The following is a 144179-nucleotide window of genomic DNA, read 5'->3' as shown; positions in this document are numbered from 1 at the left end:
ATAGTATGATACGGGTTTGACTACAGGAACAGGTACATTTTTGCCCCGCAATGCCACCATCTCTTTCAGTGCATATTGGGATAAAATTGGGGCTGTATGCTAAAGGAGTCATAAGACACTTGCCTCATTTATTACAAAAATTGGAAGACATGGAGCAAAAGTGGAAATTCTTGTCATTGTGGTAACCGAATAACATTTTAAGAATTAAATTCTCTGGTTTTCTTCAGCAGGTTGCCTCTGTTCTGATTTACAAATCCCTTTAAATCAGGTCTCTCACCAGTAGGCACAGGTTATGAGAGTCACATTTTCCTAGTGCTCAGTTTGCGATGCAGTCAGATCTGTGTAAATGCCGAGCACTTACAGGTGTTCATGAAAGGAGCTTCACTTTCAGCACAGAAAATGCCCTATTATACTCAATGTTCTGAAAAAATCAGCTGCAAGGCATCTCAGAGGGGCACTGAGACCTCATAGACATTTGTAGCTTTTTAAATCTTTGTGCCTTTGTTGCCAACATACAAGTTTATCAGCATTTATGCCACATGCTATTACCAAAAAAAAAAAAAAAGTGAAGTATTTACATGTTACAGTGGCATGTATTGTTGAGAGATTGCTTTGCACAACGTGTGCAAATGGGTTTTGGCCACACTTTTGAAATATAAGGGCAAAACAAAATCCTGGATTGGCTTCTCATTGAATGCTTTCATGTGTCCCACTATATAAGCCTGGGGTGCCAGCAAAAGAATAGTATGAATTCCTGTGACTGAAGATTGCTTCTGATTGCATACCTATACGGAACAGGGAGGGAGAGATGGATTACTTTTAGGTGACTATATTAAAAATTGGCATGATGTAATTTCTTAGTATTTGTCATTGTACTTTCACGCTACGTAGACAACTTTGGATGCGTTTCGAAGGCAGAAAAAAAATACTCCCGTTGGCTTTTTTTCCCCGTTTTTCAGTTTAGCCACTGGAGGGCAACGTGTTCCCAGTCACCGAGGCAGAGGCAGCCCTACAGCCTGCAGGATTAGGTAGTGTGCGCCCAGCAGGCACCACCAAACTGCAGAGGAATTTCTGCATACAGGTATGGCAGAAATCAGACAATAACAAAAAATACTTTAAAAAAAATTTTTTTTACATTGTTGTTTTTTTGGAAGGTAGATTGATACATTTCTTCCTACATCTAAAATCTATTAAGCTGTGTTTCTGCTTAGGATGTTTTCATGAGTTCTAAATCCATGGATTAGCCAAAGGAATTCTGAAGGAGACAATGTGAGGCCTGTTCGGTCTGGTATCACAAGAGGTGAAATATTTCCCCCGCTAAGTAACTGAAAACCTGGCACATGTTTCTACTCTTGAAATAACTCTGGATTAGTTGTTAAACCCGTTACAACAGATTATTTCTTTATTACATTTTAGAGGACTATCAGCAGTGTAGGGTCTGATTTTTCTTTAAATTTAATAGAAATTAGCTTGGCTCGATTGAACTCCAGAGCACCTAGGTTCCTGGAGAGGACCAGAGTTCATGTCAGATATGCTCACTTTGAGGAAAGCAACAGCCCAGCAAGAGAGTAGCAAATAGTGTTTGAAAACTGTTAAAGCCAGCGTTTTAGGAAGAGGTAATAAGTACAAAGTAGATACCAATAAAATGAAACGGCACCTTAGAAACTGGAGGAAAATGCAGACTGCATTACAGGACACAGCAAAACAACATTTTGCCCAGCAGTCATGTATTGGCTACTGCTGTTTCAGATTGAATTATTGCAGAAGCAGAATCTCAGTCATCTTGTTCTCCACATGGTCTTCGTTTCACAGTCTTTATCTCACCTCTCTCTGTGCAGTAAGTCTTTGTCTGCAGCCATTAGCAATCCAGCTGTGTTTCTGGCATCTCTGGAAAGTGCTCTCATGCAGCAGGATTGTTCTGGACAGGCTAGCTAGGCTAACTCACTGTGTAAAGGATTTGCTTTGTGGATGCACAAGGATAAGCCGTTAGTATCCTCCCCTCATCAGCATCATGCACATATGCACACACATGGTCCAATTTAATTCTCATAGCACAGGGATTTGTTCCTTATCCATCCAACCAGCCTGCAGGAGGGGACGGGGAGTCTTCAGCTGCCAAACAAGGCTCTTTCCGAGCTGGGAGAGAGGATCCAATTTTAAATCCCTGTTTGTTTGCCTGCACCTGGAAGCAAATTGAAATGAGACTGAAAGGATAAAAGTTTGGATCTTTAGAGAAATATCAGCCTTAATGCACTTTAAAAATAGAGCATTGCAAACGGTGAGGATGGGACATCATGTTTTAAAGCTCTTAATTCTTGTGAGTTCCCAGTTTGTACAACTTTGGGGAACAAAGCAGCAGTGTGAAGGAGGGAGCTGCTATTTGAGAGGAAGGATGAAGGGATTAAGTTTGGTTATTATTTACATAGCTTGATGATAACCCATGACATTAACAGATATGTGACAGTGTCAGATGTAGAGGCAGGGGAAGAATAATTTCACGTTTTCCCTGTCAGTTATTTTTTGAAGGAGTTCCTTGGAGGGAAGGGAGTCATCAAGATGACAACTGCTGAATTCTGTGGGGTTTTTGTACTAGGCAAGGCAGATGTTCAAATTTTTCTATCTTTCTGTTGAAATAAATGGCAAATTTACCCATCAAAAGAGACTTGATTTTAGGGTGGAATTGGGGCCTCAGAGCAATCCTGCTGTAATCGTGGGGCTGGCTGAAGTCACCACTACTACATGAAACTCCTGCCTTAGAGCCCGTTTCAATATTAGAGTTCATCACTTCAGCAATGTATAATCGTGTCGTAGAGAAGGCAATACTATTATCTGCTTTTAGTCACTAAACGTAGCTTTACCAACACATTTGGTGAGAACTGTGATGTCATTTAGCAACGACACTACATGTGCCCTGGGGTTATACTGCTTACTATATTAAATATTTCACTTTTTTTTTTACTACATGCATATACTAGGAGTTATTTCTGCTCATTTCTTATGTCACATCTGAATAAATTAATGAAGGTTAAAATTGCTTGTGTTTATTAATTCTGCGTGCAGCTTTTACATGGCTAAAATGTTAAGGAAAATCTCCCACTGTGATGGAAAGAGATTCTAGTAATTGCCTGTACTAAGGGTGGCTCACTACAAATACATTTAAATACATCATAGCAAAAGACATTCAAAGCTGACACTTCCATTGTTTAGGACAAGTAATGTATTTTAGAAAGAATAAATGCTCTCCTTAGGCCAACTACCCCAGGAGCTATTTGATTCATGCCCAGCATTGACACTGTGAAAGACATTCAGCTTGCTTATGATATTTGGGTTTGTTAGGATTGCAACTGCAGGTGATTCAGATAACCAGGCTAGAATAAATTAAGCTACATTTGTGTTATATCACAATGAGCCAGTTTGCTGCTATTTTGCAGTAGAAATAATTGATGCACTTAGCTTATCACTGTAGGAGCAGAAAGAATTTGACGTTACATATGAAGATAGTCAAAGGCACCTTGAAATATTTTTGTCTTAATATACGTTACCGGTGGAGGAACTTGCAATAAACCAGGCCCGGAGGGAACATGTTGCCTGGGAGGTGGAATTTTATTCTATTTGCCAGGCAGAACATATTATCAAATTCACTAGTTACCTTTTTTTCCATTGCAAAGTTAAATTTTCAGCTTAAGGAAATGGTTGGAAAAAGGAGTCCTATGACAGAGATCACATCTTTGTATCTTAGAGGGCTCAAGGTCACATTTATCCATGGCATACCTCATTTCAACAGATGCAAAGCACAACAGATTGTAGCTGCTCTTTTTTGGCTGGGGGAGGTTTTATGTTTTAGCTCACTAAAAGCAAAGGCATTTCTTTTAACACAGGGGCAAAGGCATTGTTGGCCTGACTCAAGTGTTCTCTTTAACACTTTCTAACAGACTTCAGCTGCCATGTAATGACAAGAAATTAGGGAGACTAAAAGTTAAAGGAATTGGGTGACCAGAGAGGATCCACAAGAGCCCCATAATCCTGAATTCCCTGGGCTGCCTGTTCAAATGCATCCACACTTCACTCATTTACACGAAAGGATGCTTAGGGGGCTTTTTGAACCCCATGGCAATTTACCTTGTTAGCAAACACAACCACAAACTCTCTCTCATCATTAAGTGGCTGCCTGTTAGAGAAGAAATCATGCTTTAGTAGCTAAGACAAGCAAACATGATGTCCCTTCTAATTTGCCAAACTAATTGAAAAGTTGTGTTTCCAGCTGGATTATCCCCCTTTTATGGGTAGTGGTATTTGGAAAAGGTCTGAATTTGCTTCAAACTCTCTTGCTTTTTTGTGAGTTCGCATTTCCATCCAGGGAATAAATTTGGAGGGACTAATCTACTCAGAAATGAATCCATGTAAATTTTAACTGCCTCCACATCACCAAGTCCTTGGAAAGAAGCAGGAAGGGCACTGGTCCCACAGACAATTCACTGCCTGGGACAAAAAGGGCTTGTGTAATTTTTGAGCACAATTGTATCCATCACAGGGCAGGAATGTGGGCTGGGCCATCCTTATTTTCTCTGTTTAACAGTAGTGTAATTGCATGCCTCAGTGTGCAAGAGCAGACTGGAGTGGCTTTTCTTAACTTAGTAGTTGCAGCTTCAAAAAGGTACCCATGCGGGTTGACACATGGATCCATGGAGCAGCCCCTGCTGATAGTCTTAAGAGTGAGGAATTGCAGGATCCTGGCCTCAGGATTCAAAGCACTGGCCTGAGGGATTAGAAGGGTAAATTCAAGAGGCCAGTTGTGGTTAAAAGCACCGTTCATGCTGTGACTGTTTCAGTTCTCAAAGAAACTGAATAGAATGGGTAAGTCAGTCAGCAGGCAGAATTAGGACCTTCTCTCCCCCTGGTGAAATACATGGCACAGTAATACAGGTGTGTTTTGCATGGGGCGAAGGTCTTCAATAGGAGTCTCTCCTGCTGTTAACCATTATCTTATAAAATTATTGCCTTGTACCTCAAAGGTGAGAACTGCAAAGGCTAATGAGCTTGTTCTCTGGACCCACCACTTCCATCCCCTGCTGCCACACCAGAAAGCTGAGTGTCCTTCACCAGGTTCTTCACTGGAGGTGGGAAGACCCCCAGCATACATCCGCCATGCAGGGAATCTTGTTCCCTTGGCAATGTTTGCAGCAGGCATCACACCAAGAGCACCTTCCTGGTTATTTCCAGCTGTTGTGTCGGACATGACACTGCCAGTCTGAAGAGATCACGCACAGGGTAGCCTTTCAGCTCAAAGTGCTGTTACACTGAATTCCTAGCCCTCAGCTAGGAATTTAATTTGGGTTTCCCAAAGATACGTGTCTTCTTCTTAGAAGATAGAAAATGCCAAATAAGCATCTGCCCTGTGCTAGCAGGAGGGTAAGACTGCGTGGGAGAGCACTGAGGGCATCATTTAATATTTAGACAACTCAAAGAACTGTATTGGTGGGTTGTCCTTTGACTCATCATAACAGAAACACATCTGGAGTACTCAGGGGTTGGAAGAAATCTTCCCAGCACAGTTGTAAATAGCAGCTCCAAAGTCACAGACACACAGACCATATTTGTAGAGTTGGAGAAGCATGTCCCCTCCTGCAGACCCTTGGGGCTAAAGGCAAACAGATACCCAATGAGTGAAATTAAATCAAGAAGTTTTAATTTGTGCCCTATGAAGTAAAACCAAAGAAGAACCCAGAGCCCAGAGGTATGACAGTTCTGGATAGACACAGGTTAACCAAAGGTAAAACTGAGACCCATTTCAGACACACTTTAACGTGGTCTTCAAAGATAATGCCCTGTAATCAATTATCAGCATAGAATGACTGTGTCCACCTCCCAGCACTGTTCTTAGCAGAAAATCAAGCAGAAGCATGAGAGCAACTCTCTTCTAAAGCCATGTACATCTTTATTCTCCACCCAGGCCAGCAAGGATGGGAAAAGGGAATGCAATTAAAAATAACAATTAGCAAACACACATTATCTTTATTTAAAAAAAACATCCAGGCTAGAGCAGACAAACACACTCACCAATCAGAATAACTGGAATTCCCTGCAGTTTGACAGTGGCACATAAGCAGAAATTACTTGTGAGTTTCTGAAAGCAAGGGTAGAACAAGACAAAAACTTGTGCTTTTTTCTATTACAACAAGTGACTATGATTATATATTTTGCAGCAGGCAAACCGCTCCAGGGGATAACGGAGAAAAGCTATCCAGAGAAAAGTTTGAATAAAACTTATACAAATAGCACCAGAGCTAACCCCAAGCTTAAACTAGCCCCCACCAAAATCAATGGCAGAACACCCTGACTTCAGCAGAAGCAGAGGCAAGCTTGGTTAAGCGTAAAGAAGTAGAAAACACATGATGGATTGTTCCAGTATATCCCCAAAAAGGTGGCCCCCAAACCCAGAAGCGTAGCTGCCATGGCAGAGGGAGGGTTATACGACTTCTCCAATGCTTTGTTTACATAGCAGTAAGAGGCACAGATTTGGTTTTCTCTCCACTCTGGCAGGCTCTTTGCAATTCTGAAAGCAAATCCTGCAGCTCAGCAGACATTTCACATGGCCATATTCTGTAACAACCTAGTATTTATCATTCAAGCCCTCTGCAAGTGAAGGCTCTTTGTGCTACTGACCCCAGCCTTTCGTCTAGCCTTGAACAGCTGCTGTTTGGCAGTGACAGCTGAATTGGGTTTTCCCTCTCTGCAGCAATGCACACTTGCCAGCCATCCTTCCCCCAAACCCACTTGTTTGTTGCATGTTGGGGCCAAGACACACAATCCACTCCTTTCATGCCAGCAGTCTCCCTCTAGGCAAAGCGTGAGAACACTTGCCAGCAGGCCTTCCTTCCCATTAATGCTTGTTAAGCAGCACTTCTTCCCACCCTCCAGCCACGTGGGAGCCTGCAATTTCCATGTGGAGGAGTACTAAGCAGAATGGCTGCGCTGGGTCACCACAGACTGCCAGCACTGGCATGACTTTCCTCAGCTTCTCTATTAATTCAGAGGCATATCAAGCTCTCTGTCTGAAACAGCCCTGTGAAAGGCATTTTACTGCTTGAAGTGGTCCCAGGCATATGTGAGCCTCTTTGAACCCCACTGAATTACCTGCCATGGCCTCACAGGTTGGGGTCTATTTTTTGATTTTTTTTTTTCTGGAAGTTCTGATCATTGCCTTTAAAGACTTACCCAGTAAAAACTGAAAGGTGTGCATCAGACCTGCGCTTGATATTTGGCTTGTACACTATTCACAATGTTAATCCTCAAGCCAGCACTAAGAGGCTGCTTTGGCTGTACCTCCCTGAAGGGGATGGACCAAGGATGCCGCAGGGACTTTACGTATTTCTCAGTGTCAGGCCTGGACTTGTTCATACATCACAGGTTCCCCGATGTCCTAACCAGGACAGCCAGTCAGTGTAGTCTTGACTCTATCCTTGAAATGCAACACGAAGCATTAGTTCCTGTGAAATCCAGCTTCTGAATGCTTCTCCTTACTGTCCTAAAACTAGAGCAGCTCCCTCTCTGGTAGGGAGCCTGGGGAAGTAAAACACCTATACAGACATGAGTGGCTGTGCAGCCTGACTGCACACTACAAATTATCTACCTACACACATGCAAAAGGTAGGCTCCTCCGGGTTGGGGCTGAGCCAGGCTTTCTAGCAGCACCTGCTAAACTAGAGCTCTCAGAAAATTAATCATGGTTCAGATGTGTAACTTGGTCCCCATCAGAGTCCGTTACATGTCTCTCTTATTTTCCTCATGTCCTCCTTAGGCCAAAACCCCAATAGGACTTTTCTGTTAGTCATTTTTTTAAAAAAAGACAATTAAAATTTCTCCAGCCTACGGTGGCCACCTCAGCCTGGTCTGGGAGCCCACTAAGATGCCATGCAAAGTCAGAAAAGGAGGGAAACCAATTATGAAAGAGACATAAGGGGAGGAGGGTGTATAATCCATTGCTTTTCCATATAATTACCCAGGAAGTGTTTGTGGGATGCAGATTTCCAGAGCTGAGGCACTAATGCAGTTTGCACTGGCACTAACAGACACGCACTCAGGAATGCCCCCATTCTGAAAGGGAAGGTCCAGCAGGTATTCCATACGAACTTGAAATACAGAATGACCGTTTCAGTGAGACCTTCCTGTCACAAGCACCTTCCACTCTGCTTCCCTAAATACAAGTGCCACCAGTCCACACTTGCATTGCAGTGACATGCAAACTGATCACCTTTCCTCAGAGCAGATGTTTCTTCCCTACAATGCAACTGTTTGCACTGCACGCTGTGTACGACTCCCATTGCCCATTCCTTCCTAGCAGTGCACCTATCAAGAGATCAAATGCAGATGTGTCCAAAGCACCTATCTGTGCACCTACAGTCTCCTGAGGGTGCTTGGTGACAGGCCTTTCAGGTCCTTACACACCACATTAAAGAGCAAGCCCTGCTCTTCCATCATGTGATGGGTGTTTTTCAGGTAGAGCTCATGTACCTTTCTTGGAGGCTATGCTGTCCTCTCCCAGTGAAAGGCTGGGCACAACTATTGTAGTGGTCTGTTTTTCAAACTCTGACAGTGTCTAAGCAGTTAGCCTATGTGGAAAGTTTGCTGCATTTGTTAGAACAACTGGAAAAAGACCGTTTCTAGAAAAACCGCAGGAATATTGCGTTCTGCAATTTAACCTTCACCTCTGAATAATTTCCTAGTTCCTGAAGGTCATCCCTGAAGTAGAGACACCTTTTCACTGAGTCGACAGGTCACTGTTTTGTCCCATTCCTTAGAAGTAAAGTCTAACTTTACAGAAGCGGACTTTTCAGCGTGTATCTCTGCCACCCCACAAACAGCCCAAGCCCCACAGACCTGGATTTTCTCACCATTCCCCAAAGTTGTAATCAGCTAAACCAAATCCTTGGAGAGCCATGCACCTCCTCACCCAGACCACAGGAAGCTAGCACGTTTGCATTCTGTGACATTTAAAGAGCACTCCCAGCCCAATATTTTATTCATTAAGTTTGTGTTTAAATATATATATGTATGTATATAAAAAAAAAATCAGTGTGTTATTTTCCAGATGAAAACCACTCGCATATGACCAAAATAGTCAGCCAGGACAAAGGCTCAGACTGCCGAGGTCTCAACCCCCTGCGCAGAGCTCTTGCCAGAGAGACTACCTGAGATATTGTCAGAATCTAGCAGCTCGACAATGCTGTATGGAGAACAATCTTCCAAACCCAGCTTGCTGCACAGCCAGCCACAGAAGCCCTTCTCCATATCCCTGACAGCGTGCCACCAGTACCCAAAGGACCATGCTACCTGGGCCACAGCCGAGTACAGGCCTAAGGAAAAAGACACAACCATAATTATAATTGGGTAGAAGATGATCAAAAAGGGACAAAAGGTGATTTTGTGCCAGAAGGTCCTCTCTTCGTTGTACACCAAGAAGATGTTATACCATGTAATGGTTCCATAGTAGAATGAAACCACGAAGGACACTACAAAGATGATGGGGAGGCAGATGATGGTCCAGAGGACGATGTGGGGTCCTCTGTCCAGTCCAACATCACAATTTTTCTTCTTCTCAGGTACATCTTCTTTAGGAGGTTCCTTTGACTTAGCGAGTTCCTGCAGCTCTTTGTCTGTTAGTGTGACATGGATGTCTACCATCTGACCCTTCTTCTTTCCCCTGGTGATTGTTCCAGTCAAGGTGACATATCGGCTGTCTAAAGGCATGTTCCAGACACCTACAAACACAGATAAACTCATCTACATTAGTTTTATTTTCTGTACAGAGTATTTTGTGTAAATCCCCACAGACCTCAAAGATAACTAGATAGTGCATATGGAGTTAAATTTAAAGAAAATGGCATGCAAGAAGCAATGCAGTATAACGACTATCACAAAGAAGAGATAATGAGGGAGAAGACAGGAATTCCAGGTGACAGAAATCACAAGGGAGATTCTGATCCAGCATCTGTACTGGGTACAATATGTGAAGGGAACATGCTGCAGGAGTATATGAAAAAGCGATGAGACAGAGTAAGTGAATAACAAATGGTATGCCTATTTTCTCTGGTACCCTCATGGATTTATTCCTGAACAGCGTGGACACTTGGGGTGAATTACATAAACATGACTAAGACTCTTGTTCTGGAATAAGCACATCCACACATGGATATATACTTGAATAGCTATTCTTTCACTTTACATTTGCACTGTACCCCAATGCAAATTAATTTTAAGTTTAGAAAATCCTTACAAAGTCTTATATAATTATATTTGCATTTTAAGGGATCGACAAAGGCACCAAACAGGAAAGTGTTGGGATGTGTGTTAAAGTCATGAACAGACTGGCTTAGCTTCCAACTGCCATTGGTTTAGGGTGGTCCCTGCAGTGGTACTGGCCATAAACTCTTCTATGGGGCTAAATTATGCTTCCTCCTGGTCTTAATTCTGACTAGCTTGGAAGGAGGTCTTCAGAGGCTCTTAAAAGGAAGCTGAGCAGTTTGAAGTGGCCCACAAAAATAAGAAGGCAGCAGATAAGCCAGGAGGATGTGGGTTGGGGTCATGGGGGAATCTGGTGCAGCTGACAGGCCAGGAGCATGCATTCGCATTTAAGCCCCTCAGCCTGCGCTGTTGACTCACAAGTGGATTAGCCATAGGGCCTGCCTCCCACATTTTTTCCCTGCAAGGGTATCCAGGACAGACATTCAGAAGTGAAAGTGGTTCCAAGATGCCCCACGATGACCTTGTCAAATAATCACTCTTAAGGAGGAAGCTGTGCTGAGAATATGCAAACAGAAAGCAACAGCAAATCCTAGATAATGAGTAAAACTCCCTATCACCGGTAGAGCCACTAAATCCATCTGCTTCCATCCTTTCACTTAACAAGCAGTTGTTTTAGGCATGGACAGTGCCTTGATCATCACTGGCTTAAAGCATACTCAGCATTTTTCTGGATCAACCCTAACCAGCACATACCCTTAAAACCAAGAGTGTGGCAACAACAAACCTCTGCAAAGAACTGCAGGAGGCATCCCAAATCAGCCTGTAATGCTTTTTATTTCAGAGTGTTTTCATGTATGAACTCAAGCCCTCCTTGCCTGCAGGCTTGGAAAGGGTTGGTCCCACAAGTCACTTCTGTTTGACTTCAGTGCATGCTGACATGAAAAAAAGTTTACGGAAAGTGGGTGTTCCCAGGAATACATACCATCTGCCATGGATTGACCCAGGAACTTGGAGCCTTCCTCAGAGCTCCTCTCCCCTCCGTCTTCATCCACCTGTTCTTCTTCCACCTTATTCTCATTCTCTGACCGATACACTATGATTGACTCGGGACGGGACTCTTTCTTCTTCTTTTTCCTCCGGTCCATAGTGGCTTCCCCATCAAACGTGACAGTGGTTGCCACAGCCCTTCTCATGGAGCCACAGCGAGGGCTGTGGCTTCCAGACTTGCTCTCTTTCTGCACAGTCTCCTCCATCCCACTGCCACTCTCAAGCACCTCAGTTGGCATCCTGTAGCACTTGTCTCCAATCTAACAGCTCCTGCACTTAGAAGTCATTGATTAGACAACAGTCCCATGGAAGCTTTGTTTTGGTAAGATGTCCCACTGCTGACATCCAAACTCTGCACTCCATTCCCAGCCTAAAACAAGAGAGAATGCTGAAAAGGTATCTTTTTCTTACCAAGCAGAAAAAATAGCCTGAATTTTCCTATAAAGGGTTACTTCCAACTGCTTTAAATATCGTCTGAAGATCCTTATTACTGTCTTGAACATCAATTTTATTACATCCATACATGTTTTGTAATACCACCTAGTCCTGATTCTCAGGTTCCAATTTTAAATATAACAAACCAAAGCCACTGGAAAAGGGAAGCATATTAGCATTTATAAGAAGAGATTAAATAAACACAGCTTACTGGGTGATTTTAACATTCCTCTGCAATGGTGGAAGCAAACAGAAGACAATAGTTTTGGCCCACATGCATGAGAATGAAGAAAGGAAACCGTAGAAGAAAAAGATGTTGACTAATTTAATGGACTGGCATAGAGACAACTGCAGCAGAAACACTGCACTCGTCCTGCATTACAACAGCTATACTGGTGCCAGCCTTTCTCATTTTGAGTGTCTTCTGATTTACCACCACAAGAATATTACAAAAAGTAATCAAATTATGTCAAAATGAATGATGTTTCAAACTTTACCAATTTAGCATTATGCAGTGTTGTCAAATGTTAAAAATACAGTAGATACAGTGGACAAAGCAAAATTACTATTAAGAAGACTTCACTGGGGAGGGAATTGGAAACCACAGCAAAGTCTTCTGATTGTTCAGGGAAAACAACCCGAATCTTCACAAATCTTTGTAACAAATATAAGGGCTCAGTTTTTTACTCCTCATTCAAGCAAAATTAACAGCAATATCATGTGACACTGTTACCTATGGTAAAGCTGCCTAAGTAAAAAACATATAATTAAACAAGCATCGAGGCAGACAAATCCTGCTCTGTGAACGTGGAAGACACAGGATTAATCATTCTCAGATTTCATAACATTTAAGAAACTGACTGTGCCAAGTATTCATGAAGTATTTAGGTACAAATCTGAACACACGGACTAATGTTTTAACAACTCTGAAGAGCTCTGTTGAACATTGACATGAACATTTATATTTAAAAGAATGCATGTGACCAATAATTAAGCTTCTACCTAGTATCTGAGTCATCTCTTTAACAGGAAACTAAGAAACACAGTTATCATAACTTAGAGACCACACAATGCTGGGGAAATTGTTTTACTTGAACAGATGCTAGAAAAAAGTTGAGCATTTTTAGATTTGGCAGTATGGTTCTGGTCTTCCCACAAATATAAGATTTTCCTGGTTTGTTTTGAAATTTGTTGCAAAACTTTAGATCAACTATTTATGTCTCATATACTCACACACACAACTTTTAATTAATTGTGTCACTTTGATACCTAAGACTGTGGCAAGTTGGCTCTATGGGGCTTTAAAGAACTCAACAATTCAGCTTATTTTTTGCATTATAGAAAATAAGTCTTCCCTAGTGATCAGAAGACAAAAATGGAATTCAAAAAATCAAGATTCAGCATACCCCAGAAGTTGGACTACTTCTAAATCACTGGGCAGGGAATTTCTCAGCTAGCTCTGCAGCATGGCTGGGAACAGACTGTTTAGATTGCCATCTGAGTTTACACCTGCCACGCAAAAATGTACAGCTAAATTTGCAGAAATATCGGAAAACAGCTTTATAAAATACTAAATTTACTGCAAATACTCTCCCCTCACTGCAGCGTCAAGTGTTGCACTTTAGAACTACCTAGAAGCAATGAGGTTTAAATATTCCACTGTTGATCAAGGGAAGCAAGAACAAAGAAGGGCAGTGATGATGAATGCCCCAGTCTGGTGTACCAAATAAGCGTGGTTCGGGGGGGGGGGTTGTTCGCGATCACTGCCTGTACATTCTCCTTCCACCCCAAAGACCAACCTCAACAAAGAATGGAGCAAAAACAAGAAGGAAGAGTATCTCATCACCTCCACCCTCAAAAAAAACCCTCATAAATGAGCTAATGAGAAGCAATTCCTATATACAGTCCTTGAACCTCATCTGTACGAGGAATGTGGCCTTTACATCTGTTTGGAAGGTAGTTTTCCACATACCATAACATAAAAAGAGGAATGGAATATGCAAGAAACTCGACAGGGAAATCTAATGCTTTGCTTTCCAGTTCTCTCTTTTAACTCCAAAGCAAACCATCCACTGACTTCAAAGATAGCAAGCTTTGGCTCTTAACGTGTTAACATTGGCAGGACTCCAAGACCTCTTCACATCCATTGGAATTTGTGTAAGCTTTTGTTCAGTGTTTTTTAAAAATGCCTTTATGGGGAAATGGAATACATTTATTCTATCGAATAAACTCACTCTTTTTAGTAAATTCATCCAGGAGGTACAATAGGCTCTAACATTTTTATCTGAGGATCAACAGGTCTATGAAATCCTAAAATCACCCGATTGAGCCTAATGAGCCCCTGAGACAACAGCGAGATTCCCCTCCCAGAGGTGGTGAAAAGAAAGCAGGCCTTGAGCCACAGAGAAGCCAAAAGCATCACTGCTGGGATGATCTACTAAAAGTCTGGATACACAGAAGTTGATTTGGGATTAGATGCCCAAAGTTCCTGGCTGTAGTTCCATGCTCAGTCCCTACCGCCTTGAAAAGGGGATGACTTACCAGTAACATTTAAAAATAACACAAAGCTACAGGCAAAGATTTGTGGTTGGGCTTTTTTTTCTTAAAGTTTATCCAGCTGTGACCTTGATTAAACTCACAGTAGATGATAAGCTAGCGTCAGTTCTTGGTGTGTTGCCAAAGCCTAAAGGACTATGTCAACCTTGACTATATGAGGAGAAGCAAGGAGATGCCACTTTTGAATCTCGCACAGATAGGCACTGGAAATCTGTGTCCAGCTCTTGTCCAGCTCACCGGTCAGATGGGATGCTGATTAATGACCAAAAGATGCCTATGATCCCCGAGTTATTTTGCTATGTCTGGCATTCCCACCTCCACTACAGCAGCTATTGCCACTGTGAGTTACCACCAGGACTAGAAAGAAACACCTCAACAACAGGATTATCAAGGGGTGGCAGTTCAGTTTCTTCTTCTTTTGCTCCTGAGCTGAGAAGAGGGGAGGCAATGGGCAATGAGGGGCAAGCCCCTAAGAAGCGCCATTGCTGTGTCTGGGTGAGAGCCCTTGGGATAAGGAAGTGAAGGAGCCCAGATTATTCTGTTTAAGGCACAAGGAGGTAAAATCTGATGTCAGTCTGTCTACATCAGAAACAAAAACATGGTGAAGAAGATCTCTCTGATCTAGCAGAGGAGGATGTGGTAAGATAAAAAGCTGAAAGATAGAAATACAGGGCAGACGTTAGGTAGGTGTTTTAACAAAGTGGGTAGGTGCCACTTATACATGAGGGAGGGTTGTGGAGAGGTGTCCCACCACTGGAAACTTCCAAATCTGGACTGGGTATCTCAGCAGCAGTTTGGTCACCAGTACTTGACCAGAAGAGGTGTTAATGTGGGCTTGTATTAGGGAGCAGTCAGATTGAAAAAAATCACAAAGATCCCTCCTCATCTTAAGCCTGTTTTCACAGTAGATGTTTATTCTTTTCTCATGTTTCTGCCAGTGGAGTAGCTGGAATGCCCTCTGCCACCTGGTCCAGACCTTCTGAACACAGTACTTCAAAACACCACCATCAGCCCCACATCCCACAAGGATGCTGGTGAATCAAACAGGTCCACACCCCACTCCTATTCTTCCTGGGAGTATTTTCTTCATAGTTGTGAACAAAAAAATGGGCTCTCGCAGAAATCACAGTTGTGTACACAAAGCTTATTTTTTCTCTCTTCCTTTTCTTTACATCCTGTAAGAACAAGGTCAGCCCTCAGCACTACACAGCTGTCCCCAGCACCAACTCTTTCAGCCATATACCGAGATCTTCACTCCTTAAAAGCCCTGCTGTGAAGCTGAAGCATGACAATTGCTGTGCATCTAATATTCGTGATGTCTCCCACGTGGGAGCACAGGAGCAGACAGGAATCTAATAACTGTCCATGGGAGGGAAGGAAAAGAAATGGTCACATTTCAGAGATAGCAGGGAGCAGTTTATTAGCCAAACAATTTGTTATTAATCACCACGTGAAAACAGATGGAGAACTCTGGGGAGGCGGCTCTGCAAAAACACTCTGTAGAGGAGTTTTTAGAAGCACAGTCTTCTGTTACTATGCAGGAAAGCTACTGCTGCTTACACTTCCCATGACAGTATTAGTCTTTGACACACAAAATGGGAGCCTAAAAGCTTGGCCTGGTACCATTTAGGTCAAAGGAAGTTTTTTCCATTGGTTTTCAGGGCTTGATCCTGCTGCTACCAGAAGTGAAATTATCCAGTTTGAATGCAGACAGGAAAGAAGAGCCTACCCACAGGCTAATAAAATCCTTGATCTTAAATTCCTGCTACAGCACAAGTAACGTTTTTATGACTGCTCAGAGGAGACATGAGAGGAAAAAATGTAGACAGTAAGCAGCACAGGGCATCAATTTTTATTTTTATAGTCACATAAAATGTACAACACATAAGAAGAACTGGTATTGTGTCTTCATTCACACCATGCAGGGGGTATCTGCAGAAACAAAAAACAAGCTGTGCCTTAGAAGCACTGTGAGTTACCCACAATGGAGAAGAGATAAGGCGAAATATACCCCACAGACACACCTTGAGAGTGAGCTCCGCAGTAACGGATCCTTGCCTGCTCCTTTCACTCCATAGCCTCCCCATCCCCAACCCCTTCTCCACCCAGCCCTGCCTCTGACTTTGTGCATGTGCATGTGTGTGTTTCTGAGGATGCATGTTACCAAAAGGATTATTTCCAATCGCTAGCATTTTTAAAGAGGTTATCTGCTGGCAGATTGTACACATGAAAAATAGATGGTATCAGATGCATCCAGCTGTTCCAGACAGATCTGTCTGTCACCAGTCAATCGTGTTACGACAAAACACACTGGTCTAATGCAGGACATGCAGCCCCAGACCCTACAAAAACATGTGGCAAGACCGAGGTAAGAAAGCACATTTAATTCAGACCTTATGCTAGGAGAAGGCCAAATTGTAGGGCTCCCTCAACAGCTTTGGATCTGTTTTAAATACCGAAATGACTCCACATGATCTTTCATGTATGCATCCTCACCATAGCCTGCTGAAACAGAGGACAACGTCTGTCTCCATTTCATGGTAAAATAGCTCAAACTAGATTACACAATTACTTGAATCTAACAAGTCAATCACTCAAGGCTGTGATGAATGACATGTTAGAAGGCGAGGCAAGAACAGCCCCTCCCTATAAGTACTGGCGTCTGTGCAGCTTGCGGTGAGCTTGACAGGGGCATTTATCTCACTGAAAATAAAACTTTTGCATTTTAAAAGAAAATAAAATGTTATTTTCAGCCAGGTGCATTCCCTCATCAGGTTCACCATGCAGCTACCCCTAGAGAAAAGAATGTCTAAGGAAGGGGAGAAAAACTACCCCTCATGGCAGTGGCCCATTGCAAGGCTGCATTAAGTGTCTGTATAACAATAGCAAGAGGCACAAAGAGAAACCTCAGCCTATGCCATCCCAGCAAGGTAGGAGAAAGCGAACAGCAAAGCTCATAGATCACACCTGTCTTTCCCTCCCTGCTTAATCCACCAGCTTCAAAACACTTTCATTTCTTGGAGAGAGAGACAAGAAAAATGACCGTGCTCTGGGTGTGCACCCAAGCAGGAGCAGACCTCAAGCTGGACTGCCAAAAGCAGAAGACGGCACTGAGCACCAGTGCAGAGGGGATAACGCAGTAAGATGACTCGTGCCACTAAAAACTTTATGGCTGTTTGCTAATGGAGGCTCCCCGCCTTCCCCTCAGGAGCAGAGGGTGCTAGAAACTCAAGCTGAAAGTAAAGGGAAGAGTGGGCAAGCAACATAATCTCTGCAGGCAAGTGCCAACAGACCCAAGTTTGCCCAGTCCTTCCTATTTATCACTGGCTCACGGCTCCTGTGCGTCGGCAGGTGCCATTAGTGCCAGCACTGCTCCATGCTAATGCTGCTTAGCAGCTTCTGGACCAATCCTGCTGGCACCATGAGCCAAACCTGTGCTGGCCAGCAAGGGTTGACCACCACTGAAGCTGCAGCTACAGGAAGACTAGACTTGCTTGGGTGTGGATTAAGGGCTCACTGGCTCCCAGTGCCACGCTTAGCAGCTCAGGCCCCTTGTTCTCCCTGCTGTCCTTCCATGAAACACCCAAATGCTTGCTGACAGTATTCTACGGATGCAGCCAAAACAACAACAACAAAAAGTAGTGAAGAGAGGCATTCCAAAGTATCACTAAATTGTTTCTGGATGATATTTTCAAAGGATTTTTTTAAAAGTCAAGGACATTTTACAGAGGATCTTTTTTTGAATCAGTTCTTTTTATTTTCCTCTGCTGTTCCATAACTTTTCCAAATGTCACAGAATAACTACTGTGTAGATCAGTATTACTGAAGGCTGGAAAACAGCATACAAGAACAGCTGTGCATTTTTATTTTATATTAAATGAAATGCCTAATCAATTTTCTTGCATACCAACTTTTTCAAAATCCCCAAACTGTACTGTTCTACCTTTTTTTAGAGTGAAAGCCTGAAGTGCTGTCTCTCCATTGTGTCCCCACTTCTTTGTCCAGACTGCTAGAAGAAAAAGAAATCAAGACAAAGGACTCAAAGCTTCCCATTGCCTCCATAGGGATGAGATCTGTTTATTGTACTATGCTAAAAATGTCAATGAATGGCACATGCACATTAGGCTTTAAAGAGAACCGAGGCTTTTAAAGGAGAATGACTTGGAAATGGAGGTTGGTTTGAAATCCTCAAAGCAATCGAAGTGGTTTAAATAAGAATCTTGAATAAACTTAAAAGATGTCCCTAAATCTCAATGATAAAGTGGAGACATGCGTTCTCTGTTCCCCTGCTCTTCCCCTTATTTCTGTATTTGCTAAAGTAGGCCATCCTGCAGGTGGGTGCCCATTGTAATTCCTACCCCATCCACCAGTTAACTGCTGGATTACAAGGTACCATAGGAACAGCTGAACCAAGTGGGTCCCACTGACTCAAACCCCAGCATCCTGCTTCCACAGCTGTAGCATGTTTTTATTGGTATAATATCTGATCCACTCTCAGTTTGAAGCCTTTATATTAAATGGGATTGGAAGATGCACTACGAGCTTGCTCCACACAATCAAACTGGTGTTGTACTTCCTCTAAGCATCCAAGCAGATGCCTAGGAAAAAAGTAAAAATGGAGAAAGCATGTAGTACATGAAACCAGAATTTTGAGCCTCTCACCTCCCTTTCCAGAGTGCAGAGAAAACACCTTCTACACAGTGTGTACCCACACACATATGCAAGTAAGAAACACTGGGAGTTGCTATGTCTGAAGACCACAGAGCCATGAAGCACCAGTGGTGGGCGTGAAGCACTTATGATAATGCAAGACAGCATAGTCCTAGCTAGCTAAAGACCTGGCTGGCAGGTGGTTATTTCAGTAAAGGATTGCAAGACCTCCTTCACCTTCCCTTAGGAAATCATGCAGTGCTCTCACCAGGATGTTTTAATGCATGCTGGACTCTTGCCTGATCTTTACAATAACTAAAAACTAGGACCTCAGGCTTTTTTTCCTTTCCTTCCTACTCAGAAGATCCCTGACCATCTCGGTCTTGACTCTCCTTTCCTGCTCTGCTCTGTGCTGGGAAGATCAAGCACCAAAGTGCTTTACTCAGGAAAAAATGAGGAGACCATGCAGAGAAACCTGCAATTAGAGAGCAAGAAGTTGCAGCCATGCAGCCCAATGGAAAACAGAGTTAACTGTAAATCCAGTCTGGAAAGGATTATCTGAAAAATACCGACACCAAACTACATCATGTGGTTTTTATTTAGGCAAAATATTTGGGGGCTTCAGATCAGAACTTTCTCCAAGTTACACCCAGCTATGGTCCAGGAGTTGCTGAAGAGCCAGGCTGTACAGACAGACAACTGGAAGATTCCCCTGGGAGTGATTCAGGATTGCTTAATATATTGCACAGTAAATATAATCTAAGATATTTAGACAGTATCTCCAGCAGCAGGAATTAGTTGGCTCGGGGGACTCGTGATTGGATACAAGTGCAGACACAGACCCATGATGCCAGGGTATTAGAAATGCAGCACTTTCCATTGCAGACAAGTGAATGCTTCAGTATCATTAGTATGGTATTACCGGGATGTGAAGTAATCACTAAGAAAATCTGGCTACGTACCAGTTTCAAACTGTTTGATGCTGATATTCTACGTCTTGCGCCACTATGAATTCTGCCCACTCGGGGCATCTGTCTTCAGGATCTCCTGTATTTTTTTTAATCACTGGAATGAAATTCCTAGGTATAATGATGAAAGGTTGTAAAATCCTGATTATCTCCTAATTAGACTGAAATCTCCTGAGATACCACTGAGAGTAAAGTACTTTTCCAGAGGGGAAGTCCCTAAAGAGATGAATCGACCAGAAAGCCTGACCATCAGCTGGGGCTGACCAGGAGGCATTCTGACATGGAAACCAGAAGCCACGAAACAGAAAAGCTCTCACTTGCTGGTAAGAGATAATGAAAGGAGAAACTGCCACAGGAGAGAATGCACAAACAAGAGGTGAAGGTAGTAGGGATTTCCAATAAGGCCTTTTGCGTAATCCCACAGAAAGGTAAGGAAACAGAAACAGAAATTATTGTTGTTACGCTTCATGCAATTTGGTACCCCAGAGAAGAAAGGTAAGAACCTGGAGCATCCATGAGAGTGGGGATCTGGGAAACCAGAGGCTGCTGGAGTGCAAGCCTGATTTTTTCTGAAGGCTAAGTAGCAGAAACCCTCTGTTGCAAATCATCTTTGACCTTAACGTTTTATATCTGGCACTGAGATGCTTTTCATTACATCTTTTCTGCTCTCACCTCCTTGTGAGACTGCTGGCCCCAGGGATACCTCTCCCAGGGTTTGGATCCCACAGAGGTTTCTCTCCTGTTTAGAGCCATCTGTTTTCTCACATCAGGTTGGTATTTAACAACTCTGAGACCTTCGCCCTTGCCAACATGGATTACAAACTATGGGAGGGCACAGACCCCCAAAGGACAGCAGTCCTCTGCCCCTTAATGATAAAGAATTATTAAGGCAGTACATATCACTGCCAGGATTTTTAAAGCATGGCAGAGTATCGGACTGGCAGATGTCATCAGCTGAGCCATAGGCTGGCAAAGCACAAAATCAGCTTTTAACAAAAATAGCCTTTTCTGAAAATGCAGTTTCCTATTCATCTCAACAAATTGAACTAGTTCATTCGAAGCCAAGACAAAATCTGCACACTGTAAAGACAGGAAATCTAGTTTTTCCTCTTCAATCTATAAATAAAAAAGTAGATGTTGAAGAATGACATGTGGTAATCCCACAACTCTGAAGGAGCTGGTAACTGGGAAAAAAAACTACTGATGAATTCTTTTTCCTAAATGTGTCATTTTGATTTTTGAATGGTTAATGTTTTAAGTGATAGATACACCACGGAAAAAAGATTCAGATGGTTTTTAACAACAAAAAATGAAAAATGAAGACTCTGAGGCTTTAAATGCAGATTTATTTTCTTCCAGATGCAAGCTGACACATACTGAAAAAAAAAAAAATCATCTGTCTAGTCAGACAGTATTTCCTAACATAAAAATTAATAATCTGAACATTAAGTTTATAGAATAACATAAATACGTAAGAATAGCCTTCTGCTTACTGAATTTACCACTCTGGCTGCACGTAGTGACAGACCAACATGTTTCAATGCTACCAATAAAAGAAAATGAACATTCCTTTGCAAATAAGCAAGTGCAAGTGTAGGAGAAGTTAGTAAGATTTTCTTCTTTTCAGCTTTAATAATTTTGAATTTCAACCACTGGAGTAATATTGATTCACAAAAAGGTACACTTTGAATCCTTGGTTCAAAGGCAACCCACTCAACAGTGAATAGAAGCCGTTGCCTTGCTGAAAACATCTGTGAGCACTGGTTATCTCAGCTCTGTTCTTTGTGGATAGATTTTGTACCAGAAGGGGCTACCCTCCACTGAATGCCAAGGAATGGATGTCTCCTTTTCTTGCCTCCTTACTCTCCAGTATTTATGTCTTTTCCTTTTCTCCTCCCACCCATCACTCACAGAACCTTAACTCATGTGTTCAGCCCCTTATTTATGGCATTTCTATGGCTATTGAGAAATTCCAAAAACCAAGCAATTTATCCTGATAGGGAAGAAAAATAATTTGATAGTGGTCTCCAGAAAGAGCACTGAAATCAAGCAAGTCATATGAGCAGAGAGGCCCACTTGATTTTCCTTGGTGGCCTGCGTCTCAGTCAGGATGGCAGGCAGGTTGGAATATGATGATATAGTTCACTAGCACAGATGAGTGCTTCTTCCTGGGATTAATTAATGATTGTGCTGGTACGGCCTGCCTAAGATACGTAGGGCAGCCAGAGACTGTTAATGGGGACCTGTGGAGTCTCCAGATTGTGGAAGATAATTAAAAGGGGGGAAAAAAAATTCTTGCAGTGTCACCCACAGGGCTTCACATTTTGCCTGCAGAAAGTAATACTGTGCTTTAAAATATTAAAGTATTCTGCAAACGTTAACACACCTGGAAGGCAACTTTGTCTAACGGCTGCCTCACCAGCCTAAGTCACCATCCAGACATCCATTCCTATATTGTCACCTTTTGCTGAATGAGTATGGACAAACGATTATCTTCCCCATGCCTCCCCTTCCCTATGCCTAAAAGGAGGGTCATACAGCTTCCTTTGAGGCACACTGAACTTCAGGGTAAAGATGTAATAATTGTCTCTGATTTAAAGTATTAAACCTTAGAACACGTTTTGGTAAAAGTAAAAAAATATGTTTGACAAATGAGAAAACCAAAACAGACTCAAAGATTCTCCCACTTTACTTATATGTGTCTTTTTATAAATTTTTTTCTCACTCTGTTCTCACATTAGCCATCTCCCCTAAGGCAAAAATAACAGGACAAAATTGAGTTATACTTTCAAACATCTCTTCTGTTGAAAAGGACAGAGGAGATGCCTGGAAAGATACTGGACATGCAGACACACACTCCTGGGCACATCAGCGCTGGTTAAAATCACCTGCAATGGGCAAAGATGCTCTGTCACTTCACTGTGGGATAGAAAGGAAAATAATGTTGGCTGTCCTCTGTGTCAATTGAATAAATAATACTGAGCTTATTGAGGGCGATTTTCAGTGAGGAAAAAAAAAAAAAACCTACAACCCACCATGAAGGCATTTTAGTACAAAATGGCTATGTTAGGGACATGGTAAATGGTATCACCTCAGCCTTCACGGCCTCTTCCCGACACAACTCGTCCGCGGGCGCCTGGCAGGAGCACGCCAGCAGCCTTCTCTGTTGTTCATGGCCCCTTTAGGGCACGACGCGGGCTTCTCCCGCTGCGGCTCCGCTCCCCGCGCTCCTCAGGGCGCCTTCCCGCGTCGCTGGGGAAGGTGACCCGAACCCGTACAGACAAACACGAACCCTCCCTCCCTTTAGAGCAGACGAGACCACGGATGGGGGCGAGGTGTGCTGTGAGGCACCAGGACGCTGCCTGAGGAACCGAACCCTCCCCGGCGCTGAACGTGCGGCCAACGGTCTCTCCACCGCGGGAACAAACCCGGGCGTTACCGATCAGTGGATAATCGCCCCCCCCTCCCCCCGCCCCTTACCTGCCACCAGCGGGGCACCGGTGCCGCGCTGTGCCGTGCCGCAGGACGCGGGATCGACCCGGCTCGCCGGTGCCGCAGACACCGCCGGTGCCGATACCGGTACCGCTGCCGCCGTCCCCAGCCCTCAGCAGCGGCGCGGGAGGGCGGGGCCTCTTGTCACGTGGCGGGGGAGGTGACGGCCGCTGGTGGGGGGGGAAGATGGCGGCGGCGCGCGGGCTGCTGGCGGCGGGGCTGTTCCGCGGGCGGGTGGCCATCGTCACCGGCGGCGGCAGCGGCATCGGCAAGGCCATCGCCGCCGACTTGCTGGCGCTAGGTGGGCGCGGGGCTCCACAGGGAGCCCCGGTGGGGCAACGGAGCAGGGTGGGCGTTGGGGGAGCAGGGCCGGGCGTGAGGTGAAGGCGAGGGATGGAGTTAGAGGGGGCGGGTCGGGGAGTGCTCGGGGGGTTGTGGTGCGTTTTGGGGGTAGGCAGTGCTCGGGGAGCGGGTCTGTGAGGACCTTGTGGGTGGGACGTTGCCACAGGAGCCGGAGAATAGCGAGGAGAACGACGTGAGGGTTATGTGGGGCTATGGCTCTTGCCCCACTGGCACTTAAAAGATGTGCGATTTTAAATAGAGCGGTTAAAGTGAGGTTATATTAAGCCCGGACCCTTTCTGTCATACTCCCTCTTACGTGAGTTTTCATCTTGCTTAACTGAAGGATTTATCTGGTTGTTGAACTGAGTCTTATGGAGTAGTGTGGTTTTGAACTGTTGCCTGCACAGTAAGCTTGGAGAAATAGTGCTTCTCTCTCGGTGCTTGTGGCAGAAATGTCCTGAAGATAAAGTATATCTTCAGTGTGTGCTTTGTGGGTTTTCTTTCCATGCTGATTACAGAGAAGTGGTGAAATCTGGAGTGAAAGGCAGTCTTCTGAGTCATCCACCTTGCAACACCTTTTCTGCAGGTTTCAACATAAGTGCCAGGGATCATCAACATCAGGCTGGTGTTGGATAACGTTTGTTACCATGTCTTCAAAATACCAGCACTAGCATTATGCCTTGTGGTCACACAGTCCCTGTGGTTTGCGCTGGTGAAATGTGCATCACGCCGCTTCACTGCGTAGTAAAGAGCTTGCTTTGTTAGGACTGTGTGCTGGGAGACATCTCTGCCTCTCCTGGCCTATGTCGCCCCAGCTTTCCACTTGCTCTGTGGAAGCTGAAGTGAGGGGTAGTTCTGCTACCTTTGTATTACTGGAGAACTGAGCATTTTTTTAAGTTGTCCTTACATGCTGCCTTAAAGAGGCTCATTTAAAGTGTCATCACACTGTTCGTTGATGACGTTGCCCAGTTACCTGAAAATTGTACTTACTTTACTAATTGTACTTGCATTATTTTTCTCAAGCAAAATACAAATAACAAAAATGTGTATCTGTAAGATCCTAAATCAAAATTAAAGCTGGAAATCTCTACAAAGCACATGTAAGAAAATGAAGAAAGAGCTATGACTGAAGTCTCTGAGTAACCTTCCTCACCTGCAGACTTGCTGGCTACCCCTGACAAGAACGTGACCAGGAACTATTTACATGTATACCTTGCACTTTAGGCTGTATTTTCTTGGATGGGGGCTGGCTAGACAGAGAATGCCAGTCAAGATGTATGTTGTTTTTATAACCAGTCTCCTTTGAAGCCTTCTGGACAGATTTAAACCTTTCATCTGGAAACTTGTGCCTTTTTCGCCCTGACCCTATCAGGAAATGGTCTGGTCACTCTTTGTGAAGAAAAATAAATGAAGTCGTTTCAGCCTGTGCAGTAGGTACCAAGTGTTCCCCAGTGAGTTAGAATCTCCCCTTCCCCCAGTTAGTGTATTCAGCAAAAATACGGTCTTTCACTGGACCTTATTCTGTATCAGTGTGTATTAATAAGCACTTAAGTTGATAAATACAACTGTGCTACTGTGCAGAAGTACTTAATCCATGTTCTTCAGAAGTCTGCATTCACATCCTAATTTTTTAATCTGTAATTAAATATTTAAAAGTCCCTCATCAGGTTGGACTTTTAACTTTATTGTGTGTGCCATTTTATGAACTCTACTCTGTGTGAGTCAGGTGGTTGTGCAAGTGACCGGAGTCTTAATTTAAAAAATCAGGAGACTTCAGAGACTAATATCTTTACAAGTGTTATTTTAAGATGGCCACTGAAGGTGAAGCTCCCATTACTAGGTGTATGTAGTTGCAGCACTTCCTTCTGGAAGAATTCAACTCTATTTTTTTAATCTTTTAGAAGTTATTTTTATGTATAGTTTCACAAGACAGCTGAGCCAAGTGAACAGCTTGCTGCTCTTTACTCACACTAGTTATTTTGAGCTGATTCTGGTGTTTGTTTGATCACATGAGAGGCCAAATTCCACTCAGTAAAATAGCAACAAAGAAAAAAAAATACCTGGCAAGATGTTAGCATTTTTTTTGGCTGGTTTATGGTATTAAATTGGTTTATGTTAGAGCAGAAGCACACCAGAGCTGGTATGAGGAAGAGATGACTTCTGCTGGGATGCTGAGGTTGTGGTAGGAGGGAACTGGGAGCAAGACCTCCTTGCCTGCTTGGATATGATATGAAATTGCATGCCTACAGAATTTGCACTAGGAATTAATTTGGTGTGGTCTGTTTTAGTCTATGTAGTAGCAACTGCTGAAGCCTTAAAGCTGTCCTGAGCCCACTGGTCTGACAGAAGAAACTAGACTGGTTGTAGTGTGAGTGCTTGCCATTAATTTTGCACCTGCATTATTTTTCTGTAGAATAAGTCCTTTTGCCTCCAAATGCTGAAAAAAGCAGAAGGGTTGAGCTCCTGCCTATTTTTTTCCTCCCCTTTCTGAGCTAGGATTCTACAGCATGTGGCGGTGCCAGGGGAAGCCTCTGTTCCTGCTGTCTGTAGTCTGCAGTTAGGAATTAATCTCGTGAGGCTATCATCCTTTCCTTCAGACTCTGTAGGGTTAAAAAGAAGAGCATTACATTTGCTCACCACTAGTCAAAATTACAGCCAGGCGTACAGTAAGATTATTTTTGTGGTTTTAGGAGCAAGCATTTTTTTGTAATCAAGACCTGAAACACCTTTACATTGCATAATTGATAAATGAGGCAGCTGTGAGAAGGGGCAGCAAAAGTGACGTCTGAAAGCTACTTTGCTGACTCTGCAACTCACAGGCTATCTGCCCTTCTGCATGAAAGAGAGGGAATCTTATGGACATTTTTCTAATTGCTCTTTTCCTGGCACAGTGGGATCTTGTTGCTAAGAAGCATCTGACATCAGTCATTTCTCTCTCCTGCAAGAACGACCACACTGTATTTCCTAGTCAGTGACTAATGAATGCACATCCTACACGGTATCTCCATGATGTTAATTAAAAACTAGCATAACTGTATTTTTAACTATGTCACCTGAAGGATGTTTCATTTTGTCTCTACAGGTTGCAATGTTGTTATTGCCTCTCGTAAATTTGACCGACTAAAAGCTGCTGCAGAAGAACTGAATAATACATTTTCTTCCATGAGTCCTGCCAAAGTGACTCCCATACAGTGCAATATCCGCAAAGAAGATGAGGTAAAAACTAGTGATCTTGTGCTGGGGCTTAAAAGCATTTTGTGTATATAAATTCAAAAGCATTTTGTGTATATAAATTCTCAGATCTCCAAAGGTCTTCTCTGTCCCTCTCAAAAGTGGCTTAGATCAGGGGAAAGGTGCACTAAAGCATTAAATTGATCTAGATAAAGGTGTGTTTTCCAAGGGAAGACCATTTGTTAGCCACCTAAGCAAGAAAGCATTTGTAATTGCAAATATTTTTCTGACTGTGCATTCGTATTTCAGATATTTCTGGGAGAAGCAGGCCTTGGAACTGGCGTGTTCTAGACCTGAGCCGGACCACAGCATGGTTCTGTGTCACATTTCTATGACAGCAGTGAGGGGGTGTTAACTTGTGAAGATGGAGACCTTGGAATACTTCCTTCAAACAGGAAGTCACAGCATGGAATCTCAATGTTTGTGACTTGACACAAGTGCCCTGCATTGTCAGCTTTGCTTGTATTAAAGCAAAAAAACTCCACAGATACTATTATTTTTAGCCATGTTTCAAATTTTTGTTACAATTTGAGGTGTGCCTCATTACGAACTCTATTACTATCCCAGTTGAGGTTTTTCTTCCTATTCTTCCTACAAAAAAATGGAAGATCAAGAGCAAAAGTACTTAATCCAGGTTCTTCAGAAGTCTGCATTCACCTCCTAATTTTTTAATCTGTGTAATTAAACATTTAAGAGTCCAGCATCAGGTTGGACTTGTAACTTAACTTGAAGACAGCTAGAAAATATTCCAGTAACCACTGATTGCTGCATTTTTCCTAATCTTTCAAAGTCTCTGTTAAATACTAGCATAACTTAAAGAAATATTAATGCCCTTCAGTAGCTATGTAGATTCTGGAAATGTCCTAATATACAACCATAAGGCAAATAAAAAATAAAATTCTTCCTTCCTGGAACAGCTCGTGCCATAAAATACTTATAGTGATATATTTAGACTTTCTCTCCTGAAGGAGATGAACCCTGGGGCTGTGCAGTATGTCACTTCACCTACCAGTGAATTTTAGGTTTGTATTTACTAGCATCAGCAGTGCGATATAATAGGTTATGACATGTCAGAGGGCAACTTACATCATCAAAGCTACAGGAAAGAAAAGAAGTAAAGAGAGAGAAAAGGCCTTATTTCATGTTGTTGTTCTTGCAGAAAGTACTCCGGCATGCTTAATAACCTTCTGCAGGTGAATCTTATTTCTGCATCAGTTTAAAAATTATTTAGTGGGAACTGCAGTGTTCTGTGAGATGGCAGAGGGCTTGGATGGTGAAATGAGGCAATCTCCACTAAACAAACTACCATTTGTTCTTTGTTTCCTGTTTATTTAAAGTGCGGCTAAATACGTATTTGACAAAACAGACTTAGATGACTTGGGAAACTTTTTTGAAAGTGCTTTTAAACCCATTTTTATAGTGCTGTGTAAAGTGTTTAGGCATTCTGTGTTACAGATAGCTATGCTGATACTTGGAGAAACGTCTGTCTCTGCTATTACCCTGCAGTTTCATCATAGAATTGTCTTGTTTCCAGTTTAGTTTTAAGCTCTACTCATTTACAGGCACATCAGAACTTTCTTAGAACTTTTGATACGGTATTGGAGAAGGCTCTACCAAGTGTCTTCTGCCAGTGGAAGTTCTTATAAACCATTGTTATTCCATATCCAGATGTACTGAAGAGAGGGTTCAGAGGAATAAGGTAGGTTAAACTCCAGTCTTGAATTTTTCAGTCATTGACTCAGTCTTAGAGTTTGTCTCACTTCAGTTTTCCAGCTGCTCTTACTTCTTTCTGTTGAAGTCCTATTTAGAAAAAAATCACTATGAAAATTTCGTGGAAGTTTTGAATAAGGAATGCAATTTCTGTTGCATGTTAACATAAGACCTTAAGTGTAACCATTAAACAAATCTTTATCTGTTCCAGATGTCCATCTCCAAGAGTAGATATTTTTACTGGATAGAGACATCCTGTATTTTGTTCTTTAGCTCTTGTTTTTCTGGCTCTGTCCTCCTCTGTTAGTTCTTTAATGCTGAGATTCTCAAAGATTGCTAAAGCCTGGCCACTTGTTACTTAAGTTCTAAAATTGCTATTGGAGCACTATTGGAGCAGAAAGAGCACATTTTCAGCTTTTAAATTTGTAGTGAGGATAGCACTTTCTTACACTTAGATGCTTCAGTGGTAAACTGAAGCCAAATAAACTTAAATTAACAATCGGTAACTTACACTGCTAAAAACTGTCAGAACTTAGAACTGAGGTATGTGGCAGATTTTCCACAACCCACTGCTCATTATTGCTTATTTATTGTATTTGCTAAGAGCAGCAATGGCGAGTACTTTTTTCTATTTCGCACTTGATTGTCTTGCAGAGACTAGAGAAAAAATACCTTTGGGCTTTTACTTCTATTCAAAGAGCATTATACATCCACTTTCAAAAACTACTCCATTCTTAACCTAAAATTTAGTGCCTGGGACTTTGAGTCTTAGGAACAGGGGTCAGTAAAAGATGATGTGAAGGTTTTTTCTAGTCTTGGGGCTAAATCTTGAGTAGAGGCAACACAGCAACTTAACTCCATCATTTTCACAAATACAGGAGTACCTTCCTGCTTACAGTGGAAGATGGGGTGGGAGGGCATTTAAACTTTTGGCTTCCCTCCCAAAAGAAACAAGACTTGTACAACTGTGTTGGGCTCTGTATGCTACTCATTAATAGCTTTACAACTCATTGTCTGGTTTCAGCTTAGTATGAGTGAATAGTATCTACCTCAGATATTCACAGAAGCACATTGTTGGGTAGAGAGATTATTATTATTCCTAAGATTGGATATTAGGAAAAATTTCTTCACCGAGAGAGTGGTCGAGCATTGGAACAGGCTGCCCAGGAAGGTGGTGGAGTCACTATCTCTGGAAGTCTTCAAAAAACGTGTGGATGTGGCGCTTCAGGACATGGTTTAGGGGACGTGGTGGCGCTGGATTAATGGTTGGACTTGATGATCTTGAAGGTCCTTTCCAACCTTAGTGATTCTCTGATTCTGTGATTGTTGGGTAGAGAGGACAGCCTCTACAAGTATTCCCTTTGAGTCATTACATCCTTTTTCTCAGCTCTTATACCAGGTACCAAAGAATGTATGAAGGAGAATGACCTTGTAAATGTTTCAACAAGGGAAAAAACTTAGGAGTTCAAGTCTCCTTAGATGTCAGAACTGATCCATCACAAGCTATAAATAAGCCCAGGAAGCTTCCTGAAGAACTACATAATTCATTTAGTATATCCTTCTCTTTGACATCTCACTGAAACCTTTCTAAGAGTAAATCTTTTAAAGGAAGCCACTGTGATCATCTGTAGGAACAAGCCATTTGTTCTTAGTGTAGCATGCCTTGGGTTTTTTTATCCCTCCATCTCCATTAGTTGTTCTTCTTTCTCTGAAGGCCCCTATGAATTTTGTCCTGGTTTTAATTTTATAATCAGGCAAACTGGATGGAGGGACTTTGAATAGAGGAGATCTAAGAAAGATGAAAGTGCTTTCAAAATTGCCAGATGATCTTTTTTTTTTTTCCTTCCTGTTGCAAATCTTAAAGTAACTGACCTGCTTTGAAGATGACATAGCTCATTCCTCTTGTGTGCCCTAGTTTGGATCTGTGAAATTCAAGCATTAGAAGATTCATTCCTCATCATACACTGCAATATGTCTGTTAGAGCTCTTTCTGGCCTAGGAAGAGTCAAAGAAGGTGCAGTGAATTAGTTGCTGCAGAAGCTTTATGGCAGGTATCATGAGAATAGCTTAATTCACATTTTTAAGTCTCTTAATCGTCATCCTCAGAGGCCCTCTTGCTTTCTAGCAAAGTTTACTTTTTGTTTAATGTGAAAGAAATAATCTTGCTAGATGGAGCGTTTTCAACTACTGCGTAACCCGTCAGGCTTATTTCTGTCATGAGTTTGCTGCTGCTATTTTTGGCTAGTTTTCCATTGAGTGTTTTGTAAAGGATAACAAATCTGTTTTGTTGTTAAAAATGGAAGAGTAGAGGGTTCTAGGATACTGGTAAGAGCACCTGAGGTTTCTATGTTCTGTCTTCATGAGGCCTTATCCTGAAGCAGTGATTATGCACGTGTCCCTTCTCCTGTGGTCTGGAGTGTATGTACTGCTCAGTATTGCTTTTTAGTGATTATGAAGCTGATTTTAATTATTTGGATATTTTCTAGCACTGCCTATATAATGTATTGAATATAACAAGTCAGTTTGCTCTTGGTGAGATGCAGGCCAGACAGTTGTGTGAGTGTCTTTTCAAACCAAGCTCTTTTTCCAAAATCCAAGGATCAGTTAATTCCAGTGCCTCAATGTAATGGTGGCCAGAGTGGAGGAGAGAGACTCCATCCTTTTTCTGTTATGAAAAGAATTTTCTGTTTATCTTTGTAGGTGCTGGGAAGGGAAAGCATGTGTTTGTGTGTCTTTAACGTTGAGCTACTGCAAATCTGTTGATGGGGGAATAAAGAGATGAGTAACTTTTTACCTTTATAAAGCCTTTGTGCTATATGCTCCAGATAAACATTGCTTTAACTGGCATCTAGATAAGTAGAGGACATATCTAGGTAAGTGGAAGATAAAACCTTGTACTTCTAGTAGGCTACTGCTTTTCTTGAAATTAGCACTTCAGAATTCTGTGCAGTGTCCCCTTTCCATACTCAAGCTCCAGCAAGAACTGCTGCTGGACCAGACCCCGAGACTAAAACCTATCACTTGGACATCTGACAAACAAGGCACCTTGAGACGGACTCATTACAGCACTATTTAGCACTTACCTTGTGTCTGAGTTCACTAGTAGCTTTTCTTTTTCAATAAACTTTATAGCTTAGCATACTTTCAGTTGGTTTATAAATACTTAATGCCTGTCAGTGTGAAGCCTGTAATAGAAGAATGTGGCTTGTTGGGGAGCTGTGGATAAGAGATTCCTGTTGTCTTACTTTAAAATAACATGGTAATAACACAAAGTAAAAATACCTGTTATCACTGTGCAAGAATGCCTACTAGTTATAGTCCCCAAAGAGCAAATCTCTAACACTTTGTAGTGGGTAGTTTGCCTGTTGAGTTTTATGCAAGTTCAAGGTGAGCTGTGAATGCATGTGGACATTTGTCCCTTCTCTCTGTGTTGGCGAGTACTGTCATCTCAGTTACCTGTGAAAGTGTGCTACTGCATAATACTTTTGAGTTGCAGTCACAGAAAAAAGGTCCTTACTGAAGTGCTCCAGTCTTCTGGTTATGTCTGAAGTCCCTGATTTTGTTCTTTTCAGTCTTTCTCAGAAGTACATCCTAAACTGTTAGCTATATCTTCTGCAGTGTTGCTTTGCTTCCAGAGAGAGTCTTTAGTGGCTTTTCTATGAAGTTCTTTCTGTGTGGATTTTGAATATTTAGGAATAGAAAGGAAACTTTTCCAGTTCTTACTGTGTTTTAAATATGTTCTACCAGACCCTCTTTCTCACTGTGCTGGTGGCTGCTGTCACCATTTTTGGGAGAAGCACTGCAATGCTGCTTTCTCTACAACACAGAAGACATTGTGAAGATGCTACAGTTGGAGCCATCTGTGCTGTGACTTTGCTGGCTTTCAGAAAGCAGAACTGATATGTGTTTTTTCTTATCACCCTGAGAATATGGTGTGAGAAGTAGGAACAACAGAGTTTCTTAAGGTACAACATGTGAATCATTTTGAATTGATGTATCATAGCAGGTTTTGTCCATGTGTTGAGAACTTGCTTTTAATGTCTCTTCTCAATGGATTTTCGTTCTTTTAATTTTTTTTTTCTTTATAATTTTTAGCATTTTCCCTTTTCTCTCTCTCCCCCCCTGCCACCCCTGGCCTGAATAGCTTTAGTCTGTTCAAACATTCCTTGTGCTGAAACCATTTCTCTTCCATAAAGGAGCCCATACTTCAGTGACTTATGGAGAACTATATGACTTCGACTATATTCAAAGCAAGATTCTCAGGCTGACAGGGAGAAGAGTTTGATATAGCTGAGCAAAGCATAACTTTTGCTGCCTCGTGAGACATAACTTACTTTTCTTTGGTTGTGAGCAAACCTGCAAGTCTTTGTGGCAAGGTGGTTCTCACAAGTCATGGGTTTGGGACTACTGTCAGAGATGTGTTTGGTTTTTGGGATTTTTTTCTTTGTCAGATCACACAAGCTGCAGTGACTGATGTGAGGAATAAGATGCCATTCAGAACTTAAAGACGGTGATTTAGGTATCAAAATTATTTTCATAAGGCATTTTTTTCTCAGCAGGCATTAGTTTTTCAACCAGGCTTCAGTGACTATATGTTTGTTTAGGTTTTCTTCTTCAGGGAGGTGCATTCTTACAGAATCCATACTATCCTGTTAAACCAACCTGAACTGTTAGCAGCAAAAGCTGTAAGGCAGCTATTTATGAAACTGAGTTGGTGACACTCTTGGTGAAATACAGATCATGCGTTGCTTGTTCTTTTATTACTGACATTCTCTACTGCTAACTCAATCCTTCCCCTAGTCAAATCTGTTTCAGCAGCAGCATTGCTCCTGCTGGGTTTTTTGGGTTTTTTTTTTTGTCTATGTTTTGTTTGAGCACAGATGCTAGATTAACTTTCTATATATGCTTGAGTAGGAATAAGTGATGCATGGTATCTAGTCATGATAGGTAATGTAAGCAGGAAACAGTCATGTTGTCCCATTTTCCCTATTTCTTGAGATTCAAGTTAAATTATTAAGCAGTTGCTATAGAGTTCTTATTACTATTTTGCAATAGGAAAAATACATCATCTTTGGTATCTGTAAAAATCTTTGAACGCTTTGGAATACGTACCCTCCAGAAGTTCTCTTGTGACTGTGTAGCGAAACTGCTGTACTTCCAAAACAGAAGGCAGTGCAAAAGGCTTAGTTCACAGCCTGTAGCTCAGATTAGGTCAGTGTTAGAGCTAGGTTTAGATTCTTTCCTTGCATATGAACTTAAGCCTCTCCTTTTCCGTACTAACAGCTCTTTGAGTGAGTGAATAAAACATCTGTTGCTGTTTGCTTTTAATACCTTCTTAGAGTACCCAAAGGTAGTGTCAGACGGTGGTCTTAATTGTAAGTATTTATCCTGCTTATAGACAGAAGGTATCTGCTTAGTCAAATATTCACCTTTCTTTTGCTAAAGACGACAACTTGTAGTATTTCCAGCACTTTAAAATTTAGAGTTCATGTTTTGTAGGGTAGCAAACTAACCTTCTTGGTCTGCATAAGAAGACTAACTCTGACATATGAGCTTGAGTAAATGTGCAAACCTTCTGGATAAGAATGTTAAAACTTATGTTTTCTATGTAAAATCTCAGGTATATGGGTCAGATGAAAAAAACAGTAGCTACTTTGTATGGAACTCTTCCAGCATCTGATGTGAACACCCTCAACCTTGTGAAAAATGTCAGGAGATTTTTAGTAGGTCTTAAGTAGCAGGCTTTTTTTTGTGTGTATGTTTTTACAAACCTTCAGTGGCATAGATCCCCCTCTTCTTTCAGTGCTGATATTTTATGTAGCACTTGCATTGTACCAGGAAGATTTCCGAAGTGAACATGGACTCAGCCCAGTCCTTCTTGGCTGACTAAACCTGCCATACCGATATTCCAGCCTCTCTGAAAACTGGTTCCTCCTCTTTATGTGTGAAATGGATATGAGAGAGAAAATACTGTCTGAGAATGAAATGGGGTATATAGCTTAATCAGCATACCACACTAACAAATATTGTTTCAGGTAGAAGCTTTGGTGAAGTCTACACTGAGTCTGCATGGGAAGATTGACTTCCTGGTGAATAATGGAGGGGGCCAATTCGCAAGTCCTTCTGAAGCCATCCGTGCAAAAGGCTGGAATGCTGTGATAGACACGAATCTGACAGGGACCTTCTACTGCTGCAAAGCAGGTAACGACTGAACATTAAGCTTTTTTTTTATTTAGTTGTTTTGGTTTTCACAGCAATACCAGAAGACAAGAAACGTAAAGTCTCCCTACCTTCTTTTTTCAGATGCTTATCTGACAGTGGATATTTGTTTTCATTAATCTCATCCAAAGCTTTACATTAAACTGTACATTACATTTGTTCATATATATAAACATACATTTAGGCAAGTATGATCTTCTGATTAAGGCCAGGTCTGGGGAGTCAGTTGGCTTGGATACTCACTTAAAGAACTATAGGAAAACCACTTAACTTCTGTGGCCTGTATTCCCTGTGTGTAACACAGGAAAAGACTTGTCCCCCTCAGGGATGTAAATTTAAAGTTAAATTTAAGTATGAGACATGATTCTCAGGTAGCATTAGGAATGTGGAAATTAAAGTAATTTACGTAGAAGCATGAAGTCTTGATTTCCACCCAAAGGCTTCTTGGCAAACATTGAACCTTACCCAGACCATACCTATTACCTCACCAATCCAGTGGTGAAGCTGTGGTACAAAAAGCAGATTGTTTACCTGAATCTGCACAGGAAACCTGTAGTGTAATTGGAGTTAAGACTCCAAATTTAGCTTCCAGTTGGCAAGTTCATTTGCATGCATTTCTTCTGATATTTATAGGTTATCTTCCTCCTTCATACAGTGTACAATGCCTGGATGCAGGAACACGGAGGAGTCATTGTCAACATTACTGCTGCTGTGAGAAATGGGTTTCCTGGAATGTCGTAATACTCTTTATTTATTTATTTTTACATTTTTCTATAATTTTCCTCTAGAAGTACTAACTGCTCTTAAATACCTCATTTTAGAAAGGTATGCACTGGGCAGCAGCAGAGTATAGAAATACAGTAGTTAGGTCAAGAGAGAGCAAGAGTATTACCTGGCTGTGTGAGGTTCTGTTATTAATTCAATAGAGACTATAGGAGTAAATGACATCTCTGGTCTCTGTCAACTTGCTTGTAAGAAACTATGAAGCAAGACTTGCCAGTGAAGCTTTCACTGGAAATAGTATGCTAGTGGGACTAGTTGCATTGAAATGTAACCTTTGCTTGTCCTGTCTCCACATTTCTGGAGGGTTTGCAAGAACTTGGCACATGTTGTTTTCCTGTTCTGCTGTCAGTTTACAGGTCTTGATGGTGTAATGAGGTACAGGAGTTGGACTGCTAGGGGAGTAGGAGGAACATTTCTAGTATGTTCAGGTTTTGGCTTTGTCCTTCGGGTCACATAATGCCTGCCTTTCCCATTTTCCTTTTTACTCTTACTTTGTAGCCATCTTTCTTGGAGAAAGTCTCTGATGCAGAGAATTGGTTCTATTCGCTCTGCTCCTTTCTGGACTGGGGAGAGGCTCATGGGTACAAATATATTACCACGTTTGTTGTTCTTTTATACTGACACAAATGATCACAGCTGTCTGCATGAAAATGCAGCATCCTTTCCATATCCATATGTGTACTGTATTTGTTCAAATGTCTTTACCCTCAAAATGGAGGTGAGCAGGAGTCTTCCAATTTGAAACTTTTCCACCAAAAAAGTTCCAATTTGTTGAAAGAGAAATAATACTCAGAAAATTAATTGTTTCCATTTTCAAAGGAAATTTTGAAATTGTCAAAATGCTGTATTTTGACAGTTTCTTAATTGAAAAAATCTGAATTTCTTCTCTGAAACTACTTTTTTTAACTTTGAAATTGAATGTCTATTGAAGAAAATATAAAAATATGATTTGAGCACATGTTACATTACCTCTCGTTGTCCTGATTCAGTATTGAAAGTTTTCAAAATTTCAAATTTTTAAGGAACAGCAAAATATTTTCTCACTAGCTTGTTCTTGGCAATACAAAATAAATTGAGAGATCCACAGGGTGGTGCTGAAGCTACAGTTATTTGAGTTTCTCCACTCTGGTTAAGTCTGGTTGAACTGTCACAGCGAATAGGCTAAAGCTATATTTGAGAGTTGAACCAAGAGATCAAAAAAAATAGTTCTGAGTAACAGTGGAAAAAAGTTTCACAAATAACTGTTGTGTGTGCATGTAGATGGATAGACAAAACTAATTTTAAATTAAATTCCTGTTGTCGTGAAGGGATCATTTAGGCCGCTTAAAGAAGCACTGCCAAAGATACCAAATTGATACTTGTTTTAGAAATGTACTATTGAAAAAGACTTGCCTTTACAAGTCCAGCCACCGCTCATGCTAAAAATCATCCAGTACAATTTTCATAAGTATTAATTTTGAACATAAAACTTGTCAAGTTTGTTTGCTCATAGTGTGCCTGGAGGTTATTTATTTCTGGCCTAAACATATGATTAAGTCAGGTTTTCTTATGTTTTCTGATTTCTTTCCTGGTATTTGAGAAGCTGTTTTATCTGTCTCCTCTAACTCTGTTTTGCTAGGCTAAAGGAACTAATTCTCTGAGTACCACTGTCCGCTATTCATCACTGCAGTAATTTTGTCTGCATTTGTTCAAGCTTGTATTCATTTCAGACTAACTTCCTGTGGCAGCAAGGTATATGAGATCACTCTGTATCTCTAGTGCCATCCACCTATAGTAATTTTTGAACAGTGGCTTATTTTAATCATGTTTGTCAGAAGATCTAAACTCTTTTTCAGACCACCATCCTTCCAAGTGTTGCTTTCCTTGTGCAGGCTACCTTTTGTAGTTTTATACAGTTTGAACTTTGCTTCTAGTTGTTTTTCATTTTATAAGCCACTTCTGCAGTAGAATGTAGCTGACCTTATGTCACACTGGGGAAGAGATGATAAGTATTTCGAGAAATGACAGGAAATTGTAGAATAGCTTGTTTAATCTGTGAAGCTATGGTCAAACTTAGAAACTAGAAAATCTCTCTATCTCAGATGGTGGTCCATCCATAGAAAGCTACTCTGACTACCCTAGTGAGGCTGCGGTAGAATTAACATTGGGCATTGTTAGCTGGGGGGACAGATGCTTCTTTTGGTTTCTTTTCTCGATAGGCATACAGGAGCTGCAAGAGCTGCAGTGAATAACCTAACCAAGACTTTAGCTTTAGAGTGGGCCCACAGCGGAGTAAGAATCAACAGTGTTGCTCCTGTAAGTAATGGCAAACAATCAGATTAAATTTAGCCATCACATATGTTCATGGTTAAAACTTTCAGACCAAAAGGGATTTTAAAATCTATAGCCTGTAACTGTTTGTGAATTATTTATGTATGTGTGTATTTATTTATTTATAATTCCCTCATCTGTGTTCTTCAGGTCATTTGAGAGTGTTTTGTACTGTTTGGGTGACAAGCCAGAGATGTGGGATAAAATTGCTTCTGCTTTGACTTGGCACTCTTGTGTTTTTTTCTAGATTAATGAAATGATACCTGGGTGGAGTTGGTAATCTGTTTTACAAACCTTTGACATAAAATTACCAAATGCTTTGTGTTTCAGTTACATTATTTCTGAGTTCACAAAATGTTTTTATTTGAGGTTCAGGTGCTGATGGTTTCTACTGTGTTTACACAATTATTTTAAAAGTCTCTGAATGTGTTGCATAATGTCTTTTACTTTGTCTTCTACATGTGAAGTTAGATTAGTTTTATGCATAAAAAGACTGTATTTGGAGTGGACACTCTCTCAAAGAAATTAAATGTAAAAATGTGTTATGTTTTTTTTTTTTTAATCTAATATATGCAGACAGGAAACCACTATACAGGTCAGCTAAAATATGCCTGCAACATTTCTGAGGAAGTAGGTAGGGTGTAGCAGTTGTTTTAAATAACTGTATGGAAAGACCAGCTATGTTTTCTAGTGCATGGTACTGCAGAGATAGAGGTTGTATAGAAGCCCTACATTTGACATTGAGATTGTGTGATCTGTTGTGATTTGTGTAATGTTCACTCTTAACCACAATTAATTTTGCACATTTACTCTCTTGAAAATAAAAGAAGACAGGTCCGGCTACTTCTACATTCAGAATTTATCTTATCTCACAGTATAGTTAAGTGTCAGATTTGTTAACTGGTCCCTAGGAAGATCCTTCTACTGTCTTTGTAGGATGTCTGTATATCCATTTGTGCTTCTTGTCCTAAAACACCTGGCTTGCTTTATTTAGTATAGCACAGAATGCCTAATGGCAGATGTGTGATGATCATTCAGGTACTGGCTCTTATGTAGCCTCTGTGAGGCCCAACTCATCTGTTAAATATTAAGACCTACTGGCTTATTTTTCCTGTTTCTTTGTTTTTTCTGATTTATTAAGTCTTGGGGAAGTAAGTAATTAAGACAGCATTATTATGTGAATATATTTTTCAGGCATACTAATTATCCAATGAATCATACATTTATATATTCTAGCACACGTCAAAGGAAGTTTTTGACAAGCAAACACTTCAGTGGTTTGGCTCTTTGAGAAGTATTTGCTAGCTGTGAACAGAAATCCATGTTTTAGTTACAGTAATACTTTATATCTTTCTGTCACCTTTATGGACACACTAGGTCTGTAGTAACCATATAAAACTGTTATTGCTTTATAGGAGCAGAGTAACGTGTAGGGAATGGGCAGATAGGAGGGAAACATACATTCTAAAAAAAAGAGTTTCACATGAGTTACTTCCCTACCTCCCAAAATATAGTCACTCACATTTCACATATATCTTAGAAATCTTAGCATGTACTCCATGGATGAATTCAAATTTTGTTATCTTAAGTTTGAGTCCCAAAGATTCTGTCATAACTAATCTATGTAACCCTGTGTTCCCATTGCTGTAGCCTTCCTCTTCTCTCTGAAGTCTAAGCTGGACTGTATAATCATCAAAGCAAAGACAGTCACCTTTTTATATTTCTGCAGCAGCTAAGTAGGGAGAGTTTGAATTCTGACTGTGAAATCTGCTTCCACAACTGAAAATAAAATCAGTCTAGTATTCTTGCAGATTATAAGAAACTGTTGTGAGCTTGTTCTTGGGGCTTTGTAGTTTTCTGCTGTAAGCTAATATGAAATGCTTGTAATTTCAAAACAGTCTTTGAGTTTCTTCTTTATACTCTCAACTTTATATTGAAGTGACAGTGGAGAACTGGAATAATCTGAATTATTGTGCTTGAATAGAGGTGTGGCTAGCAGCCAAATTTATCTTCTTGTATAAATTACACTATTCCATTCAATTTAGAAACTTTCATTCAAGTGCTGTTCAGATAGTTTAATCCCACAGAAAATCCCGATAATGACTTCACAATTTTACAAGACCACAGTTTAAACACATGCAAGAGAACTCAATTTTCACTATGCTGTTTTAAAATAGGGAATAGTATTTTCAGAAACTGCTGTTGCAAACTATGGAGAACAAGGCACAATGATATGGTTAAAGAGCATACCAAAGGTTCCTGCCAAGAGGTCAGCAGTTCCTGAGGAGGTAATGTATTTCACAACATTTGTGATATTTCTACTTCTGTGTCTCTGTTTTGAAGCCGCTTTATTATATGGAGAGCATTAAAGACTTAATTTTGCACTGTGATAGAGTATTACAAAAGAAAAAAGTAATGTGTAGTAGTGCCAAGTGGCAGTAGTCGCTGTTTGACTGAAAATTTAATTTAGATGCCTCTTACAGTTGAAGTGTTTCATAGTAAACATTATTTCCTGAAAAGGTTCACTTCCAGCAGGGAGGACTGAAAGAATGAATGTTAATGTGAAAAAAGTGTATCTTAAAAGTACTTAGCTCTCTTCCACCAAGAATGTGCGTCTTTGATAAAATGCTCATTTTTTTTTGTCTGATATTTGGCATCTGATGCTGATCTTTGAGAGCTTACTGGTTTTCATCTGTTATGTACTTGATGTTTGTGGATGTAAAGATGGCTTTGAGAATGTTACTGAGTAGAAAATGTTGCTATGTCTTGCCTGTAAAAGTTTTTAGAAGGGTCTTTGACATAAGCAATTCCCAGCAGTATAATAAAGAGTAAAATTGTCATTCTTTTGCTAGATCTCTCCTGCAGTGTGTTTCCTACTATCTCCAGCTGCTTCTTACATAACTGGGATAACCATGATCGTGGATGGTGGCCTAAGTTTATACAGCCATACTCTAGAAATACCAGGTAAGAAATGGGCTGCAAAATAATGTCCTTCAAGTGATTGAAGTTGGGCAGTGGGAGGACACAAAGATAAAGTGCCTAGTTTCTCAATCAGCAAAGTACGTCCTTTCATTTGTTTTCTTCAGATCATGACAGATGGCCCTCACCACCAGAAGGAAAAAATACTGAAATGCTTAAAAAGCTGCTTTCTGGCGAGTTCAAACCAAAGCTGTAAAAGAATGAGATTTCACCTTATTCCCACTTGCACATTTGCTGATAATCTTGCTTTGTGATTTGTGCTTATTTTTCTTAGTAATACAATTGTTTTGCTCATATGTAACTACATTGAGTGCCTTGATTTTCGTTGGTTTATATTTAAAACTTGAAAGACTTTATGTAGTAAATTTCTTCTCTGAAAACACTTCACTGCCCTGAAAACATTCAGTCTCTTGGGAAAGGAAGGTATAAAAGACAAATTCTCCATTTGCATGGGCATTAAATAATGAAGAATCTCAATCAGAAGTGAATAAAAAAAATACTTATTTTCAATGAGGGGGGCAGAGAGGGAATGTTATGGAATCTTTCTACTCCGGATAAATTTGGGGAGATGGTAGTGTAAATCTCTGTTATTACTAGTTGCATCAGTAACCCCCGAGATAGCTGCTAGCTCTATACTATTTCTGTTCAGCCACACACTGAGTGTTCAACAATGATTTTTAAAAGACTAAGTAGACTAGGTATTTCTCTGAAAAGGATTAAAAATAAGGCAGTATACTATTATTAATGTTTCAAACTAATATGGCATATCATATTGGGAACGTTTTGAATTGTTTGCAGATGTAATGACATAATGGACTTAAGTTGGCTGCAACTTAAATTTGATAATAGAATAATCAGATAATAAGCTGTAACACACATTGATGGAAAACAGTATAGATTGAACAATTTAATGTACAAAATCTTGAAGCAAAAGCTGTGGTGTATATTGCAGTGCTTTCTGCAGTATGCTGTCCTGTTAAAGGAGAAACTTGGAATCTTTCATCTACCAGTTAAAATGCTTTCTATCCATGCTGTGTTGTTCTACAATGTTAACACAATTTTGTTCATTAGTCTCTCTAAAATAGGTGTGATTTTTGTAATTGATGGAGATTTTCCATTTAAAAACCAGAAATCTTGCAATATATTGCTCAAAAAGGCTATATTTGTCATTACTCACTTTTTTTTTCACGTTAAGGCAAATGTTCCCATGTCTAATAACTTTAACCAAAATATAAAAAATAAGTGATGACTATGTTTGCTCTAACAACTGAAATTTGTGCAATCAAGTTGCTGCTATAGAAGTGACCTCATTAATACTTCATTTTGGATTGAATGTAAGAGTCTCTGCCAGTTGCTTGTTCTCTGCAAAGATGTTTGACTTTTGTGTCTTTCATTAAAATATGGGAACATACACAGCTACGTGTAGATTGCTTTTTCATGAAAATCTGAATGCCAGTTTTGTAGGGGAGGAGGGGTTTGAGCCAAAATGCGTTCTCCTTCTGATATATGCTCTTTCCTTAGTAACTGGATGGTCATTTATGGGGTTGTGAGAAACTTGTACAGAGAGAAGATCAGCTTTTTTCAAACCTCTTGTGCAAGTTATATTTTGATTATTGCAAATATTAGTTCAGGGTACACAGCAAAAGAATTCCTGGAAGAAAATCCACCTGTTAGATAACTAACTCTAGAAGCTTAGCCCATTGCATTTAAGTGAAATTATTTAGTTTGTTAAGAGATTATTTCTACATTCTTCACATTTTCTGTAAAAGAAGGTTAGACATGAACAGGCTTGAGACTTGTGGAATTTACTTTCTCTTCATGTTTGATTGTGAGCTTCTATGATATGTGTGGACTGTAGATTTGATGTGAAATGTAAGTCATTTGATAAAACTAGATTACTCTTCTTATAATCCAGAACTGTTCTCTACAGCATTTCAGCATAAACTTGGAAACAATTATTTTAGACTACTGCCAATTTCCTCTTTAACTTTGCTGGAGTCTTGAATACTTATAAAGAGGGGAAGTTTATACACAATGACGGTGAAATGCATCACTCATCTCAGTGAAATGGAACATTAGAAAGCTGAGCGTTCTCCTGTGTGGGAGACATGTTCAGTCTGCAAATGAACTCCTCCACAAGGACTATAACAAACCTTTCCGGTTGCACTGAGTATAAGGAATTTTTATTTGACCTTGCCTTCTTCAACTTCCAGCAAATCAATGGATGTATTAAGAAGACCTAAGCTAGCTCTTCAGATGAGGCTTATTCCTGTGTGTGCTTTTTTCCCTGGCAAGAAGTTGTAACAGCCAGCATTTATGGAGCCATAATGTGCTGCAGCTTAGAGCAATATGAGAATATGCTCAAAATAATATAGGGGTAAATACGGTGTTAAGAATACAGAAAATACATCCTTGAAAAGAGAAGGGGAAACATCACTGTTCTCTCCTTTTTTCTTTTTTCTTTTTTTTTTCCCCCCAGGAATAACACTAATGTTCCTTGTGTTGAGACTTACTCGGCAAAATATTAAAATGCTTATCATGTTATATTAGATACTAGGATAGTGACTCCTCTGCTGTAATGGCTTTGCAATGATCACAGCCTCTCTTTTTTTTCTTTCTGTTTTTTGGGGGGCTTGGGGTTTTTTTTGCATTTTTTTCTTACTGCAACAAGGAGAACATGAAACGTTTGATTCTCAGAACAGAGGTTTTATTTTGGTCCTTACCTCTTCTGTCCCTTTTAATGCAGATGAAAATTATTTTTAAAATTTTGCAGCACTTTGCAGAAACTCACTGTTGTGTCAGCTGTCAGCATCAGTGTTTCAAGTTTCTGCTGTTAGTGCTGCAGATAGTATCAGCTGTAGCAAAGCTCTTCCTACGCTGTTGTAATAACAACCCTTGATCAAAGGGCATTGAGAGGTTAAAAAAAAAAGGGTGTGGTAACAAAAACATCCTTGACCTGTATAAGATTTGGGTATCTGAAGTTCAGAGAATAGGGCTTAATTTCATTTTATTTTACTTATTTTACAAGGGAGGTGAATGCAACTGTGGGAAAAGGGATAAGGAACCTTAGGAGGAATCAAGGAGATTTATTGACCAAACACTGAAACTTAAATGTTTGCTACACTGTACAGTTGTAATAACCAAAGAGAGGAATCTTAGACTGACAGTTAGATTTACCATTCTGTTATAAATCTCTTTTTCAGTTGCTTTAATATTTACCTCTGGCTAAACCTGCACCTATTCTGCCTACCCCTTATCAGATATTCATTTGACTGATAAATGGGTGGTTATCAACTGCTACTTTGCTCCGTTGTCTGATGTTATATCTGAATATGTGTCATAGAACTTCTATATTTATGAAAGCAGCGTAGTTCCATGAAGGGGAATTTTTATCAACTGTACTTGCCTTATGTTTTACAGATGCTCTTTGTGTTAAGCAGAATATTGATTACTCAAGGTATTTATTTAGCGTAAAATGAAGTTTGATTATTCAGGCGTTTTACTTAGTGTAAAATGAAGTCTGTGTTGTAAAAGTCTTCATTCTTTAAAGATTAACAGTCATTGTGTTTGCTAAAGGGAATATAGTCTGTGCAGTGCCATTCTGCAGTATTATTTGCCTTAAGATGTAAATGAACAAATACAAGGCAACAGTTGCTTGTTACAAGCTTTTATGGCTATGTTTAGTCTTCTGAATAGTTGTATAGAATATCCTGTATAATCTTTAAGAAAGCGTGGTATTTGCCAGATACTGTAATTTCTTATTCTTCTAATCAGCATCTCCTAGTTTACTCTTGCCACCTTGAATAGCAGACGTGTTAAATGGCTGAGTAATGTAGACATTAGGGGAATAATCTTATTAGTAAAGCCAACAGTGCCTGTGTTCTGGATTACTGAATATGGCTGAGCCTAAAGGTAAATGAGTTGCTTCATAAACTTCAGTGATGGGGTTGGAGCAGACAAACCTATCAGTAGTGCTGCCTAGTCTCATTTATAATGTGTTTTTTCTAGAGAAGCGACTCCATACCTGAATGACTGCTGTATTTCTCCCATACTCTGTTCCATTTCAAGTATTACAGGCAAGTCAATAGCTGGCTGCTCTTTATTTATTTTGTTCTGGAGCTAAACTTGAATGTCTTGGGCAGTGGGAATGTGTCCTGAAATGCAAAATACTAAGTGTGACGGGTGATTCCAGTCTGGGTAATATAATACAGTTGCTAGTGGGAAAGATGAAGCCTCTTATCAGAAAGGTGCAAGTGTTTGAAATAGTCCAAATTACAAACAGGATTGTTGATCTTCTTTTCTTTTTTTTCTGTATCATTCTTTTTTCTCTTAATTTTAAAGTGTTTGTAGATAAAAGCTTGCTTAGGTGTCGTCTCTTAAAATGAAGTCTGTTTGGCTTCTTTGCTTCTATTCCTGTAGAATAATTTTTTCCTGCTTTGGGGGGCTGTAGCTGGAAGGGTGTAATGAATCTTCCAGCAGTGGTTTAGGACTGTCCTCCCAAAGCTCTTGCTCTCTTTTGGCATCAGCCTCGCAGTGAAGGTGCATTTGTGTTTGGAGGAACTGGAACTTCTAAGAGGCAGGCACGTGTTTCCTTCTGTCCTGGAAAGGCAAAGGAGCATAGCCGACAGGTAGGACTAGCAAGGTCTTGAAATAATACTGTTGTTTGCTCAATGCATGCGAGCTGGATTTAAATTTATAAACAGAATGTTGGCCCTCCTGCTGGTGAGGAAGGACTCTTGATCATGTTATAACATCCTGGCATCACAAATTTTACGCTATCGCTGTTCGCAAAAGAAGCTGTTTTGACTTCTTTTATCTGCTTTGTCTCCAGCAGCTTGTTCCTTTGCCAGTTAGCCCCCCTTTTGATTAAAAATATATGAAATTAATCACTTACTTAACTAGATCATTTTCTGGATGTAGTTCAAAATGTGGTAACATGGTAATATAGTGCCAACTATAGGAAGGAGTGATGGGGAGGCAAAGAAGGATGATGGCATGGACACAAAAAGGGGCTGCTAATACTAACTAATACAGGCACTTCTTAGCCTCAAATAATATGTCTAGAAGGTGAGAACCTCTTATTGCAATGAGGTATTGATTCTGGAATCCAGGGAGAGCCATACTGCCAGATTTCAGTCAATTGCTGGCGTACCCTATAATTTCTACTCCCACTCCTCCCAACTTCTGTCACCTGCATAGGGCTTGTACTGAATATATAAATAACGAATATGCTTTATTGCAACTCATGTCATCTATTTTTATAGTCGTCTTTTCCTATAAGCTTTATTTTGCTCCAGTAGTGTGACACATGATCTCAGAACCATGCCCCTGGGTTTGGGCTGACTCAGTGTAAGCCAGTGTCATAAGTGCTGGCTCCTGGTGTTGATGGATATTTTTTTATTGCAAAGTCAATATTTAGCTGTTTATCCTGCTCCTGGTATTGAAGATGCTCTGTTTTATGGCACAGTAGTGCTGATGCCTGTCAGGATGTACATCACCTCTGCAAAGCGCTCTTGGGATGGAGCTAATAGTGTAGTGGGAGTGCTCTGTGCTCTTTGGGCTTTGTGCAGAAACACAAAAGGCCACATGGGCAGAGGAATGTAGGATGATTTTCCACAAACCTTGCTAGCAGCTTCTGTAGTGAAGGAACTCTGACTTCAAAACCTACTGTTCGCTAACCCTTCCTCCATCAGTGAAATCCGTTTGGAAGATGCTAAAACTGACAAATGGCCATGAACTGGAACATTAAGGCCAGGGAAACACTGGATGTGTTTTCAAAGCTGTGTAAGCAGCTGTGGCTCATTGATCTTGCTTGATGGTGCAGGAGCATCACAGAGTGTCAGCATTTTTCTTGGCTCTTTCCCTACCGTTTAGCAGAAAAGGTCACCTTTTTAACTTTCTAGTTAAAGACTCTTGGTCACCATATGTCTTGCAAACATGGCTGACAATTCTGTCAACGGTGGAGCAAAGTGTCTTAGCTTTGAGGGACAACTACATCTCTATATTGGCACTGGAGTTCTTCTTAATCAGTGTGATTCAGAGCCTTCTGCCTTTTGTAGATATGCTTCATCAGCTGGTCTTTGTTTAGCACAGTCCTCTTCATTCCATTCTTTCTGTTTAAAGATGGCAGCATTTGTTTTTATCATTTTCTGCAGCCTCTTTCAGTGGAAGATCTCAAAATACTCAGGTTGTGGGCCTTGATGTGCAATTTTTTAGTTTCATGTACGGTTCCCACTGAAAGTTACGTGCGTGGGTATGCAGCTCGGAGTCCTGTCCCACTGAAGACTTGCCTATTAGAAAGAGCTTCCCTGCATGATTATGTATGTCTATAATAACGATGTAAGTCTTAAACTTCAAGTTGTTGTGTTCAATTATTTCCCAGGTTTCTTCAAGGTGGCCAAAAAAAGCCCCCAACCCTTGTTCTCGGTAGATTTTGAGGCCTTGTCCAGACTTTATGAACCTCTGTCTTCAAGGTTAAACACCTCTGGCCCCATTGCCGGAAAACAGCATGCGAGTGGCAGCTCAGCTGGGATTAGTGTCCTGTAGAGTCAGGTGTAGCAGCGCCCATCACTGCGGCCTCGGTACGGCTCTTTGAGCACACATTGTCTGTCAGCATGTCACAGAAGGGAGTTTGCTAAACACGCACAGGTTGTTCGTGCATCTTGTACACCATGCTTCATGCCTCTAAGGCTATTTTTAAATCTGTACAAAACTAATTACAGTGTCATAGTAATATTTACAGTCATCTGCTACCGCGACCTCGAGGGTAGCAGTAACAGCCGTCCTGCTACGTATCTGGCAGTGCTTCCTCGCTGACTAACTTAGGGTAGAATCCTTCTTCCTAGCACGTAGCTACTTCCTGAGAGGAGAACGATAGCGCCCGCCCACCCGCAGAAAAGCGATAGGCTGGGCCTAACTGAAAACCGTCCCTACGTCACTCGGGCCGCCTTGCGGAACGGCCCTGCACTACGCTCCGTCTCGCGCACCGCCGGTTCCGAGGCCCAGGGAGGGGGGCGGTGCCGCCCCGTGACCGAGCGGCGGATAGGCAGGCGTTGGAGCGCATGCGTCTCGTCAGCCCTTCGATGCGGTCTTCCCACTTTCCACTGCCTCCTTCCGCGTGTGCGCGCAGAGGCGGGCCGTTGGTCTCGCTCCACCCGTGCGCTGTGACGCCAGGTCGCGGTGACGTCTCCCGCTCCCCGCCTCTCGCCGGCGGCGCGGTCGACGTCACGAGTTTCGGCGGAGGGGGAGGCGGAGCTTTCGGTTGGCAGCAGAAGCGGCGGTGGCCGCCGGCGCCTCAAGCCTGACGGGACCCCCCGGCCCGGCCCGGCCCCGCCGCGGCGCCAGCGCTTCGGGGGCACCTTCCCCGCTCCCCTCCTCACGGGCCCGCCTGGGCGCGCGGCTCCTTCCGCGCCGGCCTCGGTGCCTCCTGTCACCCTCCCCGCCGTGCCCCCGCGCGGGCAGGCCCCGGGCCCCTTCCCCCCCTCCCCCGGGGGGGGTGGGCTCCTCTCCGGAACCCTGGCCGCTCCCTCCGCGCCGCCTGCCCAGCCGGGCCTGCGCCCGCCGCCGCCGGGCAGCGCGGGGGGTCCCTCGCGGCCGCCCGGCCTCCGCTGTGACACAGGTCAGTGCTGGCGGGGCGGGCGGGGGTGGCTCTGGGAAAGGCCGGGCGGGGGGCGACCCGTGGCCGCACGGATGCCGCTGTGTTTCGGGGGGCGGGTTTGTCGGGGCGCGTTGGAGGGGGCCGCCGGCGTGGGGGGCTTCGGCATCCAGGAGGTGCCCGAGCTGGGGGAGAAGCGCGCACCGGCACCGCTGGGAGCCGCCGCGGGCACCGTCTCTGCGGGCGGAGGTACGCGGCGGTGCGGTTACTTGGGGGGGTGGGGGCTGGGTGTTAGTTATTTATGTTACAACTGCAGAATCTTAAGGATTTTACGAGCTCTACAAATATTTATATGTCACCGTAAACCTTCCTGTGATTGCGTACTGATGCTGTGGTCTCTTGTCTTTAAATTGCTCTGCAGTGATAGTAGTGCCAGGGAGTGGGTATATAGGTCAGATTCTGAGAGATATTTTTGTCGGGGGGAAGAAGTGAATGTTAGATTTTTTTTTTTTCCCCTTATTGCTTTTGAGGTGCATTGCAGCACCCACGAGATTGTGGTTTTTCTTTTTCCTGGCTTCCTCTCTTGCTTTGTAAATCTGGTTTTAGTTTTTGGCTGTGGAATTAGTGAAGATCAAAGCATTAAATAAGCTGAGCCCTTCTAAGCTATACGTATGGTAACATGAAGTGTCCTCTAAGAGGGTGGTAAAAGATAATAGAACCTGCCTTGAAATAAGGGGGATTTCTAGTTTGCGCAGAAAATGTTTCTCAGCTATAACGTTTCTTTTCTTTAAACAATGCAGCACATTGCAGAGTGTAAGAGGCCTTCAGAAATGTCTTGCTATGTATATGGCAAAGACATGCTTGTCTTGCACAACATCTTGGATTTTCTCATGGCATAGCACTTATTAGCAGAATATCCTAGAAAGTGTTCTTTCCTGTGGAATTCCCTTATGGGTAGCTTTAAGGGAATGGGCAGTGATGAGTTTGTATTTATGCTACACTGGAAAACCTTGGAGGAATTTTCTTGTTTGGGTTTTTTTTTCATTATGCTGTGGCTAAACCCTTCACTGTCATTTGAAAATAACAGAAATACTGTATGAGGAAATTTTACTTTCATGTATGCCTTTTTAAATAACTGCTTTCCTCAGAATTATATTAAAAAATAAGAATTTGCTATAATTCCTATTTTCTATACAATTCATGTTCCATCATGATTGCCTCTGAAAATGCATTGAACCCAAATATTGATTCAGATAATGAGGCTCTATATAATGAATTAATTTTTTTCCCCAACTTTTATTGTATTTTGATAAAGCAGAATAGCAAGGTAACGTTTGTCAAATTGACTCATTGCTGGAGAAAAATCTGTGTACAATTTGTCTTGATGAACTGTGTGTCAGGGGTTTACCTGACACTAATGGAAGACTACGGTGAAGAAAACAGATGTTTCTGAATTGCTTGTTTTGGCTTGCTGAGATTTCTGAACTGCCAGAGGAAACTTTTTAGAAGATAGCTGTGGCATTTGGTAATCTTGAGAGCTTTTATGTGGTACATGTGAGTAGGCAAATATCTGCAACAGGTAGAATTTTTTAACATAGTGTAACAAGGGCATTATCTTGCATGAGCTTCCCTAACATGATATTAAACATTTTTTTTTCTTTATGTTGATAAGATTCTAGACAATTTATGGTAAAAATAAATAACCTCTCAAATTTGGTCATAGACCCATTAGTGGTTCTTTGCTGTGGCTCTTGGGAAAAGTAGCTAATGCACAGACTTGTGGAATTTAAAGCCACTTGAGGCTAAATGCAGGAGACTTACTGTTTTATTATAAAGATACAGTTTTCTTCTGGAGGGAACAAGATTAAGTTGGTCATGCTGTAAATTTAATTCACATTTATAGTTTTTACTTTACTTTTTTTTCCCCTTATGATTTCCTAAATCCTAAATTCCTAAAATACAGTGTTAATATTTAGGTATTTTTTTGTTTTTCATCTATATCATCTTTACTGCAGGCTGACTTTTTACATCAGCAAACTAAGTAAAAAGTAGTTAATAACATGTAATATTTTTTGTGACAGATTGTTTAGTGGCTCTCTAACCGAGCTTTCTCTGAACTGAAAATAATGTTTTCTTATAAAATGCAACTTGAGAATGATAACAGAGTGATTTCCTTCATTGATTCCCCCTCTCCCGCCAAACACACAGCCACAGGTGTTCTGATAGATCGAGAGGTACACATTCGGTCTGGAGTAATAAACGTATTTTCCAATAATTGCTTTTTAGATCTTTACTGTTAACATATCCTCTATTTAATATTTGGAGAAAAATAAATGATTGATGACTGATAAGTGTAATTAAGCACATCTTGTTACTTTTGCAGAGCTTATTTACATTTACACAATGTAAATATGTGTATTGACTAGCGAATCTACGTAGGTTAATTCTAATTAGCAAACTGTTAATTTCCTGTGCTGAAAGCTTAATTTCTAAATTTAAGCTTTTAAAATTCTGAAGTAGAACTGAAACAGTATTAAATAAAAAAAAAAAAAACACAATAAGAATCAGTGAATTCTATTAACCACACTATTTTTGCTGTGGAAGAGAAGAAAAAGAATTTTTTTTTTTTTTTTTGAAAGAGTAAATACTGCATTTGCTCTTTTAATATTCTGGTATTTTGTATTCCTAATGAAGCAGCTATAATGGCACATATCTTGCAAAATAGCATTGTAAACATATAACTGGGCAGTGGGAACATGTTCAGAATGTAGTGCATGAGTCATGATTCTCACTTCTGGATCTTAGTATGAGATCTTCATTTAGTAATGTAGTAATGCAGCTTATGGCTCTATGTTAACCTAATTTCTTAGACTAAACATGCTTGTTTGCATGTTTTTCTGAGATGCTTTTAACATAGGCACCTTAAGTATATTTTTGGAGAAGCTGCAGAAGGTTTGGTGACAGTGGGTGAAGGGAAGATGCAGTTCTGTGTTAAGATACTGCACTGATTTCCATCTGTGGGAACCATTGCTCTAGAGACACTTGACCCACAAATGCACATATGGCATAGTTTAGAGCTCAGCTTAATGAGGTCATTTGAAGTTGGACTTACTTGAACAAGGCCAAAGCAGGGGTACCTGCAGCGTGCTTTAGAAACTGAGAGTTGTGAGTTGGTAATGTAGAGAGGCCTATAGAGACTCGACTTTTTCCTATCCATTTGCAAAGTCTTTTATTTACATTTACTTCTATACCTCAAATTATTGCATGTTTTTGAAATTACACCAGCAAACTGTAACTTAGTTTTTCACATGAGAGGAAAATAATTTTCTGTAAGCTGAAGGGTTTTTTGTTTGCTGTGGCTTTGTTTTCAGCCTTTTTTTTTTTTCTTTGAGTCCTTCACTATTTTTCCTCACTTGCTTCTATTTCTATATTTCTATTCAATCATTCATCCACTTCTGTGGGTTATTTGCAGTAGTAAAAGATGCTGCTTTTGTGTTCCTGAGATCTTTTGTGCTAAGCACACTAACAGTCTGATGACAGCAATGTAATAAAATTCAAATGTTTCAGATGTTGATGTTGCGAAGACTGTACTTTTGAAGCTCAGGTGTGATAACACTGATAAACAGTTCTCATTTGGATAAATGAAGAAATGATAGATGTGTAAGAAAGGAAGGGATTTCATGAGGTCCCTTCTGTGAGGCAGAAGCAAATACACTGAAATTATGTCTGACAGACATTTGCCTGATCTGTTCTTAAAAAAACTCAAAAGAGAGGAATACCACACCTCTTCACTGTGCCTATTTATAGCTAGTGCATAACTATCATTATAGTTAGGAGCCTTTTCTTAATATTTAACTTAAGTCTCTGTCTTGGTGCTAGTTAAGCCAGTTAGTTCTTGTCCAGCTATTATTAGTCATGCAGGATAATGATTTCTGTAATCTTTGCACCAACTGTTTGCATACGTGAAGTCTGTTCCTCTGTCTTCTTTTATTTCAGACTTCTCTTTACTAAACTGTGCAAACAGGCCTTTTTTTCACAGGTCGTGTTTTCTCAGGATTTTTGTTGTTAACTCTCACTGGACTCTGTGTGATTTGTCTGTATCTTTTTCAAAGTTCCCTAGACTAAGTCTTACAGCAACAGAGTAATTAACTTACTCTATAAGTTGCAGCAGAAGTAACATGACAGCCTTATTAAAATGTCATTCTAGGGTGTGTGTGCGCTGGTATGGTTGGCTTTTGTTTTGTTTTTTCCCCAACATCATCAGGTTCTTGACTCCTGCATTTGTTAATACAGGACCTTTTATTAGTGTTTGTTAAATCAGGTATCTCTTCAGAAATACGAATTTTGAGTTACCTTTCCAAAGAATAGAACCTTATACTGTATTGAATTCAATCTCTATTTCAGGTTAGTTTTCTTGTATTAAGCATTTCTAGACTCAACAGGGTCCCTGTTTGATAAGATATTCTACAGGAAAGCATGCAGTTTTGCTCTTCCACATCTATTTCCCAGCACATGCAATCCCTGTGGCTTTTGAACATAAGCCTGCTCTACAACAGGAAACTTGTTTGATTGAGAACAAGTTCTCCTAGAGTTAAATGCAGCTTCTATTGGCAAAAAGGTGTCTTTACCAGTCTATTTTATACATGTGCTGTCTTTGAAGTAAGTTGTATTGCTAAGATACCTTCTGTCAGTGTAATTGTACCTGGACAAGCCTTTTGCCATTTTGAGGTATCATACAGTCCAATGACATAGTAGAAGAAATTTTTATCCTATAGGCATGCTTTATTGTAAGAGTTGCAGAGCCAGCCATGAAACAGATGTGTTCAGCATGTTCCCTGGATTTACTCCATTTTATCTGACTTATGTAAATGATTTTACTCATAATTTTTGAGGCTAAGTCACAGATGGGACAAATTGTGCGATTCTTTCAGCAGTGCTGCCTTCACAAAAAACAAAACAGACACCAATAATGATTGTTAAAGGTGTCCGTTAGTTTCTTGCTGGAAGAAGTATTCAAGTAGTCAATGTTGATTACTTCTTACCTATCCTTAAAATTATTTTAAAAATAATTTAGACAAGAGAGTTCAGTAAATGCCAACAGTTTTAATGCCATGTTACAAAAATGATAACAATGGGAACTTAGTTTCACCTTTGAACAAGGATTTGAAAACTGCAAAACATCTGTATCAAGCTGTTGTTTGAATTAAAAAAAAAAGATAACTATAATACTGACAGAAGCAGTAATTAAGCTTCTAAGGAAAATCTAAATAAGATATTCTACTGAGGAACATGAGAATTGTCACACTAAATATTTTTTTTTAATCATACTTCTGAAAACTGATTGGTAAAGCTCAACCTGTATTTAACTGTTGTTTTGTCACACTGACTGTGTGTAGTTTTAGCAGTGCCACAATTACTGTAACTCCAGTGTGAGGATTTGTATTTAAAAAAAAAAAGGAATTGGAATGGCAAACCCCTAAACCTTTAAGCACTGTTTTGTTTTTTCCATAATGGCTTGATGATAACTGAATGGGTAGAAAGTATTAGAGTTTCTTGCACTGCTGGTACCAGTAAGTGCAGTAACCTCTGTCAGGGCTGAGGTGGATAGTGTAGTGAATGACTTTTTAAGCTGCTGTAGCAAGTTTTGTTTAGAGAATATCTGTTAAGGCTCTGTGTCTGTAATATTGGCACTATCATGAATACCAAAGAGACTATCAAATGAAAATTTAAAACTTTTTGGAGAAGTGGATGACAAGTTTTAGGTAAAATCTTAATCTTAATGAAATCAGACAAAAGGTAATCCAGTATTCTTCCTCCAGTGGTAAGCATGAATGAATGCTTACGGAAGAGTGAGAACAAAGCAAGCATAGTTAGCTTGAATATTCTTTCAATCACTAAATGTTTTCAGTAAAGATCTGTTCTAAATCTGATGTGGTTTTTGTGTATATAGTAGCTGTTGGATTTTTATCTTCAAACTTGGCCAATCCTTTTCTTGCATGCATCTAAATGTCTGGCATCCAAATATCCTTTGGTAAGAAATTCTACAGTTACGCTATTTGCTATGTTAAAATCTACCTTCTTTTTTTTTTCCGAACTTAGTTTGTACTGGTTTCCTTTGGTGCCATATATCTTTTGGGAGAGAGTGAATAATCTATCTTCCTGTTCCTTATATGATTTTGTAGCCCTCTATCACTTTCTTCCTCCACCTGAATATTTCTGAAACCAGAAATACCCCTGTAGAACCCATTCTGTGCCTTCAGTTGTACGTTTTGCTCTTTTCTGAAACTACTGTATTTGCTGCATCCTCTTCTGGAGCGGAAGGCCCCAGGACTGCTAGTGATATTCAGAATGGGCAGACAGTGATCTGTTTTGAGCTGATTTCTTTGATAATAATTCCCAACATTGGCTTTCACTTCTGAGTGCTGGCAGTATTCAGAACAAAGCCCACTGGTTTGTTATGTGCAAAGTTAGGACTGCTTTTCTCCCTCTCTCCTCCGTGCCCCTCCTTGCATCACTTTCATTCATCTGTGGCTATCATCTGCTTTATTGCTCAGTCTTCTAGTCTGAGAAAGACTGTCTCCTCTGCTGTAGTCAGGCCTTTCCTTGTTCTCCCACATAATATCGTATTGATAGGCCCAGTAGTGTCAATAAACTTTTCACTTTGCTTCTCTTTCTTGGATAATTTAGAATATGCTGAACAACATGGACTTTTGTGGAGCCCCACTGGTACCCTCCTTCCTTGTGAGAACACCAACTATGTCTGTCCTACGTTTTCTATATTTTAACCAATTTATTCATGCAAGGGTCTGTCTTTTTTCTTATGCTGTGACTGCAAGAAAGCCTTTGGTGAGACTTTTCCAGCACTGGAAATCCAACTAGACCATGATCGTGACTGAGTTCGGATCTTTATACACATGTTCAGAGTGCGCCAAGAGATTTGAAAGTGAGGATCTCTTTTTGGAACAGCCATATATACTCTTCCCTGCTCTATCATAATTATCTATATGTCCATTATTTCTAATTTGTTTGTTATAGGTCACACTTAACTGTTTGTAGTTCCCTGGAAATCCCTGCATTACACATGCCATTTTTTGAAAGATCCTCTAGAAAGATCCAAATCTGTGCAGTGGCCAAGAGGGTTGGTTCCAGCATGAATTCTTGCTCCTTTCTTTGTGTTGGTATTGGTGCTGTAGAGGTGTGAGATCAGTTAGCTAGGCTGATGGTTAGTTAAAACGTAAAATAGGTCTTTTCAACTGTTGGCACTAGATCTCCTGCTTGTCATTGAGGTTCAGCTGCAAAGCGATAGTTACTGTAGACAAGCAGGACTACTCCCTTGATAGAAATGCAACCTTAGCAATGGAACTGTGGTCTTAAAAATGATTTGATGTGGGCATGTACATAGTAATCCTTACTCTGCAACTTTTGAGTCTGTAGTTGATTTACCTTATTAGTTGTATTTATGAGGGTTTTCTATTTTTATCACTTGAGGGAAAAGTGTGATTATGTGGCATCATAGAAGTCACTGTCATGATCTGGTACCCACTGCTACGGGGTGTGCTATGGGAGATGCAAGAGGGAGATCTTACGAGGATAAGCTTCTTCACGTCTTTGCATTTGATTCTTGAATGTTTTGACAGAGCTAGGTTTCCATTGTTACATTTTGGTTTAAATGTTATTATGAGGGATTGAGTTGAATTACTTTTTTTTTTTTTCTGGTTTTCAGGAAGCTAAATATTGTTACTGAAGCACAAAGTGAGAAAGAGCTGGTGTACTTGATAATCGTTTAGTGGTATATTAATGTGTTGGCCTATGTGGGTCACCCGGTTTAAAAACAGTGCCTACTGAATGTGGATTAAAACTTACAAGCTTGTCCTTCTAGTCCTGCTCAATGAGACCTGCTGGCTACAAAAATGATGCACAAGCATATTATACGTGTGGTAAAAAAATCTTTTGATTTTGAACATCTTGCTTAAATATTCTATGTTAGTGTATTATGAGACTCTTAAGCATTTTGTGTTCTTATTATTGGTGATAGAAATAATGGAAGAAATGTCGGGCTGAATGTACAGTTATGATGGCGAAGACAGCACGTGGGATATTGAACAAGAAAGATTGAAGTGTGGTCCAGGAAAGGCATTTTAGGCAGAAGCTCCAGATGATGATGGTATGTTAATGTGGTGGGAAAACTTGGTGGCAAGGTAACGGAAGAAGATGAGAGAAATCATTATATTATCGTATTCTGGATTTCATCATTGAATTGCTGCCTTATGTAGTGTGCAGCAAGAACTGTGCTTTGAGCAACAACTCTTCTGTCACAAGGAAGAGAGATATACTGTGTTCTTTTAAGGTATATGCTGTGAAGGGTCCTGTAGGGCCTTTGATAGGGGACATGCAGGTACATTTGCAGTGGGGAATGATTTTCATTGTAACACCTTTAGCCCTTCACAAGTATTTTGACTTGCCAGTGATAAGTTTGGAGTAAAACTAACATTGATGTCACTTGTGACAGCTTCAGCAGTAGGCCTCCAAATGACAGCAGCAGGTGCTGAGCCAAGAGCACCACTGAGATTTTTAGAAGGAGAAACAGAAACACCTAAATCTGATTCTAACACTCACTGTTGTGCATGCTCCATGGGATTGTATGGATGAAAATTTCATACGCCTGTTTTCTGTGAGAAGCCTTTTATGGGGCCACTCAGTTCACGTAACACAGTAAATTAGGAAGAAGTTACAAACATCACAGGAGTGTTTTACCCTGTGTATTTGTGGGCACTATAGTATTATCTTAATATACTGAGTAAGCCTTAAACGTATTTATGATGTGAAAAATATTAATCAGTTTGTGTAGCATTATAGCTTAGTTAATGGTAAGGAATTTGTTCTTAGTGTTGAGATGCTCTGAGACGTTCCACTGTGGTGGTGGTGATAAATTTCCAAGACACCAGAGTGATTTGGAGGCAGTGATGCAGTTATTTGCAGCTCAGTGAACTGTGTCTATTACTTTTTAACATACTTTTGTGAGAAAATCTGGTCTCAGGCAAGAGTAGAGGAGTATGAGCAGTTGATTTCTAGCCAGTATGTTCTGTTGCAAAATTGGCAACACTGAAATATTTTGTAAGGTGTCACTGTGGCATCTGTCAGCAAGTTTTAGCTGTTGTGACCCTTCCTCAATTTACAACTCCTGTGCTGGTTTCATAATAGTTTGTTGGTTGGTTTTTTTTTTTCTTTCTTGAAATCATGAACAACAATCCTAAAAAAAGCATGATGACTTTCAAGACAGATTTGCTTGATGTATCAGAAGAGTCATTCTTCAGTTAGGTCGAGAAATGAGCTGTCAGAGGGAGTGCTTTGGCTGCTGCTGAAGCAATAACAGATGCAGGAAATGGAGAAGTTCTGTAAAACTTGAATTAGGTGAAGAAAGAGGTCTTCTTGAGGAAAGTAGATGCTTTTCTGTTTGAGGCCAATTACAGTCTTATCTTTTTTTGTGTACTTGAAACGGAGTGGGCTTATGAAGGGTCAGCCAATAGAGGCACTCTATACCATTTGGAAAGAGGTTCCTTCAAAGCAGGAAACTTGCATTTAAGTGCCTTAAAACTCTCTAAATATGCTTATCTCTCTCTATCAACTGTAAAGGAAGTGTAGGGAGATTAGCTTTCCTAGACTACAGTTACTCTTTGAGTATTGCTGTAAGTGTTAAGATATTTATCTCAAAAGCATAATTTTGCTATAAACTCATCTTGAACTAAATTTTCTGCTACTTTGCATTTTTATGAGAATAATCCTTAAAAATTGTCCTTGCATTCTCAAACCTTCTGTCACTTTTTAACTTTTTCAAGTCAAGATGATTGTTCATCAAGGTGATGAATGTTGTATGAATGTGTCAAATTCCAGTTTATAGAACAGCAGAAACTAAAGATTTAATCTGAGTAGGATGAAGTTTTAGTTTTTGTCACTGGGCATGTTGGATCTTTCAGTTCATTCTGAAGTCTGTTTCTCAAAGCACTTCAAGAGATGAGCTGCATTTCTGGTACTAGAACTGACAGCACTGCTTTTTGAGCTTTTATCTTCCCTGTGACTGAGAGTGCACCATCCATAATTAGAAGTTGTATTTTATGCAAGTCTGTTGATTGGTGGTTTTTTGTTGTTTTTTTTCTTTGAACTCTGGAAGGAGTACAGCTTGTAACCATTTTTTTCAGAAGATAAACAAATACCAAATCATGTCTGTAGCTGTACAGATGAGGTAAGTCTGTGTGGTCTTGTGTACTAAATTAGATATAAATTCACTTTTTTTGCCTGCCAGGAAGATTTTGAAAGTCTTCAGTTAAGAAATTTCAAGTCTACACATTGTGCAGATACCTGATACATGTGTAACAGCAATAAAGGTACTGATGCTGCAGCCATCCCACACTTGCTGTCTGCAGTCTTTCTGATATTCTGCACTGAACAGTGTTATCTGTAGGTTGTGTGCAGAAGCAAGATGGCTTCTGCATACACTGCATTTTTATACACACAAGGATTGCATTATCCCTCTTTAATTTTGTGTTGCATTTATGTTAGATAACTACACATTGTGATTTAATAATTTTTCTGAATTGTCTCTTGCTAAGACTGTCCAATATTGCAGTTGCAACTTCTTTTCCAATTTCTTAAACGATTGTCTTTATGTCAAGATGCATTCAATGCAAAAACATTATTGAATAAATATAATAAAACACAATATTTAGACTTACATGAAATACATCTTCTAAACTATGGGTGGTGCCCTCCCGGATGCAGGGATGATAAAAGTTCAAAAAGCAGTCCTGTCATTTTTCACACCAGAAATGCAGCTTATCTCTTAAACACAATTATTAAAGACAGTAAAAATTAATATTAAATGGGGGGAAATCACAATAAATTATTACATGTATTTAAAATATTTAAATACATTTTGTTGAACTGTGACTGTTTTTAAACATGATTCAGGTCATTTGATGAAGCTGTAACTTGTATATCTCATTGTGTCTACCTGATCATTGCCAGTCTGTAGGGAGTTTCACTAGGAAATCATGTTCACTGATGTTTTCTGCTAAATAGGAGTCTGGATCTCAAATATTTTATTTTAATCTATCAACAGAGTTTCCTGTTCATAAATTGAGACTTTAAAGCAAATAATTAAAATGTCATGTGATATTTAGCCAAATATGTTAGAAAAACCAAAGTAGGGTAATTGGTGTAGTTAGTTCTGTTAACTAATCTGTAAACATTTCAAGAAGCCATATTTTGCTTGGCAGTAATAATAATCCTTGAAATCAAGGCTTTTACTGTGGTTTCGCTTTTAATTTCGTGGTAGAAACCAAGCTAATTATTACATTATTTTACTCTCAATTTATGTGGAGGTAGATAATTGACAGCATTCTGAAACTTTCCTTTATCCTTCTCAATTATTTATACAGTATTGACAATCCACTAGAATCTTCTTGTTTTCCAGGTATTTCCAAATATTTGCAAGAATGGTCCAGAAAACTGAATTTTGTTGAGAGTCTTAGTGAGAGTTGTATAAGTCCCTGGATCTTTAATTTATAATGTTTGATCTGAAGTATATTACAAATAGTACATTGTATCTCTTTGTTGTTGTGGATGGTGAAATTTCTATTCCGGTAACACTATGCTGTGGTTTGGGAACATCCTCTTGATTTTTTTCAACACCAGAACAAAAAATGGATGCTGGCTATTTCTTCCTGTTTTTTTATCACCACTTGCTATTTCACTGTCTAAATTCAGTAAAGCACATGTACCTGAGGGTTTTTACCCCATTAATATGTTTTTATAAAAAAAAAAAAATCTGTTAACTTTGAATGAGTTGGGTGCTATTGTTTTATGAAACCCAGTATGCTGTTATGGTACCATAAGTCAACTACCTCTGTGTTTAAGGTTGCTTGGTCTCTGTACAATAGGTTAAAATAGCTTGGGGTTCTGAATAAACTGGTTTAATTACAAGAGAGTGAGAAATTCAGGACAAAGTTTAGAAGTGTACTGACTAAGCTACATATAATCAGAACAGACTTAAAATATTTTGAAAAATAAACCCAGATACTTCTGCAGGGATAAACCAGACATGCTCTTTCTGCAAAGGAGTACTTGATGTGTTCCTTATACTATCAAACAGTCATTCTAGTGGTAGAAGGGTTTAGTTAGCTCTTCAGGGTAGAATTGTTGAATGGTAGTAACTATGGAAAAGCAAGCAGTAAAGGGAAAAAGAGGGGAATAAAGTTTATGTTTGATCTGTCTGACTCCAGCGCAGGTAGTCAGTCCTGAATTACTGCCATTGGCTTGCAAGTTGGTTGTGAGAGATGCTGCTCTAGATTGTGTCTCTTTTTTTGTGTTTCTGGAGCATCAGCTGGCAGAGCTTGTTTGGTTCTGCTGTTTTGTCAGTCTTTCCTAGCACAGCAGAACTAGGTGGACCCTCTCAGTGTATCCTATCCAGTGCAATCAGTCTCACTATCAGGATAAATTAAGGGGGGAAGAAGGTGCTTCAGAATAGAAATGGCCACATAGCAGAGGAAGAACTAAGGAGAAGAATATTATTGCTCTATGGCTCATGCCCTTCGTGGCATGCTGTTGATAGGCAAGATTCTTCCCTGCCAGTTTTCAGACCCTAAGATTCCTTGAGGTGTGTAAAGAAGGTTGGAATCAAACATTTTAACAGTTTTTTTTCTAAGAATGTTTTATCCGTTCATTCCTCTCCAATGTATTGAGAGGCATTTTAAAAGAACCCATAGTACAGTGATAGAAAGAATATTTCCGTTATTTTATTCCCCAGTTAAACTTAATTTCTAAATTTCCAAATTTGACCCACTGAGTCCTATGTGTTTTTCCCCCCAAATGTTACCTTAATTTATCAATGTCATTTTGGCTTTTGATGTGGATTGATTTAATCTTTCTCTCCCTCTTCCACTTTCCCTGTGAATACCTTTTCTTATGCATTGTTACAATATGTTAAAGTTCTGAATTTTTCTAAAGCGGAAGTCACAGCTAATCTGTTATTGTTAGATTCCAATTATTAACAGACCTTTCTGTTACCTGCTGAAATATTTTTCTTATTCCTGCTTTTTGCTTCTTTTTTCTGTCCTTCATGATTTTGTATTACTGCTGCTTTCATATTCTTTGAAAAGGGTAGCTTTTTGTCCAGTGTTCATTTGTGTGTATGTCCGTATAAAATCCTCTCCTTTATGGCTGTTTCTGTGGAGTTATCTTCTTTAGGTATCCGCTAATGTAACAATATTGAGTTTTCTTCTATGCTTGCCACACTATTTAAGTTCCTGTCATTTATGCCAACAGTTGATTTAAGCTTTGAAAAATTCTTCTATAGAAGTTCAGATTTCAGTATTACTGTTTGCTGTCTTGTTCACAGACACTATTGTATTTGATTTTAAATTTCTAAAAAAAAAATGACAAGCAGGGCTGTGCATTATTTTGGTTAAAGGTTAAGTAGGTGTATTTGACTAGGTGATCCCTTGAGGTTTTGTCAGCATTGCTTACAGTGATTTATAAGCGGTTGGTTGTGTGAGACCAAGCATTTGATTGTTTAAAAGTAACGCTTTTGGGGTAAAACCCTTTTGTCTGGTTCATTCTTCTTCCTATGAAATAAGCTTTTATAGTCTTATTTTATACTCTGATTATCCGTTCTACAGTCTGAAAAATTACCTGTGAATGCTCACTCTTCATCTTTACTTGGATCTTTGTATCTCTTTTTGTATAGACAGTATATGTCTCTGAATAGCAATGCTAGCAAATTTTGATTTCTTGTCAATTTGGTTTAACTCGCTTATGCCTAATATAGTATAATCTTCAATTTAATCTTTACCTGTGATTGAAATAATTATAGTGCATATTTCTTCTTTTGAGTTCACACTGTGCAATTTTACTTTGCGAGAATAGGGAACAGTATACCCTTATGCTGATTTGTTTTAGTGAAAATCTGTAGGGAATTAATATCCTCGAGATTCCCACTCCACTGTTGAAACAAGTTTGGACTCCAAAGGTGTTAGGCACATTTCTACATCAGTTAAGTGTTGCTGTGTAAGTCTGATTTCCTTGTGAAATCGAGTTAGGAGAGATTCCTTGCTTCACGGTCTTTTTTTGCTTGATTTTTGACATACATTGCAGCATGAAAGCTGGCTTATGTTCTTGAGTGCTTATATACTTCCTCTACTGTTCTTGAATGATTAGTTTATGCTCTCATTGTAGCACTAAATTTTACTCTTTAAAAATTGTACTTCTGTTATGAAGTTGGATGCTGTAGAAACTATTTCATTTTTGCACATTATATATCTCCATATTCCACAGAACTAGACCACTCTTTCTAGCTCACTTAGTAAATATTAATCTCATATAGCATCTGCTTACTTTCTTCCTCTACTGTGTGAGGGTAAAGATTCCACACACACACACACACACCCCCACCAGTCTACACGTTTTTGAATGTGACCGAGTCAGTCATGAGAGACAATGCAATCTGTATGCTGGTGTTTGTGTACTTTTATCTTTTGGTAACTCAGTGGCAGCTTAAGCCTGTTGCATTTATTCTAGGAGAAGAGTATGCATATGGACGATTAGCTCAGAGTATTTGAACAGCTAGGTTATTGTCTGCATGACTTATTTGACTTAAGGCTTTGTTTAATTTGCCATGAGAAGGCTAAAAACAATTTCCAAGAATCACCTGGATATTTTCTTCCTTCAGCAGCTTTCTCAGATCCTGAAAGACTTCCAGGCTCTGTGGAAGGTGGCTGATGGGAAGTGAATCATGAATATGAATCAGCATCTCTCCACCCTTATATACAAAATGCTATTGCTAGGATATTCTTCTTTGTTTGCTACTCTTATCACATCATCACCTTTTTGAAATTCACTCTCTGTCATCCTTTCTTTAATTACATTCAAATTCAAGCTGCTTGTGTTTCTCTGCAAGACCTTGACATAATCTTATTCTACCTTTGCATCTGCTCTTGTGTTTTGCTTCCTTGGCTTCTCCTGAATCTTTCTGAGTTCCAGTTTTCCCTGTTTTGCTTCCTTTTTGTCCTGAATTGTCATCTACTCCATGTGTGTTTTGCTAATGCTATTTTGTAGCCATGAATATGCTTTTGTTTCCCTCTCCACAGGATGTATTTGTTTTGTTGTTTAAAAAAGATGTTTATTTTTGTCATCTTTTTTTACTCTCTTAACACCATGATGCTGCTATTATAGTCCATTCTGAAAATCAGCAATTAAAACCAGAAGTGTCTTCTCAATTCACAAAGGTGAAGTCTTAATAAAGTTTGATCTGGATCACCTGTTTAACTGACATTTTAATGTTGTTAGCTTATTTTTGAAGTGACAATGCTAACAAAAAGATTAAGATGTTTAGTTTGTGATTAATTATTCTTTATATTGGAACAGAAAGGATTTTGGTTAAAAGGGTTAGTAAGGTGAGAAGTCCATAAGTTACTCAGAGAAATTTAGTTTTTCTAGGTTTTTATTTTCTTTCTTCTAAGGAATAAGAAGGAAGTGGAAGGGAAAAGAAATGGTTGCTCACTCATTAGCTTATGTTCTTCTAATGACAGCTGCCAGAGTAATACTAAAGAATGAATTCTTATAGCTTGGAGGAACTTGCAGAAGATGTTTTCTAAGATGGTTGTTGTTCTTCAGCTTGCCTGCCTTATATGAGCTGTGTAGCTCAAATATCTTGAGTTTCTGCGTTTGGTTATTTCAGCTAGGTTGAGGAAGAACATCTGGGGTATTTTTGTTTGGAGATATAACTTGTTCTTGTTTTCTTAAAGTGTAGCAGAAGATTTAAAATGCCTCACAGAACTTTTGTATTTCTTTGAAATGCTTACAAGGAAGTATTATAAAAGTACTTCATCCAAAATCATGAAACACATTTTTATGTTTAATGTATTAGATGGCTAATTAAATCAGACATTTATGAAAATGACACTAGCTCTCATTTTAAGACAGTTGGATCAAATACAGAATTAAAAAAATGTTTTGTAAGCACTTAGTGAATAATTCTTTGGAAGATCCCCCAAGACTACTGCTGATACAAAAAAAACCCCCACAGTGTAGGTAATAAGAAGAACATATATTCTATTTTGCTTTTTTAACTCTTAGGGATGCAAAAAACGCAAAGAATCAGACGTGGGGGAAATGCTAGTTGTGTTGTTTAAGGCTATAAAAGTTAATTAAGTAAACCAGATCTCCTGGCATCTTGTGTGAGAGCAAGGCTGAAAGATTATGTCCTTATTTTGAGTGATCTTGGCTACTATCATTTGGCAGATAAATGAAAATCCAGCCCCTGTTTTCATTTCTGAAGATCAGTACAAATCCTTTTCCTTTGCTTCTTCATGTTTTTCCTTTTCTGTTATGGAGCAACAAAAGCTTTTTCTTTTTTGATTTTTTTTTTTTAAACATTTTTCTGTTTCCCACCGGGAAGAGGTGGTGGCATCAAGAGGCTGGAGCCCATGTTAGTAATAAAAGTTTGGGTTGTGTCTTGAGATTGTGGGTAGCCCAGGCTAGATATACTTCTCACACTTTTGCAGGCTTTAATCCTTTACAAAGCATTAGATGGGAGGTTTTCTCCCCACAACAACTGGAAGCTGTTTCAGGTACTGTTTTGAGGCGCTCCATAGACTTGGGAGTGTATAACTCTGAATACGCTTGAATGATATTTTCAGCTTTATTTTAGCTCTAATGCACGCCCATACATGCTCTCTCAACTGATTTCTGATTGCAGAGTGAGGAAGGGACCTCGGGATCTTCTTTAAAAGCCTGATCTCTTCTTGTTTATTATGGAGCTTGAAATAGGCAATAATGAGTCATCTGATGTGTAGGTAAAAGGCGGTGTATAGCAGAGAGCTTTATATGGTTCTCAAGTCCAAATTTCCTTCTGAAAAATATGTCAGAAGTACTTGAAGCTTTCTAGTTCCACTGGTGAAGTGAATGCTGCTTAAAAGGTCCATTTTTTTGAAGTAAGAAAGAAACATGATGGCAGGAACTCTTACATGCCTAACTGAAGATGCTCAGAAATCCTTTGGAAAACTGCAGTTAATTTATTGTTAGCTAGAGAATTCAAGAGTATTCAAGAGTATTAGCAGAGTATTCAAGGAAGGAAGTCTGGCTAGTGCTGAAAGAGCTGGCCACCTCCCCTCTGTTCTCAGCTATGTGCTCCCACAGGTGCTGGCATCAGGGATTGTTTGACCCTGGTAAGGAAATAAACCATGAGAAAACAAATTCTGTTTGTTTTTAAAATGTCATTTTACTGTTGGTGTAGCTCCTTGACTGAACTTGTAGGGAATTGCATTTGTTTTATTCAGAGAGGGATAGAGGTTGGACAGGGCTCTGAGCAACCTGATCTAGTTGAAGATGTCCCTCCTCATTGCAGGGGTGTTGAACTAGATGACCTTAAAAGGTCCCTTCCAACCCAAAGATTCTATGATTCTATGATCTTTTGGCTATGTGTCAGAAGGATGGATGGTCCGCTGCAGCCATGAAAAGGGCAGAGGGAATAGGCTCTTACTACTTAGGGACAGTGACTGCTTAAGAACCTAGAGAGTTTTCTTCTATGATCTTGCATTAAAAATTCTGAATTCTTCCTGTGGTAGCCCGTATTACAACAAATCTCATTGTCTATTTAGTGATATGTCTTTATTTTTTTTGCTGTTAAGCTCCCTAAGACCATCCTATAGAAAGATATTTTAATTAATCCTTCATTGTTTTTTTTTATTGGCCAATAATCAAGATACTGTGATAAATGGAGTTTGTTCATGAATGTGTCCCCTATGTTTCTGATTTTCTGAATAACTTGTATATGATATATTAAAAGTTAATACCTGCTGTCTTCCAGAGATATTTCTTTCAAGGATGTTGGAATATCTGTGTCATGATCTTGAATTATGAAAAAAACTTATCAATTGAAGTTTTCTGGTGTATATAATAAGTATGTCTTGATGCCTCTTGATTTGTGCTGTTTCATATACATTTATATATACGACCTATATATATGTAGTTCTGAACACAGAACTTTGAACACCAGGTACAGGAACCTATAAAAACAGAAGCGATTCTTAATAATCTGGAGTAGTAGATATCCCATGTAGTAGAGTTATATGAATAATTAAGCTACTAATCAGCATCTGAGGGTATAGACAGACACTAAAATCATCTTGAGTCTAGCAGAATATTTAATTTGGGCTTTGTGTCTTCTGAAATTCTATATATATTGCTCAGAGCCCAGTGAGGCTTTGGGCAATATCTGTTTTCTCCATGTCATAGGTGCATATGCAATCTTATTTGTAGTTTATATGGATATTTGATATGTAGAATATTGGAAAAAAGTCCATAAAAAATGAAGAGTTGACTGTTTTACATGACTTTGACAACTTCAATAATTGTGTATTTATGGTTTTGCATTTTAGGAAATAAAATAATGCTAAAGAAGCAACCATTTCCTTGAAGTTCAGGTTTTCAGGCTAACTGCCATTATGGGTAAGTCTTGTGTGTAACGTATATAAAATTTTGATTCAGAAACTTTTCATTTCTGTTGAAGACCAAAGACATTCATATAATACCATTTCTAGGAAGTGTGTGCTTTGGCTGTGTAATTTGATGTAACGTCTACATGAAAGGCAGCGTTCAGGTGGTTTGCTAGTATTCAAAATACTTCTATTTTCTTCTGTTGAAATATAGCGCTTTTCCCTCACTATGTGGTAACTTCAAAATTCAAGGATAGGTACTGAGCAATATCTGCTGTGCTCAGAGTGATAATGGCTATGGTGGAAAAAAATGACAAAATATTAAAGAATTTTATCATATTGCCTTGTGTCATTGCAATGAAAAGCCCGGACTGTGTAGATGCTCTAGCTGTGTTTTTCTAAATACGTAGCACATTTGTAATACTTTAAATTTGATGTCAATTTTTCAAGTTGTACATGCTTTTTAATGAATTGACCATGTCAATCTTGTCATCACTTACTGATACTTGTTCTCAAAAAACCTCAGCCCAAAACAAACAAAAAAAATCAACAGCCACACAAACAATCGTTTTTTAATAACTTTTGTTTATTGTGTATTGTTATGGTAGTTTTTTCCCAACCTCATGCTTAATAATAAAGTAATTCCATCTAGGAATACAGTCCTGTTTAGATTTGTGATAGTCTTCAGTGTTTTGTGTGAGAGATGACTATTGAATCATATTGGATATTCGGTAAACTAGATTCTTTGCGACAATGCTTTGGTTTCCTTTGTATGTAATATGCTTCCTTAGTGAATGTTGGGAATTAAACCTCCTCCAACCAGCTGCTAAAAGAACAATTTAGTGTTTTTCTTATTGAGCACTAGAATAGGCTACAACACAATGAAATATTTTAACCTTTTTAATTGTGGCAAGTTTTGAAGTGTGTTTTAGTATGAGAAAGGAATGACTGTAAGCTGCAAGAATACCTTCACTTCTGCCTTTAAATATTGCTAGTAGAACTTGCTATTATAGATTTGCATATCTTAATAGAGCTATGAATAATGACAGCATGCGTGGCAAAGTTACTAATTTTCAGACCAGCTTTCTGATCTGTTAGTAATCTATTAAATTAGAACACCAAAATCACACAATTTCCTGATTTGCTGGTTATATTTGAATAGAGTGTGAAGGAATTATCATCATTGCTGAAGACCTGGAACGATTATTTGCTGACTTCAATGCTAAGTTCTTCTCAGGTCCATGTTTGAGAAATACCATTCTTTGTAAATCGCAGTACTGAGCTATGAATTATTCCACAAGCATATCCATTGTGAAGTAGTGTGAAGGGATACAGTCGACACCTTTGTAGATAAATTTTGTTACCTAGTGTTCTAGATGCATGTTGAGTATAGTACTGTTGCTGTGGCAAGGAATTAATAGAAAATACTAGTGACAAATAAATTTCCCTTAGTGATGGATGTGCAGGCTTTTGAGCTTTTAAGTGCTTTTCTGTCTTAAGGAGCATTGCAGTTCCAAGGCGAACATTGTCTAGCATGGCCTCAGGCCATCACAGCGGCAGCACATCATCAGGATTTAGGATTTTGTGTGAACTTGAATTATAAGCTGTGTAGCACTCTTGCCCCTAAATTGTCCCCTGGGTTCAGTGCTTCTGTATCTCCTTGTGAATTACTCCTGTAAGCTCTAAAAAACACCTACATTTGCAGTCCTGGAAAAGTTCTGTTGTGTTTTGTTTTTTAATTAGTCTATGGACCGTCAGCAGGTGCTCGGACAGTGGAGGTGTTTCCCTAGGAGCTTGTGGGTGCTTCCTATGTGCATGACCGTACCTGTTTAGGACAGAGGAAAAATGATTCAAAAGTACTTGCTTTATTTTATGAATTGGCAGGGTGGAGTATGATTTCTACTTAACATCTCATCCATGGACATGATTTGAAACAAAGTACATAATTATTTTCTTCTTCACCCTTGTCTTATTCATACAGTCTGCAGTTCGGTAGAGTTGTCAATCTCTGTTATGACTTCAGTTTTTTAAACCTTCCATTTAAGTGTGTTTACTGATTAAAGATGTTAATTTCCTTAAGCACTGTTAATGATAAATAAAAATGTTTGTAGTGTGGCAGTTCTTTCTTTTAATTTGGTAATTATGTGTTGAAGTGTAATATGGACTTTTAGATTTTAGGATAATGCCTGCCTAATTGTGAAATGAGACAGTAATGCACTTCAAATGTAACAGTCATTTACACTTCTCTTATCTGGTCTTTTTCTCTGAGCAGATGAGCAGCAAGCTTTGAATTCTATCATGCAGGATTTGGCTGTGCTTCATAAGGCCAGCCGTCCTGTATTGCCCCAGCAAGAAACAGGAAAACCAAAGTCATCTTCGCCTAAAAAACAGGTAATCTTTAATATCCTTACTAACCTATTGAACACTGAATATCCTGCTGTGACTTCTATAATTATTTTTCTTGCCAGACCAGTGAGCATATCAGAATGAGCTATTAGTCTCTCACATGTGCTGCCATTTTCTTTGTTCACATTCTTAAATTAGCAGCTGAATGAAACAGTGGCATTTCAGATCACATCATAGTGTATGCTTAAATGACTCTGATCCTGGTCAATTGAAGATCATAGGGGTGTTTGACACTGTATGTAGATTTTTTTTTTTTGTACTAGACTAATATGTCAAGGTGTGATAGCATCTCTTATTTGGAATGCTACTTTAGAATGAATTTTATAGGTGTACTAGATTGCTCAGTTGTCAGCTATGTCACACTAAAGAATGTCAGTACAGCAGCAGAAATGTACTTAAGCTCCTTTACTGCATCTTTGGCCTCAATTTTTTTGTTTGTTCATATGCTGGAGATGTGAGTTCTTTTCACCTCTTATTTTTCTTCTGCAGATACTGAACACAGATGGAAAAGTAGTAAATGAAAAGTAAATGAAAACTTTACTTGATAGGTTTGAACTACTATATGGAGAGATTAGGAGAGGAGAGGATGTGGATTTTTTACCCAAATTGTAATAGCCCTATTGAATTAACTATATGTTTATTTGATTGAATCCTTAATTGACAGTCCAGTATTTCATGAAACTTCATTTTGTGCACTCTTGTTTTAACCTCTTAAAGATCAAAGTATTTGAATATATGTGGCTCTTAAACTGTCAAAAACTGATGGCTACATCTTTTCTTTAAAAGCTGTCAGACTTCAGTATGTATAACACAGTGGTGCTTTGCTAGTGTCATATAACTCGCTGAGCTGTGACTTTAGACACTGAAGTAATGTGCATACATGATCCAAAATTATTTGAATATAATAAATGTTTAGAAAGTTAGAAGAAAAATAGTTGAACCACTTCTGAGTTTGTGTGGTAGTGGTGAGGGGGAAATATATGTTTGTCATTCTGTTTAAATTTGTGAATTTTGAAAGTCATCACTTATCAATCAAGTAGTTCTTTTGAAAGATATAACATTATTATTTGGATATAATCTCTGTGGTTGAATGCAGTTATTTTTTTCCCTGCAATAGCTGCTAATACAATTTTGATTCTTAAAATTATGATTTTGCAAAACAATTTAATTTCCATGTAACTGAAGGTATTTGCAGGTATCTTTTGTTATTGGGAAACTGACTGCGTGAATGCTGGCTTATTTACATGTGTGGGTTTCTATGGTAATGCTTATGAAACAAGCCTGGAATGCTCAGCTCCAAAGTGTACATAAAAACCTGTTCTGGTAGCTAAGTCTACCTGCCTATTCATGATAGAGAATTCTTTGGTAATCAGTTCCATGCTGAATTGGAAATCATGAATCTATTATAATGTTAAAATATATTGATGGAAAATAATGTGTTTACTTACAGAAGCATTTGTTGTATTTCTTAATCATTTTTTTGGTATTTTTTACACACTTTAAGCCTCTATCAGATATCTCAGCAGAAGCAGTTTGTTAAAATGCTTGGAGTATCAGAAAGGACAGAAAATAAATATAGAATGCTTAAGGATTTTACTTCTGGTATAGGATTATTGAATGGGGTTTCATGGCCTTCATTAAAGGAGATAGTAACAAACTAATAGTGGTTCCTTTATCTCTTTTCTAACAGAATGATGTTAGAGTCAAATTTGAACATCGAGGTGAAAAAAGGTAAGGTGGGAACACAGGAAGCAGTCTTGTCGTTTAATTATTTACAGAATTTTGGTGGAATCCTATCATAAAGTTTCAAATAAACTGTTCAAAGTGTTTCAGATTATCTGAGTGTATTTGGTTTGAGCTTAACCGTAATTTTGATGTAAACACAATTTAAAAAGAATTTATCTGTTTGAAATGTGGGCTCTAAGTATACATAAATGCAGAAGTATCTTGCTGTAGCTATGTCCCATGTTAAGCCTTCACTTGTTTACCCTTCAAATGGATGTTTGCAGCCTAGAACGATTGCTTAGGTAATTAGCATAGATTTTAAATGTGAGTAGACCAACAAGTAATTTTTTTGCTGCATCATGTGCATCATAAATGCATGATAATATATTGTTACTGTAAGACCCAGAGGAAAAAGCCTAGATCTTAAAGCTCAATATTGGATTGTACTTTGGAGGAACCAATCTGAGAACTGTAATAGCAAAATGTGTTAGAATTTAAATTAGATGGTTTCATTGACAATTTTGAATAATCAGTTAAAATTTATTTTCATTTTGTGTATGAGAGGTGAATGATGTACATGCTTAGAGTGTACAGACATATATCTCTGTGTATCTCTGCTCTGATGGCTGCTCAGGAGCTTTTACAGAAGTCGATCTACAATTCTACGCAGAACTGGTTTGTGGACAACTCGTTTTGTCTGTTTGTCTCTTTCTGGAAGCATCAACCTTCATTGTGCCTAGAGAAATGGTTATAGAGTATGATCTTTGAAAATACTCAGTGAAAAAGGACATAATATCCTGGTCACATTATTTGTCAATAGAAGTGGTAAATTCCTGAAGTAAAGATTGCTTCAGAATGAAACCTATGTTACTTCTTGGCAGTCCTTTCTGTCATGTGCAATAGATCAGGGTGTATCCATGCTGATGACAATATGTGCCCTCTTTTTACAGGGGGTAGTAAAATAGCAGTAAGTTCACTAGATACTAACATTCTTCAGCGTTCTATCACTTTTCTGAACATCACGTGTAACAGCGCATTGGTGATGGTTGAGTGCTGCAAGTAATTTGGAGGAAAAAAGTCTTTTCAAAAGCTTTGAAAATTGAGGACTCTTCTACCTAGCAATTTCTAGTGGAATAAGCAGATACAAGAATTTGCAACAGAGAACTGTTTACTCGTTGCAAGTGCATTTTTGTGGTTTATCTTAATTCACTTTCATAGTGGACTAAGTTAAACAATTCAGCATGAATACAAGCATAAAGTAAGTGTGTGGACAGATACCTTTCCCAAGCTATTATGCTGATGGGCCTAGCTCTGTTTTGGACTGTCCCAAGTAACTTCAGCCTGCTTGCGCAGGGGTACTGGGCAGCCCAGGCTCATTACTTAGCATGAGTTGTAATACTTTTGTTGCCTGAACATGTAGATCTAAAGATAAAATAATGAAATGATGCAAGAAAAATAAGTTATGCAATGGCTTTCTCACTAGTTTTTAAAAAGGGAAATGGAAAAGAGAAGTGATTCCAGAGTTTCTTTCGGTAGTGAATGTGGCGCTCTGTACCAAGGAGCGTGCGCTGTGATGGGCAGAGTTCCAGGCTTGCCAAACAAGTTGTTAAGTACAGTGAGAAATGGTGGTGTGTGTTTGTTTTAAGATTTTATTTTTTCAAAATCATTTTTAATTGGAAGTGGCCTGGTTTCTAGCCTCATTTCAGTGAGAAATATTGTTCCGTAACCAGCGTATGGAATTGAGACACTGGTAAAAGGGATGGTTACCCTTTGCTAATTTTTCTGCCTCAGAAAATTTGAGTGCTGTTTCTTTTTTGAATGTGAATTGAATGTACCTCACTAGCTTAGTCACTTCTAAAAACTTTTTTTTTTGTTTAATGGTGTTTTGTCTCAAATAGTACAGTAGTTTTCTACAGTAAAAGGTCAGTTACAGGCATTTTGGGCTATTTGGTTTGACAAGACATTCAGCTGTAGGTCAACAACTCAGATTTCCCTTTAACTGCGCCATTCTTACAGGAACACACTTGAAGCACCATTAGTAATGGACTCAACAGTTTGAGTGTGTAATTTATTATGGTAAAGATGATGACATTTAGTTACCTTCCTCAAATAAGTTAGTCTTCTGGATTTCCAGAAAATGCAGACTGTAGGAATAATTTTTCTCTGATGCTTATGCTTGTCAGCCTCTGGTACTCCATTGTCTTAGTTTTCTGAAGTAGAAAATTTTAGAATTTTCTAAGAATTTGCCCCTGGAATGGCAGCATGCAAAGCATTAGGTTAAGAAAGAAGCCATATGCAAGCGAGTAAAATAGTCATAATAAGATCTAATTTTATGTGTGATTATCCCTTATAACTTTTTCGCTGCTTTTCTCTCTTTTTCAATGACTCAAAATATGGAGGGCAGTGAATAAAGCATAGCCTCTTATGGTCTTTTTAGTAATAAATTCACTTCGAAGAGTATTCTTAAGTAATGAGTTGCCAGATTTTCATACTTATTTTTCATAAGTAATGGACAAAAATTCTTTATAACTTAAATTGCATTTCAGGATCCTGCAATTACCAAGGCCTGTTAAACTTGAAGATCTTGCAGCTAAAGCTAAAGTTGCTTTTGGACAGACTATGGACTTACATTACAGCAATAATGAGGTAATATTCTGCGTCTTCTAAATTCTCAGTGACTTGTACATTGAATATTTTAAGGCTGAAATTTGGTCTCATAAACAGTGAGAACCACTCTTGTGACAAAACTTATTCCTGTGACAAAATTACAGATATCTAATGTGTGTGTTCTCAAATATGTAAGGGTTGTCTAAATCGGGAAAGGCAGGAGATGCATGAAATGTTTTATGAGGAGAGTCATATCTTAATCATGTCTCAGACTTGACTGGGAATGCATAAATTGCCTTCCTGCTCTGCCACAGTCTTCTTGCATAACTTTGGGAAAGCCTTTACCTCTTTGAGCTTTGTCATGTTTGTAAATTTGAAATAACATTAATCCTTTCTTGTACGCTTTTTTTTCTTTAAGGATGGATCTTGTTAGATAATCGCTAGAATGTTGTATTTAGTTATGTTTAGACTGGAGAACTAGGCTTAACTGTTGCTCCTCTTCAAGTGGTTAGTTCACAAAGATTTCTTGGGAACAGTGCTAGCGATGTCAAGCCACTTATGCCTAATGAAGATGACTTCCGGCTTTCCTTTGAAGTAGAGATGGAATTATTAATAGGAAATATATTTACAGATGCAGGATCCGTTCTTAGGAGTTACTTTTGGTTTTTGCCTTGAGTCAGCAAAGTACATGGAGGATTATTCATGTGCTTGGTTATGCACAACATAATTGCTGTATCTAATCTGCATCTTTGCAGAAGAAAATGCCTGTAATTGCTGTTTGTTGGTTACTCAGTACCTTTCCAGGCACTTCTGTGAAACTGGTCCTCAAAATGAAGATTTCTTACAGAAGGCTTTTGGAGATTAGGAAGGTCAGAAAAAATGGCCATTCATGATGCTTTAGCCTTAGCTCCTTTCTCTGATAGATTTTTATGCATCTGAGCAGGTTTTCTGCTTGTCATCTTCTGCAGAAGTTGGCAAATCATCCTATCAGCTTTCAGAAATGTGATGGTAATAACCTGTCATTACCGTTAAAACTGCAACTTAATTTTAAGTGTGCTCATTTGTTATCAAGACCTTCATCTCTCATTCTCTTTTTTTTTTGTAGAAAAGTACTGTATTTCAGCTAATGATGTATTTGAGCCTCACTGACTGAGGCTGTTTGCAAGTAGAAAAGATTTTTAAAAATTTGTATTGCACCGTTCCTTTGTTACAAGCAGAAGTTGTAATTTACAACTGAAACCTAAGCCCAATTTTAATCATTATAGAACTCAGATCTCAAGTATACTTTAATGGCATATAATTTTCTGTTCTAAAGATATATATGTGCCAATTTAATTCTAATTAATTAGAATTAAGTAGATTCTAGTGAGGACTACAGTTGTTCCATGTGGATCACATCATGCCTGATAACTTCCTTAACAAATTCTGTTATTCGATGGAGAAGTTCTGTTAGTGGTATAAATTCAAGTAAATATAGTTGTAATATTGTGAGAGAGAAAAATGTGCTTTGTGCTCTATAAAATAGGAGTTATTTTTATTTACCTTGTAGACTTGCATTAATTTAGGGGGTAGCAAATACATTGACACTGTTGCACATGTTTCTCTGAAACTTGTAGGATATTAAGCTGTACATATGTAAAATGGTTGCTCCTTCATTGTGAAGACTTGTTCCGCCATGCGGTACCTATTGAAGGCATCTGAAGGAAGAGTTAAGGTTGAACTTCAGACATTTTGGTGGTAACTTAAGGCATCATTTAATAAAATTTATTTTCAAGTTATTTGGAAGGAAAGGAAAGACAGCATCAGTTTATTTGTTTCTCTGCACTTGACTTCCTCGTTTGTTCCTCGTGTCCTGTTTAAGATATCTTTTTTTTTTTCCCCCCCCCCATTTTTGTAGCTTGTAATTCCATTAACCACACAGGATGACCTGGACAAAGCTGTTGAACTGCTTGACCGTAGTGTTCATATGAAAAGTCTCAAGATACTACTTGTAATACATGGAAATACACAGGTATGAGTTGACATGCTAAGTGTCTTTTTCCTCAGTTTTTATATTGAAATATAATTTGTATTGCTTCTTAAGGATGACATTTTCCCAACTGATTGCTTCTTCAGTTCACTTTTAGCATATATTAGCCTTTTGTATTGACTCAGTTTTAACTTTTCCCTAGATCCTGTTCCTCCCTCTTTGCTTGCCTCCCATATAGTCCTAGAAAAGTGTTCCTTAACAGGGTGATGATGTGATGCAAATTTGAGAAGCTCATATAATTTTAAGTAAATGTAGTTATTTGAAACTGTTTTTTAAGTCATATGCTGGTGACACTCCTTTGTAGCAAGTTAAATGTTTGTTGTAGCAAACAGTAGTGGTGGCCTATAGACTAAATAGTGAGTTATTTTGGTATTATTTATCACATCACAGCCCTGATGTTGGTAGGATTTGTACACTAGTACATATTGAAAATTATTTTTAAATATTGAGAATGAGCTACTAAAATAGATTAATTTTGACATAAATTGACCAGCTTCTTTTTGACTGATTCAAAAATGGAATGTGTTGCACAAAGCCTTTAAAAGTTTGCACAGTATTTTCATTGTCAGGAGTATAAAGTAGTAATTGCAGTTTGTAATATATACGCATTTTCAGTCACCCAGTGTAAATAACGTGGAACCCTTGCCCTCACTGGAAGATTTAGATAACACAGTGTTTGGTGTGACAGACAGAAAAAGGCGGCTGTCTGTAATAGGTAAGCTACATATTTCAGTAGTTTTAATTGTAAAACCTTTTCTTCTGTAATGTTCTTTTCATGAAGATCTTGCTCTCAACATAGACTGTTTGAATTTCTCTCACTCATTAATGACTCATCATACTATAGAGTTTGCACTTGAGGGAGTGGATTTTGAATTTTATGTCAAAGGCGGTTTAAATATATAGTATAGAAAATGAACCAAAAAAAAAAAATCACAAGTAAACAAAACTATGTAGAATTATTTGAGGTAACTGATGAGTATCCTAAAAAGTTGATGTTAGTGCTCCCCTTTTTTCCAGATACAGGAATGAATTACTGAAAAATCTGTTTCTTTATGTGGCAGTGCATTTCCTTGCTCAGTTTAGGACTCCCATATTTTTTTATCTTAATGTGTGAACATTTGTTTAAGATACTTATTTTGTGATTGATATAACCTTTTTGCCTAAAAAGTTGATGTGATGTTAACTTCCAAATTTAGTTAAGCTAGAGAGTTTAGTGAATAATTTTTCTGGCAATTAATTTATTATGCATTTATTATGAATAGAGGTATTCGTGTTTTTGCAGATGCAATATTCTACAAAATAAAACTGAAATTCTCAAGAGCAGAAAGGATTGGTTGACATGGGTGGAAGGGTTTGGATTTTTGTTTTGTTTCAAAGAAGAAATTTACCCAGCAAGATGTCGGGCAAATTATGTATTTGTTCCTATATTATGAAAATTCTTTTTAATGCCATTGAGGCAACCCTGCCTTGAATTTTTCATAATTTCTGGATTACAGATTTTAAATGCTATACTTAAATCTTGTATTGCATAGGCATTTGGGAAATTTCTAAAGCAGGAAGTGAATCCAGGCAGGCTCAGTGCCTATGAAGCATTTGAATAAAGACCCTGGATTGTGGGTTAGTGAAGTGACTCTGACTAGCCGCCTTCTTTCAAAAGGTTCTAATACTCGTGATAGGAGTTCGCCTCCTCCAGGATACATTCCAGATGAGCTGCATCAGGTGGCCCGAAATGGGTCCTTCACCAGTATCAACAGTGAGGGTGAATTCATTCCAGAGAGTATGGATCAGGTATGTGTGTGTTTTATTAAAATTGAAGTTTTTGTTAGATTGATTTTTGAAATACTGCTGTTCAAGAAGAATATGGAATTGTTAGAAAGAACAGCTAAAAATTATGACAACCCTAGATAATGTGATCCATGAGAAAAAGTTAAAATAATTGTGGTTGTTTAGTCTTGTAGAACCTGTTTTTTCTCTGTAAGTCTCTTCAATTATTTAAATATGTTGCTACAGGGAGAAAGACAATATTCTTAATTACCATGATAGTTGAGTGAGGCAGTCCTATATATAAATTACAGCAAGAGATGCCTACATTATAAAGCACAAAAGCCTTCAATTTAATGAGAAGGATATGTAAGCAAGACCAGTTTTACAACTTTCCCAGGTAATCAAAGCAGGTTTTAAAGAAAAGTTTGGATCTTTAAGAATTATTTGGACTCAGTTGATATTCTGTTGGGGTAGAGGCAAGGGGATGGCGATGGGCCTGGTACAAACTTTCCAGTCACGTTGGCAGAGAGGGGGCATGGTGTCACAAATGTATGCTATTTTGTTCTCCTTATTCACCTGCATTATTGATGTGGGATATCAGCACACTTAGCATGAATATAAGTCCTGCTCTCTGAATATGAAAATTGCCCTTAAAAACAGCAGGAAAAGATGGAGGAATGTAATGGCTCACAGAATTGGCAATGGAGGAAGAGATATTTTAAGGAGGGGGGAAAAAAAATACTGCTGCAAACCCAAATCACTTCAAGTTCTTGTTGACATTGGCACTGTATTCACAAATGGCAAGAGGCAATGGTTTTTATGAGCCGACTAAATGAGAGACAGATGATAGAATAAAAATAGAGGCAAAGAGATTGTGCAATTTGTTGCACAATTTTAATGACTGAGCTTGGAATAGAGACTGAATTTCCTAATTTCCAGACCAGGGTGCTATTCATTATCATAGCCATGTGGTCAGATCCAGCCCAGGCCTGCATTCATTCAGTGAAATGATTACTGTTGGCCTGGGCAAAGTTGGTTTTGGTCACTGACTGGTCAGACAGATGATCTCTGAGGCACAGGATGTCTTTGCATTCCAGAGTATTCAAGAAACATGTAACCTGTTATGTACGCGTTGCTGGGTAAACTGTCAGCAGGGTTTAAATACAGGAATTTTACTTTCATAGGAAGCCAGGTTAGTTCAGCCTAAGCAGCCTTGAGAGCTGGATTGGAGTGTCAAGAACTCACAACCTCTGTTTGCTCCATTCCCCCTAATTTGCCACATCACCTTGGCAAGTGTTGACTGTGCTGCCTACATGTCACAGCCTGCCCCACAAAGACAAGAAGGGAATTTAGGAGTTGGGGGGCTTTGCTCTGCTCTCCTGTTGATCTGCCTGAGCACAGCTATTCACACTCTCACAGCAGAGCCCACACTTTCTCTACAGCAAAGATGATGGGTTAGATAGAAGTGGGCCGTGGTCTGCCAGTTGGACCATACTGCATTAAGTTACAGCGGTAATTAATCTGGCAGCAAATGCTTTTTTCCCTTTCAGTACCCACTGCTCAGCATAAGAAAAGGGGACTATAATTGCTGAACCTGTGGTAAATGTTGCCCTCCCCAGTACAGAGTTCATTTAAGTGTCTGAGTTTGCAGAGTGCAAACTCACTTTCTGGACACTATTTCTTTAAGAATTGGTGCTTGGCAAAGTATGTGCCCAGGACCTTTACGATGCAGCCTGGACCATAGAAATTGGAGGGGCAACTGCTTAATTTACAGCTAAAGACTGGCATCCAATTAATAGTTATTATATAATATACCAAAACAAACTTTATTTTAGGATTAACTCATTTTAAGACAACAGATGAGCTTTCCACTCTGTTTTTGAGGGGCAGTCTGGTAAAATTGTCACATTCAATAATTCAAAATTTAGATTCTGTTTCCACTTCTTTTGAAAAATAAGTCTGCAAAACATTTGATTGCTTTACTGCAATGGAGAAGGGAGAGATGTTTGCCTGTCATCATACTTAGGACTTTAAGGGTGGTAGTGTGAGATAAAAGAAAAGAATGTCAGCCAATAGAAATAGATGATAGTCAGCAGGATTGCTCTTTACCATCAATCCATTTCATTTTCTCTGGATTAGAGTTTGAGCAACCAAGAAAGTGTTGATGATTATTTTCATTATGTAATAGATCTGGCTGAGATAGTCAGTTTTATGACTTCTTCAGACTGATACATGCCAGATTTCACACAGCTCATGAGCATTGATTACTAGGTTGTCAGAAGTGTTTTAGGAAAATATCTTTGTTTTTGTAAACTCCAGCTTCAGATGAAAGTTTATTTTATTTGAAACAGGATTTTGCGTTGGGTGAAAAGTGAGTGTGTTTATAAATTTTATGCCTTCTCCCTCTTTCTCCTTCCATTTTGTCTTCAGTTCTATTTAAAATTCTGTGTAAGTCAGTTGGAGTCCTAACCAGAGATAAATGTTTAAAAGCTTATTACAGTATTTGGTTTTAGCTGTTTTCTGTGACTTATAGTTGGACAAACTTAAACCATTATACAGATTATGTAAATTGCATTCCTCACAATCTGTGTCATATTTGAAATTTTTTTTTTTTTCTGTGATGACAACAAAACCCACTTTTTAAACTGTTGGCTTTTTATCCTTTAGAGACTGTATTTTTGTTATTCTGTTAAGCTACTCATGCAGATCTTGAGCCAATGTTAAGACACAATGGCGTATACAGGAAGAATGTCGCAGTACAACTTGTTCGGTACAAAGCATGATGCAGGATTAAATATCTTAACTATATTCTGGTTAGATGTGAGAAAAATGACAGAATCATTTCAGGAAAAAGAATGTAATGCAGGTTCAACTATGGAAGCTAACTTTTTCTCTAGTTCTCTCTATTTCTGGTTTGGTTTTGTTTTTTATTAGGTGTTTCAAAGCAGAAACCTTCAAGCATTTTGAAAACAAAAAATTTAACTTGTTGGTCTTTCTCTGCTTGTTATTTATTAGATGCTGGATCCATTGTCTTTGAGCAGTCCTGAAAACTCTGGCTCAGGAAGCTGTCCCTCACTTGACAGCCCTTTAGATGGGTAAGAATTACTTACATTCATTATTTATCTTTATTAGACTGCATAATGTACCAGTTGTAACATATAACTCTCCAGAGACAGCTATTACTGAACTTCTTCCAGAAATTCCTCTGTAAGTTATAGTCCATTTATAAAAGCTTATTGAAGCTTAATTGCTTACTAATGCACAGAAAATGGAAGTAGCTTTTTTTATACTATTTGCATTTGAAACACAAAAATTTAGACTTCAAATCCTACAAATATGTACTGAAGGTTTTTATTAAATTTTGCCAATCTTCCATGTACGTGAAGTATATTCCCTAATAGTGAGCAACCCCGCCAAATTTACATTTCTTAGGTACTGCTATGACATAAGCTTCCCTTTTCCAAGGTTGAGCATACCCAATTCAAGAAAGAGGGTAGAATCATTTAAATACATCAACAGACATTCCTCTCCTTTTCTTTGCAATTACTGTCCGTTCCTCTCCCCTTGTTCCCATTGCAGACTTTCCACTTATTTTTCTGTGTTTAAACCTGTCAGTTAGCAAGAGGCAGCGTGTACTGTGGTGGGTCTGGAGATCTATTTTGATTGATCTCTTAGGAGACTGATGTGCTTTGAGAGGGTCACTGTCCACATCAGCCACCCGATAAGCCAAACAGAACATACTCCTGTTTGGCTTACGGCTGGTCAGGCAAATAACCTTGGGTCTTAATGTTGTTCAAATTGGCTACTCCTTTATTTGGAACTGCTATACAAATAATGCTGCTAATTATATTTAATTAGTAGAAGGGTAGAAAGTTGGAAATCATTGCCTGTGGTGATTAATCAGAGCTATAGTATTCCTTTTCATTTGAGAGCATGTGATTCAAGGACACAAATACATTTGGTCTAACAAACAAATTTTGGAGTTAAATAATAAATCTCCATTTCACAAGCAAGAAAATAAACATGAAAAGTATTTTGTGGTTGGAGTGTGACAGGTTATACACACAGTGTTTAACGTAGCTACATAGGATAGAAGTTGTACCAAATGCCAAATTTTTAGGTTTTTGTGGGGTAGGGGTGAGTGGAAGAAGGGGAAACAAAGCAATCTGCATTTCACTCGCTTTTCTTCTTCAAAACTTCTTTTGGTTGATGTTAATTTATTTCATTTGTCACCTCTACTTAGTTCCCCCCCCCCAATACCTCCTACAAAGATGTAGGTTTTGTGTCTCCATTTAGCTTCTGTTACCCATTAGAGAAATTCTTGCCAGAAAAAGGAGGACACTGTTTTGGTATGTTTATGGAAATATACTGTAATCGGTTGCTCTGACTGGCAATCCCATCCATTCCTTTTGGTGGCTGGGAGTTACATACCAACTGTGGGTAAGAAACAATGTGATCATGTAAGAACCAAAAATTCTTCATCATTCTATAGCTCAATAAAATCACTCTCTTAATCCTATGACTTTCATGGAGAGAAGAGGAAATATTTTGAGACATTCTGCATTTCTTTGGTTAAATTTCCACAAGAGTTTTTGTAGTCTGTGTAAGAGATTTTTGCGATTCTGTAAACCTTTATGTTTAGCTATAAAGGTGTTAAACATAATAGTGCTCCTTTGTGGCTGTACTTGTGATAATTCATGTTTTTACTAATATCATTGCTCATTAAGAGAGTCTGTTGCTTTCTTACTATGTTAAATGCAATAAGCAAGTTTTTCCACTGTTACTGATCCTGAGTTGTTATTGATACCTATTAGATTTTATTTTCGAAATTGTGCTCCACATTTGTAAACAGGTGCAGCAACTTGTATAGCAATAACTTTTCATCAGTCATAAAGAATTGTGAGGCAGTAAGATTAAACGTTTAAGTACTAGATTAACAGCAGTTTTTAGATGCTGTATGTTTTTACACTTGCAGAGACAACTATCCCAAATCTCGGATGCCAAGAGCACAGAGTTATCCAGATAATCATCAGGAATTCTCAGGTGGGCAAAAATCACTGGACATACTAGCTTTCCAGAGCTCTTCCTTTTGCAAATAATAGGGCTTAGAAGGGAAGCTCACACTGAGAGGTATTATATTACACAAACTTAATATGGCAGGAGAAAACAAATGCACACAGTAAAAAATATGGTGAAATATAAGATCTTCCAAGTGTTTTCTTCTAGGTTACCGTGTGTAACACCACTGTTAGTGTGCATAGTATAACTTACCTGCTTCTCTGAAAAGAACAAATGATGCAGTGGGTAGGGGCACACCACAGTTTGGTAAACTGGACTGTAATGTCTATCTCTAAGTTGGCACATAACCTGGGTTAATTTATTTAATTTTGGAGTGCTATGGCTTAACCCCAGTAGGCAGCTAGGCACCATACAGCTGCCTGCTCACTCCCCCGCAGTGGGATGGGGAAGACAATTGGACGGGTAAAAGTGAGAAAACTCATGTGTTGAGGTAAAGACAGTTTCATAGGTAAAGCAAAAGCTGTTCATGCAAGCAAAGCAAAACAAGGAATTCATTCACCACTTCCCATCAGCAGGCAGACATTTAGCCATTTCTAGGAAAGCAGGACTTTATCACACCTAACGGTTACCTGAGAAGACAAACGTCATCACTCCAAATGTCCTCCCTTCCTCCTTCTTTCTCCCCCCTTTTATTGCTGAGCACAAAGTCATATGGTATGAGATATTCCTTTGGTCAGCTGGGGTCAGCTGTCCCAGCTGTGGCCCTTCCCAGCTTATTGTGACCCTCCAGCCTACTCGCTGGTGGGGTGGGGTGAGAAACAAAAAAAGCCTTGATGCTGTGTAAACACTGTTTAGCAATAACTAAAACATCCCTGAGTTATCAACACTGTTTTCAGCACAAATCCAAAACATAGTCCCATACTAGCTACTATGAAGAAAATTAACTCTATCCCATCCAAAACCAGTACATGGAGCCTTCATTTTCTTCTATGTGAAATGAGGATCATTTTGAAGTGCTCATGACTTGTGTAATTGAAAGCACTGCAAAGTGAAAGGATGAAGGAGAACTGTGTGCTGTGCCTATAAATTAATCACTACCACTAAAGTTGGTTTCATACAACATTCTAGCTTGAATCCAAGTCCTTGTGCATGGTTCAGGATACGAAGTGCAATGAGTGACCTTGAAAGTGCTTTAAAGTGTCTCTCACGGACATGCCTCGCTACAGAATTTTGCTGTTGAACAATAATTAGCTTCCAGTAACTCTGGGGTGTTTTGTGGGTTTTGGTCTATCATATACTTTAAAGCTTCTTTTATTTTGCTTTTGAAGATAGCTATAATGGTGTGTTTTTTCTTCTAAGGATTCTAGAGTGCTTAACAGATTGCACCACTTTTCAATGAAAACAAAACTAAAACTATGTTTAAGAAGCATTTAGGTAACAGAGATAAATACCAAAAAAGTTGGAAATGTCATAAATTAGTTTGCCTTTGGTAATCTTAATCTAGTTTACTTGTGTGTGTGTTTATTACAATTACTTTTCTGATAAGATGATCTTGTGGTATTTTTTTTTGGTGATGTTTTTGTTTTGTTTTTTCCTGTGGGATGCTCTGGTATTTTAACAACGGGATACACAGAAATCATTAATTCTATATTCAATATTTATTCTCATGATTTGATGTGTAACAAAACCAGAATAGTATCTAGATTCAGAAAAAATGTCCATCTGGCCTAGTCTTTTCTCCTGCCACAACCAGTAGCGGGTGTTTATAGAAGACCGTGTAATATTCCTTCCTCAGAATATATTTGTAGTCATGTATGGCTTAAAGGTTCTACAAATGCAAGATGCTCTTCTGTGATATGATTGATTTTTTTTTTTTCCTTCCACAATTTTTTTCCAGTACCTATTTCAACTTACAGAAAATTTTTCAGTATCAACAGTATGTTGTGACAAGAAGTTGTGCAACTGATTGTTTTATGAAGTAGTATTCCCTTTATGATTTTTTTTTTTTATTACAGACCTCTTTTTCTTTCTCTTTGAGCTCTTCTTTTCTTGTCTAGAGGCCTACATTCCTTACAGAGAAGTAATTTAGTGTCTTTGATCATCTCTGTACTTGTAAACCTTTTCCAGTTTTACTAAACCCTTTGAAATGGGGTAGACCAAAACTTTGTTCAGTATATCTTAATGATTTACAGCATTTGATTTGCTGCTTGGCCAATACAGAGCATTCAGCTGCTGCTTTATTGGAACTCTCTATCACAATCCTTTACACTAGCCTACACTGAATTTCATCTGCCATTTTAACATCGTCACGTAGACTTTTAAGGGCTTTCTGTAATACTTCTGTTGGCTTTATTTCTCCAAATTATTTTGTGACCTTGCTATTCATCATTCTGTCCAGAGAATTCATGCATAAATAAACTGCATGAGTTGTAGCCCAGACTCTTGTGGAACTGTTGACCATTTACTCCCATCTTATGTATTTATCATCTAACCACTTATTTATGCACAAAGGACTTTTCCCTTTACCTTATGAATACTTTTCTCCTTTTATAGTTTTTAAAAGAGGACCTATTGAATGTGTTTTACCATTGACTCATTTGCCAGTTTTTCATATTTATGCATCTTTAAATTTATTTATTTGTAATAGCTTCTGCCAATTTTCCTGGTGAACTGTAATTTCCCAGAATTTCTCTAGAAACTATTTTTAATACTGGAGTAATTAGGCATGCTGCAGTCCTCTGACATTCTTTTAAGCAAGAGGTTGCAACTCACTTGAGATATTGAATTCACGCTCCTTTGGAACTTTTGGTTGAATGTCCTTTTAGTTTGTGTGATTTGTTAGATTTATGGGTTTTGTTCTATAATCTTCTTTGCTCTGATGCTTCAACTTGAAGCATATCCTCTGATATGTTCCCCCATTTTTAAGTTTATAATACCAAACTGATAAATTTAATATGTTTTTGCTACATTTTAAGTTTTGAAATGTATCTTCTTATTTTCTAGTAGAGTATGATATCCCAATATTTGAGAAATTTGGAAAGGGGGGGACTTACCCCCGAAGATACCATATTTCATGTCATCAACAAGACTACAATGACGGTAAGTGTGAATACTGAAAGATTTGTACTTTATTAATCTATTGTTCTCTTCTTAAAAGATGCAGAAGAAAATTCAGATTGTAAAATCTTAGTGAATTAAAATATTTAAGAAATAAAAAGCTTAAATTCTTTCCCCAAAATCATTTACTGAACTTGTAATGATTGATAGAGCTGCTGAGCAGTCTTACCTCTGGTAAAGTTATGGATTACAGAATTCAGGACTCATGCACAGCTATGAAAATGTTCTCTATCTTTGGCCATGCATGAGTCTTCCAGTGTAAGCTTTTCACATTTGTGACCCTTTTCTATCCAAAGTTGGTATGTCAGTTACTTTGTCATTTCTTGTTTTGCTTAAAAAAAACCAAATACAGTGAAGTTCCTATTACCAGTTTCTCAGATTAAAAGAGTAAATAAAATTTAAGAGCTGTAATTTAAACAAAGAATTAACAATTAGCTGGTGGAGTCAATTGTTGAAATGCAAGACAGTGCCTGCTGATGTGGCCACAAAACTGATTTGGACAGTAATAACATTAATGTAAATTCAACACAAGTTAAATTTCCAAAGGAAGGAAAGAGGCGCAGCTGAAGGATTCTCTGGCTTGAAGGTGTGTCAAGCACTGGTTGTGAAGTATTAAGAAACTTCTCCAGAGACCAGATGGTTTCATTTGCAGTATGGAAAGAGCACAGCAATAAGTGGAATTCTGTTACAGAAATCACAGAAATACTAAACTGAAGGACTGCAAAGCAGCTTCGGTCTAGTCCTTTGCTCTAAGGCAAGATTAAAGAGGCAAAGATACGTCACACTGACTTTTAAGTAAACTCTAAATTGATTTTAAGAGATGAGATACTCATTTTCTTCAGATGACTATCTTTGAAGATAGCTTATCTTATCACTTCCCTTTCTCTGTCTCCTAAACCATTTTTCCTGCAAACGAAACTAGTAACTAGTTACTCCATATTAACACAGTGAAAAATTGGTCACTGCCCATATGTAACACTACATCACACACACATCCGTTTTCTCGCCTCATTTTTATTCTTTCAAGCCTTAAGCCTTATCTCAGCCACTTCTGCAAGCCAGCTTTTCTTTTATTCTTTAAATAAATTTTCCTGGTCTCTTCTCCATTCTTGTAGTGGCTGAAACTCAATAGAGTACTCTAGCTGAGGCTTTTCTTATGGCTGCTTTATGTATAACATAGGATACAACCATGACTAGGTATGTAACAGTTGTGTTCATACATTCCAGAATGACGCTTTTTTTCATAGTCACTATGCTGACAGATGTTCAGTCTGTGGCCTGTTATAGTTCCTATATCCTTTTCTACATGACTATTAGCCAACCAATTACTTTACACATTGTGGTTTCTGCATTTGATTTCTCTTCAAGTATGTATGTTGCACTTCCCTACTGAATTTCATCTTGTTGATTTCTGAATCATCTCCAATGTACTAATATCATTGTGAATTTTCATTTTTATCTTAAACGGACTTCCAGCCACACTTGATGTCATCTGAAATATTTCAGTGTATTATGTTCCATCATCTATACATCATCAGTTGAAATAGTGTATGGAATTGGACTGAAGGTAAACCTTTGTTGGGTGTCCACTTAAATTATCCTCCCCTTTGAGAAATCACTGATAACTGCTCTGAATCTGTCTTGAGCATACTCTACATAGTAAGTTGGTCTACGCAACACATCACTAGTTAGCTTATGAGAATGTCCCGAGGAAATGGGGCAACTGGATTAGCTACATGTGACAAGCTAATTATGGCTGGTTTATCACCTTATTATCTTGTCAGTAGTTTATAAAACTGCCTAATAATTTGTTTGCATATCTTTCTCGGAATTTAAATTGGCCACACTAGTATATAAATCTGAGTCTACTTTTTCAAAGATATTTTATCTGCTGCCTTCAGTCTCCTGGGAGCTCCTTCTCCAGTGTAATACCTAATGAATCAGAAACTCCTTCAGCTATTTCTATGAGTTCTGTAGGATGAAACTTCATCAAGCTATGCTGACCTAAAAATGTTCTCTATCTAAGTATATTAACATGAATTGTGTTAGTCATCTGGTTGTAATTAATCTTTTTGAAGATCAATTCCATTTTTTTTATTCGACTCTGTAGCCATCTCTGAATTATGCATTGGGGGTGATTTTTTTTCTTTTTTCTTTTTTTTGTCTAACTGTTGATTCCATGTGTAGGTCTTTCTCTGCGTTCAATTCTTACTAGTTTGCAGGATGAAGATGCCAGCCTGGGCACCACTGGAATGTGAACATCTCTCTCGCTCTCCTGTTTATCAGAAGTTTGGTATTTGCACCTTAATAGAGCAATAAAAATAGAGGCAGGGCATTTTCCTTTCTCCTCTCTCAGGCCTCCAGGTTTCTGAAGCATGTCGGTTATATTTCAGAACAGTTCCAGAATTTGGTCCCAATTTTGGTCACTTAAATGTAAACCAGTTTTTGATTCAGTCTAATACTTAGATATATCTGTGATGTTTATTTTTTCTAGGTGGAAAGTTAAAGCACTAAGTTTCATGATCAATTACATCATCATATGCTGTGGAATATTTGAACTACATTATGTGGAATTTATTAAGTACTTGCATACAGACATTGCATAGCAGTATTTTTTGTCGTGTAACATTAGTGTTCTTTGTATGTTGTTGAAGGTCGTAAAACTTTTCCAAGAGCCAGAAGGACTCAGGGGAACAGTTTCCGATCACCAGTTAGTTTCAGTCCCACTGATCACTCGCTGAGCACCAGTAGCGGAAGCAGCGTCTTTACGCCGGAATATGAAGATAACCGAATGAGGAGAAGGGGAAGTGACATAGACAATCCTACCTTGTCAGTCATGGACATCAGCCCACCCAGTCGCTGTAAGTTAAGGCACTTTGTGAACACCACTGTAAAACTCTCTTACCTTTCAAGTATATCATGTCAAAACTAAGCGTGTCATCAAAATAGATGCAGTTGAATAATATGTTTTTATCTCTCTCATAGGAAAAAGCCAAGACTGTATGCTCAGTGTTTTTTTTCATTGCTTACTGTTCCAACCTTCATGTAGATTTTTCACATGGAATTTACATCTGTGATAACAAAACACTCTAAAATATTTTTGATTATTTCTTAGATTCTTGAGGACCCAAGAAGAGTTATGTAGGTTGTGTTTTATATCTGTGGTGGCATTTCAGGAGCAAATATTCTTTGTGATGACTTCAGTAGCTGGTACATTTTAATCACGGCTCAATTGTTTTTTTAAATGTTACTAAGTTTGCTTAACGTGCGTTGTATCTTTTTCAGATTAGCTGTTACTAGTTGGTTTAAGTATGTCTATCTCTACCAGAAATTATTTTGTGAATAAATTTAAGTAGCTCATGTTTTCCAACTTCCAGGAAGTTCTTTTCATCTTCGTAACTTATATGGGGAGGTTTAGGACACACAGTCTGTGTTGTTGAAAAACATAGTTTTTTTAAAAATCATTTTCTGTGTATTTCCAGTTTTTCTCGATCAGCTGAATAACAAGCTCATTTGAAAACCAAAACATACTTATATTTTCAGCACCACGAGCTCCAACTAACTGGAGACTTGGTAAACTGCTGGGTCAAGGTGCATTTGGCAGAGTATATCTGTGTTATGATGCTGATACCGGAAGAGAACTGGCTGTTAAACAAGTCCAGTTTGATCCTGATAGTCCAGAAACCAGCAAGGTAAGTGATACGAAAGAGTTTGTAAAAGGGCTTCTGCTAAGTGGCGTGTTCTAGGCTAGACTGATGTTCCTTTCCTTGAACAGGATGATGTTTTAAAACCCGTTGTGTTTTCATGTCCTTGTTAGGAATCTCGTTTTGTTAATACCTCAGAGAATTAGTTTGGCTACCTGATTTTAGTGTTACATCCCATTTTTTAGTTTTCAGGACGTGAAAACTTATGCAATGAACATACATAACTTAATTTGGTGCAGTCTCAGCCTCTAAAACTAAATGATCTGTTATGAAGTGTGCTCTGAAATAGATAATTATTTATACTTAAACTACTATAGGCATTAGAACAAGTTACACTTATAAACAAGAATATCTGTACTAATCTAAGTGTTCCTAAAAATAAATTCTTAGAGATATTTTGTCTGGCTGTGAAGACAGTTTGAGACTCTTATCTTTTTTTTTTATCTTTTGGGGGTTGTTTTTTGTTGTGTGGTTTTTTGTTCTTTTTTTAAAAAAACAGAACTTTGGGCATTGGGCAAAAACTACTGTTATTCACTGTATTTCTTTCTGAAGAGCAAAAGTTTCGGTGTCGGCTTCTTCTCTCTCTAAAGTTGAACTTGTCCTTTAAATAATGGACACTTGAGGAGAGAAACTATTTAAAAGTAGCACCAATCTTCCACTTCTTTTTTCCCAAACCATACTTGCTGCTTTTTACAGGATGGAAAAAGAATTACTACTTTTCCTGCATTAGGACTGCATTCTGCACTGTGGGGAGCAAGGCTGGGGAAACAATGGGTGTAAGCATGATTGCAGAATTGAGTGGCTACCAGTTATAGTTGCTGCTACTAGTGATGTAGGATCAAGGAAAAAAGCCAAGAATCATTTGTGCTGTAGATTTCTAGTGTAGTTGTTGTTGCGACTTCTTTAAAATGTAACAAAACGACTGATTATGCTTTGGAAATGTTAAATATAAAATACTGTAGTCTCTTCTCTAGCAACAGTCTTGTGACCTCATTTGCCATAGCATTTTGTTACGTGTGCCTCTTAGTGTCAAAAAATCTGTTTTCCTTCTAACCTCAGAAGTATAAGGGTATCAGTAATAATCTGTGATGGATAAAAAGTAAGTTTTTATGAAAGATGGCTTGGTGAAATTTGGAATCCAGTTAAGTTTGGATTAGTGAGTTAATATTTGTTCAGTATCTTACTGTACAGTGTTTCAAAATACCTTACTGAAAATTTTGCAAACAGGAAGTATTTCACATAGCTCCAGAGAAAGTACCATATGTGTTTGTATTTTTTACACATATTGATACCTGCTGTGCCCTGAAACAAACATAACTTAAAAATAAGAGAAACAATGAAATAACAGCAAAATCATCCCAAAGCCAATTTTTAGAAAAGCCAGATTTTTTTACTTCCCTCAATATAATGGTGATATTTTCTTGTTATAATATGTATAAACTTTACAGAAGCTACAAGTTATTTTGTTACTCAGTTTTACATATCCCTTCAGTATGTACATACTGTCCTGTTTAAAAATCCAAATCCAAAACATGAGTATTACCACATCAGGCATGGTACATCTTGTCTGTTTTGTCCTTTTAGGAAGTAAATGCACTTGAATGTGAGATTCAGTTGCTGAAAAATCTGCTGCATGAAAGAATTGTTCAGTATTACGGCTTCTTGAGAGATCCACCAGAAAGGACACTCTCTATATTCATGGAATATATGCCTGGGGTAAGTAAGAGAGCCAGTAATGTGATGAGCATCCAGGTAGACAGCTTTTGCAGATACTAAAGAAATGCCCAAGTTAAAGACAGTAGCCAAAGAGGGCTACTGACAAGTGCTTACAGCAGCGTATCTCCTCCATTGCTTGTTTGGGTTTTCAGAAATACAGTGGTTTGTACAAACATTCTTTGATTTTTGCCATAAGAAGTGCCTGGCAATGTCTTTGAAAAGACAGTATTATCACTAGTATACTCTTGAATCTTCCTGAATTTTAGTATTTATTTTTGCTGCGCTTCAGCTTGTGCTGTTGTGTAGTCACTATCTCAAGTGCTAAGTTCTTTTGGGGAAACAAAAAGTAGCTAAGATGGGTGTGGGAATAAGTGCATACAGAAAAGAATCTGGTGCTTGTTTTTTGTGTGGCACTTACATACATCCTGAACTGTCCTACACCTGCTGTTTTGTTAAGAAATATTCTAAGATCATAAAACTGTAGATTTTTCATGTTCTCACCAAGTGGGGTCAGCAGAGCTAAATAAAATGTGCTTGTATAAAAACATAGGCTCTGTATTTCTGAATAGTTACGGCATTCTGCTTTTACTGTGAGACTCCCGCAGAAGAAAAGTCAGGGCTGGGGGGGGGGCAAGTGGTGGTGGTGGTGCTTGTGGTTTCTTGGTTTGTGGAGGATTTTTTTGTTTGTTTGTTGGTTTTTTAGGTGAGTTCTGGGCTTTGAGTTTTGGGAGACTTCTTGAATTTTTCTGAGATTTGGAGGGCAGTGTCACAGAAGTAATCTTAGCAATTTAACCCTGTGTGACAGGTCACAGAAATAGTTACAAAACCATGTTTTTTTTATTTAATGTCATTTTAAGCCAAGGCTTACTTACCTCTTAATTTTTACATAAAGCACCATCCTCCAGCATGTGGTGTTTTTTTGCTTGACAACCTTCCCCTCCCCTCTCCTCCCGGCTCCTCCCCCGGAGTATAAACTAGCCAGGATAAATGTCATGTTTTGTCCAACTTGAGTATCAGCATTTAACCATCAAAAAAGCTGAGAGTGGTGTTTGAGTAAAAACACCGCTGCTGTCTTGTTCTGTACATGACACTGGAACTATTCAGCTACTTTACAGTATTAAGGTTAATAGCTTAACATTTCAGTATATGACTTCTCTGTCCAGCCTCTTTTTTGTCCAAAATTGTATTTTTCTCAGTGGAAGTAACACTATATCTGTGCTTTTAAGTTGATCTAGAGCAGTGTTGCAACTTCAAATGTCTGAATTTCAGGCATAAATTTCATTGATGTTCAACTGTAGTATTAGCCCACTTGCGATTCTAGAAATCTTAGTGTTTTATACTACTTGTTTGCCACAGGGTTCCATCAAAGACCAGTTGAAATCATATGGAGCACTCACAGAGAATGTGACTCGTAAATATACGCGGCAGATTTTGGAAGGAGTTCACTATTTGCACAGTAATATGATTGTCCATCGAGATATTAAAGGTAATGATAGTTCTGTGCACAGTTCAGTGCTCTTTACTACAGATTCTTTTCTAGTCTTGTGTGAAGTGCTAAAATGTAATTAATGCTGGCATACTGACTTAAAATCAATGAGATTACTTTCCATCATTTATTCTTGTCACTGTTGTAACCTGAGAGGTGAAAAATAAGCATCTTTGTGATGTTCTAGCAGACTTCTGAAAATGTTTCCATAGTGTCTGTCTGCAAAACAATCATGACAAATTTATTTCTGATTTTATTTTAGCCTTGATAGTTTTGAATATCCAAAGGATGGTGTCATTACAAATAGATAGACTGTACACAGGAAAGCATGACTTGAAAGTTTATTTTTAGAGAGTTTTGTTTCATCAGTTACATAGAAATTACCCAGCACTTCACTGGTACAAGAAATGACTGGCAGCGGTGACTGGCCTGATCAAATGACTGGACTTTTTCCCTGTTACTGCCGGGAAACCTGAGGAAACAGACCTCTCTACTCTTTGCAAATAGATATAGGTGACTTGCAAGTGCTGCATAAGCAAGTTACGAATATGTAGGAAGGTGGTGATGTGCAAGATAGGTGTGTTGAAGGTAACACTGTTGTACTTCCTAAAAGCTTTACAATTTTCCTGTTGCTTCGTATTAGTAGTGCTTTGTTGCAAAAAAGGTTGAGACTTCACAGTGAATTTGCACATGCTTATGCAGATAAGGGTTTTGAACAAATCTGTAAAATCGTTTGAGATTTTTGCTTTAATATAGTATGAAGACATTTTCAGTTGTGTGGAAACTCCTCTCCCATTTTTTTTTATTTACCTTCCTTATTTTGTCAGGAAGGCTTTACAAAGTGACTGGCACTTACTGGAAAAGGCCTGGGATGCAAACTAAGGTGTGCAATTAACTATTATTCTGAACCTTGGGTTAGAATAACAGGAATGAGTAGAGAAAGTAAATTCTCTGGCTTGAAATACTAGCCTGATCTTGCATTGAATCCAAACTTTTGTTACCATTTTCCACACCAAAACATTAGAGGGCCTTTCATGAACATAACACTGTCTTCCTTTCCTTCCAGGAGCAAATATTCTGCGAGATTCAGCAGGCAATGTGAAGCTTGGTGACTTCGGTGCCAGCAAACGGCTGCAGACTATCTGTCTCTCTGGTACAGGAATGAAGTCTGTCACAGGAACTCCGTACTGGATGAGTCCAGAAGTTATTAGTGGTGAAGGGTACGGCAGAAAAGCAGATATCTGGTATGTTAAAAAAAAAACTTCTCTAGTGAAAGGTGTCAGTTCCAAATGGGCTCTTTTTCAACAAGGTGTAGATGCTCATTATCTGAAGTTGGAGCGTTTCATTCTAGGGTTTAAGCCAAAGAAGGTGGCAAGTGTGAGCACTGACAGTCATATTGGGAGAGTGTAACACTGCAATTAGGGAATTTTTCATTTGGCCATTTGTCAGCCCATTGATTGAGGGATCATAAGAGAATCTTTTGAACTGACCTTGCATGAAGCTAGGATTACCAGGCTGTGTTTAAAAAGGAACCACATTATATCCAACCAATGGCAATACTTTTAATGGCTGGGAAATTAATTTAGCCTACTTCAGATCACTTAGTAATTATTCTGCTATATTTGAATAATAGAACAGTCTTATAGATTTCAGGCAGTTGACTTGTTCAACTTTGAAGTATTTGTATCAAGGTTAATACACGTTTTTTGATGGAGAAAAATCCTGATTAAAACTAAGAAAAAATACTGAAGTTGGACTTCTGTCATTCAGTAAATCCTTATTGTGTAAAGAAATGTACCTCTGTCTAACCCTAAAACTTCTTGTAAGCATCTTGAAAAACCATAAAACTTCCTGAAGATTGGTAAATTATTCCAACCTATCTGTTCTGCAGCATCACTTGCTTGTTATTCAAAGAGGTGGATCTTTCAGGACTTAATACAGCAAAGTTTTTTCTGGACATACGCATGCCCTTCTGCCTTCCTAAATCCCTTAAACGTAAGCTTTGTATACAAAGATTGTTTAGGATCTTAAAATTTTGTTTTGCCAATCTTAAGTGTATTTTTAGCATCCTTAACTAAAAGAGGAGGATACCACTGAAGTATCGTTTTAAACTTTTCAACATTCATGTTATGATTTCTAATGAGCTAGCAAAATACACAGTATACTCTTACTTCAGCGCATCCCTGTTGCTTTGCATTTCTGTTAGGCCTTAATGAGCAAGAAAGCTTTCCAGTGCACTCAAATCCTGCGGGGTGTCTGAAGAGCTGGGGCACAGGGGTTGTGCAGTGCTTGTGTGATCAGTGTTGATCACTGAATAGCGGCAGTGCTATGACGCAGTTGGTATTGCCTGGATAAATTCCTAGTTGTCTCCTCACTGAGGTAGCAGCTTTTGGCACAATGAAGTAATAAAGTGAAGATGTAGGTAGTGATTTGTGTAACTTTGAGGTAAAGCGTGTGGCTGTACATGCAATTTTTTTAAACACCTGTTTTCCACTGAAGTTGCTCTGTAGAGGTAAGCGGACACTAGTTACCTGTGGTATTGTAGTAGCTCTTCGCTATTTCTTGTTTTCCTAGAAGGGCATGACTCTGTTTGTAACCTGCTGTTTCACTTCTGCCTCTGTTTCAGGAGCGTAGGTTGTACGGTGGTAGAAATGCTCACTGAGAAGCCTCCGTGGGCAGAGTTTGAAGCAATGGCTGCCATCTTTAAAATTGCCACTCAGCCAACCAACCCCCAGCTACCACCTCATGTCTCCGACCATGCTCGGGATTTCTTGAAACGGATTTTTATCGAGGCCAAGCTGCGACCGTTTGCAGATGAACTGCTAAGACACACGTTTGCACACTATCACTAACAGCCTGCCTCAACTCAGCTTGCATCTACTGCATTTATTTTCTATTTGACTGCACTTTTATTTTTTATTTTTTATGGAAAAAGGAGAAAAAAGACAAGAGAGAGAATATTCTCTTGAATCTTTGTTTCACTTAGATTGTAAACAATCTAAATTTTGTATCTAAAATGAGAATCTTCTCTCCCCCACTCCCACCAGGACTAGAACCTTTTGTTTATTCTATAATGTACTGATGTGGTTCATGTAGATAAAGCACTTTAGTACATATTTGTTCCTTATTTAAAGGGGAAAAAAAAAGACAAATGCTTGGATAGTCAGGAACTGTATGACTTTTTCTGACACCGCTGACTGACTCAGGGTGCAGGGAAAAATAGACATGCAGCTAAAGGACAAGAAGGTTACTTCTCTGTGATTGTTCTTTATATTGTAGGTACTTGTGGCAGAGAGTTCTAAGTTCTTATTATATTTTAGCATTTTAATCAGTTTCTGGATTTTACAGTTTAAGCTGGAACACACGGTTCTGAGAGTTAATGACAAAGCTGGAAGAACTTGGAACTCTTTGTACAGCAGCGTGTCTAACTGGTACTTCTATGTGACCAAAAGAAAATAACAAAAAAGAACTCAACACTGATGTGCTAGTTAGATGTTTTGGTGTAGAACTATCATATTATCTTAACAGGAAAATAATTACAGGTAAACAGATTCTGGACCCAGACTCTTAGGAACTACTATACTGCAAGGGGAAAATTTCCATAATAGACAAGGGTCAGCTGTTGGATGTAAATAGTTAGGAGAATGCTTCCTGCTGTATCTGCCAAAGAGAATCTCTGTTGCGTAAGCTTGGAGGGAGACGGTTATCTTAGATAAGAAAAAATAGTGATGTTGAGAGTCAGTTCTCTTCCACAATCCCACAAATGGCTGGGGGAGGGAAGGGGAGTGACTAATCCTTGTGCAGTAAATGAGTTACTTGATTCAGAATGAGCTATAAGAAATAATGTTTTCAAAGCTGTTGAGAGGCACTAGGATGGAATGTATGTCAACATCAAGTGCCTGAATAATATAAAATTCTTCTCATTATGCACTAAAAAAACCCTGTTTTAGTAACACAGTTCAGTCATCTAGGATGTGTTGAAAATTCCTGAAATAAAGTTCAACATCTTTTAACACCAGGAATAACTCACTGATAAAGATAAGGCGCAAGTTATATTTTTCATAAGGTAGCGATGATGAATCCACATGAACAAGGAGGCACAGCACAAAAGACTGTATGAAGAATAGGCCAAAAGTGCAAAGAGAGCCAGCAATTAAATAACGTGAGCGTGATTACCCAAGCCTGATAATCCGGATGATTGGTGTTTGTCAGATTTCCAGCTGTCATAAAATGTACGTTAATCACTTTTTCCATTTCTGAAAGAGTGTAATAAAAGAACAAAAGTAAAACTCTGAAATATTGCTTCTCAGTCGAGAAGTCCATAGTGATCAGACATGGTGAATAAACTGACTTTTCACAACAGAAAAGTCAAACGCTCATATTTTTGTAGAAGAACACAACCATAAATAATCTAAAAGGGCATTTGGGAATAAACTATTGGACTACAGAACCGAAATCATGTATACTGTTTTGGATGATTCATTGCTTGCTTTTGTTGTTTTATAAAGGCAGAGCGGGTTGGTACTGTGAACCTTGTCCACTCTGACGAGGCTCTACCTGTTTTGCCTCTTTAGAGGACTATCAGAATCATTTGAAGTCCATGGAGATAGAACAATAAGCTTACCCACTCCCATGGTAGTTCACTCATGAGATTTCTGAATTTATTCTGCTAACTTCCAGGTTTTGTACCAGAGCATAAGCAGGAGTATGGATCTATCCTAATCACTTTACCTGTAGGGGAGTAAGAATGATTTGGGGAGGGGGGGGACACCATCTCTCCTGAGACGGAGAGTGGTGGCTGCTTTGGTTTATGTGAGTATTTTACCCAGCTTATAATTTTCTCAGTCAGGGTACACAACTGTGCAGGGTTTTCTGAGCATGGGAAGAGCTAGTCAGACCAGAGAAAGTTTAGAAGGCTGAAAGGAAAGTCAGCTTGTAATGACTTTTTTTTTTTTTGCTTCTCTGTCACTAGATAAAAGCTATGAAAGCAGCCTTTAAGAAGAATTGGTATGTACTCTGCTGTAAAGGACCTTTGCTTTATAAGCAAAATTTAGTGACAGCAGGGATGGGAAGTGTAATGTAGAGCCTAACAGTTTATGCAGGTAATTTAAAGACCATATTATTGAAATTATTGATTTCAAACAGATTAAGAAGGTCCCAAAACCAAGGTGAAAATGTACATAAAAATCAGTAGTGGACAGTGGTATCTGAAAAGGTAAGGAAATTTTATATTACCAAAAAAAGGACATTAAAGGGAAAATGTAACCAGGTTTATCTATAGTGTTCATAACATTTAAATATACTATTCTAAAAAGAAACTGCACTCTCTGAAGCTTGAAAATTTTCAGAATCTAGTTTTCTTATAATGTGTCCTTCTTGTGAGACAGTGCTGGCTCATGTGTATTGCAATATCGCTTCCTCATTGTGATTTTTAATTACTGAATAATCTCATTTCCTGCTTTTGTGCCTTTTCTGAAAAATGGCATTCAGTCATGACAACGGTAAGCATTTTGGAGCCAGGAAAAAAAGAATTTTCAGATTGCATTTTCCTTAATTTCTTTGACATATCAGAAAGCTGCCAAAATAAAGACAGTGCTGCTTAAATGAAGATGGTGTTTGCCAGTTGCAGTGATTCTGCTAAAATTATATTAATTTAATGAATAATAAGCTTGAACTGTTTTGATTTTTTTTTTCATCCTGTGGAGAATTTGTCTACTGACGTAAGCAACTTAGAGTAAATTAGATGGTTATTAACATAAAAGTTTTGAGCTAGAAATAATTATGAAGCTAAATCAGACTTTCAGCAGAAGGTTAGCTAGTATTTATCCCCTATTGGGGTAATGTAGTAAAACAAGCTGCATTTAAGTAATGTAGTACCTCTGTATACAATGTCTGTAAAACACAGTGACTACTGGCATGATTATGAACAAAAACCTTAGTTCTAGAATTTGAGAGGGTGCATGGAACTGGACACCTAGAACTCCACTGGAGGAGAATTGCAGAGCCGAGGTCCCTGCTCACAGCTGCTCGTAGCTTACAAAGATACCAGCAGTTTAGAATCATGAATTACTCTTAATAGTTGAATCCAGTGACTAGAAAATGCCAATGAAAACAAGACTGTTGCAGGGTTGGTTTGCTTTTCTATAAATGCCACCATGAAGCTGTGCTCTCAAAAAATAAGGATCGAGAGTCACAGGGAGTATGCATATTTTCAAAGGACTTAATTGCCTGCTAGTGAATTTAATTATTCTGTCTGTTGCATGCATTAAGTAACAAAAGTTAAGCTAGTTCTGTAGTATAGCTTTAATGGTGTGACTAACAGTCCTGTTAGACCATGACTGAAAGTTTCAGTCGTGTTAGAACAAGTTGTTTATTTTTAATTTGGGTGATAGAAATATCCATGCAAGGGCTTATGGATCTAATAACCACAAAGTTAAATCTACATAGAATTTTTCTCTTCACAGTTTAAATATAGTCTTAAAATTTCAACTTGATTTGCAATTTGATTTGTAGCTAAACAGTCATTTCACTATAACAAAATGAAAAGATTTTTTTTTTTCAGCTAGTGCCTTTTTATCTGTATGCCTTAATTTTGTTCATAACTGAACACCATATTGAAATATGTCATGCAATTCCATGTCACCAAGACATGGAGTCTTAGAGTGTGGGTTTTTTCAAAGTGCCCAAACCAGAATTCGCCTAACTGCATTGGAAGGTGTACTTTAGTTATAATTTGCTGCAGACATTTAAATGGAGAATTTTAGAAAAATGTGATTTTTGGAGCACTTCCCGAGGGCTTTCTGTGCTAATACAGGTTTTGTATTTGTGTTTAGGAGATTGTGCACCGATGCGCATACTAGAAAAAGGACTTTTCTGCACTCATAAGAAATACTGTTAGAGTCGAGATTTAGCTTCCTAGCTCTGGGCGCTAGACTCTGGGTTTACTGTAGAGACCGCAGCAGAGTTCCTAATGGACTTGAAAATATAGTCGGTACATTTGCAAACGTGGTACTGCATTAAAAGCTGTTTACTTTCAGTACACAGGAATATGATCTCAGCAAATCAACAGATTTCTCAGTGAAGCTAGCATTGTGCCCATGAAATTCTTTCCTGTGCCTTTTGGGTAATCCTAATCCTGCCGTTGTCTTGACTGAAAGCCTTGTCGCACCCGCGGGTACAGCGCAGTACAGCAAGCCATTCTTTTGGACAACACAGAGCAATGTCTAACTGCAGCTTCAGAGACTTGAGCAAATTGGTCAGATCTACAGTTACTTACAAATGCTTTCTTACTTTTTTATCTTGAAATTCTTTGTCATGCATCTAGAAAAGCATAATGTGTGTGCTTGAATGTGAGTCCCTCTGGTGTTTCTGGAAAAGCAAAGTATTACTGCCAGTAGCATTTCTTCTTACTGGTAACTTGCTGTCTTGTGTCAATGACAAGTCTGCAGTGTAAAATCACACGCGATTACCAAAGCTTTTCTATCCCTCTATACATATAGCCAAAAGTGATGTTTCATGGATTAGTACTGTTACTTTTAGACACATATATATCAATCAGTAAGCTATTGCTAACAGAGTAAAGCAGGTACTAGTAAAAAGTGATAGGCACTGCCCGTATTTAACAGATTTGGGTGTTTATAGTTGGTGTTTTGATGCGCAGAATTCATGCCAGCATTAAAATGAAGAGTTTGCTTTTCAAAACTCTTTTTAACTTAATTTTCTTGTTGTCATTCTAAAGCTAATGCCTAAGCTTGGTGACTAAACCTGGTGACGTCTATAGCCAGGTTTGAGCTTTGGGACATTGAAGGAACGCCATGAAGATAAGTAGATTTGTGACCTGAACTGCTCTGTGCGCCATAGTAAGAACATTTCAAAGCTGCTGGGAAGCAGCTTGCTTGGCCTGACAGCCAAATATCGCCCGCAGTTACCGTGGTGTTGATGCTGCCTTCAGGAGGAGCCACAAACGCACACCAAAGGGGCAGGCCGAATCGCTACCGACCTCGGGTTTTTCTGAATCGAAGTCCTTGATCAGAAACAAAGAGGGTCCTTTCACTTTTTATCCCCCCTCCCCGCCCCAGCCTGCATAGTTTGTTTCTCTATCTAATTGGCATAGCTTAAATACTGCGTAGGTGGTGGCCACTGATCGCTCCCGAGTAAGGTGCGAGTTAATGTACAGCTTTATACCAGGGCCCCATTACTTGAATCCAGGTCGCTGCAGCTCGCCGCTTGCTGGAGCAGCCCTTGGGTCTTCTCTAGCTAAATATACACGTATGTGTTTGAGGGGTAGACGGGGTGGAGGAAAGGAAATTTCTCACGTTTCAAAGCACCGATGCTAGCAGTCACGTTTCGGCCAGGTCTTAGTTTTCATAAACTTACTTTAAAGGGAGAGAAACTGGATTAAACACACAAAAATTGTATCTCGTGGTTCAGCCCTTACGTTGAGTCCACTGATGAAGATTGGAGGTCAGGGTCTTCTGCCAAGAGATAAGGAAAAGGATACTCTAACTCCAGAGTTGATATTCATGGGAAGTATTTCAGAGGTTTTTCATGTCTTTTGCCCCAAAAGTAGACGATCCTTTTCCCCAGAGGTTATATAATATGGATTTAAAAACAAGGATTGCATTTTCTTTTCTGAACAGGCATCAGATTGTCGATTCCCTAGTGTTTGTTTCTCATTGATGCCAGTATATAAGGCAGTGTCATCCTAAAATTGGAACGGTTTATTAAAGCATAGTGTCTGTCATCTCAGACCTCGCAGGAGTCGTACAATGGAGTGTCACTGTAAATACGTGGAGGAGACTTAGATGAATTGGAGCGTAGGCTTTTAGTTTTCATGAAGCTATGAATAAAAATTTGTAAATTTACTCTTGATCTAATGTACATTTTTATGTAGCCATTAAATTCTCTATTTAATCTATCAGTTTCCCACTGTAAATGTTTTTACTCTCAGTTGAATGCTGGGCACAGTTTGTAATGTATGTACACAAAGGTGTTTTTTTCTATCAACGTTGACTTTTTTGCACATTTTTGGAAATATTTAATTTGTACACTGATTTAATACGCTGACCAATTGTTGATGGGTGTATGAGAATCACGTGTGTGTGCAATGTACTACTGTCTGGTTGTATGGTTTTTTTTATTACTTTTGAAATGTTGCTACCAGTAACTGCACTGCTGTTGCTGCTTTACATGGAATATCTCGTGTATAAAAAAAATATAAAAGTAATTAAAAAATTAACCTATTGTTATCTTGGTTGAGGAACTCAGGAGTTGAGCATTGCTTACTAGTTCCGTTTGTCTAACAACCTTCCAAACGTAAAAACAAAGAAACAAACAAAACCCCCTTGTAATTCTGTGTATGCATTGAATGTGTGTGTATATATATCCCAGTAATCTTATTTCACAATTTCATTTCTACATTTTTATGAACTTGTTTTTTAAGGGTACTATGTTTAGTTAGAGTAATTAAATATATAAAAGCTTTGAGAGATGATTTACTAGATAAATATATTTTCAGCTGGCTGATGTTCAAAATATTTTTTTAATTTTTGTTTTTAACCATTCGAAATGTATTTGTATTTCCAAAATCAGACACGAATTGTACTTAGAAATATATTAAAACACTCTGTAGGGACAACAGTGTGATTTCTCTTTTAAGAATTTTGTATCTTGGAGCAATGCGGAATGTCCGTCTTGGACCTGAATTTCCACTTGGCTTTTTTTTTTTTCCCTTTCATTTAAAACACGTTGTGCGGAAGCCTGTGTGGTTTGGTTTGGGTTGGTTTTTTTACGCCTTTCCCGTTCTCTTTCCCCGCGGGTACGTGGCCGGGTCGGGGTGCTGCTGCCCGCCGAGACCAAGGCCCTGCCCGCCCGCGCGTTCCGGCGCGGCGCGGCCGGCCCCGGGAACAGAAAATCGATGGCGCTCGCCGCGCGTCGTCCGCTCCGTGCCTCCCCTCCGGCGCGGAGGAAGTGACGCGCCGGCGGGCGGTGGGCGCTGCGCGGCGGCCATGGGGAGGAAGGAGCGGGGTGAGCGGCCCGGGGCGGGGAGCGGCGCGGGGTGGTCTGCTCTGGGGGGCCGCGGGCCTCGTCACAGCTCCGGCTTTTTTGCTCCCAGATAAGAAGAAGTCCAAGAAGCGCCATTACGATGACGACGAAGAGGATGAGGACGAAGGTCCCGGCAAGGAGTCGCAGGAGGCGGTGCCGTCCGCGGCGGGGAAGCAGGTGGAGGACAGCGGCACCAAAGTGGACGAGTACGGGGCAAAGGACTACAGGCAGCAGATGCCCCTGAAGGCCGACCACTCTTCGCGTCCCCTCTGGGTGGTACGTGCGGCCGCGGGGCCTTGCTGCACCCGCCCCGGGCCGCCGCGGCCGCGGGGGACCGTACGCCTTCCCCGCAGGGCTTAGCCGTGCCTGATAGCGGCCGTTTGCCGTCGGGTGAGGTGGGCGACGAGGCTGCCCGATAAAAAGCTGGCAGCCGCTGCCGGGGAGCCCTCGGGGAGCCCGGGTGCGTCCTCGCAGGTCCCCCCTCTGTCAGGCTTCCCTTGCTGTGGCTGTGCCCTTGGCCAGGCAGGGCAGCGGAGCGCCTTAAGCCAGGTGCTTCTGGGGGGGAGGGTGAAATGGCTTGTGGAAGTGACTGCCTTGGCTACTGACCCGAGTGGGATCTGTTGTTGGAGCAACACAGCAAGGGGGATTGTATTTCGGAATGAAACAGCCTTAGGACAGTCTGCCTCGTCTTCTGTAACTGGTGCCATCACTAAACCTGTCCAAGGCTCGGCCAGTAGTACAAGCGTCCAGGGAAGAGGTGGTTGGCCTGCCAGCATCTGCAGGGCATCTGTAACTGAGTGCTTTGACACATAAGTGCCACCTTTCCTTCTGCGTTCATTCTGTATAAAATGAGGAGTTTTGTTTTGTTTCAGGGGACTAGGGCCGTAAGCTTGGTTCTGCTCAAGGAATTTGCTTAGCACTAAAAAAGAAAAAATAGCCTGGCGTGTCCATCAGAAAAAGCTTAATTGAGATGGGTGTGGTTTATTCTTAGTGCCATAGAAGGGACATGGACAAATCAATGTCTGGAGCCTTTCAGAAAAGAAAAGTCATATGATCCTGTGCTTCCTTTCTTCTTTTTCCTGTAACTTCATTGTTAGGGCAGACACTTTTTTTGAAATCTTATGATGCATTACTACCTAAATAGTGGACTGTCTCTATTTCATCATGGCTGCTTTATAGGAAATTCCTGATTCTGTTCAACTGACACTTGTGCCTTCAGCATTTCTTTTTATTTCTATAGGCTCCTGATGGCCATATTTTTCTGGAAGCCTTTTCTCCAGTTTACAAATATGCACAGGATTTTTTGGTTGCCATTGCTGAGCCTGTGTGCAGACCAACTCACATTCATGAGTACAAGCTGACTGCCTACTCGCTGTATGCTGCTGTTAGTGTTGGCTTACAAACGAGCGACATCACAGAGTATTTACAAAAACTGAGCAAGACTGGTGTTCCAGATGGAATAATTCAGTTTATCAAGGTAAGACTATTTTATTAGCACTGGAAATAATGTGCTGCTACCAGGGAAAAACTTTCCTGCTGCCTCTGCTTAATTGCTTTTTTTTTTTTTTTAATCATTCATCGTTTTTACCATCTTATTCTATTCTGTTGCTGTTTCTGGAGAACAGAGGTTTTATCTTATGTTTTGTCTTTTTCTGTAGTATATTGCTGCACGCATACTATTTTCACCATATATCCTCTGTGGGCTTTATACCTTTTGGAAAAAAGAGCGTACCCAAGCATCTGTGTGCACACTTTCAGCCACTAGGAGTTGTATGCGGGGAAAGTTTCCTCATATTTGCTCTGGAAGAAGACTGCCTGTGTGGGAAGCAGTCTGGAATAGCTGGGCAGTATGAAACATAGTCTACCTTATCCTGCAAGTATATTGTTGCAGTCTTGGAAGCAGATTGGAATTGCTTATAAAAACTGAATATCTGTGACTGATCTCCTGCACGAGATGATGCGTGCGTTTTCTGAAAATACCTTTTCAGGTTTGTTCCATAAGTGTAACAACATTGCAAGTAAATGTTTCAATGATACCATGCTTCCCTACAAAGACCTAAGCTGCATTGCAGCATTAGCAAGCAGAATCTCCTTCCCTTATTGTATGTGGGGGGGAACGTTGTCACCAAGGATAGGAAAAGGCTGAGGTACTTAATGCCTTCTTTGCCTCAGTCTTTAATAGCCAGACCAGGTATCCTCAGGATATTCAGCCCCCGAGCTGGAAGACAGGGATGGAGAGCAGAATAAACTCCCTATAATCCAGGAAGAAACAGTTAAGGACCTGCTAAGCCACCTGGACACCCACAAGTCTATGGGGCCTGATGGGATCCACACAAGAGTACTGAGGGAGCTGGCAGAAGAGCTTGCCAAGCCACTCTCCATCATTTATCAGCAGTCCTGGTTAACAGGGGAGGTCCCAGATGACTGGAGGCTTGCCAGTGTGACGCTTATCTACAAGAAGGGCCGGAAGGAGGATCCGGGGAACTACAGGCCTGTCAGCCTGACCTCGGTATCAGGGAAGATGATGGAGCAGTTCATCTTGAGGGCGCTCACAGGGCATGTGCAGGACGACCAAGGGATCAGGCCCAGCCAGCCAGGGGTTCATGAAAGGCAGGTCCTGCTTGACCAACCTGATCTCCTTCTATGACCAGGTGACCCGCCTAGTGGATGAGGGAAAGGCTATGGCTGTTGTCTGCCTGGACTTTAGAGGAGCCTTTGACAGCGTCTCCCACAGCATTCTCCTGGATAAACTGGCAGCTTGTGGCTTAGACAGGTGTACTCTTTGCTGGGTAAAGAACTGGCTGGACGGCCGAGCTCAGAGGGTCGTGGTGAATGGGAGTTAAATCCAGTTGGCCGCCGGCCACAAGTGGTGTTCCTCAGGGCTCAGTTTTGGTGCCAGTTGTCTTCAGTATCTTTATCGATGATCTGGGTGAGGGGATCAAGTGCTCCCTCAATAAGTTTGCAGATGACACCAAGTTGGGTGGGAATGTTGATCTGCTGGAGGGTAGGAGGGCTCTGCAGAGGGATCTGGACAGGCTGGATCAATGGGCAGAGGTCAACTGTATGAGGTTTAATAAGGCCAAGTGCCGGGTCCTGCACTTGGGTCACAACAACCCCATGCAACGCTACAGGCTTGGGGAGGAGTGGCTGGAGAGCTGCCCGGGGGAAAAGGACCTGGGGATGCTGGTTGACAGCCGGCTGAACATGAGCCGGCAGTGTGCCCAGGTGACCAAGAAGGCCAACAGCATCCTGGCCTGTATCAGCAATAGTGTGGCCAGCAGGAGTAGGGAAGTGATTGTGTCCCTGTACTTGACACTGGTGAGGGCACACCTTGAATCCTGTGTTCAGTTTTGGGCCCCTCACTACAAGAAGGACATTGAGTTGCAGGAGCGTGTCCAGAGAAGGGCAACAAAGCTGTTGAGGCGTCTGGAGAACAAGTGTTACGAGGAGCAGCTGAGGGAACTGGGGTTGTTGAGTCTGGAGAAGAGGAAGCTGAGGGGAGACCTTATCACTCTCTACAGCTCCCTGGAAGGGGGTTGTGGTGAGGTGGGTGTTGGTCTCTTCTCCCAAGTAACTAGCGATAGGATAAGAGGAAATGGCCTCAAGTTGTGCCAGGGGAGATTTAGACTGGGTATTAGGAAAAATTTCTTCACGGAGAGAGTGGTCAAGCATTGGAACAGGCTGCCCAGGGAAGTGGTGGAGGCACCTTCACTGGAAGTATTCAAAAAACTTGTAGACATGGCACTTCAGGACATGGTTTAGGGGGCATGGTGGTGTTGGGTTGATGGTTGGACTTGATGATCTTAAAAGTCTTTTCCACCCTTAATGATTCTGTGATTTGGTCCCAAACACAGAATTGCTCTTTTGCATATTCCTAATGACTGCTCTTGGTCATTTGCAGCTGTGTACTGTCAGCTATGGGAAGGTGAAGCTGGTGCTGAAACATAACAGGTAAGTGGCTTCTTCCTTAACTAGTGTAGCAGAGGAAGTCCTCCAAATGCACAGCTGTGCAGAAATGAGTGGTCTCAGTAGCTGTTGAGTCTTGCAGCTCTCAGCTGAGTGTAGCATCTGTCAATGCAAGATGACTTTTTGAGTTGTTGAAAGTGTTCAACACATTAGTCAATGAATTCAGTTGGGCTGTCCTGAGCTACTATTGGTTATCGTTACATTTTTTAAAAGTAGATTGTGAATTTGATATTCTAGCTTGTTCCTTTATTGCTCGGACTTGCAATGTATCCCCAAGGTTTTCAGATAATTGTTTTATTCATTCATAATTCGCAATTTGTTTTATTCATTCGTAATTTACATGACACTGGTTAGACCAGTTTTTCTATAGCTGTCCTTCTGTCTTGTGTATTCTGATTTGTAATCCATCCATTATTCAGGAAAGGTAAGCAAATCCATTGGCAAGAGGCGTCTGCTTGTTGCTGGCTTGAGTCTGATTTGTTTTAAACCTAGAAGATAATGTTGGAAGGGACCTTGAGTGGTCAGCTAGTTTAGAGCTGACCAATTTTATCCAAAGCTGTGATTCTGCGTTTAGGGGAGGGAATAGGAGGGGAAAGGGGAGACAATAGAGGGAAAGGGAGGAGACAACAGAAACCTGAAGCCTATGTCTGTACCTTGCCTGTGTTTTCTCTTTCTCCTTTTATTTCTTATTTGCCAAGTTCTCTGTTGCCCAACAGCCATAGATAAGCTCTAGGGCTATAATCTAATGCTCTGCTTGTGCTGCTGCTTTTTTGAACCTTCTGCTTTGGGTAGAACTAACACTAGTATTACTAGCAGGTTTTTGTCCTTTTTTCTAGGTGTTTCTGAGAAAAAGATTTCTCCCATGCCACTTGAGACTTAAGCCTCTCTTGGCTCATATTTTAACTGTGATCTCCAACCAGCATCATTACTTATGAATCTCCAGGGAGAGAAACAATTTCAGGATGCACTAATTCAAATTTTTAGATGGTTTGTGTTTTGGATTTTTGTCTTTTGGGCTTTTTGGTCCTGTGGGCTGGCCTTGAAAACACTGGATGTGGTGTTTTAACAGACTCACCTCAACTCAGTCTCAAAAAAATTGACTTGTGTCACAAATAAGACATGAATGTGAGAGCTGTCTCTAGGCAGTTCAAGTAATGGAGCTTTCCCACTCATGTTTTGTTAGAGAACATGTGAGCAAGACTGATAACTGCAAAGTACATGATGCTTTTGGTATGAGGCATCTTTTAAAAGGTTTTAAATTACCACCCCGAATATATTGGATACTTGAGAGTGCATCTGTGATAGCTTTAATATTGATATATTTAAGCAGCTATGCCACTCTTCCTGTAAGTTATTCAGTTGATTAGTTCATTAAAAGTTTTTCTTTGTTCTTTAATTTTAGATATTTTGTGGAAAGTACCCACCCTGATGTCATTCAGCAGCTTCTGCAAGACCATGTAATTAGAGACTGTCGCCTGAGAAATGCTGAGGGTGAAGAAACAGAGCTCATTACAGAAACATTCACAAGTAAATCAGTGGTACGTTTGGGCATGTTTCAAAATTTTGAATTAACTGTAGATTAACTGTTGAGTAGTTTGGAGTGGTTATTGTTTGTTTGTTGTATCAGCAGTTGCTTTCTGTCGGCAATGGTCTGTGCCTCCTTAATGAGCCTAAATGGAGGGGGTGAGGGGTGGAGTGTCTCTCTACTGAATCCTTTGGTGAAAATTCCTGTCCATCTATTTCAGATTTCCAAATCCAGTGAAGGTAGCTTTGGTCCATCAACATCACAGGGAGCAGATGCTCAGAATAAGCCAGAGGTCCCAGCTGACTTATTTGAGTTTTATGAACAGATGGACAAAGATGAGGAGGAGGAGGAGGAAACACAGACAGTGTCTTTTGAAGTCAAGCAGGTACGAGTATTTTAGTCTCTGTGTTTGTAGCTTTGGGGAGTGTGCCCAGGACTTGCAAATAAGCATGAGAACAATGTAAAGTAGTGTGGCTCTTTGATAGGGGGGATCCGTGGAAGTCATTAACATTTCTTTCCTCTTGCCTTCCAAAATATTAGGATCTTCCTCTACAGTACAGAGGGCAGCAGGCCGGGTAGTATTCCTTCTTTGCACGCAAGGCACAGTGCTCACAGGCTGGAGAAAGGCTCCAGAGACTTAAGAGGGGTTCTGTCACGTGCAGCTTAGTGTTGCTTTGTGCAGGACAAGCAGGAATTCAGTGGAGGGCAAATCTGCTGTTAGTTTCAGAGCTTTTTTTTTTCCTTTCTGGTGTTGGGTTTTTTTGTTTTTCCTGTTTTTGTTTTGTGATTCATATTTGCAGAAGGAACTCTTGGTCGTTCTGATTTCGCAGTTTGAGAAGGGTAGCTGGAGGTTGGAGCACCTGGCTTGACCTTCAGAGAGCTTTTGTAAAATTCCTCAAGTTGTTTTTGGACTTGGTGATTCTAGTGATACCTTACTGGGGAAAACAATTTTTTTAAAAAGGTAACTTAGTAGCTATTTTGTTTATTTTAAAACAACCCAAACCAAACCAACAACCTCTTGGTGATTGAATCAACTTGTCATTGTGGTAGAATAACTGCATTACCAGGGTATGAAGATTTTCCAGATAACGGATGTGCAGCTTTCGTAGGTCCTTCTGTGCAATGCACAGAACCTTTTGTGTTATTGAGCTCTTTGTTGCAGGACTTCAGGGTGTAGTTTAGTCACTGCCAGATAAACGAGACATGAGGGATTAATGCATCATGTTCTTCCATCTGTCTAAATAACCCTCTGTAATATTGACTGTTACTTAAAATGTTTGAGGGGGCAGAGGTGGTCACTAATGAAGTTTTTGGAAGAAACTTTAACTCTTGCAGCCTTCATGTGCATAAAAGATAAATGTAACTTCACATGGTACTACATAATCTGGTTGGTTGGGGAAAAAAAAAAGCAGAATTTACCATCAGAAGCTTTGTTTCCTTTTCAGGAGATGATTGAAGAACTGCAGAAGCGTTGTATCCATTTGGAGTACCCCTTGCTGGCAGAATATGATTTTAGAAATGATTCTGTGAATCCTGATATCAACATAGATCTGAAACCTACAGCTGTCCTTAGGCCCTATCAAGAGAAAAGCCTAAGGAAGATGTTTGGAAATGGGCGAGCTAGATCTGGTGTCATTGTCTTGCCATGTGGTAAGTTGCTGGGTTGATTTTTAGGGGTTTTCTTCTTTGGGGGTTTTGTTCTTTACTCACCTCTAGTAAAGTAACTTCCAAATATGATAGCTGCTTAGATTCCAGACAGTAGTACGGACTGTTCTGGGTACCAGTATGCGGAGTCCTGTTGGTTTTTAGTGAGTGGGTGACAAGGCTGTGGTGAGGGAGAGCCCGGTTGATAGAGCTGTCAGGCATCTGCTTAACAGTGCTGCCAGTATCCCTGTTGTGACTGAAGAACTCCTACTTGTGGTTGTGGTAGCTTCAGATTACCACTCATGCTTTCACTGTTTCCTCTAAGCCAGCTCTGCTGATCTTCTTGGGAAATGTAAAGTTGTTGGCATTGGAATCAGTTGTTCCTTGGCTGGGAATAGGGAGACTGGGGGGAACTGGGAACACAAATATGGCATAAGGGCGGCACAAGGAAGAAAAGTGCTTGTGTGCACAAGTTCTGGGCGGGGGAGCTTGAGAAAGAGGTGAGGAATGTGCAGATTGGGACTATCTGCAGGAAGCAATGGAAAAAAGAGAGAACAGGAGACTGCACAGCAGTGCCCTTGGTATTGGGGGTGGAGGGGGCACACAGGGGATAGAATGAGGGCCTGAGAGAGTGTGTAAGGGACGCTGGAGGAAGTGTGAAGGAAGAATGGAACAATTTAAGAATTTGCTATGTGGGGGAATGAACATAGCTGACGGGGCAGTGGGATAGATTACCTGTAGGGGCAGCTTTCTGTAGCCACCTGGAATTTAACATGCTTTTGAAATTAAGAAAGCATTAAAATGATTGCCTCTAATTGGCAAAATCATTTTTTACAATGATTTTCTTGAGAAAATACAGTTACATGTCCAATAGGCAATCCAGCTGTTTTTTTAAAAGCAAATACTCCCATTTCTTTAAGACCACTATAATAAAGAAGCAATGAAGAATTTGCCCTTACATGATTTCATATCCTCTTACAGTTTTCCTGTTTTCCTTTGTTCTCCCCCGCCCCATGATACCCAAGAGATGACTAATAAACATCACTCTGCTTGCCCTGCAGGTGCTGGCAAGTCTCTAGTTGGAGTGACAGCTGCGTGTACTGTTCGCAAGCGGTGTCTGGTCCTCGGTAATTCCGCAGTGTCTGTAGAGCAGTGGAAAGCCCAATTCAAGATGTGGTCCACCATTGACGACAGTCAGATATGTCGGTTCACTTCTGATGCCAAAGACAAGCCCATTGGCTGTTCTATTGCTATCAGCACATACTCCATGTTGGGACACACGACAAAGAGATCCTGGGAAGCAGAGAGGGTAATGGAGTGGCTTAAAAGTCAAGAGTGGGGCCTTATGATACTTGATGAAGTACATACTATCCCTGGTAAGGAAACAGTGTGCAAACCTTTCACGTTATATACACTGCTAATGTTAATCTGCTCTTTTTCAAGCAGGTTTTGTTTTCTTTTTCTATCTTTTTCATGTTTCATATAGTAAGTAAACCCGTGGCTTAGGGTTTTGAGACCAGTAAACTGCCTTGTTCTACTTTTTTTTTCTCTCCCCCCCCCGCCCTACTACCGAGTTTAGCTGACCCTTGGTTTTATGAAACCCTTCAAATTAGACACTGTTTTCTATAATGGCAGTGTAAAATACAAGTGTCTTCTCCTTCTGTGTAGGTTGATAAATTGCACTTAAGATAGCTGAATTACATTTGTACAATTTTACTGTCGACAAATTTGAATAGGAGAGGAATTCGTCTGCCTTCTTTTGAGATGTAGCAGCACTGTAGGCTAGCTTTTAATATGTATTTCTACTCAATAAAATAGTAGTGATTACTGTCCAGAAATAGCAGTTGTATTTGAAATTACTACATAATTGAGATCTGTACTATTGGAAAGCAATAATGTAGTATTAAAGTGTCTCTGGAATAATCCTGGCTAAAAATACCACCCAGGATTCTGTTAGCTGCTCTACCTTGTTCTCATTATTTCATTTCTACAGAAATAATAGATTTCAGAAGTAGACCTTGATCATAAACTGCCATTTTATCAAAGTAGCATGTTGCTGCCATTGTTCTTTCACTTTTTTTCTTTCTTGGTTTTGTAAAAATTAAGGTATAGAATCTCCTCTGTGATCTCTAGCAATACTAAAGATGAGTAATTCTGCCATATACTAGAAGTTCTGAATGCGGCAGTTAGCCAAGAGTCCTTGTGTCATAGTTCTTTCTACGAAATACTACATGACCTACCAAACCATGTAGCTTCTGAATATATTAATTTTCTCTTGGGAAATGGGAAATAATAAAGATGCCAGAAGGTTTACTGGGATTTTCAGCATACACTGCAGTGAAGCTACAGTCAGCGTGAAGTTTTGCTGTAACACAGATTTGTTAGAAGTGTATGTGAAGTGGGGTAGAATTTCCCAACACTGTGCTTGCTTTGTGTTCAGGAGTTGATGAAAGTGGTTTTTTAAGTTGCAGTATTTGTCTTCTAAATCCATTCAGGAAAGTAAACAGAAAATTTGTCTTGCATTTCTTAGCAAAAATGTTCAGACGTGTGCTCACTATTGTACAAGCTCATTGTAAACTGGGGCTGACTGCTACCCTGGTCAGAGAAGATGATAAAATTGTTGACCTGAACTTCCTGATTGGACCAAAGCTCTATGAAGCCAACTGGATGGAGCTGCAGAACAGTGGCTACATTGCTAAAGTCCAGTGTGCTGAGGTGATGCTCTGCTTTTTGGTACTACTAGTGTTTATATAGTATGCTTATAACTCTTTTTTTTTTTTTTTTTAAGGAAGATGGATAAAATTGTACGTAACTGGGAAAAACAGGTGCCTTTATGACTTTTCATTTACTTTGTAGCTTAGTCTACAAGATTGCCACTGATCAATATGAATATGCGGCAAACCCAATAGCCAGATTTTCTTCAGTTCTGCAGGGTGACTTCAGCACGCTTTCTCTTTGCGGGGACTGTGGTGCTTGATCGGCTGTCTCCATTTGTGCTGTCTGACTTGACTTCGTGTCTTAAGCTCAAGTCTCAGGTGTCAGCTGGCAGACAGTCTGTAGTTGTTTGTTTTAAGAGTTAGAAGAGTTCTCCTCAAAGAAGGACAGTAGAAAGTTGAAAAAACACAAGAAAACACCTGCTTATTTCAAGCCTGAATGCATGAGGGTGAAAACTGAAAACAGAGGACTGGATCTTACTATTTCTTTCCAGTATAATGGCGTAACCTATGTTCCTTCCAGCATGTGGATGAGAGAAAAATCTGGTATCAGAGAAGTGGAAACCTTTCACACAGGCACATCAGAATGTTAAAGTAACATTTCTGGGTCAGACTAAAGGTCTAACTTATATATTGTCTCAGGTAATTGTCAAGGAAGATATTTATGGAGGAGTATAAAAACAGGGAAGACGTATCTGTTATTTCTCCTGATAGTTCTCGAAGTCCTCAATCATTTATGAGCTCTATGTGGTTTCTGTGTAACCTCAGTGGGTTTCTTTTTCATGAACTTGTCCAGACTCCCATTGAATGGAAGTAAAGTTTTAGCAGCAACAATATGCTATGGTACAGTTTCATAACTTAACTGTCTCTTGGTTTTTTCCTGGGTTTTTTTTTGCTTTCTTTTTTGTTTCTTTGTTGTTCTTGTTGTTTGTGGGGCTTTTGGTGGTTTGGTTTTTTTGTTGAGTGTTTGTTTTTTTTAACCTTGAACCTAGTTTCATGCAATTCTTCCTAGCTCTGGTACTGAAATAAAAGACGCAGATGCAGGTTGCTGTTCTCCTTTTGAACTTTGTGCAAACTGGAGGTTGTAGAAGGAAAAAAAACCCCATAACTATTTTTAAGTAATAGGATGAAAGTTAAGAGCATCTAGAAAGTAACTAGGTTGAAGGGAGAGTAATCAGTCTGCAAATTTAAATTTTACTTTAATTCTGCTTGGGAGCATAATTCTTTTCTGTTCCTGAACTGCCCTTTAGACACTGAAAAGTGAAGCATGGGCTGCCTTTGCTCTGAATGATGTGAAAATTCTGCAAGTTCATATTCTTTAGGCCAAGGTTTTGGAATAACATTTGATGGGACTACTAAAAGCAAAGAATCAAAAAAAGCAGGTTGATGTCTGATAAATAACAAGTCTAATACATGCAGAATTGCATTGCATATTTGTTTGGATTTTCTTGACATGTTGAGAAGTAGCATCTTTAATCAACTTGACTTACTCCCCATAGTCAAAACTAATGTCCGGTTTGCTCTTTAACTGCGGTTCTTTCCAGGTGGCAAGAGAGGGCAGTGCTGCTGTCTGATAAGGCAGGTCGTGGTCACTGCAGGTACTACTCTAAAAGAGAACAAGCAGCGCTGTTAAAAGGAGTTTTTTGAAAAGAGAACAAGCCCATGCTTTACCTGTATTTTCAGGGTTTTGTAATTTACAGATAGTCCCTTTCCCAGCCACCACATTAAGTTTTTGGCTTGGAGTGTGCATCTTGCAAAACGTAAAAATGAAAAGATAATTGGGGTGAGAAGTAGATCCATTTTCCATTTCCCAATCCAGAAGAGAATGCAAATACAAATCAAAATACATTCAGTTTGCCATGTAGTCAGAAACTTTGAGCAATAGGTGAATTATCTTATGATACATTTATGTACTTTCTGGAAGATCCATTTTCCATTTCCCAATCCAGAAGAGAGTGCAAATGCAAATCAAAATATGTTCAGTTTGCCATGTATTCACAGGCATTGAGCAATAGGTGAATTATCCTACTACAATCAAATGTTCAGTATTTATATCTTATTCTCACTTTGAAATATTCTCTTCTGATTTAAGAATTTTAAAACTTTGATATAGACAGCATACAACAACAATGGAAGCCTATTCAATGCATAAATTTATTGTTAATGTAGTCAAGGGATGAAAAAAGCCTCATCTAGCATTTAAAAAAATGTTTTGAAACAAAAAAGTAGTTCTTAACAGTACAGAACAATTCTAGTTGTTTAAATAAACTCCTGTAAATTGTCACATAACTTCCGTAGCTGAGCAGTGGTTATGAAAGAGGCTTTTACTTGCAGTATTCTGTTAATTTGTACTCTGCAATGGGTATGGGGGAGTAACGCACGTACAGCAGAGTGAATGTCTTCTAAATTATATGCACTATATACTGCCATTATATGCTATAGATACTACCACTGTATTGGCATAAAATTTTAAACTTCATAATTTCTTCTATTCCCATGCTACAGTACAAAAAAAATCTCAGTAGGCCTAGACTTGTGCAGTACTATGATCTGTATTTACATAATAAAATAATCGCTTAGGGAAATCTATTGAAAATATCTAATCAATCCTAGTGTTTTGAAAGTTGTAGACTCAATAGCTGTCAAAACAAAGGTCAGTCCTTTGTGGGTATATGAAAAAAAGGTTAGTGAATTTGCTCTGTAGTGAAGGCTAAATTAGGTTTCAGAGTATGGATGTGTTAATTTTTATGGAAAAAGCTTTGACTGCTGTGACAGGGAGATTACAGAGACATTCCCTTAATTATTGCTCTGTAAAAAGTAGTAGCAGTCAGTAAAATTATTAAGTATGAAACATAAAAGAAATATCTTACAGTTTTGTTCCAATCCCACTGCCTGTTTCTGTTGTGAATCTCACTGCCAAAGCATTTTGGAAGGACAGAATATTAATGAGGTTCAACAGAGTTTGGCAGTGCTGGAGACAACACCAACCGGTAGCTTTCATTTTGGTACAGAAATTACTGTGTTAAAATCTGTGGCCTGCACTATGCAAAAAGTCATAATGCATTATCATCCCCCCAATATCTTTTCAATTCCCACTGGAATAAAATAAATAAATAATGGCGGGTTACTCTGTGTGTGTGTGTTTTCTAATTCTAGGTTTGGTGCCCAATGTCACCTGAATTTTATAGAGAATACGTAGCTATCAAAACAAAGAAACGGATACTGCTGTACACCATGAACCCAAATAAATTCAGAGCCTGCCAGTTCCTGATTAAGTTTCATGAGCGACGGAATGATAAAATCATCGTATTTGCTGACAATGTGTTTGCACTGAAGGAGTATGCAATCAGACTTGGGAAGTAAGTGTTCACAACCAATTATGGCACTGTTGTTTTCCTGCTTCCTGGAAAATTGCCTTGTAATCTTGCAGTTTTCAGTAGTCTTTAGATATTTCTTGTAATACTTTGATTCAACTCCTATATAAAAAGGAGCTCAGGAGGGTATTTTTTTGGATGGATTTTATTGGCACTGCAACATTATTTTGGTGTAGAACTGTTTGAAAAGAATCTCTTTTTAACACTTGCCTTAGAGGAGTTTTCATCCAAGATCTCTGTGAAAGACTGTTAGTATTTCTCTATCCATTTCATTATTAATATTAGAGGCCAGTGGAAAAATGAGGAGCTTTTAAAAATATCACTAGAACTATTTCTTTAACGGATAGTAGCTCCTCCTATCTCTCTAAAACAAAGGTTTTCAAATATATACTCTGTGGATCTTTCAAGATCTTTTGGGACCCAGGGAATTCCTCTTCTGGTTCTCAAAAGGTCATAACTTTGTCTAAAAAACTGAAGACAAACTTTCTGGGGATCTGTGCTGTACCAGCGCACTGCCTAGAACTACTGTAATCATTTAATAAATGAAAGGATATTGCTTCCCGGAGCTCCTCAGCTACCTTAGATGACTCTGATGTGACTGCAGTTATGGAAGATTGTACAAACAGAGTTTAATGAGGAGGGAGCATGTGCGTGTTTGTAGAGTTTGGGGAGGGATGATCAGGGGGAAGTTTTGCCAGGATCAGGCAGAGAGCTTTTATTGCGGAAAATAAGATAGAAGCTGGCCTCATCCTTTCTTTGACAAGCCCAAATAATGCCTTACTTGCTGGAAGCTGTGGAGCATTTTGACTGCATATGATTTCATGTCTAGGAATTTCAGCAGTACTACTTAGCAAAACCATAAACAAGCCTTACACTTTCCAAAATTCATGATCAGTTTTGACTCTAAACAGCCATGTTGTGCGGGCTTGCTGTGACATCAAATAGTAAGCAGAGCTAATGGTGCTGGATGAATTCCAACACCCATGGTCTCTTTCATCATTTTTTTAATCTGTCTGGACAGAGATTAGCTGTAATGATGCCTCTGGAATGTCTCTAGCAGTGTTCAGTGCACCATGGAAAAGACCTTTAGCAAAGGCGATGCTGGGAAGGGGTTGCTTGCGAAGTGGCACAGCAGTTGTTGAGTGGGGTAGATGCTGTAGAAGCATGGCAGGAAAACCAGTTGAAGGAGTATTAGGTGCTTGATTTGGATTTTCTTGAGTGAATTCTCTGTTCCTCACATCTTGTACAGAGCTCCAGGTTATATGGCTGTCAGTGTTAGAAAGAAAGGAGGCTTGCAGTGCTGGATAAAGGTGAGGGAGTCTTTATTTTCACCTGAGAATTTTCTGTTGCAGTTTGCTATGAGCATGCTGAAACAAAGGGAGCTGTTGGTTTGGGTGGGGCAGGAATTACCTGTGTAAGGAGGAGAGAGCAGCCCAGCAGGCACGGCACTAGTGGCCGAGGCTGGCTGCCCGGCCTGTGCTGGCCCGGCAGGAGGACAGTTCCCACTGCACTTCTCATGACCTGATTCAAGCATGTGGGTGGTTAGGCTCCCAGGTGGAGGTAGAGATGGCCATCTCTGCCGGCTCTGCCCTTACCCCCCCTTTCTCTTGGTGCTGGCAGGGAAAGACCCTGCACATGACAGGAAATATTTTGACTGTAATTTTGGGGGCTAGAGAATTCAGATTTGTTTAGCCAGCTTTTACTCTGTCATGAGTCTGTCATCCAGTGTTGTATAGCTCGTGTGCTGACTGTTTTTACTGGTGTTACTAATATGTTTAAATCACTGTTTCTGAAGGACTGTGCCTCTATGGTTTTGACAGTTATGTCAGTTAATGGGAGAGGGATCTATCTTTGCAAATCCTTCAAATGTCTTTTAGCAGTGAGGAAAAGGTGTCATTTTAGGGAAAAAAAAATCAATCTAGCATCAGTTGTTCTAGGTTCAGGCAGGTACTCAGATACGTGTTAATGAATCATTGTCAAGTACGATCGGGTGGAATTGAAATGGAGGATTGGTAGCCAGGAGTTCTGGGTTATTCTGTTCTTAATAAAAAATGTGTTTGAACCTCTTCTTGGTGGCTTTAAGAAACAGAAGGCTCACAAAAGCTTTAGTTTCAGTTTAAATCTTCCATTTAGATTTTGTTGGGGATTAAAATTGTCACAATTTAAATATCAAATGAAATTTCAAATAAGGCTTAAACATATTACTGAATGCTACTAATTGAATAATAATGGTATTGTTTCAGAGTTGACTCATTTGCCACTTTCATTTTTTAGCTGTGTTTTTCTAAAAATCTGGTTAAATACACTAAGTAGAAGAATTAGATTACAGGTGGCTAGGATTGTTCGGTAAAAGAAAAACTAGAATAAAATTTGTAGTAAAGAAAGCAAGAGGAACCAATGCCTAGGAATTAGTTGATAAGAATAGAAAACCTCAGTACTGTGCACTGCATGTTTATGTTCAGCTACCAGCCTTTATGTGCAATATTAAAAGTTAAATGAAACATTTGAGGTTGGTTCCTTGTGTTAGAAATAATGTATGGAAGTGTGAACAAAATAGAAATTGTAGAACTTGACTCCTGTTATTTGGAGATGCTTGTTAACAAGCATTTGGAAAAGTAGTGCAACAGATGAAAAAGCAGTGACTATGCACTCCTGCATGCCATTTCTAGCCTTTTGTTTGTTTGTTTGTTTGTTTTTAACTCTGCTTAGTCAGGAAGAAAACAGCCAGACTCTAGAAAGAATTTTGGAAAACTCATAGTAGCCCAAGTTACTCATGAAGTCTGTGGATGATAGAGTTTGTGTGAGCCTTCTGGGTTGAGATGTTAAATGTTCCAGGTGATTCATTGTTAAACATTAGAAACCTCAGGTGAAATGCCACTGAGGGCTGCTTGTGGCCATGGAACGTTTGGGACCTTGTTTTCATTTCAGTAGGTGCAGAAGGCATTAGGAGGGGCAAGAGGTTAGCTTCAAAAGCAAAAATAATTTTCCCAGAACAACATTCAACAGTCAGCTTGTGACCCTCAGCATAGCAAAGCCTGGATTTTCAACTGTTTAAATAGGAAGCAAAGGTTGCAGCTGTCAATGTGCTAACTCAGTAGACTTGAAGATAAAAAATCTCTTATTTTAACAGCTGCCTTCAGTCTTTCATGTAGGCTTAACAAATGTATTCAGTCTGTTGATCTACAGCTTCATTGGTGCACGTAATTGCAAAACATTTATAATTGTCAGAATTTATTTCTGGCAGACTGGGTTGCTTCAGAGGGTTCCACAAACAACTGGGCAGCTGCCATAAAGAGCCAAACAAAATAGAAGTAAACTGTAAGCTGTACCAAAGTCTGTTTCAGTTTTATATCAATTCAGATGTGTACTGCGCTCCCTGACATGGTATCTTAACACCTCAAATGACTGAGAAATCTTGAACTGAATTAATTTGCATATGTTCTGTTCTTTTCAGACCCTATATATATGGTCCTACTGCACAAGGAGAAAGAATGCAAATTCTGCAGAACTTCAAGCACAATCCAAAAATCAACACTATTTTCATTTCCAAGGTAAGTGAGGACGTTCAGTGTGTCACTGTACACATCTTCAGAGTGATACAGATGTGTTGTGTATTTGTCTTTGTATTGCAGCTCACAAAGGTGTACTTTGTAGTAAGTCTTTTTTTTATGATATAGGGAAATAAGATACTGCTCAGAGGCTGCCTTCTCTGTTGTAGGTAGGTGACACATCCTTCGATCTGCCGGAAGCCAACGTTCTGATTCAGATTTCGTCCCATGGTGGGTCTCGAAGACAAGAGGCTCAAAGACTGGGCCGAGTGCTGAGAGCCAAAAAAGGTAAATGAGGTGCTTGTTTGGCTCTGGGCCTTGGGTCATAATATCATAGAACTGCAGAGAAACTGGATGTTTATGATACTTCTTTATATTGTCCTTGGATTTGTGTTTTAGCCAAAGAGAATATATGACTATATACCTTTAATTCAGTGAATGAAAATGAAGCATTTTTTGGGTCTGTGTTGGGAAAACTTCCAAAGGACAAAAAAAGCTGAAGGACAATGAAATTTTGTTCTTTGGTAGTTCTTTTCATTTTTTCATTCATTGATAATTTTCTCAACATTAAATTGTTTTTTAAAAATCATACTATTACTCTAAAAACCAAGTCCCTAGAAAGCACATTTTTGATACTGCAGATTACTTTCTTTTAAATATTGGCTTTGGTTTCCAACTAATTGTGGTTTTGCGAAACATAACCGAGGATCTTTTTGTTTAGAAAAATGATTCTTAAAACACTTTTTCTACTTGCACTTAAGATCTGCATACACTTATTTTATGTGCCATTTGTGCTTGTTACAGCTGAGGCTTTGTTTGAAAATGCATACAAAGCCCCTGTTAGTGAATTAAAATGTCTTAGTGAAACCTTGGGTTTTAAAAGAGAATCCAGTGCTGTTTGGGTAGTAGATCTTGAGGCTTGTAAGTTTAAAAAAATAAATTGTACACAGCCTGGTATATCGAGGATTTCAAATAGCCCCATGAATTGTTAGCTAAATATCTTTGTCTTGCCTTCTTTAACGCAAAAACACTCGAAACACTGGTTTACATTGATAAAACTTTTCCTTTGTTTTTTTCTGTTGACCTTTTTTAACGTGTGTTGCAATCCTTGCTCTTGACTTTTTACTTCTTTACATATTAGACTTAAAAATAATTTTATCTTTCACCTTGCCTAGCATAATAAAGAAGCTGGTTCTTCTCAGAGCACCAGTGTAATTGTGTTAATGTACATTTCCTTTTCTGTTTTTTCCTTTTCACCTGCTCTTAAGTTATTAAGAACAAGAATAGGAATTTCCATTCTGCGTACTTTGTCAGTAAGTTTATGTAAGGTCTAAGGTCTGGGTGCAACTGAACTTTGCAAATTGTTTTTGTGGAGAGACAACTTGCTTAAACAGCTATTTTCACTATTCAGTCCTTTTCTGTTCTTGGTTGCAGTGTTCCAAACGGAACTAACCACTCAGTGTCTTTGTCTCCTAGGCATGGTTGCAGAGGAATACAATGCCTTTTTTTATTCTCTTGTATCCCAAGACACTCAGGAAATGGCATATTCAACAAAGCGACAACGGTTTCTTGTAGATCAAGGTTATAGCTTCAAGGTAACTTGTCCCTTCTATTTATTATAATTGTGGCCTAAGAATATAACTTTCATATTCTTTCATGTTAGTATTAGGTTAAATACTTGAGAATTACAGGTGTTGAATGTATTAGTGAAGGTTTTGCTCACAAGCAAGAACTGTTCCAGTTTTGTTTTATCATCTGTGTTACCATAAGAGTAGATACAAGTAGCTTAGTACAGCTTCTAGAAAGGTAAGTATTCTGGCTTCAAACCAAGCATCTACTGGGGAGTGAAGTAGAACGTTACTTGCATGGTTGGCTGATGTTCATGCTCTTTGGTTGTCCATCTGTGCAGGCCTCCTATTATACATTATCCTACTGTGCATACAGCATTGTTGATAGGTGTTCATGTCGTAGTGGCCAGCAGCAATTCAGAAAACTTCCAGAACATCACAAGTCACAAATAATTTCCAAAGAACTCCAGGCTCAGACCAGTATTTCAGCGCAGTATTTCACTATGGGGAGAAAATCTTTTTCCTTTTGGCTAAAGACAGCATACAATGGGCATGATTCATCCATGCTACATTCATACATCTGACTCTGGGAATCAAATTTAGATGTCTGAAGTGTCTAGCAACCCCTTCCAAAAGAAATACCTTTCAGGGATCTTTGTCCACATACTGATCTTGTGCACCATTTCCACACTGCTGTTCAAAGCCTACAGTGGTACAGAAAATCAGTCAAGATGCAGACATGTTGATAGGGTGGCTCTGTGTTAGCAGAAACCGTTCTGACTAATGGAGGTCTTCAGACTGTGCTTATTTAACTTCCAACAGTTTGACCTTCGTCTTGTAGTTTTCTCTTCATGGAATGAAGTATATCACCAAAATCACTGGGTTGAATGTTAATTGATTAAGAAATGACAGAATTTACTGCAGGAAAACACTGTTACTGTGGAGTAGAAATCTTCCTACTGACAACTAAAACATAATCCTCAAAATAGAGACTATTTTCAGTGTTGACATTGTAACAGAGCCATGACTTGAAAGTCAGAAGTTTCCTCTAAAGTCCCTTTTGTAAAGGACTGAACGCTGTCTTATTTATCCAGACATGCTTGAAAATTCATCAGTCCTTGTACTTCGGTGTATTATGTATCTCTATATCATCTTCCTCCAAACATAAAATCTCATTCTACCAAAGCTCCTCTATTTTACAGATTTCACACTGTATCTCATTTTCTTTTAATCCATGGGCTGTCCCTTATGCTCATTTATTGTGTTATTAAAGGCGACAGAGTGTCCTGATAGCTCTTGCTTTTAGGTAAATTATTCCTTTACAAAACTGGAGTTTAATGCTCTGATTAGAGGCCTTCCCAGTAAGAAACATTGCTGAGAAGAGAATGAAAGGTAAGGCTCCCATATCTGCCTTTAAGGAACAAACTCAAGCTTTTGGCATTGAGAGAATCATGCAAGGATTGCACGAGGTGCAAGGGCAAGCAGCCCCACTGGGTTGCACTTGAGCCTACCTATTTAAGAGCTTTTCCTCATGAGGCGTATGTGCAGTACGGGATATTCTTATGGGTAAAACCTCTCTGAACTGCAGCTATGTGGAAGTAAATGATTGCTCTGTAATCAGTGGCCCATTAAAGAGAGCTTTAAGGGGGTCCTTAGACCAAAACAGAGATGTCACAGTCTTTATAGGTAAAAGCTCTGTTTTGCTTTGTGGTGAATGTATTTTGACAAAATTGTAGATCAGTACTAAGCTGCAACTAATTACAGCAAATACATCTATGTGGCCATAGCCAAGAAGATTAGAGAAATCACTTTACTTACATTTGAATGCCTTGGATTTTAGAACTACAAAAGAGGTTAAAATAGAGAGATTTTTATTTTGCAGGGAAGGACTCCTAGTCCTAGGAGCTTTGGTGTAATATAGGAAAAAAAAAATACAGTGCAAGTGATAGCTGAGTATCTGGAGCAACATTTTAGCTGACCAGTTCTGGAATGTTATTCGCAGTTTAGGAACAAAATGTTAGAATATCTATTTTCTTCAGTTTGCCAAACTTTAAGCGTTAGTCATAGCTGGCATCAAAGAATAATAGGGATGGAAGAAACTTCCAAGAAACCCTCTATTGTGTTTCTTCATTCCAAGACAGGATAACTATGTGTATGTCATTCACAGCAGATGTTTGCTGCCTTATTCTTCCAAATTTGGAGACACTACCTCATCTTTAGGTAATTATTCCAGTGCTGGTGTCCTCTCCTCAGAATTTTTGTTCCTAAATTACTAAAACTTCATTACTCCTTTAAAAGGGTAACAGTTTCCACTTTTTTCCTAGGTCTTACTTTCTTCTTGTCATCTCTCAATAGCTCCATTTTCTGCCTTTCATCAAAAAGAAGACTGGAATAACTTGCTAAATCACATAGTTTGTCTTTTGCTTCTTAAATAGGAGCCTTGTCATCACCATTTACTGCTTGGAGTTTACTGCTAGCGGGTTTTTTTGGTTAGCTAACCATAGTTTAGTTATTTACTGTATTGTGTTTTTATTTAGAGGCTGAATGTAGGATATAATACATTTTAAACCAATAGCAGAACAAGTCACTATATCAAAGAATTGGGGATAACTTTAAACTTGGCATCTGTTGAACAGCTTTAAAAAAATGATGATGCAGTGGGAATTCTTTCTGTTCTATGAATCACGTTAGCACTGTTTTGCAACCACAACTGGAAACAGGCTAATGCAATGTAAAATTGCTTTTTGTGACTCCTTTTTCTTTATTTATGAGATGAACATAGCACATGCCCTTCTAAATAAACAAGAAGGTGACCATAGTGTTCGTTTTGCCATATAGTAGGACAGGTTGCCTCCCTGAATGGACTCTTAAAGCCAGGACATTTCTCAGGAAGACATCCATTTTCGAATTAGAAAGTGCCATTGCCGACAGCCCACAACACTGATTATTCGTTCTACTGTTTCACTATCCCGTTTTTCAAAAACAGTACCTTGCATCTAGTGTGGATTTGTTTTATCTTAAGCTGCATTTGTATTTTTTTATCCGTCTTTGTGAGCAGATCCAGCCCAGATTACTGATGTAATTGGTTTCTAATTGTACTGGCTCAAGAGATAAGCTGAAAAAGGAAGATGAGGAGGGGAAACACTATATAATGGCTGAATTAGAATGTGTTTCTCAAAACCCCTTCAATTTGGAAATATTGTGGGAAAACTGAGATTTTCACGTATAAACATATATTTACCGGAATGCATTTTACTACAGGAAAAATTCTTGTGAAATTTTAAAAATACCTCTAATTAAGAAAGCAAGCTGCCTATTGTAAAGCTTTATAACAGAAGCTTGAGAGCCTTTCAATTCTTCAGAAGAGGTTTTTCAGCTAATGGAGGCTGTGGCACTATATTGCCAGTAGATGTCTTGTGCCCTGCATCCATGGTTATCAAATGAGTTCCGAAGAATTTCAAAGAGAACAAAGGTAACAGCTAAGTTGTCTTGGGTCTAAGTACACAAACGTTGAAGGAGTTCTTTTGCTCTGCTGCTGATGCTTTGTTGCAGGTTGTTGCACTGTCTCTCAACAACTGATCATACATCTCAATTTGTTAGGGGTTTTTTTCCCATATTTCTCAATGTTTATTGCTAAAATTCTCAGTGTCTAGAAAGCTAGTGGATTATTTTTGTTAAATGTAAAGTACTAGCTCTTGAACTAGACAAACCCAGAGCCCACAGCATGAAGCTAACCTTGCAGTAAGTTGAATATGAATCTGAGCTATACATGTGCTTTGGTCAGGTTCTTGGTGAAGCTGGTATGGACAGTGTTTGGGTGACATCCTCTGTCCAGAGCTGATCATTCTTCTTTTCTTTTTTGTTTTCCAAATGTTTGTATTTTGCATTTCTAGGTAGAATATAACAAGGGATGCGTGTATGTATATATATGTGCACCACTTAGCAAGATTTTATATGTATTTGTGCTATCTGTAGTTTTAAGCTGTTCAGACCATTAATAAAAGTTGAAGGCAGTTCCAATGGGATATGGAATCAGAATTCCTTGCGTTGCTTTTGAATAGCTAACACTCTAACACTAAGGAGGAAGAGCCCTCACCTTGTACTGTGCTCTGTTTCTTAGGTAATAACAAAGCTTGCAGGCATGGAAGAAGAAGAACTTTCATTTTCATCCAAGGAAGAACAGCAGCAGCTTCTCCAGAAAGTCCTGCAAGCATCTGACCTGGATGCTGAGGAGGAAGTAGTTGCAGGAGAATATGGTTCTAAGTCAGCTCAGGTAATGAAGGATGCTTTGAAAAGGATGACCACAAATGTGACAGAACTGGACTGTTCTATTTTCATTCTAAATGCAACGTCATCATTGATACCCCAGTATGTTTGTGAAACACTGGAGAAGATATTTATTTTTTAAAGTTGCATTAGCACTTAGCTATTTGAGTAATTCACTTGTTGGGCATTAGAAAGAAGTTAGACATGGAATTCATGTCCTTCTCCATCATATTTGAGGGAAAAGGTGACAGATCTGTTGTTATAGATTTTGAAGTAAATCTTCTAAGGCATAAGCATGTAAATATTTTAAAACATTTTTAAGATACACAGGTGTCACAGCACATACTCTTTTGTGGTGGCACTGTGCTCCTTGAATCATGCCGAGGGCAGAAGCACAAGGGCCGCTTTTGTGCATTTTCAAGAGAAGTGCTATTATTGTAGGTAGCAGTTTGACTTTTTCAGCAACAGATATAAGAAAAATAAATAGCCTGAAACATTTATTGATACATAAGTTAAAGTCAAGCTACAATGTGGTAATTAATTTTTTAGGGTTAATTTTTAGTTAAATGGCATTGTGCTGAAATGCATTAGGATTCCCGCTCTGAGATAACTTTCCATATTAAACATTACGTATGTTTGTATACTTATGGTGAGTAGCAGGCATCACATTCTTTGTAGAAATTCTTAAGAAAATAAACTTGGAAGGCTTTTTGGCATTAGAGTCACTAAATAAAGTGCTGCCCAGTAGCTAGTGGGCATCAGTCGGTTAGAGTTGGTCTGTATAGTCACACACTAAGCATGTGGTTTTTCTACTCTTACTTGCAGGTGTCACGTCGTACGGGCACAATGAGCTCTATGTCAGGAGCAGATGATACAGTCTACATGGAATACCACTCTTCACGGAGTAAGGCGTCTTCAAATAAACACATCCATCCCCTATTTAAACGCTTCCGGAAATGATGCCCTTCATGTGTCCATTTTGTTAAAACTGTGGATCCATGTACCTGTTTCCATAACTAGAAATACGGAGTTGACATTTCTGACAGGCCCTTTAAAAGACTTTTTTTATATGCATCTATATAGCCACATATTTACTTAGCAATGTATGTGCTCTCATGGATGAATGTGAAAGGAAAAACGGAATGAAATCTTACCACAGGAAAGATACTATCCAGTGACTGGATCCTGGTTATACCTGTCTGGTTTTCAGGGTAATTAATAGAATGTATTTTTATCAGCTGAAGACCCTTTTTCAGAAGAATTCTGGAAAGGTTTTGTAAATAAAGTTTGTACTGATCTTTGAAATATTATTTATCTGTGTGTCTGCTCAACAAAATGTTGTTTTTTAAAATTCTTAAATAAAAATCATGCATTGAGCCGAACAAGTCCTGTTAGGAGCACTTCACATAATATTTTTAGACTGAGAGCTAATTTATTAACCTGTCTTAAAATTTAACAAATTGGAAATACTTTGAAGTTTGAAGACAAGGAGAGAGAGGGACTCTGTCTCCAAAGTAAACTCAAGGAAAGCATTAGTAAATACAAATAAATTCTGTGTTCTGTTTTCCTTATTTTTCTTGCTACTGTTGAGAAGTTGCTGAAATAAAAGCTGTTTCCTGTGTCATTTATATTCTACTTATTCACCATTTAGTAAAACCATTGTAACTTCTAAACAGTGCAGTGTCACTGCAGAAGTTGTTACTGAATCAAAAAGTGTTTTGACTTTTAGTAAGGTGAGTTGGAAGCAGAGGTGTGAAGAAAAGATTCCTGAGTTTTTGGCGTTTTTGGTTTTGTTTTTTTTTTAATTAAGACTGTGGTACGTTTCCAGAAAATTTGAGAAGAGGTGTGGAGGTTTGTGGCAGGAGAACACTTTTTAAGTAACTTCCACTTAATACTGTAACGGTTCTGTTACTTGGTATTGTATTATGAGGGTTTTTTTTCTGAGAGCTTGTAGAGCTTTAGGAACAACCTGTGAAATAATACTGATCTGTTGGTTCAAAATAGGTTCGTATAAATCTTTACCATACTGCAAGGAGTATGTATGGTAGAGCTATACTGGTTATACAACAAATGTGCTTCAGAAATACATTGTTTCTTATTAGCATAAATTCACAAATTGAGAATACAGAAATATTGGAAGCATAATTCAGAATATATGGTGCTTGTTTTAGGTCTGTCTATCAGAGTCAGGTAATTTTGAAAATGGAACTGATCTGTTCCAGTCGTTCTATTGTCCTGAGTCTTATGGCTCACAAACTGGGACCAGCCGTGATAGTGCTCGAATGGCTCATATGGAAGAGCTCAATGTGCAGTGTTCTGGTGCCAATTTCGTCTCCCCGGTTTTAAAGCATTATTTACTTCTAACAGTAGTTCAGACCAGCTCTTGTGGCAACAGTTAGTAGAATAATGATAATTTAGTATAATGAGAGGGGTCTATGTAGCTGAGCAAGTCAGCCAGTGTCCCTCTGCATAATTCCCTCTGACATGCTTTATGAATTGCTTTGGAACTATTCTCCACTCTTCATTAACTTGAAGGAAAAAAAAACCTACTAAATGGAGAAATGTCTTAATAGTAATACTGATTTTTTGTAACTGTGGCACTAGTAGCTGGATTTAGGACAGCACTCCAGTTCTTGTGTAGTAAATCTTTGCTATGATGACTAATTCTAAGTAGTGGGTCTGTGTGGGATGCAATACTTTCAGCATCAACTAAAGCATAGTAATTTTACGAGGTAAGAATGACTCCATGCTTCAGTAATGGTGTGTTGGTATTCAAACTTAGATTTAAATACTTTGATCTGATCACTGCAGTAATTACAGTCTGGAGTAACAGCAGGCAATATATGTGAGTGGCAGACTGGTCTGCATTTACTCACTACAAAACGGTTGCTGCTGCGCATGGTGGCATCTGTACTGGAATATGGTCAGTCAATTCTGCTTTCCAGCCAGGGGTCAGTTGCTGAGAAACGCTGCTGGTTCCTGAGGCTTTTGTTGTGCCGGACCCTCAATACCCCTGCAGTCCGGCAGCGCTCCTCTCCCAACGGTCACAATAGACTGCTCCAGAATGAGTCTGTAATCCCAGCCCTCTAGAAAACGCAATCACCGTATTTTGTCGGGCAGGTGTCTTTATTTGAAGCAGTACTGTAGACTTCAATCATCACACTTCACTGTGACCAAAAGGTGCATGGTGGGCTCTCACTGCCCTGTAGCCTGAATCCAAAGAATCTGGGACGCAGGTCTCAGAGTGCAGTCAGGTCCTCACATGCTCGATCAGACGCTCTTGTTGGCCAGTGCTTCTCTTGCGTAAATGGGTAGCGAGATCCCTTGCAAAGTATACTGTGGAAACTGCAATTTGAGAGCTCCATATTTGCCTTGAAAACGGTGCACATGAAGAAAATCTTGCTTTCTGCCATTGCACTGCTCTATACATACCCTGCTGAGATGGTGCCTTTATCCCTGCGGGAGTATGCTTGCACAATGCTGCCCGTTTCCTAGCAGCAGGAAGGTGCAATGGATCCAGATGAACTGCAAATGAACAGTGATAGCTACATAATTAAATAGGATTTGTTTGCTGTAGGGCTCCCGCTAAAATGGGGGCAAAATAACATAGACTGATTTGGGAAAACTGGTTCAGACCATAAGCAATGGCAGAGGCAGGTGAACTTTGGGGTAAAGTACATTATTTCTTGGAAGTCTATGGACAGAGGAGGTGCAATTTTCTTGGATGTAGTTCAGATTTCCTTGCGGAAATAAGAGCTTTTACTCTGCTCCCTGGCCACCTCCTTAGACTGAATTCCATACTGAGGAAGCTTAATCTTCTTGAGGAATTGTAATTTTTTAATAGTTCTTTTCTTTATTTATGCCTCTGATAGGCTACAATACTAAAACTTGTGTTTCTGTGCTCTTCATCCTCATGGCAAACCGGCAAGTGTGTCTGTGAAAAGATTAATGCTTGAAGGATATTGTTGTTACTTATTAACATGGCCTTCTAGGCTAAAAGGGCACAGTGATGTTGGGTTGGCAATTTCAGCAGCATTACAGCTCAGCAAAGCACTAAACTACAGCCAATTTCTGTTTCTCTGGTTCCTTATGCCCTCCTGGTGGTTATTAGTTTTTAGTAGTGCCTTTTTTCCTGTGTGTTTAAAAACTTGGGAATTCAAGTAAAGTAGTTTTCAGGATAACTTACTATGGTACATAACAAGAAGCATGGGAAAAGGATCAAAACCTGCTACAAAAAGTCTACAATTAGAGCTGAATTCTTTCTTTCTTGCAGTCTATTCATGGGGGTTTTGTTAAGCACTGAACAGTAAATCAAGCATAGGGCTATCAACACCAGGGATTGGCTAGCGTGCTCTAATTTAAATATATTCTTTTTGTACAATGTTCAATTAAGATTTTATTTGTTGTCATACGGTAAGTGAAACCAAAGATTGAGAGAAGTTTTCATTTTTCTTTTAAACTAAAGCTGCTTCAATAGTAAATTACCTATAAGGTCTGTTCTCATCTGGTAGTCTGTTAAGTTCAAATTTGTCCCCTTTTCATGAAAACAGCATGGGAATTTAGAAAGCATTTAAAATTCCGAAGTAGTAACTTCACAACTTGAAAATATCTTTTCAGAAGATGCGTTTGAGGACAGTCAGAAAAGTGAAAATCGTGACTAAATACGGCTTTTTCAGTGAAAAGATGTTTCAAACTACACTGAAAATATTTGCTTACATTTCTGTCATTTCAACATTTTTTCTGCTTTTCTTCCTTGCAAATGTTCTGAAGAGCCTATCTGTACAGTCTTAGCTGAAAGTTGAATGCTCCGATCAAATCTCTCTTACTGCCATAAATTATACATGTAGATGCATTAGCTATTTAAACAGTTATGTAAAACATACAGTACAATATTTATTATACTGTACATCATAAAAATAATGTTCAAATAATTACAAGGCAGATATAGCCAAGACTGTTAAAAAGTGAGAATAATCCTAAGAAAACCGAATTCCTGGTAAGATGATAATGTAACCATTGACTCTGAATACCTATGTTATTAGGACACAAAGAAAGCTTCAACTGAAATTTGTCAGAGTTCATGCAAAGAGGAGGGCAGGTTTAAACTAGCTTTAGAAATAACTAAGTGAAGGTAACAAAGTACAATTAATATGACCCCACTGGTGGTTCTATACAGAGAAAACAGTGTGACACTGCATTTGGAGACAAATTATTATCCAAAAATAATACATAATCTAAATTATCGATAGTCAAGTTTAGTTTATACTGTGAACCTGTTCTGTACCAAAAGTTAACTAAAATTGAAGCACTTCTACTGTGAAGAGGCATGTGCTCCAAGTTGTTTGAAATAACAAAAGTCCAAACTGACTAGTTACATAAAACAATTTTGCAAACTCAACAGACTAACAGGCGAGGACAAACATCATTGTTTAAATTTTTTTAAAGAACTGCTACACTCACCATTATTCCTGGGCATTCTGTGGTAATACTGGGCTTCTGTTACATGAAACAAGTCTGTGATCATATTTGGGAGGAAAATGGAATCAGGCAATGCTGATCCCTCCACCAGTTTAGGTTACACCATAAACCTTTCACTGTGTAAAACCCTCTGCTGCTCTTTCAAAAGTTTGTTGGGGTTTTTTTCCTTCATTCTTTCTTTCTCTTTTTCAGGTCTACGCTAGGAAACTTGTTATTTCAGCTTCATCTTTCTCTTGTAGCATGAATTTTGGGTTTTACTCATAATGTTGATTATTTAACATGCTGCAGTTTGCATGGTTGACCTCCAACTCAGATTCTGCAGTAGTAAGGATGTTAATTAAGTGTGTCAGTAAAGCAGCAACCTTAGTGGCACATACATACATTAGTAACTCTAATTTGAAAGTCAAAGAGAACCCCACAATTATGATCTGGCACAGCAAAGAGAAGCAAATAGCTTAATTACACATTCTGTGTGGTGGTAGCCCACATGTATTCATTCACATTCATAAATATTCACTTCCTGTATTTTGCTATTTAACTGACAATCTGGCAATTGTTGCTTCTACAGTTTACCTAGAAAAACAAACTTGTATCTGCACTGATGGGTTACTATAGTATTATTGATTATTATTGCATAATAGTGTTGTAATAGTGACCTGAGCCTGCATCTGTTAGTGGCTCTTCATTTCTATTCCATCTAAAAAACCTCCTAGAAATATCTATTATTTGTAAATATTTTTGAATGTTAAAACAGGATTATTTAATAAGATATTTTGTGATCTGTTATTCACTTATGACAAACTACACTGGCCCTCGGACCTACTACTGGTCCACCACCTGCACTATGTAAAAATTTTGTTTCTGGGGATGTCAATCCACTCGTATCTCCTTTTGCACATGGAAAGCGCTCTTTATACAGATTTGTGGAACAGTACCCTTACTACCTTTTAAATACTTCTTCTGTTATATCCAAGAAATTTAGCAATTTTAATCATTAATGCATTGCTACTTTGTGCTTTCTTCATTATTTCTTTCTGTTCCACTCAGCTGTTGCCTCTAACCTACTCTGGAAATTCTTCAGGATGGGGTGTTTGTGGTTTTGTTTGTAAAACACTGATGGTACTTTCTAATAAAAATACAAGATAGTAAGTAGTAGTGGGAGGTGTCTCAAAGGCACTCCTTGGTTAGGACTCTTCCCAAATGGCACATACATTCCACCTTTTCTTTAAAAGCAGACAGACAGTAAGTATAAAATCTTATTCAAAGTTAAGTATGTAGTTTGAGGGTTTCCTGTAATTTTTATTTTTCTTTTTTTACATTAATAAATATTTGCATGTGAATAATGGGAGAAACTGTCTCAGACTTTCCATTGTTGAGCGCTATCTTAAAAAACAACAACAAAGTCTACCCGGACAGCACAGAGAGCATCAAATTCCTCAGGAGACTTAGCACAATGGGTAGCTAGAATTTATTCCTGAAATTGGCTTTACTATGATTGTAGGCATACTGTGATAAGATGCACATATAAACTTGATAGCTGGTAATCACAGAATGTTTGACTAATATTAAAGATTTGCTGAGGATTGCCAATAACAAGATCTGAAGGTCTGCAGCTGTTTTACGTGCCACAGCAGGTGAGCTAGTAACTAGAGAACATATATAAATGAATACAGGCAGCCGTTACATGGGAGGATTCATTAGTGAGCAAGGTAACTATTTAAGAACAGCTTGGTAAGGTAGAAATTATCTAATGAATAATCCTCCAGAGACCCAACATATGTGAAGGAGCATAGCTGCCTTGGCTGTAATTAAAGACAAGACAGCTCTACTTCATAATATTGAAATCATAATACAGCATACTCTCTGTCCTTGCACATTGTACACAAGTTCTATGATTTAGCATCTCCTGAAGTGCATGGCATATGGATGACTAATGCCTGTCTTCAGCTCCCTGTTTTACTGAAATTGCATATTCTCTGAGTGTTTACCTGTTTATTTTAAATGGGACCTGTGTTTCAGACCATTTTAGCGCAAACAAGCAAACAAAAATCTAACAATAAGTAAACTGCCTAGAAGACTGAGTGAAAGTGGGGTTATACAACACAGTTCCTATGCTGGGACTACTGCCACCTCCAGAAATTCCTCAGAGGGGAAACTGGTACTGTTATGGTGAAGTACTTACAAGGCAAAACTTCTGACACTCTTTTTCAAGTAGTTTGGGTAGAAACACTCTCTCCTACAATGATTTTCTGGAAAAGAGGTAACAGTGGTAGAAGAGTGAACGTCCAAATACAGAAGTAACTGCAAAATGTACAACCAAGAAAGCTACTGCTAGCTGCAAAACTGTAGCCTGTACAGAATGACGTATCTGATTTTCTCTCACTAGCATATTAATAGCAGCAGATGCAGATGCTTTACAGTGTTTTAATGGTGTATGACTTTAAAATAATAAAAAAAATACCTACCATATGGATAGCTGTGAGCAGCAGTTTTTAGGAAGAGTGCATACAATCCCTCCATCAATCTAGAAATTACAATATGAATATAATTTTTAAAGCTGGAGAACTACCACATAAATTTGGAAAAAAAAGATTCAAATTATTAGTACTGAGATTAAGAATTTATTTTCTCTTAATTCGGATATAACCTTTAATATGCATAGTTAAACAATTATATTGGTGTTCATTACAAAGTGAATTCATATTCTTTGCTTTTTATTTGTTGACTTACAATCTTGGGACATCTGTTGTTCAATAGCTTTAAATTTTTGTGGTGGTTGTTCTTAGAATCTGGCAAATGTAATTTAGATAGTGTGGATAATTTAGATAGTTTGGATTGTTCTTTGCACGTTCTAGGACTTGTGTCCTTCTTTCCTGTCAAATAAATAAATGATCTGTTAAATCCTCCTGCAGACATCTCATAGTGCATCTACTTGCTCTGGGAGATATACCTTCTTGTTCTTGTTCTCCACTGTCCATAAGTGAGCATGAAATCAGTCTTTCATTTACTTGTGATGATAAACGTGTTCTGAATTTCACACTCAGCAGCTGGTTTTAACATTTTTTCTCGTAAGTATTTATTCTATGAGTAACTATGTCTCTAAAAGCATCTTTGGATAAATGTTAAAGAAATAATGTAGCTACACCACGTAGAAATGTAGGAGGAGAAGGGAAACTCCAGAGGTAACCTAGATCATGATATACCCAGATGTGCCTGACAGATGTTTCTCAAACCTGTTCTTACAAAGTCCAGTTATAGCAATTACATAACCTCCTGAGATACCTTGGCTATAAGAAGTATCTGAGATATCCCAAAACCACCTGAGATAGCAAGGCTACCTGAAAATCTAACCAAGAAACCTGTAGCTGCAAACTAAGCTCATTATCTTCTGTCTTCTCTCTCTGATGTGCATTTTTTTAAACCAAAAAAATGTATACATCTGTAGGCTGTTGTCTGCTCCTGGTAGTCATTTTTCCCAGATGAAATAATACTCTCGACCTCCTCCTTATGTAATTTTTTTAAAAATTCTGATTTTTTCTGTTGCTGTCCTCTGGACTCTTTCAAGTTTGATGAAGCCTATTTTAAAGACATTATTTTAGCTTAAACCATTATGTACTTTATAGATTTAAAGACTGTTTACTATCTGCCTTTTATTCCTGTAATATTTGCTGATGTATCTACAAAGATTGATGTACATGTCTAACTTCAGACGTATGGAGTATATCCTATCCAAAAGATAAATCATTCTGCAATGCAAGTAACATCCCTGGATATTGTAATTTACAGGAACCGTCCGTAAGGTTACCGTGTAAAATCATTGCTATTAGTATGTGGTTATAGAAATGTTTTCCATATATGTTACAGGATGATGAATGGTACTAAGAGAACTGCTCACAGAGAATACAGTATTTTCTAGCATATGGGAATGAATTAAGATTTCCTTCATGAAGAATGTCCAGCCTTCCTGGACTCCTCTGCCCTTCAGGACTGTCTCCCAAGGGATTCTGCCAACCAGTCTCCTAAACAGACCAAAGTCTGCCCTACAAAAGTGCAAGGTAGCAGTTCTTCTGACTCCTCTCCTTACTCCTCCAAGAATCTCTACCATTTTGTGATAGATGCCCAAGATGGCCTCCAATCATCACATCACCCCCAAATCCTTCTCTGTTTGCAAGCAACAGGTCCAGCGGGGTGCCTTCCCTAGCTGGCTCATTCACCAGCTGTGTCAGAAAGTTATCTTCCACACACTCCAGGAACCTCCTAGACTGTTTCCTCACTGTTGTACTGTGTTTCCAGCAGACATATGGTAAGTTGAAGTCCCCCACGAGAACAAGGGCTAGCGATTATGAGACTTCTCCCAGCTGCATATAAAATATTTCCTCTGCCTCTTCATCCTGGTTGGGTGGTCTATAACAGACTCCCACCACAATATCAGCCTTGTTGGCCTTCCCCGATTCTTACCCATAAACACTCAATCCTATCGTCACCATCATTAAGCTCTAGACAATCAAAACATGCCCTAACGTACAGGGCTACCCCACCACCTCTCCTTCCTTGCCTATGCCTTCTGAAGAGTTTAGAGCCATCAATTGCAGCGCTCCATCTGTGTGGGTCATCCCACCATGCTTCCATGATGGCAACTATATCATCGTTTTCCTGCTGCACCACGGCTTCCAGCTCCCCCTGTTTGTTGCCCATACTGTGTGCCCATTTTGGTGTAGATGCACTTCAGTTGGGCTACTGCTCCCTCTACCTTTTTGGGGGGAGAAGCCCTAATTCCTTTGTGACCATTCTCAGGCACTTTGTGGTTTCTAACACATCACTAACCCTGGCATCTTTGCTGATGCATGGATCTCCATCCCCTACCTTCCCTGAGACGCAGACCAAAGGATCTCGCTACCACACCATCGCTCAAACATTGTCGTGACATTGGTATGTAAACCCCCCTCTAGTGAGCCTGATTTTATCCCTTTCTCCTTTCAAATATAGTTTAAAGCTCTTTCAGTGAGCCCTGCTAACTCCTGTGCAAAGGTCCTTTTCTGCCTTTGAGGCAGGTGTACCCCATCTGTTGCCAGCAGTCCTAGTGCCATGTAAACTGACCCATGATGAGAAAAAACAAAATTCTTCTATTGACACCATGCTCAGAGCTGACTCCTCCCGTTTCTTCCCTCACCATTCCCTGCAACTGGAAGGATAGAGAAGAACACTACTTGTGCTCCTGATCCCTTAACCAGTTGTCCCAAGGCTCTGGAGTCTCTCTTGATTGTCCTCAGACTTCTTGTGGCAACTTCATCACTGCCTACCTGAAAAATGAGTAATGGGTAAGAATGTGAGGGCCATACCAGGGTAGGAATGGAATTTCTCTTCACATATGTAACCCAAGCCCCAGGGAGGCAGCAGACCTCCCCAAGAAGTGGGCCTGGTCTGCATATTGGGCCTTCTGTTCCCTTCAGAAGGGAGTCTCCCATGACAATGACCCATCTTTTTTTCTTTATGGAAGCAGTTTTGCCGTAGGGCATAGGCTGACTGAACCTCGGCGACACCCCCAAGCCAGATGAACTATCGTCCTCGTTACTGTGCAGTTCCACTTGCAGAGCCTTGTGCCTGTCATGCCAGGGCACCTGGCAAGGTGGGGTAGTCACAGAGGAGACGCGCCTGCTGCGCCAGGCAGGACCTTGTCGCCGTTGCTCCCTACGCCTTAAGTGAGCATGTCAGCCAGGCAGAGAGAGGACAGGGAGTCCTCCGTATCATGCGTCCTGTCTGCCTGTTGGGCCTGCCCCAGGGAAGGCAGGGTGTGGCTCCAGCAGTCTCTCTTTCTCTCTCTCGCACTCCCTGATACTCCTCAACCTACTCACCTCCTCCCGGAGCCCTGTCACTAAGCGGGGTCGACCCTCTCCCCGGGCGGAGCTCCTAGTGCCGCCCGGTACGGGCCTAAGAGCAGGGCACAGCCTGCAGCCCGGCACCTGGCGGGCAGCGCGCTCCCACCCCAGCTCTGTCTGGCAAGCGGCGGCGGGTGCAGAGCCGAGGGAGGCCGTGGCTTTCCACCGTTGCTCCCTGGCCGAACTGGCAGCGCTTCAGCGCCCTCCCCACGCCAAGCGCCGCGCGCCGCTGCCCGCCCTGCTGGCGGCGCTCCTGGCCGCCGGCGCTCCCAGGGGCGGTGCCTGCCCCTGTGGGGACTCGGCCGCCGTTGCTCCCGGGCCCGCCCAAGTCGCCTCAGCCGCTGTGGCGCGAGCTGTCGCCTCCCTGTCGGCTCCCTCGGTTCGGGAAACCCCCCTGAAGCAGGGAAGGACGGGCAGCCAAATAAAAACGAGCTGCAGGAGCAAAGTGGACCCTTCTGAAATTAAAAGACATGTCCTTCACGAGAGTTTTGTCAATGAAGAGCAAGCAGAGGCTTGAATATGAGGGAACTTACTTTTTCCATAGGATTTTTGTCAGCAGGTTTCACCAACTGTCCAAACTTTCCAGCAGCCAGTCTCTGGAGGTGCAGAATAACCCACCAGCAGCGGCAGAGAACGAATGCGAGGAGATGGTGGCAGCTTCAGGGCGCGCAGGGGAGCTGCTGAAGCCCACCCCGCACCGGCTTGGCAGGGTGAAGAGCCTGCAAGAAATGCCTGGACCCAACACCCTCTACAATCTCTACGAGTTCTTCTGGAAGGACGGCTTCGGCCGCATTCATGAAATCCAGGTACAGCTTACTCGGCTGTTTAATATTTTATTCACGCCAGGATTACTTACAGCTTTACTCTTCTCCCCTCACAAAACACTGCTCGGGCACCGGGTCACCAGCACCGCAGCTGACCATCGCCGCGCCGCCTTCCCGCTGTTATGAAATACGAGTCGGGATGCGGAGGATCCCCCCGCTCAGTCTCCGTCTCCTGTAGCACTCGGAGGTTTTCGGATTGGTGTTTCGGTGAGGAGCCTACGAGCCGTGCCGACACCCTGTTCCCCGGTTCCCCCCTCTCCCTCGTACGTGGGGTGACTGCCTCGCCGGCAGCCTCAGTCTCTCAGCTCTCCCTTTTTCATCATTATGCGTATTTTGAACTTTTAGGTAGGTGACTTAGACTAAGTAAAAAAAAAAAAAAAAATCCCATCTTTTTGAACTGGGTTGTTTCACAAACTTGCAGAGGACTTGTTTTTGGCGGACGGAGCTGGGAAATGTGGGCTTTCCTCGAACCGCGGGCCGCAGCTCCCCCCGCGAAGGCGAGGCCGCGCCGGCCCCCTGGGCTGTTTCCACCCGGGACCGCCTCAGTCGTGCCGTGGCTCGCGGCTGGCGCGCTCCCGCCGGGGTGGTGTGCGGGGGTCTCCCGCGGCTCGGCTCGGCGCGGCGTTCCTCTGCTGTGGCCAGAGACCACTTCGTCCCTCCAACCCTCAGTTCTGCCCTGGCGTCCCCTTACGTAAATGCACGTCGCATATATAGGTCCCCTGAGGGGGCGGTGGGTGCGCCTGGCCCCGCTGCCGGCCCTCTCCCCTCAGCGGGAGGCGGGCGGTTCGAAACCTTCCCGGCGGGGGCGGCCAGCACGCGCTGCCAGCCCGCGGCCGCCCGCCAGCTCCGCCGCCCCGTGCCCCGGCGGCCCCATTGGCTCGCGGGCGGGCGGTGTGAGGGGAGGCGGGTGGCGGGAAGCGGAGCCTGATGGCGGCGGAAGGTTGACGGCGGGCTGAGAGGGGGGAGGGCGGAGAGCGACTGCTGTCACCTGGCGAATGGCAGATCCGGAGTACGCGGTGGGGTGGGAGACGGTGAAATAAACCTGGACCCGGGTGGAGGTCTGTCCTCTGTGTTTTGGGCACCTCTACTTCTGATGATGGTTCACAGGCTGTGGCGTGTTCCCTTCTTCAGTCCCACCTGGCGAAGGTGGATGAAGTAGGGTTCACAGAATCATTAAGGTTGGAAAAGACCTCTGAGATCATCAAGTCCAACCGTCAACCCAATGCCACCAAGCCCACTAAACCATGTCCTGAAGTGCTACATCTGCACATTTTTTGTGCACTTCCAGTGATGGTGACTCCACCTGGGCAGCCTGTTCCAATGTTTGATCACTCTCTCAGTAAAGAAATTTTTCCTAATATCCAATCTAAACCTCTTCTGGTGCAACTTGAGGCCATTTCCTCTCGTTCTATCGCTAGTTACTTGGGAGAAGAGACCAATACCCTCGTTGCCACAACCCCCTTTCAGGTAGTTGTAGGGAGTGATAAGATCTCCCCCCAGCCTCCTCTTCTCCAGACTGAACAACCCCAGTTCCCTCAGCCACTCCTCATAACACTTGTTCTCCAGACCCCTCACCTTCGTTGCCCTTCTCTGGACACGCTCCAGCAACTCAATGCCTTTCTTGTAGTGAGAAGCCCAAAACTGAACACAGTATTCAAGGTGTGCCCTCACCAGTGCTGAGTACAGGGGCACGATCACTTCCCTACTCCTGCTGGCCACACTATTGCTGATACAGGCCAGGATGCTTGTTGGCCTTCTTGGCCACCTGGGCACACTGCTGGCTCACATTCAGCCAGCTGTCAACCAGCACCCCCATCTCCTTTTCCGCCGGGCAACTCTCCAGCCACTCCTCCCCAAGCCTGTAGCATTGCATGGGGTTGTTGTGACCCAAGTGCAGGACCCGGCACTTGGCCTTGCCTCATACAATTGACCTCGGCCCATCGATCCAGCCTGTCCAGATCCCTCTGCAGAGCCTTCCTGCCCTCGAGCACCCTATCTGTGCTTGGGACAGCAGGAGTTGGGTGAACCTCTGTACAGCATTTCTTGGAGTGTCTTACTGTAAGGCTGTCTCTATCCAAAGATGAATTTTTTTGGTTGTTTGGGTTTCATTCCTAAAAAGTCACACTGCATCTCCTGGAGCCCCTTCCCCATATAGTCCGAGTGATTCTAAGGTGAGCAGTTGTGTTTGAGGGAATAAAGCAGTGGTTTTCACCCATTTTCAGTTGTGGATCCATGACACTTTACACTGGCAGTACAGATCTCTTTGGGGATACCTCAAATGTGGCATTTATTATTTTATTTTTCTTAGTGACCTTTCCCAGATCGCTAGGAAGAGATTGACTGACAACCCCAAGAGGTTCACTGCCTGAAAATCACTGAAATAAAAAAAAAAAGGAGAGGGAAGTAAAAACGGAAGAGGGAAACCAAACAGAATAGGACAGAACTTTAAATTGTTTGAGGATCAAAACTTGAAAGTTAGGATTTAGAAAGGGCCTAAAAACTCCGGAAATAGGCAGCAAACACTAAAAAACCAAACAAAAAAAGTCATATCTGGCTTTGTCGTATTTTCCATTGAGATTTCTGAAAAGAAGAGTTAGGGTCCTCAGTCTATGCTGTGTTTGATGGCAGCCCAACTAGACTGCTGATGATAGAATCATAGAATCACGGAATAGTTTGGGTTGGAAGGGACCTTTAAAGGCCATCTAGTCCAACCTCCCTGCAATGATCAGGGACATCTTCAACTAGATCAGGTTGCTCAGAGCCCCATCCAACCTGACCTTCAGTGTTTCCAGGGATGGGGCATCTACCACCTCTCTGGGCGACCTGTGCCAGTGTTTCACCCACGCTAATTTGTCAACAATTTCTACCTTATATCTAGTCTGAATCTACCCTTTTTTAATTCAAAAGCATTACACCTTGTCCTATCATAACAGGCCCTGCTAAGAAGTCTGTCCCCATTTTTCTTATAAGCCCCTGTTAAGTACGGAAAGGCTGCAATAAGGTCTCCCTGGAGCCTTCTCTTCTCCAGGCTGAACAACCCCAACTCTCTCAGCCTGTCCTCACAGGAGAGGTGCTCAGCCCTCTGATTGTTTTTGTGGTCTCCTTTGGACCCTCTCCAACAGGTCCATGTCTTTCCTGTGCTGAGGGCTCCAGAGCTGGACGCGGCACTGCAGGTGGGCTCTCACCAGAGTGGAGTTAGAGGGGCAGAATCACCTCCCTTGACCTGCTGGCCACGCTGCTTTGGATGCAGCCCAGGATACGGTTGTCCTTCTGGGCTGTGAGCACACATTGCCAGCTCATGTCCAGCTTTTCATCCACCAGTACCCCCAAGTCCTTCTTGGCAGGGCTGCTCTCGATCCTTTCATCCCCCAGCCTGTACTGATACTGGGGGTTGCCAGTGCAGGACCCTGCACTTGACCTTGTTGAACCTCATGAGGTTCACATGGGCCCATTCCTTGAGCTTGTCCAGGTCCCTCTGGACGGCATCCCATCCCTCAGGTGTGTCACCCGCACCACTCAGCCTGGTGTCATGTGCAAACTTGCTGAGCGTGCACTGAATCTCCCAACTCATGTTTTCCTTTAAAGACTCATGCTCTCAATTCTCTCCAAGTTCAATTTCAATATCCCTAAAATATCTCCAAGGCAAGAGGTACTTTGGGTTTTGGGAGTGCTTGTTCATACCTTGGTCTGCATGTGGTGTTTGGTTAGCAGCAGACCAAGCAGAAATGATAACAGTTGAGTTCCTACTGTAGACCTTCTGTCATCAGGGTGACTAATACGTGTGTCTCCTTTGAATCCAGATGCTGATTTTTGAAAATGGTAAGAATATAGTTGTAGGAGACCTTTAACTCTCTGTTAAACTTGACTGAAATTTGCCATGGTGTTCAAAAAGTAGTTAAGAGAAGACTGGCAGAGATCACAATTGCACAATGCTTGTTTTATTTGGAAGCCAGGCAAAAAGAGTTACATTTTTATTAGCACTTGGTATATGCTGCAGAGTGATTCATGTGTCTTAGGCTTATTGTTGGCAATTAAACAATTCATCTCTGTAACCAAGATTGATAAATATTTCTCATAAGTTAATCTTAGGTCAATACTAGACTTTCACTAGTGTAGTTACATCAAAGATCTTTGATTTATAATCAAACTAACTCTGCAAGCAGATGTCTTTGGATTAGATGCAGGTAACTTATCAAAGTTAAACTTTGGTCAGTTTAACTTGTCTTGCTACTTTAACCTGAAATAAAGGCTTTAAAATTTAAAGCTTTTTTAAATCTAAAGTCCTAATAATGTCTCTTTAACAACTCCTTTGCAGTTGTTCGGGCTTTTTTCCCCCCCTAAAATGATGAGGTACCTCTACTCCAAATGAATTCATGGGAGTTGTGTGTTTCATTTCATGAGCATGTCCGAATGAAATTTGACTGAAATAATCAGTAAGATTTCATGGGACAGTGATAGTGTAATCTTACTGGAAAACTTTCAGGGGTTTTTTTATACATAATGTATTGTTTTCCAATCCTCTTTCTTAATTCCCTGTTGCTTGCCTCCAGATTGTATTAAACAACTTGTAGATCAGCCACTAAATAAACCTCACTCCAGGAATAAGACCTCAGCTTTCCTTTACTTTTGCAGAAATAACATATGTTTTTCTAAAGTTCACTGCTGATGAAGCTGTCCCAAATGCAGTTTTTTACTAGGCTGCTATGCTATCATTGTCCTTGGTTAGGTGTGAGAAACTTCTAAGTAGTTTTTTGTAAAGAATAAAATGGTAGAGTAAGTCTTTATTTACAAAAGACATTAAAAATAAATTACTATATCTTTGTATTACACTGTTAATTTCACCCTATTTACCTCCATGTTTATAATTTTTTCAAACATTCTTTCTAACCTTTTTGATCTGAAGGGATGTATTTTTAAGTGCCTCAAGCCCTATCATCTCAGTATTTGGTTTCACTCATGCTTTGTGCCTTAGAGCTTTGGGTCTTTTCAATCAGAGGTCCTGAACGGTCATGGTGTGACCTCTCTGTTTTCCATGTGAATATTTCACAGTAATGCTTAGATGCTTTCTCCTGACATTTCAAACCATTCCTTGGCTGGAAGGCTGGGGATCAAGTTCTAGATGTGATAGATTGATTCACTGTATAACAAATTGTCAGTTTACTTTTGTGATATTTTTCCTTAGTAATACTTTACTTCTGTTTCTCTTTGTTCGTGATATTGTAGCAAAAACACACTCAGGAATATGGAAAGATCTTCAAGTCTCACTTTGGTCCCCAGTTCGTTGTATCCATTGCAGATCGAGATATGGTTGCTCAAGTCCTCCGAGCAGAAGGTAGAGCACCACAAAGAGCTAACATGGAATCCTGGCAGGAATACAGAGACTTACGAGGGAGAGCCGTGGGACTTATCTCTGCGTAAGTGTTGTTACTCCTTCATTTTCTTTGTTTCCTTGTAAAAGTTTAGTGATTTTCAGAAGGACTGTGTGGGAAAGTTTGTGTGTCTAGTGGGGGAAGAGGGTAGGAATTTATGGTGAATTGTCTGTTCTGCTGTAAATTTTCAGAGGCATGGTAATGATGTGTAGTTTGAATGTGGAGTAAGCTACCTTGCATAAAAACATTCTTAAATCTTAAGCTGCAGTTCAGAGTCAAAGTAACAGTTCCTTGATATTTTGTGAAGTGAGATCTTAAATCAAGAGGTAGTCAGAAAATGTCTGTTAAAGAGATTAAATTCTTTTGCTGGCCAATTTTTTTGCTAGATTTTTTTTGAAAGGACCATGTAAAGAGCAAAAGAATGCATAAGAACTAGCAGTTGCTGAAAGAGGCACAAGAGAAATAAAAGGCACGGAAAAATATGTTCATAGGGAGGAAAATTACGGAAAGAAGAGTGAGTTGGAAATAGCCAAGGTACAGAAACACCTGTTTCTGTACCTTGCAGCAGCATTGCTCCAGGTGAAAAATTCAATGGGAAAGACATAGCAGTTTAAAATAAATGCATACAAGACAATTGCCTATCTTCATAAGGAACCGAAAGATATCCGTGGAACCACTGTTCCCAAATACTCCACTCATATGAAGCATGCAGATGCTACAGTTCAGATTTTTAGTCTTCCACACAAAGATTTCAATGCATAGCTCAGCTAAAGGAGAATCTAGCTGTAAATTGTTTCTCTATAGCTAGGTCTGCTATCCGATTACTTTGTAGGTTTAGAAATAGGGTAACTGAAAGTGATGTATCAGTGATGGAATTTATGGTACTAGCTTAAATTGTTGATTTGTCAGATCTGAATGAGATACCTTTCTTTGGTAATTAAGCACCAATTCTAGGTAAAAGCAATTTTTCAGACTATGCATTCACATATTTATTTACAGTAATTTTAATAAGAAAAATTTGCTAATTCCTTGTGTTAGCTACTACTAAAATACTAATATAGAGACACTTGTCAAATTCAGAACACTGAGTGGACAAGTGTTGTCACTCAAACCAGAGATTGACTTACACATGTACATACATGTTGCAACACTGAAATTTAATGAGCACATGCAATAAATACAGAATAAAAATGTAGGAGCGTAATACCAAATACACATTATCATCATTTTCATTTCACCACTTGCTTTCATTTGACATGAAAAGTCATAAACAGTTATGGAGCTCTTACCCAGCTGATGACTATTAAGGAAAATTGTGGATAGACATTATTAATAATCTCTTCTAGGGAGGGGGAACAATGGCT

At 39.6% G+C, this 144179-nt stretch overlaps 5 protein-coding genes across 6 annotated transcripts in view; 4 read left to right on the top strand and 1 right to left on the bottom strand.

Annotated features, from left to right (window-relative positions):
- Nucleotides 1-9068: 9068 nt before the first annotated feature.
- Nucleotides 9069-11528, bottom strand: TMEM169 (transmembrane protein 169; the record flags this gene model as incomplete). The annotated part of the gene is made up of 2 exons (XM_082001766.1): nt 9069-9758; nt 11225-11528. 2 exons carry the CDS (start codon nt 11526-11528, stop codon nt 9136-9138), a joined length of 927 nt encoding a protein of 308 aa, XP_081857892.1. The 3' UTR covers nt 9069-9135.
- Nucleotides 11529-23536: 12008 nt separating this feature from the next.
- PECR (peroxisomal trans-2-enoyl-CoA reductase) lies at nt 23537-41160 on the top strand (the record flags this gene model as incomplete). The annotated part of the gene is made up of 8 exons (XM_082001807.1): nt 23537-23691; nt 26815-26948; nt 34709-34874; nt 35548-35629; nt 37874-37970; nt 40163-40273; nt 40838-40949; nt 41072-41160. The coding sequence occupies exons 1-8, from the start codon at nt 23577-23579 to the stop codon at nt 41158-41160; spliced, it is 906 nt and encodes a 301-aa protein (XP_081857933.1). The 5' UTR covers nt 23537-23576.
- Nucleotides 41161-48653: 7493 nt separating this feature from the next.
- MAP3K2 (mitogen-activated protein kinase kinase kinase 2) lies at nt 48654-95735 on the top strand (the record flags this gene model as incomplete). Its single annotated transcript, XM_082001178.1, has 16 exons — nt 48654-48807; nt 69319-69437; nt 71143-71183; nt 73724-73823; nt 75682-75795; nt 76429-76528; nt 77471-77601; nt 80593-80672; nt 82553-82620; nt 85600-85695; nt 88368-88574; nt 89257-89405; nt 91002-91133; nt 92490-92619; nt 93686-93863; nt 95246-95735. 16 exons carry the CDS (start codon nt 48654-48656, stop codon nt 95469-95471), a joined length of 2025 nt encoding a protein of 674 aa, XP_081857304.1. The 3' UTR covers nt 95472-95735.
- A 6011-nt stretch (nt 95736-101746) lies between these two features.
- ERCC3 (ERCC excision repair 3, TFIIH core complex helicase subunit) lies at nt 101747-126228 on the top strand (the record flags this gene model as incomplete). Of its 2 annotated transcripts, none has more annotated exons than XM_082001127.1 (15): nt 101747-102645; nt 102734-102939; nt 103904-104140; nt 106565-106614; nt 108032-108167; nt 108375-108539; nt 109600-109804; nt 110860-111174; nt 112329-112513; nt 115669-115871; nt 119341-119437; nt 119605-119722; nt 120911-121029; nt 125123-125275; nt 126094-126228. In XM_082001127.1, exons 1-15 carry the CDS (start codon nt 102297-102299, stop codon nt 126226-126228), a joined length of 2673 nt encoding a protein of 890 aa, XP_081857253.1. In that variant the 5' UTR covers nt 101747-102296. The 2 variants fall into 2 exon arrangements, with proteins under 2 accessions (XP_081857253.1, XP_081857252.1); XM_082001126.1 differs by having other exon boundaries at nt 102713-102939.
- A 10679-nt stretch (nt 126229-136907) lies between these two features.
- The window catches only part of CYP27C1 (cytochrome P450 family 27 subfamily C member 1), a 21176-nt gene continuing 13904 nt past the window's right edge, over nt 136908-144179 (top strand). The window contains exons 1-3 of the mRNA XM_082001375.1: nt 136908-137428; nt 142670-142860; nt 144162-144179. The exon at nt 144162-144179 is cut by the window's right edge and continues 182 nt beyond it. Of these exons, the coding sequence (XP_081857501.1) occupies nt 137093-137428; nt 142670-142860; nt 144162-144179 (545 nt within the window). The 5' untranslated portion in view covers nt 136908-137092. The remainder of the gene's footprint in view (nt 137429-142669; nt 142861-144161) is intronic.

The sequence above is a fragment of the Phaethon aethereus genome (assembly GCF_964289735.1).
Source record: "Phaethon aethereus genome assembly, chromosome: 6".
NCBI lineage: Eukaryota > Metazoa > Chordata > Aves > Phaethontiformes > Phaethontidae > Phaethon > Phaethon aethereus.
Note: the sequence above shows the minus strand (reverse complement) of the source record. Positions and strands in the feature narration are given on the sequence as shown.